Source organism: Vidua chalybeata, chromosome 12 (genome assembly GCF_026979565.1).
Source record: "Vidua chalybeata isolate OUT-0048 chromosome 12, bVidCha1 merged haplotype, whole genome shotgun sequence".
Taxonomy (NCBI): Eukaryota; Metazoa; Chordata; class Aves; order Passeriformes; family Viduidae; genus Vidua; species Vidua chalybeata.
In genome coordinates this window covers 3205294-3349472 of record NC_071541.1, presented here as the reverse complement: position 1 = coordinate 3349472, position 144179 = coordinate 3205294, and the positions used below count along the sequence as shown (strand labels likewise).

Below are 144179 nucleotides of genomic sequence, written 5' to 3'. Positions count from 1 at the left end.
GCTCCTTGAAGCCATTGAAAATGCTGCCTTTGGCCTCAGCAGATTTGGATGAGACCCTGAAAGCTGGAGGAGCTCAGCTCTTTTGTGTGGTTATCTTAACAAGTAAAGCTGAAACGAGAGAATCTGCTGGAGTTAGAGATGGAAGGTGCTATTTAAACAGAGAAAGAATCTCTTTTCTCTTTGCCTTTTAGGCTCTGATTTCTGATGGTCACTATAGCAACAGGAACCAAAGAGATGAAGAACTGGAAAACATGCACTTCACTATGACAAGTTCAATTTACAGCCAGCTCAGCAACGTAACAAATCTGTGTCATATTTAATGAGAAGCTGTGCACAGGTAACAGAGCAGCGAAGGTTGGGATGTGCTCCGAGGTGGGGAAACCTGAGTTTGACTACATGCTAATGAGTTTTCCTCATTAAAGACCTCAGGATGAATGAAACATTGTGATGGAGCCTGGACTCCTGTCCAAACAGCTCGAATCAGGCAAGGAGAGCATAAATTTTACATTTTGGGTGTTTAGCTCAGCGTTTTTGATGCTCTGGGTGTGGCAGCAGTGGGGCTGGGGGCTCTGGGCTGCAGCAGTGCCTTGGCACAGAGCTGGGCTCACAGAGGGATCACAGAGGCATCAGGGCATTTCGAAAAGCAATTCACTTGTACAAACAACTAATCTGTGAAAACGGGGCCCAGAGACAGCTCTTGATTTGGAGACAAAAGCACTTAAATCTGGGGCAGCTGTGAACTCCCTGGGAATAGGACAGGACTTCCCAAGCAGCAGGATAAAGAGCTTGGAAAATCTGCCTTAAATACATTTTGTATCTATCACAACTGGATTTTTTGGGCTGTCTTATACCATGAGCTGTCATGGGCTTTGTTGGAGAATGGTTCTCCTCACAGCAAATCAGGCGTGTGGGTTGCAAAGGGGGGCACAGGATCTGTGTCCATGAGTGTGGTGTTCTGGTTATTGTGTCTCACCCAACAAAATTTTCTTCTTTTGTTTTTTTTTGCTTCATTTTTCTTTCCCTCTCCTGCCAACAGCCTGATTTTCTCTTTGCTGATTAGGCCAATCTGTGCATTTTTGACTGTTCTCTCCAGCACATCTCTCCTGCCTGTCCAACTCCCTTTTCTGTGTGCTCCCTGCTGTGATATGAGCACTACAGATCAAGAGGACAATCAGCTGGAGAACAATATGACAGCAGGTGGGGATTATTCTCTCCCTTCTGATGTGACTCAAATATGTGTCAGTCACCAAACAAAACCCTCTTTCAGTTTAGAGGCAAAAATAGATTGGTACATGGGTAAATCAGCAACAATAGATTTTTTTTTTCTCTCCACAAATCTGCATTTTTTTCCCCTAATGCTGCTTTTATGCATCTGACTTTTAGCAGCTGTGATTTCTGTTCCTGGTGAATGTACATGGACTTTATTCAGCTAGATCAAGCACTTTTGTGTCAGTAATTACTGTGATGGAGCAGTTCAGTACTGGGCAAGGTTGTGCATGCTGTTAATATTATGCCTTACTAGTAGGACTGTACTTGTGCAAAGTCTTTATAGGCTAAGGAGTATAATCAGAAGATAAAGTAGATTCTGTGTGAACAAGATTAGACAAAAAAGAGGTTTAAAAGGTTTGCAGGAAAGCAAGCTTGCCTTCAAACCATCAGTCCAACAGATGTGAGAGCCTGGGTGAACTGGATCAGCCTGAGCTCGTGTATAACCTCTCTCTTGCTGTCTTAGCACTGCCAGAACTTAGCAGCACTGAGCTCTCTCTGGAGCTGAGGGAACTCTCTCTGTGGGTCAGAAGATGCACAGTGTGCATTTGGACTTGGGTGTTGGAGGAGGGAGAAGGCAGCAGCATCCCATACATTCCATACATCCCACATCCCATCATCCCAGCATCCCATACATCCCATATCCCATACATCCCATATCCCATACATCCCAGCATCCCATACATCCCACATCCCATACATCCCATACATCCCACATCCCATACATCCCACATCCCATCATCCCATACATCCCAGCATCCCATATCCCATACATATCATACATCCCATCATCCCAGCATCCCATCATCCCATCATCCCAGCACCCCAATATCCCACCATCCCAACATCCCACCATCCCATACATCCCAGCATCCCATACCTCTCATCCATCCCATCCATCCCAGCACAGTGTCTGGTGCTGCTGTGTCCATGAATATTGCCCTCCTTTATCTGCCTTTGTAACTCAGCTTCTTTCCGTTTCCATGCCTCGTGGTATTTCCATGGAAATGCTGTTTCACCCAAATTCTGCTCTTCTCTTTCTGCCCATGTCTCTGCAGCCTGCTCTCTCCCTGTGTTTGGGTGAGTGGCCCTTGCTCAGGGGCACTCCTGGTGTCACCTCCCCGTCCCACTCACCAGAGCTGCCAAGCTGCTTCTGACTCTGCCTGACTTTGCCACCTCGACTCTGCTTACTCACATTTTCCACTCCATCATGCTCAGATTCCTCATTCTCCCTTTTATTTCTTTCCAAAAGAAATCTATTTTAGTCATGGAAATTTTCACGTCTCCTGCTTCCTTTTTGCTCCTGTTCATCAGTGCTGCTGCCTTTCTCTCACAGAAGCTTTAGACCTTGTTCAGAAATGCTCTTCTTGCCCTTTGAATTAATAATTTGATTTCCTTCCTCCTCTCTAGCCCGTGCCCTGGTGAATATTTATTGATTTTTCCTTATCTAATGAGCATTTAATATACTTAAATAATCACTGGAGCACTGGTTGGGACCCTATGTATCCCCTTTCCTGGGTGAATGCTCTGAGGGACCAGATGATGATGATCCAAAAAAAAAAAAAAAAAAGTAAAATAAATTCACTCTAGGTGGCACAACAAATCTTTAGTTGTCCTCTCCAAAGTGGAACAGCTTCAGCACAGCCTGCAGGCTGGCAGCCAGGGCTGTCTTTTGGGAAACAGGAGATATTTTGAGCCCAGCAGCAGAGAGAACAGAACCCAAATTGCTGAGCTATTAGCTGAAGGCAGCTCTGCTGTAACACACCACTGATCTCCCTCCCTCTTTTTTGTCTCTCAAGAAAAGGTCTTGGCTCTGTGATGTGAGGAGCTGGCTCGGTCCTGAGCGGAGCAGTGAGCTCCCTGCACATCCCCTTTCCCTGCTCAGGGCTGGCTGCTGGCCCAGCAGCAGCTCCTCAGGTCACACTTTGTGTCCCACTGGCCCAACCCAGCCCTGGTGTCCCCGGGGACCATCAGGGGGGCAGGATCCATCCTGGATCCAGCCTGAGGAGGATGCTGAGCTCAGGTTTGGTTTCAGGGCAGGCTCAGCACTGTCTGGACCTCATGGGTTTGGGTTTGGAGGTTTGTGGCACGGCAGGGATGTTCCTTGGGTTAACTGGCTGGTGGCTGCCAGCTCCTGGAGCACCGGGCTGGACATCCCGAGGCTTGTCCATGTTCCAGCCCCCTCAGGAAAGGCAGTGCTGCCTCTCCCTGGCCCCCCACCCTCGGGACAGCTCCGTGCTCTTTGCCACTGTCCCTTCCCCCTGTCAGGACCAAACCTGTGACTCCTTTACATCTGCAAGGACTGGGGCAGATCCCAGCAGTGGCTTGGGTGTTAAGGCAGCGGCTCCTTGGGGGGAAATCCACGTTCCTCTGTCAATGTCTGCTCTGCTTTTATCTCTGCTTGACATTTTCTCTTTCCCACATTGTGATCCTCAGCCTGAAATAATTGAAAAGCAATATAAAGTGTCTTATTTATCTTTGTTCAAGATAGCAGCTTGTTCTACCCTCAAATTCTCCGAGGACTCGGGGGCAGATTTTTTTCCAAGCACTGCTTTATTTTTGGGTGAGCAATACAAAGTTTTCTAATGTCTATAAAACTTGGGATTGCTTTCTGCACATTCCAAACAGGTGATCGTGCAGCCCTCCAATCTTTCACTTCTTTATGGGGTTATCATCTCATGGCTCTCCAATTTTAAGGATTTTTTAAGTGCTGCTTCTCTGCTGTACTTTCATTTTGCCAAGATCTCACATCTTCTTTGCTGCAGGTTCAGGACTTGGCAGACCTTGTCTTCCTGCCATCAGTTTTTGGGATCAAAGCAGATTTGTCTTTAAAAATGCAATTGGTATTGAATTACTTTATTTTTATTAAGAGTGTTGAAAAAATAATCATCCCAGCAATAATCTAAATGGAACATTGCACCTCAGTTATGTAAATATTTTAAATTTTTGTCTCATTTTAGGTAGACAGAATCCAAAATGTCAAATTCTTATGGAATGAGGACAGCTTTTAGGTATTTGCTCCTGAAAAACCACATTACTAATTAGTTGTGTGTTTTATTTTCCTTGATCTTTTTTTAATATCAGCAATAGGTTAACAAAAAGCTGTGACATTTTTTGGTTGCTCTTGAACCTTGTGTTCTAATTTTAGCAAGCTGCTTTACATCATATATATACACACACACACACACACATATATATAACAATATCTTTGGATCTGGTGTCTGTAATTTTATAATATTTACCAGAATAAGTTGCCTTGTTACTAAAAATGAGACAAAGAGTTTGGGGTGTCATGCCTCAAGGTTTGTGTGGTTTGTGGGGCTTTTTTTTGTTAGGCCCTAAAAATGTGTGTAGGCCTCTGATCTCTTACAGGCTGCTGCTGTTTCCTAATTTTCTTTAGTATTTTTATTTGGATTTGGCTAAGCAGAATCCTTGCCCCATAAAGTGCATGTGAGGTAGAGAAGTTGAAAAGGAGCCGAGGAGCTGTGAAGCGGAATCGCGAAATGGTGAGGTTTGTTAATCCCAAATAAAAGCCCTCAGCAGTGCAGGGAGAAGACAACTGTGTAAAATCAATCATTCAATCAACCACAGCCCCACGTGCTTTGATGGCACCACTTAATGCAGCCATAAAATTAACAGCTCAAATAATGAGCACGTCAGCTCCAGCGGGGGAGGCAGAGCAGGAACGGGGCTGGTGGAGGAAGCTCAGCACGACGTGAACATCCAGCCCTGAGCTGCTGGGAATTGGGTGCTGGAATGGTCTGCACAGAGCCTTGCAGTCCTGGGACGGGAATTTTGTGACTTGTGAAACTCTAAAGGAATGTCCAAGGAAAGGGCTGGAGGGCCCTGAGCAAGCCAGGAGGTGCAGAGCCAAGTCCTTGCAGATGTTCCATGGTGCACGTGTGGTCCCAGTCCTGTGTGGGATCGGGATGTGGAGCAAGGATGGGTTTGGTGAGGGAAAAGCAATGAGCACGTAGGATCTGCCCCTTCATCTGGCTGCTCCGTGCTGTGTGTCATGAAAACAGTTTAAAACCAGCTCAGAAAGGTCTCAGATTCGAGAAGAGAGCAAAAGTACTTTGGCTGCTCTTGTTGGCATGAGTTCCTGCAAGGGGAGATGAAAAGCCATGAGCTTTGGCAGAAAGAGGAGGTGATGATTTAAAGCAAGGGCTTAAAAAAGAGAAGAGGGAAGAAGGGAGGGCTTTTGGCAGAAAATCAGTGGATTTGGTCAAAGTGTAGATAGCAGTGGACATGAACAAGGAGAGGTGGGGATCGCCCTTGGTGACACCTCTTTGGAGTAGGGGAGCCTGTCAAAATGTCCATAGGGTTGTGCTGCCAATTTCCATAATACAAATCTGAGCCATGTGATACCTTGCACATTCTCACTGCCTGTGTTCTCTGTCTCCTGTGATCTGGTGAGCAACTCAGGATCATTTTTAAGTAGGTTTCTAAGTCTCCTAATAAGCAAAAACCTGAATGAGGCAGGCTAAAGCCAGAAGGCAAAGACATTGAAAAGCTTTTAGCTAAAATTCTCATAATTCAGGGGTTTCATAAATGTTTTTTTTTTTTTTTTTAATTCTTCTCTCAAGTATTTAATTTCACCCTTCGGTCTTCCTGCAGCCATCATGTTTTAGCTATGCAGCATCCATTTGCCTGTAATTACAGTCGTGTCATTCAGCTTTCTAACACCCCCTCAGACACTCTTATGGCAAGTGGAATTTTAAATATAAAGCAAGAGTTAATCAGCAGCCAGATTGAAGCATTGCTGAAAGATAGCGAAGCTGCTTGATATTCCCAAGAACTCTGGTGGCTGTTTTATGTGTGTTTTAAACCACGCTGTGCTTGATGACCTTGTAATGATGAAGTCTGAAGGGAAACAGAGACTGAATGATCACTTCTGAGACTGATGGCTTCAGCAGAGGCTGATGCTCTGCACACGGTCACGGGAAAAAAAAAGCTGTTTTCAAAGGTCAGGACGTGGATTTGGCACCGGGCCCAGCTACCTAAAAACATCTGCAGAGCTGCTGTGGTGGCTGCTGATGAGCAGGGCGCAGCAGGAGGTGGAGATCTAGAGCCAGACGTGCTCATTAGCAGCTGCTTTGCCCCAGTGCCTGCATTTCCCAGAGCTTTGCCATCCCCCAGCGCTCCGGGGTGTCCCAGGAATGACATTAGCACAAATCCAGTGCTGATCAGAGCTGAGATTGCTGCAGACATGGTGGTGGGGGCGTCGTGTTAGTTGGGGAACAGAGTCCCACATCTTCAGGGATTCAGACCCCAGCTGATTGAGAACAGGCAGGTCCCAGCTCCTGAGTGTTTCACCTGCCCTTGCTCAAGAGCACACAACATCCAGCACTGCTCAAGTGGCAGAGCAACGAGGCACTTGGGGAGCTCAATCCCAAAATCCAGCCCTTAGTTCTGGCACCTTTGGTTGCCCCACTGCCCTGCACCAGGAGAAGGAGCTCCTTTATCCCGGGCTGCAGGTGCCAGCCTCGACCTTTCCTGGCATCTCCCGTGTTCCTGGCAGTGTCCAGCTCTTCCCCTGGAGCTGCCAGACTTGCCTGATGGCACCAGGCTGGCTCCAGGCTCATGCAGAGGGGTTGCCAGCTCCCAGGTGTCTGCCTCAAGGCTGTGCTGTCCCTCCTGCTGCTGATGCCTTAGGACTTTATCTTTTCTATTTCCCATCTATTTGTAACCCTGCAGTTCTTTAGTGTGAAACTCCACACACAGTGTGAGCTGCTGCTTCCCCAGTTGGGGCAAACACAACAATTCCTCTCCAGGCCTGGCAATCAAGGACACCTCACTGCCTCAGGCCAGAGAGATGGGAACAAAAGTGACTTGGGGGAGCAAACTTGGGCTCAGTGACTTCATTAGCTGAAGCTGTAATTGGGAGATTCACCCCCAGTATGCAAATGGACCAAACTTATCAAAGTCTGAAAACCCTGACCCATCATCCATTTTTGGGTGTAGCCCCTGAGGGTTTTGTTTCCCCTAAATGTACCTGAAGCCCTTCAATAAATAGAACAGCTTTTTATTCCCTTCATTCTCTCTGGCCTCTGTTCTTAGGTAGCCCCAAAAGGCATCACTGACAACTCCTCCATCCCAACCCCTCCACTCCAAACAGCTGTAGGTTCCTAAAACCAGTGCAGGGAAAGCTCTGATCCCTCTGTGTCTGCACCTGGACCCGCCATGAGCAGGTATTTGGGCAGGGGGATGATTGCTGCCATGGTGAGGCAGAGCTGGCAGCAGAGCTGGCAGCATCCCAGGGAAAATGTGAGGGCAGGGAATTGGGATCAGAGTCCCCCCAGCTGCCAGCAATGTGCCTGGAGGGAGAGCAGCTGCTCCAATGGGCAGCCAGTGCCTCCAGGGAAGGAGTCCAAGTCCCAGACAGCCACTGGGAAAGGCAAAGATGCATCACCTTGAAGGCTTGTCCTTGGAGATGCTGGCTGCTCACTGGTCTTGAAATGAAACAACCTGCTTTTTCTGTTTTTCAAAAGAGAACTGAAATATTTTGGATACTTGATTATATAATTAGCTTTTAGCTGCTCTGAATACCGTGGCTTAATTATTCTGGGTTCCACTGTTAAATAATTAGAGCTGTCTTGTTTACTAGGAAATGTTCTGTTTGTTGCTCCAGGGTGATTTGTTTTATATTAATTTAAGTACCCAGGGCAAGTAGCATTTAAGTGTCCCAAATGCCAGCAAAGAACTGGGTTTGTTTGTTTTGCCTCTGGGCAGGTTTGAGATGTTCCCAGAATGGACATAACTAGCAAACTGTCTCTTGGTTTAAGATCCCTCTCTTTTCCAAAACCAAATCTTTCTTCTGTTTTTTTATTTTTATTTTTCAAATGTTTTCTCTTGAATTCTGTGCTGCCTGAATTGTACTTGGAGCTAGTTCCAAGCTGAGGACTGACATAAAATCTTTGGCTTTGTCCCTGCACCACGTGGATAACTTGGGATGAGACTCTTCCCCCTTGGGACATGTGCTGTCAGCTCTTCCAGCAGTTCATTGAGTTGACAATTTCTTTGTGTTTTGGGATCACCATTGCAGCTCCAGCTGTTCTGAAACACTTGGAGAAAACTTGTAGGGAAGAGAGGAGGATAAAGGGAGGGTCAGGGTTCAAACTGTAAGGCTTACGATATTTTTTTATGAAGGTTGTGGGTGAGAGGAAAGTCTGTTGAGCTGATTGTTGGCCAGCACCCCCAGGTCCTTTCCCAGAGAATCACAGTCATTAAAATGAGTGTGTTTTGGAGAGCCCAGGTTTTGTCACCCAGCCAGCTCTAACTATGGCTCTCTGTTTGCAAAACCTGTACAAATACACTTCATCAAGAACATCTTTTATCTTAGATGTGGAGGAAAACAAAGCAGGAGAAGGAATTGTCTGAAGAAAAGCCTCCATCCCTCATTTTTGAATGTCTGTGCAGAAAAAAGGGTGAGAATAAAGCAGCTACCCTGCTCAGGTCAGGGGCTAGGTTTTATACCAGGTGCAATAAATGAATCAAAGGCAGAATATTGACATATTTTCAGGAACAAACCCATTGCAATGCCAGGTAAGACCTCCCTTCCCTCACAGTGGTCAGCAGCAGTGGCTTTGGAGAAAACCAGGGAAATCTATAGGGATTTTCTTCTCCTACATGGAAATTTATGTGTCACCTATTCCTTTGGGTTTTTTTCCAAGCCTCTGCAAGATCTATTTAGATGCCTGGGAAGGGGGAGGAGTGCGTGTCCTGTGAGGCTTGGCAGGCAGTTTGGAGTTGTATAGGCAATGTGCTCACTCAGTTATTTTTAGCCTGTTATTACTGGGCTGCTTTGGATTATTTAATGTGTGATATCGACTCCCTCCTCCCCCCTGCAGGCTGGACTTGCTGGGAGGAGCTGCCAGATGGGAAGAGCATCACCCATCTCTCTGCCTTTTGCAGAGCCTGAATTCACAGAATTCACAGAGTCACCGGGTTGGAAGAGACCTTCAAGATCATTGAGTCCAACCCAGCCCTGACACCTCAACTGAACCCTGGCACCCAGTGCCACATCCAGGCTTTGTTAAACACACCCAGGGATGGTGACTGCACCACCTCCCCGGGCAGCCATTCCAGAACTTTATCACCCTTTCTGTAAAAAACTTTTTCCTGATATCCAACCTCAATTTCCCTTGGTGCAGCTGAGGCTGTGTGCTCTGGTTCTGTCAGTTCCTGGAGAAGGAGCCCAGCCCCACCTGAGCACAGCCACCTTTCAGGAGCTGTGGAGAGTGCTGAGGGCACCCCTGAACCTCCTTTTCTCCAGGCTGAGCACCCTCAGACTCTCCTCACAGGACTTGTGTTCCAGACCCCTCCCCAGCCTTGTTGCCCTCCTCTGGACACGCTCCAGACCCTCCATGTCCTTCCTAAATTGGGGGCCCAGAACTGGACACAGCACTCGAGGCGCTGCCCAACCAGTGCTGAGCACAGGGGGAGAATCACTGCCCTGCTCCTGCTGGCCACAGCATTCCTGCTCCAGGCCAGGAGCCACTGGCCTTCCTGGCCACCTGGGCACACTGGTGACTTTTCTGTTCTCACTTGAAAGAATTTTGCCACTCTCTGGTTTCTGGATGCCACTGATGAAGTTGTTGAGCTCCCAAGCCAGGTCAGGGAGTGCTGAGCTGCAGTGAGTGATGGCCGGTGTCCCCTGCCTGTGACAAATACAGGCTCACACCCCGCTGAAATACACTCATGGGAACACATTCTTCTTCATTTGCATGGGGATAAGGGTTAGTACAGCCAGCTTAGTGAAATGGAGTTGCTTGTTAATCCCTGGAACTCAATCACAGGGCTGGGCACAGGCTGGGCTGGGGGGGAAATTTGCCACAGCAGGTTGTTGTTGCATTGATGGTTTTCAGACAACTGATACTCTTTAGCTGAGAGACAAACTTCCCACAGCCACACAATGATTTAGGAGCTGTGGGCTAAATGTATGGGAGTTGGGTATTGAGCTCATTTAAACAGCTTGCTGCATATTCTTATTCCTAAAATGTGGCAGTGAGACATTTTTCATCGATATTTAAATACTGACAGAAGCACCCAGAATTAAAACCTAGCATTTAAAGGCTTAATTTTCAAGTCCCATTTGTTTGAAATTATTTAATGAGTCCACATTGCTTTCAACAAGTGAAGACCTTATTTCAGACAGGTATTTTTGCAAAAAGGTTAAGTCACCTTATCCTCTACAGCTCCCTGAAAGGTGCCTGTGCTCAGGTGGGGCTGGGCTCTGTCTCCAGGAGCTGACAGAACCAGAGCACAAAGTCTCAAGCAGCACCAAGGGAAATTTAGGCTGGATATCAGGAAAAAGTTTTTTACAGAAAGAGTGATAAAGTTCTGGGATGGCTGCCCGGGGAGGTGGTGCAGTCCCCATCCCTGGGTGTGTTTAACAAAGCCTGGATGTGGCACTGGGTGCCAGGGTTGAGTTGAGGTGTCAGGGCTGGGTTGGACTCGATGATCTTGAAGGTTTCTTCCAACCTTGTGATTCTGTGATTTTCTGGTTCTTATCACTGTGAAAAGACCCTAAATGTGAATTTATTTGAATGAAATTCGTTTGAATTCTCTTAGGACTCTCCAGTGCCAATGGACCCATCCCTGGAGGGCTGCCATGGGAAGAGGGGGATGCACCTGTAAGATGCTCGTGGTGGAGGAGCACCACAGGGCCCTGACCCTGCCAAGGTGGGACCTGCTCCTGCAAAAAGGTGTCTTTGAGTTTGGTGCCAAGAGAAGGCTTCTCCCCTGAGAGGGGAAAAAAGCTCAGGTAGAAAAAAAAAAAACAGGTGTTTGGGTAGTTTTACATCTTTTCTGACCTGTGGGGTAGGTGAAGGGCTCTCTCTCACTGCAGGCTATAAACTTCTGCTCAGTTGTACCTGTGAATTGCCATAAATTGTTACCAACACTAAGTAGAGAGAAATGTGACTTTTAAATTGTTGTTTATTTTTCAATCAACCCTGTGTAAGCCTGTGCACACATCAGTCATCAGAGACCCTCTTCCTTTTGCCCTTAGTGACATTTCTGCTGCCAGCCTGAAGTCTGACTGTCCTGGGCTGGCATTTTTCCTGTGTCAGTTTTTCATCTTGTCAGCTTTTCTCTTCTTTCTTTCCTTTTTTTCTTTTTCTCTCTTTGGTGACAGTGTTTCTCTGTTCAGCCTCATTCCATGCTAGGCTCTTCCCCACCACAAAGCCCATGCTGGGATTTGGCTGCACGTGCTAAGGAGAGATAGCAAAGCCTGCTTGAAAGTGGCTTCAAATGCTCAAACACATGGGAGATGTCTGCTAGCGAAGGAAATGTTTAACTGCAGAGAAATCTACAGTTCAGTGGATTTATGGAAATAAATTTGACTGCTAGTCAGGCCTGGAAGGTATAAAAGTGTGCTGGAAGGAGAGATTTGTCAGAGGGGGTGTGCATGAAATGGCTGTGCAGGAGAAGGAAGAGCAGGGCACAAGGACATGAATTTGAGGCTTTGTTTTGTTGTGCATTCATCCATCAGGGTCTGGACTCATTATTTTCCCCTGTCTTACAGGAATAGCAGTGTTTGCTCCTGGCCTGGCAGCCCCAATCCCCAGCTCTGGGCCACTCCTGCCTGGACCAGGAGCTTGACTTGCGCTTGCACATCCTGCAGCCCTTCTTCCTTGCTGCTGTGCTCTTTACAGGGCAGGCCTGGGACATGGAACAGGCCCACACAGAGGATCTGTGGCCTGTGTAAGTGCTGGATGTGGGAATTTTTTAGGGTCTTTTGAGTGCACAGGGCTGGAGTGTGTCTGGCTTTCCTGCAGCCCCAATCTGCCATGTCCTGGCACAGGGCACAGGCTTTGAAGCATCTGCGTCGTGGAGGAGGAGAAACTGTGCTCACCCTGCAGAGCCCACTGATGGTCAGGACAGCAGCTAGAAACGATCACGAGGCATCCAGGGAAATGGAGAGCGGGAGCACCTTTCAGTTGTGAGGATGAAAGCTCTGAACATCTCTGGTAGCCAAGTCCTTTACCTGTGTCAGGCACGGCGGCGAGCGGGCTGGCAGCCGGAGCTCGGGCTGCACCGTGAGCTCTCAGCACGTTCATTCCCTCAGACCAAAGAAAACCTGGCTTGGCCATTTGCTTCAGACCATCCTGACTTTGCTTTATTCCACAGGGCAGCCTGCAGGGATCCAGCCCTGCCTGTGCTGGCCCTGCTCAGCGTGAGCAGCTGCGGCTCCGCTGCCTTGGCAGAGTTTGTGTTTTCCTGTGCTCACATTTCAGCCCAGCTCCAGCCCCGTGCTGGGTGGAAGCTGCAGGCAGGAGCCACGCTGCCCCAATGACACTGAGATGTTTTCTAGGAAAAGCACTGTAAAAAGTGCTAGCAGCTTAAGTGCATGAAATTCAGTGTATATTGTCCTAAATAACAAGGGTTTGTAGATCTTTGCTTGGGCACATCTTGGAATTTATGGCGTGTAAAACAGTCTCAGAACTGGTGGTGCAGAGATCAGAAAACATCGTTGTGCATCTGGAAATGCAAAGTAATGGGTGAGTTTTGTGCTGGGAGAGGTGTTGTGCCGTCAGTCCCTTCCCCAGCTGAAAGCAGAATTGTTGTGCCAAAGAGTGACAGTCATGAAATCATCATAGAACGGGTTGGGTTGGAAGGACCTTAAATTTCATCCCATTTCATCTCACTATCCCAGGCTGCCCCGGTGTCCAACCTGGCCTTGGACAATCCAGGGATCCAGGGGCAGCCACAGCTGCTCTGGGCACTCTGTGCCAGGACCTCAGCACCCTCATGGTAAAGGATTTCTTCCTAAAACCTGATCTAAATCTCTTTCCCAGTGCTCCAGTTGGAGCAGCCTGGTCAGTGGCTGTGAATTTTCCAGTGGATGAAGCCCTTTAATTGAGTTCAAATGCTTAATCACATCTATGGAAATACCAGGTAAACAAAGCAGAACTGCAGTAATCACAGGTGGCAGCAGCAGCTCTTGCCTTTTCAGATTCTTTCCTGGCTTGGTAATTTAGGGGAGAAAATCAATTATAAGCTGATGGAGATGATTTGAGTTTGGCCTTTGGAGGATGAGGTTTCTGCTGCAGGTGTTCTGGACAGTGGGAATTTCTCTGTCTTGTCTTGGTTCAGTTGATAAAGCAATGATTCCTCCTTGTAGTAACCTTTTTTTTACACAACGTGAGCGATAAAATATTTGAAGTCTGTCAATTTAGGGAAAAATGGGACTGTTTAATGCAGGCAATGGGAACTGGCAGCAGTATACTGAGATATTGGACTGGTATTTTCTTGCAGGTAAGGCTGTAGATTAGAGCAAAGATAAATCTGTGACTGTTGCAGTAAAATCTCTTTTCTCTGGAAGACTTTCTTACACTCTCAGAGCAGTAACTCAGCAGAGATTCAGCCCCAGCAGATGGGGATGGGTGCTGGGTAGGGCCAGGAAGAAGGGTGGATGTGGCAGAATGGGAATGCCTGATTTGGGAATGCCTGTGGGGTAATGATGTGAACATTTTGCCATAAATAGGGAATTCAAAGACTGTTGCTGGCAGAAAGAAACTTAAAATAGCCCAAACAGGTGAAATTAGCAACAGCAGGGGAAGCAGCAGAGATTTCCATAGCAGGCACTTGGGAAGCAGGGACAATAAAACTCAGTAAACAAAATGCAAAGCTGTTTGGAAGGGGGGTATGCTCCTGAGAGGTGTTTCCACAGTGGAAAGGCTCATTCTGCATCTGTTTGTGCGTTTAAGATGGCCCAGGGCAAGATTCAGAGCAGGATTTAAGTGTTGCAGCTTTGTTGAGTGCAGCAGAATTTAGGAAGCTCATCCTCACCTTGAGCCTGTAGCTGCCTGCTGGGTGCAGGGTAAGAGTTCTCTTCGATTAATTACCTGTAATTGTCATTCAATGAATGAGCAGATCTCATGTTTTCCTTGGCTGTGTTGCAGAACACCTCCAGTCTTTCACTGTCAGTGGCAGAGTCTGGAATATGGAAACACTCCATTTATTGTTCAGTGTTACCTCTCCTTCAACACAGCCCCTGTTGGTGAGAGCAGCTCTGCAGGAGCTTTTCCTGAGGGAAATTTCAGCTCAGGGTTTTATTTTCTCAGAATGCTCCATTACTGCAAGGATTTACCTTGCAGAAAAGGTAAATTCTTCTTGCAGAAGAAGCTGAAGAACACCTTTTTTTTCCCACATGCAGATCTTAAATGAAAATAAATGATTCTAGCAAAAGATCCTGTCAGAAATTAAGTTGCTGTTAAATGTGGATGAATTATTATCTTTTTTAAATTCTTGTTTAGGCTATGTAAGGAGGAGACTACCAACCAACTGTGCAAAATCAAATGTTTTCCATGTATATTTTTTTCCTGATGGGCTTTAGCTGCTGTTCCCTTTTATAGGATGAAAGCTTTCACCTCTTCTCCACCCCAATATCTGCAGTTGTGTTTGGTTTCCCAGGGCCAGCTGCCCAAGCATATCCCAGACCTTGCAACCCTCAGTCATGCAGAATAGAGTCTGAATTCCTGAACTATCCCATCCATTCCACTGGGGCTGTTTACAGAGGCACTGCTATAAGAAAAGTTGGTATTTTCCCTGTCCATCTAATTAATTTGTGGAAAAAAATACCCTTTTTTTTTTCATTAATCCATTGAATCCAGGTTATGGATGGTTCCAGTGAAGTTCCCAGCAAATCTGTGCTGTAAATCTCACTTTACCTACAGCTAGAAATCCACAGTTGCTTTACAGTTTCATTGCTTGTTATTATGATGTTAAGAATTAGTTAAGTTTCTTGAGAATGATGTCCTTAAATTGTGCTACAAGCGTGGTTTTGGCACTGGTTTTTATTTATGTAGCTGAGGATTTTCCTCAGCTGTAATCAATGCTTTGCCTGAGCACAAAGCTGAGTGTTGCAGAATGCAGCCCCATATTTTTGTCACCACTCTGGAGTGGTGACATTGCTGTAGGAGCTGCATGGCAGCTGCCAGGCTGATATTGATGGTACAATCCATGCAGGGCTTTGCTAGAAACGCTGTAATTGATGTGTTTGTGACCAAGGATTGGAGCCCTCGCTGCCGAGGGGCTCAGCACTGCTCTGAGCAGTTCTCCAACATCCCCATTTATTTCTCCCACTCTCATGTTTACCTTGTTTACCCACAGCTGCACCCCTCAGCCTGATTTGGGTCATTTGACTAAACCCAAATTTCTGTGTGGAAGAGAGGGCTGTGCTGGTGCTGCTGGTTTCCTTCTAAATCTGAGCGGCTTCAGTCCTGATTTTTCTGATGCTGTGCCAAAGGACATTTCAAAATGGCTTTAAATAAGTACTCTCAAGCAATTTAATTCTTGTAACAGCTGTATCTGGTGTCTTGGCATGGACTCTGGAGGGGCTTTGTGGGGCAGAGCTGAGGGCTGCAGGGTGCCAGGGAAGTGGTGGTGTCTTGGTGGAGTGGCAGGAAGGTGAGATCTGGCTGGGACACAACACACTGATCCCGTTTTAAGGGTAGTGGAGAGTGGATTGGTGGGGCTGATGCCTTTTTCTCTGGTCCTAGAATCACAAACCAGACAGAGTTGGGGTGCTAAAAAGGAGTTATCTTTATATAAAGATCCTTAGGTGCACAACTGGTCAGGTGGAAAATGCCAAAGATGCACACGCTGGATAACGTGTATAAAATTTTTATAAATTTTGCAAATTAGCATATCTGACAAGAGCCCCCAGTTAGAAGCACACCTGGTGAATTTACCCCCAGTTCCATCCAGTACCTTCTAGATCCTCCCCCCTCAAATGAGGACTAAACTTTATTTAGGAAAAATTCGGTCTGTAAGAGCTGGTCTCAGCCTTGGTTTCTAAGGAGAACCAACACAGCAGAGGGGTCTTGGAATGTGTTTTGTCTTTCTGCCTAGGAAAATACTGAAGTGACAATAATAGACAACAGAGCTACAAATATATGTGTAAAGAATACAGAGAATATATAATAGCAAAAAAGGCAAAAATCAGCACGGCATCAGGGGAAGCAGGGTCAGGGATGAGAACGTGGCTTTTGCTGTGGTTGCAGCTCATGTCTGGCCTCTGGTTTTAGGTAGCCCCAAAAGGCATCAATGGCTTTTGAAGGATTCAGATGAGCTGAGCACCACAGAACCCACCTGGGTGCAGGTTTAGGGTGCAGGTTTAGGGTGTGGGTTTAGGGTGTGGGTTTAGGGTGCAGGTTTAGGATGTGGGTTTAGGGTGCAGGTTTAGGATGTGGATTTAGGGTGTGGGTTTAGGGTGCAGGTTTAGGATGTGGATTTAGGGTGCAGGTTTAGGATGTGGATTTAGGGTGTGGGTTTAGGCTCATTTTCCCTGCCCATTTCACACAGGTGCCTCTGTGGGGCCCCTCTCCAAGCTGGCAGGTCTGGGTGGGGACACGCCAGCCTGATGGGCAGGGGGTGCAGAGTGCCAGGGAGGGGATTTTGGAAGCTGCTTCTGAGCAGCCCCTGGGGCAGCTGGGACAATGCCCTGGCTCCCAGGGATGCTCCAGCCAGCAGCACCCAGTGCTGAGCCAGGCATGGCCTGAGGTGGATTCTGTGGTGTTCAGCTCATCTGAATCCTTCAAAAGCAATTGATGGCTTTTGGGGCTACCTAAGAACAGAGGCCAGACAGAATGAAGGGAATAAAAAGCTGTTCTATTTATTGAAGGGCTTCAGGTACATTTAGGGCAGGCAAAGCCCCCCAGGGGCTACACCCAAAAATGGACAATGGGTCACAGGTTTTCAGACTTTGATAAGTTTGGTCCATTTGCATATTGGGGGTGAATCTCCCAATTACAGCTTCAGCTAATGAAGTCACTGACCCCAAGTTTGCTCCCCCAAGTCACTTTTGTTCCCATCTCTCTGGCCTGAGGCAGTGAGGTGTCCTTGATTGCCAGGCCTGGAGAGGAATTGTTGTGTCTGCCCCAAGTGGGGAAGCAGCAGCTCACACTGTGTGTGGAGTTTGGAGTTACACACTGAAGAACTGCAGGGTTACAAATAGATGGAAAATATCAAAGCTGAAATCCTAAGGCATCACAATTAGCACCTCAGCCAGCACCTGAGCCGAGCAGGGCAGGTGACAGCTCTGCTGGCTGTCCCTGCCCCTCGGGTGGCACCAGGCTGGCCAGGAGGAGCCGTGGCACGCTGCCACCCTGCCCTGCTCCTGCATGCTCCATGCCAGCCTCGCTCCTCACCAGAGCAGGACTGTGGCCAAGGGGAGCAGGAATGTGTGCAGATTGAACAGGACGTGACTTCCCAAACCCAGCAGTGCTGTGGCTGAGCTCAGCTCTCCTGGGTGTGTGTGCAGCCCCTGGCACTGCCCCAAAGCTGCATTTCCACACAGGCTCTCACTCCATGCCACCATCTGTTGGGAAGGGCACTGGCTCCTTTTGCATGCCCTCAAGCCTAATTTACACATGAAAAATAGTGACCCAGCTGCCCATATGCTCCTGCAGGTGAGACTCTGCCTTGAAGCTTCTGAAAACAAAGCCACAAATTCTGGTGGCTCTCCAAAAGCTGTGCTCTGATTGTGACACCTTGGTGCTGGGACTGTGGAGCACTCCTGGTGCTGGGAATGCTGCTGCAACCATCCCAGCCTTACACAGCATCACCCTGATCCCAAATGTTCTGGGAATGCTGCTGCAACCATCCCAGCCTTACACAGCATCACCCTGATCCCAAATGTTCTGGGAATGCTGCTGCAACTTACACAGCATCACCCTGATCCCAAATGTTCTGGGAATGCTGCTGCAGCCAGCCTGGCCCTACACAACATCACCCTGATCCCAAATGTTCTGGGAATGCTGCTGCAGCCAGCCTGGCCCTACACAGCATCACCACGTCCCCAAAAGTGTGATTGGTGTTGAAAGCAGTGTCAGTCAAAATGGGTTTCTGCAATATTGTGATCTACTTGGAAATAACCTGCTCCTAACTCAGAAGCGAGCAAAAGGAGGAACAGAAAATTGCCTTTGTGCTGGATTTAATATTTACATCTCAGACTTTGCCAAATAGGTTTGTTATTTATAGCAGGAGCAGCAGGAATATTCATCAGTTGCCATGGACATATTAAGCTCACCAAGTACAAGAGTGAACCACAATCTGCACTGGAGTAATTTTAAAATGCTTTCATGCCGAGCGGAATAGTTTGTATTAAATTTAAGAGTTAAACGCTGGGTTCCTCCAGTGCTGTTTCTGGGGTTTCAGATATAAAAATGGAAATGCTTTATTGGAAATTTAATGGGAAGAGCAGTGCTGTATACAGGAACCCTAAAGAACTCCCTGTCACTAGGCAGCGTTCAGGATTGCAATTTACGGGGCTTAAAAAGCAGAATATGCAATGAGGGTGCTTAGAGTGCCATTAATAGGGATATATTTTTGATGAGTTGAAATAGTAAATGTAAAATAACATTTTGTAATTTAAATGGAAGCACATTTAGGGGCTTGGTACTGCCTTATTGCTGTTGGCATCTGTGTTTGAAATGTTGGTTGGTGTGTCTGACCTGGGCCAGTAATCACACATGACCAAAGCCTCCTGTTCTGCTTTTGGGCAAGCAATCCTCATTTCTGAAATGCCAGGCTTCCAAAATATTGCTGGAGATGCAGGTTTTTTCTTTCCTGGGCTAATTTAAGGAAAGAAAAGACAGAGAAATTATCCAAGGCTTTGTAGTCAGAGCCTGGGCAAGGGGTTAAATCTGGGCAGGGAGATCTCAGCAGATATTTACTGGTTTTCCACTGAACCTGCCCTTCCACTTCCCCAGCCCAAAGAACAAATGCAGCAGTGAAAGAAGAGCTGAAAGCTGTCAGGCTTTAATACCCACAGATAAGGTCATTCCTTAGGGGAGACCTGCTCAAATGCATAATAATATAACCAGGCACTGTAAAAGACACTGAGATATATTAAAAGATAAAATAAAGCAGACTGAAGTTCAAACGTAGAGAAACCTAAGCTTTATGTGGTGAAAGGTAAAATATTCTCACAGATAAGTGGAGGCTCTTGAGAGAGGAAGTGTTTGAAAGGCCTGGGAGGCTGGAGAAATCCTTGGGGATGAGAGTTTGAGACTTACATGATCCAGATAATGCAGGAGGCGGGTTGGGAGGGGGCCTGTGGGAGGCTGAACTCACCTGCCACGGTGGCCAGGGGGTCTGGGAGCACAGCAGGACTGGAGCATCGCTCTGGCCAACTGGGGGAGCAGCAGGTACCTGGGGAGAGCACCCAGTTATAGAATAATAGCCCTAAAACCCAAGGAGAGGAGCCTCGCTCGTGGTGTGGCACAAGCACTGGAGGCCAAGGCTGTCTCCAGGGCTCTGGGATTTTCTTCTCCATTGTAGTTTGCAATTTTTTTGTGTTAAAACTGAGAGAGTCTGAATTGGATCTGTTCTAAAGGGATTCCTGTCCTAAGCTTTTTGGATTAATGTTGGCACTTTTTTGTTGTTGCTTTTTGTCTTTAACTTGCAGGGTTTTTTTTAATGCAGCATCATCCTGTAAATCCTCTCAGTGGGGCTCTGGGCTGGTCTGGAAGCTCCAGCTCAGAACACACGTTTGCTAAGGTGTCAATATTCCATCTGCCCTGGGAAAGGAGCCTGCTGCTCCCTGGTTTTAAACCCCATCCCACCACACACCTGAGGGGCAGCCCAGGGCTGGATCCTCCTGCCTTCTGGGGGGGTTCAGTGCTCACCTGGGCTGTGCAAGGTGGGCTCTTGAACATTTTCCACCTGGTATTTGTGCAGGGAGCAAGAAACTGGTGGTGGGACAGGGCTGGGAGCGATGGCTTTTGGGGGGATGGCACCTTGGGGGTGGTGAGGGACAGTGCCAGCAGTTTGGGGGGAATCCTCTGGTTTCTGAGAGAGCTGGAGGCTGCCAGGATGCCTCAGCACCAGCACTGGAGCAGGTTATGCTTTCCTGTGTAGCACAGGAAGGATTCAAGGATCAGTTTTGCCAATGAAATTACCTGCACTTGGTCCAATTCTGTGGAATTTTAATAGTTCTGTGGCTGAAGACACAAAAGTGATTATGAGCTGGACTTGGGGAAAACGAGCTTCTTGGAAGGGATATTGCAAATGGAATTGCAGAGTCGGGAGTATTACACCTTGTTGATTAAACTTTTGGTCCCTGTTAATTAAACTTTTGGTCCCTGTTAATTGAACTGTTGGTCCTGGCTAAGTGGTCCTTGCAGGCTGCAGGTTGCTCATATTCCTCTCCAAACCCTTCCCTGCTGCCAGAACAGCCTGGAACCCTCCCTGTCAGGTTTTCCTTTTCTTTCTCAAACAGACCAAGCCATGCTGCAGCTGTTTTATGGTTTTAGCATGGATTGTTGTGCTCAATGTGCCGTTGTTATTTCCTTGCCAGCAATACATTGGAATGAGCAGCCCTCCACTGCTGCTGGGTTCTCTTCCCTCCCAGTGTGTGTGGGAGGGATTACTTCCCTGAGATAGACATGAAATCCCACACTGAGCCCTTCAATGTGTTTTTCTTACAAAGAAAACAAATATGAAGAAGAATGTGAGGGAAAAAAAAAATCAATGTTTCAGTTGTTCAGTTTTGTATTTTCTTAGTGAATTTTTCATCTACCAACTTTCGCCAAACAAAAGGGGCGTGCAAAGTGAAAGTAGAGGGAGAACTCTTTAAAAAACTTACCTATAAAACTCAGCATGTCTTGATCCTTCAAATACTATTCCTCCTCCCTGAAGTGCAGGGCAAAGGGGCTGAATTAACTCCGCAGATTATTAGGACGAAATGATAAAACTCAGTGCAAATGATCCCTCCTAGGTGTGCTCACTGCATCTCCTGAACACCTCCTGCTGCCCTTCAGGGCCTCTTTGTGCAGCAAAGAACTCCAGCAGGACCAGTTTCCCCCCCTGGATTCTGTCTTTAGCTATTCTCCCCAAATATGAGGACATTTTGTCTAGACAGCTCACTTTTGACTCTAATTTTAGAGTTCACCTGATTTCAGCTATCCTGCAATATTAAGCATGTCTTTCTGAAGGCTGGGAAATCCCAGCTGTGCATAATTTAGTTAAAATGGCTCTTGTTTAAGCTGGAATGATATGAATTGAAAAAACAAAAAAAGAAAATTATAAAATTTCCCTGGAAGTAGGAAAGTCATCTATGAGGTTTGTGTGTGTTCACTGTTTCCATTTTGTATTCAGAAGGCTTAGCCCCAGCTACTGCAGAAAAGTTGGGGAATTACCACTTGCAGATAAATCTTGTGTCTAAATTGTACTTCTTGGTTGCTAATTTTGCTAATTAAAATATCTATCACCCATGCACGGCCTCAGACGGATTTAAGATAGGAGCATCACTGTCTGTAATTTAATGAGGAGCTGTACATGATCCTCAGGTTCTGTGCTGGATTTTATCCCTGTGCTGAGGATGTGGAATGTGTGCTGGGTGGATTTGGATAATAATCCACATTTTCCTGGCAGGGTTTGGTGGTGCCATCCCTGAGCCACAGGGTGTTGTTCTGCATTGCAGGGACCACTGACAACAGGACAAGGTTAACGGTTTTAAATTAAAAGAGGGTAGATTTAAACTGGGTTTAAGGGAGAATTGTTGTTGGAGTCCAGCACATCCCTCTGGCTGCCCTGGCTGCCTCCAGACCCTGGCAGGGGGCTCGGAGACCTTGGCACGAAGTCAAAACCACCTGTGGCTTCCATTTTAGCCCGTGGGAAAAGCTGCCAACTCTGTGTGAGGAATTACAAGCCACAAGGGTTTGAGCAGTGTGGTAGTTGAATTAACACAGGGTGGAAAAGTAGAATTTTGGGGCTTTTTTAGAATGGGGTTCAAGGGGACAAGATGGAGGGATTTGGGCGTGTCCTGACCTTCTTCTCCTTCTCCTTGCCCTCCATGTCTCGCTGTGCTGGTGACACTTTTCTGTTGGTTTCAGGCACAGACACACTGTCCAACATCAATGACAGACATTGGCACGTTATTGTAACCATGGCACACGGAGTTTTTGGTATAAAATGTGAACACTGCCCTGAGGGCAGACAGAATGCCATGGCCGAGCTGCTGGGCAGAGCTCAGCAGGGCAGAGAGAGAATGTTCTAGAGAAGGGAAAATAAACAACCTTGAGAAGCTGATCCTGCACATTCAGACTCCTCCTTTGGCTGCACGGGCTGGGAGAACAAGGACTTTTACAACCTTGGGGTTATCCCAACACACAGACCCTGAGAAATTGTTTTACAGTGAGGGTTGTGAGGCACCAGCACAGTTTCCCAGAATGGTGGTGGATGCCCCATCCCTGGAAGATGAGGTTGGACAGCACAACCTGATCTGGTTGAAGCTGTCCCTGCCCATGGCGTGGGGGTTGCACTCAATGGCCATTAAAGTTCCTTCCCAACCCAAACCATTCTGAGATTCTCTGGTTCTGGCTCGTGCTTTGGAGCTGCCAACAGGGAGACACCAAAACATACAAAGCTCTGCTTGCCCACAGCCTCAGTATAATGGTTTTCGTGGGAGTTCTCATCAGATTCCTGTTGGCTCATCTCCTGAGGGAGGAGGGCTGGATCCTGCTCCTGTGCAGGATGCTGTTCACCTCGGGGACACTCTGGAACACCCCTTCTCCCACTGGGAGTTTCCACACTGGACCCCCACCCTCTCACCCTCACTGGCCTGAGGCACCAGGAAATGTTTTCTGCTCTGCCTCTGCATTCAAATGGGAACCAGCATTCCCTGTGCACTAATGTGTATCATCAGTCTTTGAGAGATGCTTGATTTCTGTTTGATTCTTAATTATTATAATAGTTAAGGCACTTAACATGCTTTAGTGATTTACTTCATTTAATTGGATGTAGTGATTAGAATATCTTTTATATTGCCCTCACTGTGGTTTTAATTTAAGATTATAATCTCATGGTTCTTCTCAGCTCCTCTGGCTTTCATTTAGATACTGCTTTTCTTTTCTGATTTGATTTTGTTTATTTGTTTTTCCTGCTGATTCAGTAAACATGCTGCTAGGATGATTTCTTGGGAAACCTGAGTGTGGTTATAAATTCTTTCATTCAGCGCAGACATTAATTAATTAAAAAAAGATATTAAAATGATGCATGAGCCTGTGCTCAGCCTCTGGAGTTGTCTGTTGCTTTTTGCAGTAATGTGCTAGAATTAAAAAAAAATAAAAGAGAAAAGAAATTATTCTCTTGACGGGGCATATGAAATAAGGAGATGGAAAGTGGTAATGTGAGACACACTCTGTGTGTGCCAGGGAGGCATGCCCTGCCTTAGCAGGTTATGACCCAGTGTCTGAGATTTTGGTATTGGTCCCCAGAGGAGGAGCTGCTCTGGTGAAGGGAATTCAAATCTGAGGCTGTAGGTTCAGAGGACACCAGCACAGGCACTGGGGAGGAGAGGAGAGGAGAGGAGAGGAGAGGAGAGGAGAGGAGAGGAGAGGAGAGGAGAGGAGAGGAGAGGAGAGGAGAGGAGAGGAGAGGAGAGGAGAGGAGAGGAGAGGAGAGGAGAGGGTGCTGAACAAGCTCATTCTGTGTGAATTAAGGAACAAACGAGCATTTCTCTGCAGGGACAGTGGCAGATTCTCCAAATTAGTCTGACACGTACAAAAGCATGTTCTTTTTTCCTCTTGGTGCTGCACAAAATCACACAGATAATCCAGCTGGTTTGTCACTGTACAAATATATAGTATCTGTATTTTTTTTTTCTCTGCTCCAATGCCAAATTCCAGGAGTCCTCCATGGCTGTAGTTCTCCTTCCAGAGGGGAAGGACCAACACACATTCAGGCACGCACAGGAACTCCGAGGACCGGCAGGAGAGGAGTGGCTGCTTTGTGAGAAATTCCCACTTGCAATTAGGCTGAGAAAGCTGAGACATCCATTTGAAGGGCTGCTCAGTGCTTGGGGCTTTGTCCAGCTGAAATCCATGGAGGTGGAAAAGTGTTTTATCTGCTTTCTCTCCTGGCAGCACAGATACTGCAGCAGGAGCAACAGGGTTTGCTTGAATACTAACACAGAACTCAAATTACAAAACCCCCAATCCTTATCTTTAAAATGTAACAGGGATCCTGTTCAAAGAGAATAAAGGATGGGGTTCCCTGTGCAGGTCCTGCCCAGCAGTGGCCACTCCAAGAAGGGAAGTTACTCATCCCCCATGTCCCTCCAGCACCAGCAGTGCCCAGGGCTGGGGGCAGCTGGAAACACAGGGCTCCTATTTCTGCCAGGCCACCTGATGAGGTGAGAGCCACTGATCCACGCAGGGCCTGAGAAACAGCCTTTGATGAATTAGTGATTTAGCCTGGCTCATCACACCTGTGTGCCCCAGCATGGAATCCCCTCCTGGACTGTGGGAATGCCAGCCAGAGCCCCGTGCTTTCATCCCTGACAAATGAGCTTTGTCCTGGGAAGGTTCCCTGTGAAATCAGTTAGGTTTTGTGCAGATCAAGCTGCACCTCAACATGATTTCAGGTACCTGAGCCTGGCCTTGGGCTACCACAGCATCTGCTCTGACCATGCTGGAGCATCCCAGTCACTGCATTGCCATGAAGCATCAAAATACCTCCAGTGCTTGGAGCTGCCGGCTGTCAGGCCTGTGATAGACATCCTAAAGCACTTAAAGTGTTGTTATGAGTGCAAGAATATTAACAAATCGTTGGTTATTGAAAGGGAATCATTTAGGGCTCATCTGGCTAATGAGGAAGGAAAAACAGAGCTGAGCCCTTGCTCTGAGTTGTAGGGAGATGTCTGAGATCTGCTGTGGTAGGAAACTATCAGGGAGCACACCTCGTTAGCTCCCTTGTGGAAAACTCCTTATCTGCCTCTTATTAGTCTTTCATTAATTAAAGCTCCAGAATTCAGTATTTTTGGCTAGCTGTTCTCTTAGCATGAAATTCTGCTAATTCTTCTACTATTGGAAACAAAGCTCCCAGAATGAAGTTTATTCTTACAGTATTCTTGCAGTTATTTATTTCATAGTGCTGTCATGCATGGATGAATTTATATGATGCTCTGATGACCTTTAGAAATTCTTCTGATTAAATGCTGTTCTACTTCATTATGACACTTCTGTACTTGTAGTACCCGATTTGATGTGTACAGCTTAATAACACAACTAGACATGAATGCTAATAACTTTACAATTCATTGCATTGCTATTTTTTAATGTAGATGAATTTTAAAACAAGTTTCTCTTGCTGCAGGCTTACATGAATCATATAAATTAGAAGGTAACAAAAGAACATATTAGCATTTGTTAGCCTGGATGCACAAATTTTGTAGTAACCATTTTAATATGTACTACAACTTTTCCAGCCTCAAGTTTAATATGTACTACAACTTTTCACCCTCGATTTTTCAACCGACATCATAATTGAATTGGTTTCCTTCTTGCCTAAGGATAATGATTTTACACTGATGGAATCATTATTAGATTCTAAGGATTATACTGATGATGCCTGTTTTACATAGAGCTAAAAAAATTAAAATTATTCAGCCGTAAAACACTTTTCTACACAAAGGCTACTGTAAGTTGGAGATAAATGAATTAATTATTGTGTTTAGAGTTGTTGTTAATATCCAGCATCCATAACTGGAGCCAACTCCTTGCTGCAGCTCCGTGCAGGGGGTGTGGAGGATTTTTGAAAGCCTCATCCCAGGGCGTGCCCTTGAAGTGCTGCAGGTGGGAAGTGGCTGTGGTGGAGCTGCTGCTGGGCAAGCATGTGTTCATCGAGGCAGGAGAGGGCTCCTGCAGACCTGCAGGGCAATCAGGAAACTCCTCATCCACAGCAACAGCCTCCAGCAGCGGGAGGAGAAGCAGAGGAAAGGTGGGAGAGGGGGAAGGAGAAGGCTTTGCCCAAGTGTTTGACTGGGAGGGAGCTGGGGGTTGGTTCAGTTGGGGTTTGGAAGAGCTGCCCGTGCTCCACCTCACCTTGCTCAGGGGTAAAATGGCTTGAATTGGTCCAGAGTGGGTGAGACCCAACTCTCCTGCATCCATCACTTCTCCCAGAACATCCAAGCACTGCTTCTGGGATGGAGGGAGGGGAAAACAAGCCAGGTTAAGCATAAATGATGAATTTCTGCTATCCTGAAAGCCATCAACATTTCATGGGTAATTACACTTCAGGCTGCAGAAATAGCTGTTGAATTAATTGATTTTGCAGTTTCATCCTGATGTGCTGAGTGGGTGTTGGTCTGTGTGGACGTGTCAAAATAACATCTTCAAAAGTCTCTGGGGTGAAAGACATTTACCTCTGTCTGTTGAGTAATCAGCAATTAGAATACAATAAAAATATCTGAACAAAAGGAAGAAAAGCCTTTAAATGCATGAAATATTTTTTGCAGTTTTTACCTGTCAAATATAAAAGTGCCTCTAACTGAAATTCAGCAAGTAGTTCTCTTCCTCTGGCTTTTTAAAACTGGAGGTTAATCTCAATTTAAAAAAAATTAAAATCATGGTTTTCAAAGCATCTATTTAAAATAATTTTAAATCACAATTGAGAGAGCAGTCAGCATAACTCCAAGGGGCTGAACGTCTGCATGGCTTTAAAAAGCCTTTGTGCTTCATGACTGCTGCTGGATGTCACTGCTGAGGTCAGGGAACACGATTGCTTCCCCTCACTTCAGCTTCAGTCAGTTTTATTCACTCCAAAAACAAGAGGAAGGAGCTGCACCAGCTGTAAACTTGCACTTACTCCACTAATTGTGTACAGAGCGATCAATACATAAATCAAATGCTATGTCTGTGCTGCATTAAAACATTTTCAAACTCCTGTGCTCCTCAGCTCCTTCAACGGGGCTCCAGGAGCAGCACAGAGCTCCTGTTGTGCGTGGTTCAATAGTTTCCCTAAGCTGAGATGTAAACTTGTCTCTAAAAGAAAAAATAAGCTGACCTACAGGTAATAGAGCTGCATTGAATTCATCTCGAGCACATGTTAAATTTTCTTGACACCATTACCCTTTTCCTTAGGAAACTTCAGAGTGGTTTTGATTAATAATGAGAATAAGGAATACAACCTGTAAAAGCAAACCAGGGGAACTCAGTGGCCCATCTACTTTCAACCTTTTGCTCTTTGTATTCTCAGCAAAAGAAACAAAATCTCATCAAGCTTTCTTTTCAGCATTGCACAGGGCTTTGGACTATTTCCTATGCTCAGCTCTTTGGAACAACAAAACAAAATAATTAAGGTAATTGTTTCCAGCAATGTTAAATCAAGTCGATAACGGGACACAAGATCTCCAGATCCCAACCCGGGCTCTGCAAAGCACTTATTGAGCAACCTGGGCTAAATTGTTTAACCTATTTGCTGCTGCTCCCCTGTCTTTAAAGTGAAGGCACATGAAACTTTCCCTGCCCTGGCATCTGTCAGCGGGGGGTGTTGGTTTTTGTTCTGGGGGCTTTTGGAAGCCCAGGGCCAGAAACATCCCTAGAAAATCCTGGGGCTGTTTCCAGCTGATTGATGGTGTTGAGAGGGACCAGGCTCTGTGGCACCACAGTGCCAAGGCACAGGTGAAACACCCCTGAGCCTCAGCTGGGTGTGAATTCACTCCTTTTAGCTCAAGGTGCAAATCCCCACCTGCCTGGCTGCTGGGAGCAGAGCAGCTCAGAGGGCACTGCCCCACAGCACTGACATCTCTGCTGCTTCACCAGCTTCATCATCAGCATCAACTTTGGTGTTGCTCCCCAGAGCTTGAATTAGTCTAAAAATTGGCCAGATTTCTGTACATCTCTAGAGGAAGAGTAAAATCTGTTGTTGCAGTAAAGCCTCATTATAGGCATGGTGTGATGTTTCAGAAGGGATCAGTTTGGGAACATCTGTCACTGCTCTGTCACAGGAGGTGAAGAGTGGAGCTGCAGAGAAGCTTCAAGTTGACTTTGGGGGATTGGGCATGATCAGGGATTTGCTGAAAACTTGCTGTAATTAAAGGGCTGCTGTCAGAGGCCAAGCAGGCAGAAAAATGTTCCTTCCTCAGCTGCTGTGCCCTCTGGTGAGTTCATCCCGACTTCCAACCTTTGATGGAGAATTAAATTTAATTAAATTAAATAAAAGGGGATGTCTTGTCTTAGGGATGCCGTGGTGACTCGTGAGGGTGTCCAGTGTGCACAGGCATGGAGGAAAGGAGTGGGGTCCCTGATCTACCACCCAATCCCCCAGATTATCCCAAAGGCTCTGCAGGGAGTGTGCTGTGCCCCAGCTGTCTGACTGGAACAACCAAATCTGCTGCACCACTGAAGAAATCCTGACCCACAGGCTTGGAGAAGACCTTTTCCTTGGCACAGGTGATCCCAGTGGGGATCTGTATGAGGAATGTCCAAAGGCAGGAGGTGCTCCTGAGGGCTTTGGGCAGAGCAGCTCCTGAGCTGTGTCTGTGTTGCCAGGGCTGAGGTTGGGATGTGTGGGACTGGCCTGGATCCTGCAGTCCTGCAGCTCTTGCAGAGTCCCTCTGAGGAGCTGGCAGCAATGGCCACATTTCAGCAATTTCTGCACCCTGCAGCTGCCTGCTGGGGCAGAGAGAGCCATCACCACCAAAATACCCCAAACTGTGCAGAGCTGGCACTGACTGCACAGAGATCTCCTGTCCCTCTCAGACCACGCCTTGAATAATTTGGGTGCATTCTGCTGGGCTTGTGGCCTCCCTCTCTGCAAAGAATAATATTCTGCATTTTCAGGAGAAGAGATTCATTCTTCTGTTGTTTCCTTTCCAAACATTTCCTTTGGTGCAAGTGTGAATGTTACCAAGTGTCTTAGAGTGTGGGAGCTCACGTTAGGCTGAGGTGGTTCCTTTAATGTACAGTGCACATAGGCTGGATGGATGCATTAATCATATTCCTATTGCCTTTGTTATGGTAATGGAAGAAACAGGCTCTTGGGGTTTTTTTTAAATTTAAAAAAAAAAGGAAAATGGGTTAGGGTTTTTTTTTTAAGATGCATTATATTTCAGCAGCTAATGAAGAGGAAATAATGATGACTGTGCACTGTAATCTGTATTAGAGCTCTAATTAGACTATAGCAGAACTGCTTACAGACATCTTTTAAACACCTGCTTGGTAATTTTGAGCCCCACGTGCTCCTCCATTCACCAGAGCAGGCGTGGTGGGAGGACTGAGGTAACACTGAATCATGGAACAGAGCACACATCAGCCTCCAGTTGTGTCTTTTGTTTGCCCTGCTCCATATATGTGTAAGAAAAGGATCCCGTGGATGGTCATTGAAGAGCCCTTTGTGTGGGCTGGGATCTCTATTGCCCGTGGCAGGTGTTGGGAAAGGAGTCAGGTACATTTTCTGACTTCCTTGTGACCACCCAAAGGCAATGTCGCCACATTCAGGACAAGAATTCCCAGTTCAGACTCTGGTCCTGCTTGTCTGTTAGACCAGAATGTTCTGTATTGTGCCTCCAACATTCACTTACCATTGATTTAGTTGTGAGTGTGTGTTTTGGAGACCATTAAAAGCTCTCAATCTGGAAATAATGCTGGCCTTCCTTTTTAAAGCTGTTTTGAAGTTGTCTTTTACTGCCATAAGAAACCACAAATATTTTCACTCTGTCATCTCATTTGCTTTCACATTTCTGTCAATTATGTAAATAATTGAATTCTAAACATGAATTACAAATGTGCCCAAAATCAAGCGGAGTTCCTAACTCAGCTGTACCTGTGATTCAGCTTGTTTCTCTCAGCTCTTCCCAAAGGAAACCTTCCCTGACTTCACGTTCAGGTGTTGGAGGATGTGGAGCTGTTGGTGCCTGAGATCTGAGCACAGCCCAAATGAGGTGCTACAGGTGAGCAACTCTTATTCAAAGCCTTTACATTTTTTTTTTATCTTTGCAATGAAAATTTTCAGTGGATGCACTAAATCCTGAGATAGCCACATGTTTAAATGGAGTATGACCACATTTTTCAGGGGATAATGCATTTAAATGTAACCAGCAATATTTTCGCTCATAGGTATGTCAGGCTTATTTTCTGTATTTTGAAATTTTTGGTAACTACCTGCGATTTCATAGAACCCCATTTCAGGTGGTCATTGAGAGCTACAACTGATCTCATCCCTCTGAGGGATCAGTTCTTCCTTGCAGAGGTGCTGCTGCTTTGTGTAACTTCTGCTCTGAACCCTGAATGCAGCAGTAAAATTTGGGTAACTTAATGCAACCCCCACAGACAGGACAGAGCTGAAGAGGAGAAGAACTCTGGGGAGTTCAGCTGTCCTTGGTAGGATTAGAGTCCCAGAAGAGGAAAAGATAAAAGGATCAGGTAAGTGGTGAATGCAAGTGGCATCAGGTGCCATAATCAGCTGTGGATTTGTTGAAGGCAAAGAGAGAAAAGGAGAATCTCCTTTCCTCTTCCTCCCTTTTCAGCAGGGCATGTCCAGGCTATGTGGCAGATGTACACATTTACACCTGCTGCAGTGGCACTCTGGGAGGCAGACACATGGAATTTCTCAAGGTGATTTGGGGCTGGTGGCAGAGAAAATCCCTGAGATTTCACAGTGTCCAATACTGGTTGTCTTGAAGGGATGTCCCAGGGACTGCAATAATGGAAGGTGCTGCCCTTGGATGGGAGGTTTACAGGCAGAAAGTAACAATAAACTTACTCCAAAAATAAGACAGGGGACTTATTTGGATTCAGCAAGCAACTAAAAATCCCAGGACAAAGCCCCAGCAATTTTTGTCATGCTCCTCGCTGGGATAAGTGATGCTCTCAGCACCAGCAGTGCTTGTGGAGGCAGCAGAGCAAAGAACAAACGCGCTCATGCAAGGGACCTGGGAGGCCAGAAGCCGAGTCTGGCAGAGCCCCAGGTGGCTGCTCTGCCTTGCTGAGCCAGCCTGGTGGCTCGGTGACGCCAGCTGCCTGTCCCCAGTGCCCCGGGTGGCACGGGTGGCAGCCAGGAGCCGCGGCTGTCAGAGCCGAGCTCGCCCGCCAGTGAAGCGCTGAGCAGGGACCTCGAGGGCTCCTGAGAAACCCAAGCTCATCTTTCAAGTGATGCTGCTGGGGCTGGTGCTTCCCTTCCGTTCTGGGGGAAATCAGCTCACTACCGTTTTTCAAGGGAGGAAACTTGAAAGAGGCCTTTTAAATTCCACTGTGTGCAGCTGCCGTGCTGGGAAATCTGAGGGGGTTTTGCCGCCACTCCCAGTGCTGGGGTGTCACTGCCTGGGCGTTTGTGAGACAAGTCTGTGCCCACCTCTCCTTCCCTTGTGGCCTCAGAAGTTGTGTCCCCTCTCCAGAGGAGATGGAACCATGTGCCACCTCACCAGCATGAGATGAATGGCCAGTCCAGAAGAGCTGAAATAAAAACCCTCTGGAGGGCATGCACTGCTTTCTGGGGTCAGATCAGTCCCTGCAGGGGCCCTGCCCTACCAGCTCCCCAGTGCATTTCAGGTGAATCCAAGGATCTTGGCTTGTATTGCTGTTTAATTGCTCACCTGTATCAGCAGCATTCTGAGACATGAGCCATATCAATCTAATCACAAACTCAAACAGAGCAGCAGTCACTCAAGTCCTTTATCTATTGGCAGGCAACAGCAAGCCCTCATCTCTTATCCACTCTGCATACACACAATGTTTCTGCAGCCTTCATCAGCACCAGGAATTCAACAGCTGAGACCAACATTTATCTCAGTAAATCCAGCATGTGTGTCTGCCCCTGCCATGACTATTCAAACACGCAGCCACATCAGAGCTGCTCGTTTGGAAGGCGATGACAAGGGTCATCATTTTATGCTTTATCTCTTGCTCCTGGATGCCAAAGCAAGGCAGGAAACAGCATCCTGGGGAGCTCGAGGGTGTGGATGACAACCTTGCCATGCCTGGCTCTTCATCAGGGTGTCACAGGAGGATGAGGAGCAGCAGGAAGCAGAGCTGAGCATCGGTGCCCCAGCCCTGCTGCCAGCCCTGTCAGCCCCTCCAGCCACGTGGGGAGAAGCCAAAGGGCAGAATTGCCATGTCAGGTAAGAAAGCTTCAGCCTGGTCAAAAATCAGCTTAATTTCTGAAGATGAGACAGGTTTGAATAGAGTTTGAATGTCTCATACTTCCCTCAGGGCTGTGTTTTTAGGAAAAAGGTTTTGTTCGGCTGCTTTCCACTCACGCGGCATTTACGTGCCTAAAAGGATTCAGCTGTCAGAGCCTGACAAGCGCTGAAAAGCTCTTGTTAAGGTCATTGGTATCAGAGAAATGTCTCTCCTACAACATCCCAGTGAATCAGGGCCACTGGCACTGGGACACAGGGACTGATGTCAAGGCACTGTGCTGCAGACAGGACCGTGCCCTGCTGTCCCGGCACGGTGCCTCCTCCCGAGGAGAGCCGTGGAACTCTGCTCCAGCTAAGTGCAAAAAAAAACCCCAGCTCTGAACATCCCTGACCTTTAAATTCAGGCTGCAGTGAACAGATCTGCTGCTAACCAAAAATCCAGGCTTGCTTTCATGTGCCTGAGCGTTCAGGGAATAGATGTAGCTTAACATGCAAATGCTGGGCTTCCTGCAGCACGCCGCTGCTTTTCAAGCTCTCTCATTTCATGCTGTTACCTCCATCCCTGCTGTGTCTGTGAAAAGAGCCTCTCTGAGGAAAAGTTTCCCACAGACACAAAACCTGACTGATGCGGTAAAAAACCCAACAACCAGTGACTTACAATTTAATTTCTAAATGCAGTGTCCATCTGCAGCCTGGCAATCAGCAGCATCTGTGCTGCTGGCGTGTGGAGAAACCAGCCCCTCGCTCCCTCAGGTTTCTGGGTGTGTATTTTATATATTTGCCCTCATGTTTAAGTGAAGAAGTCCTGAATTTGTGAGCCAGGAGTCCTGTCCTGCCATAGGTGTGCAGGGGAAGGGAGCAGTGATGTTCCAGAGCCCTTTGATCATTTGAACATCTCTGTGTCCCAGTTCCCGTGCTCACAAAATTCAATGTTCTACACAGAGAGGGAAATAAATATCTCTTGTCCCAGGTAACGAGCCATAAGAGAGGGAAAATGGCCTCAAGTTGTGCCAGGGGAGCTTTAGATTGGATATTAGGAAGAATTTCTTCCCTGAAAGGGTTGTTAATCCTTGGAACAGGCTGCCCAGGGCAGCGGTGGGGTCACCAACCCTGGAGGGATTTAACAGAGGTGTAGATGTGGTGCCTGGGGAGGTGGTTTAGTGGTAACCTTGGCAGTGCTGGGTTAATGGTTGGACTTGATGATCTTAAAAGGCTTTTCTACCCTAAATGATTCTGTGGTTCTCTGTTCAAATGCCTTTTTCCTTATCACCACTGAAAAATGCCCTTCAAGCCCATGTACAGCAGCTGCTGGGCAGGTGGGACTCACCAACAAATAATGTTTTCTTGGCACTTCAAATATCTTCCTTGAACCTTTCTTGAATCCTTAAAGCAACACATGAGGCGTTATTGACAGGTGAGATGGACAAAATGTTCCATGTTTCTCTAATTCTCTTTTTATTCTCTTCTAATTTCAATTTTTTTCCCATTCTATGCCACTACCATATAATCCAACATCTTAAGCATATTGTCCCTCATAGTGTCTGCTTAAATTTATAAGCTTGTCTGGTTATTTTGGCCACAGGAGACATCATGAATTCCATCAGCAATTGCTCTCCTTGGGAGCTGGTCCCAGCCCTGTGCTGCCCCAGCAAGAGCAGTGGGTCAGGAGCTGCTTTGGGAATGGCAGGACTCAGGTGTGGCTGCCCCTCAGCTGGGCTGGGACTGGAGAAAAGAGCACGTGGAATATTGGGAGTTAATTTAAACCTCATAGAAATGAGATTTAAACCTGATTTTCAGCAATTCAGTCTTGAAGTTGTGGCTGTATGTAAGGGAGCCCATCAGCAGATGATCCAGGCCTAGAAATCAAATCATGGTCTCTAAAATCTGGGCTCTCATCCCAAATATGCAGCTGGGTGTTCATGCTGCCCAGGTGTAAGGGAGAATTCTGATCCATGAGGCACCAAGAAAATCAAGAGATATTTGGTTAAAAGCCCTTGAGGAGGGGCCTGACCCTGTCCCACACTTTCTAGCACAAACTCCAGTTAAGCAGGGAATCTCTTCTCTTGAACTCCACGAGCAGAAATGACTTGCTCAGAGGAAAAGGAGGTGCTGGGAGCAATGCCTGGCTCTCAGCTGGGCTTTTCTCAGGCTCCACCACGGTGTTCACGCTCACATGGCAGCACTCTGACCCCTCAGTCACCTTTTCCATCCCAACAATCATCATGGACCACTCCTGAATTCTGGCAGCACTCACCCAGGACAGATGGGCTCTGTCTCTGATAGCTCCAAAACATCACAGAACTCTCATCCTCTGAGGAAAGCCTTCCCCTAATGGGTCTCATTTAAAGCATGGCCTTTCTCATTTCTTCCCAGAGGACAGCTAATTAAGTGCAGAAGGGACAGCTCTGCTCCTCCCAGGGCAGGCACAAGTGGGTGTTTGATATCAAAAGGTTTGTGGTTTGATTTGGTTCCAGCACATCAGAGAGGAGAGATGATGAACTCGGTAGAATAAATTTCAGTAAATGTTTTGAACTCCCCATTTTGTCTGAGTTTACCAGAGCTGGCCAGAAAGAGATGAATTCTTAAGAAATACCTTGTGGAAAAAATGTCTCTAATTTTTTACTGCAGTGGCCAAACCCAGTTCAATCTGTGTTATCTCTCATGAGTTCTATTAATAGTCTGCTGCCAAAATTGGTTGTTGCAGCTGAGGAGCTCAGAGGAGGTTGAAACAAAGCTCTTGTCTTCCTTTCCAAGCTCTGCCTGCTCCAATCCAGTTGTTTCTGGCTGCCATTTCCCAGTCAATTGTCTGTGGTGGGAAACTTTATTCTCTTTTCCTCTTGTGCATCAAAGTAGTTGCAAGAGATTCTTCTCCTCCAGGCAGGAAACCCTGGAAACTTTGGGTCTTTTCAATTAGCTGCATCACAAACTGATTTCCAGCCTTGTCTCTCTTCTCTTACACGAGCAATAAAATCCCTTTTCTCCTCCCCTTTAGCTGAACTAAAATGGGCAATTTTTAACCTGCTTTTTACAAGCGTGTCTGCATGGTACAAATGAGGAGTTCTGCCTTATCTCGTGTTATGTAAATATTTTTGTGCTTCCCAAACAAAGTTTCTCTTTCCTTTTGATCTGGCTTTCTTGTAGCCAGTTTAACCTCCAGAAAGAGTCAGAACATTCACAGAGATTGCCACTGGCATTAGTCTTGAGGGAAACTGGAGAGAGAAAACTCCAAATTACTGCTGTAAACAGCTCGTTTAGAAGTGGATGCTCACCAAAGGAAAAGGTTGTCTTTCAGTGTCCTTTTTAAAGCAAATTTTTGCTTAAAATAGCTGGGACCAATATAAAAATAGCATTTGCTTATTGTGATACAAGATGAAAGTGGTGCTTTTCCAGGGAGGTGGCTGTGCCCCAGACTTGTGCTGTGGGCAAGATCTCAGAATTATTGGAGTTATTTTTACCCTTCCATACTTTTTTCACTGCCTAAATTTTTCACTGATTGCTTTGGGCTGTGATGGCAGGGCAAGTGTAGCATTCCCAAAGGAAACTTTTATGGCAACTTCAAACTCCTACAAGAAGAGGCTGATTCCAGTTTCAGTGATTTCACAGCGTTATTTATTACTGGAGTTATTTCACAAAGTAACCATATAGAGTTACATTTCCTAATTACATAACTAGCACCAAAGCAGTGCTGAAGGGAGGAAAAAGAGCACGTGCAGTCTGTAGATAAAAATGTTTAATTCCACTTAAAAGTTGTTATTATACAGAAGATGTAACAGTAAAGATTTTAGCAGCATTTTGGGTAGAATGACAGCAGAAGGTCTGGCTGAACTCATGTTTTTGTCCCAGTGGCCAGGACTACCAGAATGGTTTTTATATGGAGAAAATGCATATAAATAAATAAATATACATGTTATATATATATATATATATATATATATATATATATATATAAAACATGTATATAATGTATATTTTATATACTATATATTATATAATATATGTAATTATATTATTGTTATATTTAATAAATAAATAAATAAATAAATATATATATATATATATATATATATATATAAATACCCCCAGTGGCCAGGACTACCAGAATGGTTTTTATCTGGAGAAAATGCATATAAATAAATACATTAATAAATTAAAAATATTTTTATATATATATACACACATATATATAGATATATATACATTATATATATAATTAATATTTTATATACTATATATTATATAGTATCTATTATAATATTTTTGTTATATTTAATAAATAAATAAAAATTCTAAATAAATAAATAAATAAGTGGGGTTTATATAGTGTTTGCATATCTGTTTTTTTGGACGTTTCTCAGGTCTGCTGCTGGTACCTCCTTGAAGAAAAAGTGCCTTGACTATAAAAACCAAGCAGGTGAAGATGTTACTGAGGTCATGGATGTGAAGGCAAGAGGAACCACTGCCCTGGGAGTGCCCTGGAGCCTCCTGGTGACACTCTGGAATCACAGCCAGCAGGAAAACTTGGCAGAGCTTTGCCCCAGCCCTGCCCTGGTTCAGCAGGGCTGATTGATCAGCCCAAGGCTGCAGAAATTGGGGTGAGGGATTCATTAGCCTGGGATCAGGCCCTCAGCACTGGATACACTGCTTGCTTGAAAATAGGTAATTAATGGTGCTTTATTTTTCACGTTTCCAAGGTAACACAAACCCCCAAGACATTGTTTTCCAGACCATGAACTGATGCTTTTGGCTGCAGTAGAAGCTGCCCCATCTCGTCTCAAGCTGCTGAAAAGGTACCAAAGCCATATTTTTTGTCATTATAGTCTATTTACATCCCATATCCAAAAAGTAATGGTGATCAGATGCTGCTGATGAAATGATCTGCTCTCACTGCAGAACTCATTCAATCAGCAGAGAGCTCTGCTATTCAAACAGATAATTAGTGTTGTGACAAGGGTGACTGTAAATGCCTCAGTTTGGTGGCAATGTTAGGAAGTGTGACAAAAATTAAATTATTTGTCTGCCTTAAGCATGGCCCTCCTTGGATTGCTAATGAGGGAAATTCTTGTTAAACACACGTCCTCTTCAGACTCCTTTACAGGTGCTGGGAAAATGATTTATTCTTTGTATCATCGGGGGCAGGAAAGCCAGGGCTTTCCCCTGTTTTCTCTGACTCTTTTTTTTGTGCTTTTACCTGATGTAAGAGATCACTGCTTGTGTTCCAGCACGAAAGAGAGATCCCCCCAGGGACAGCGATCCCGATGGACACCTCTCCTGCCCATCTTGGGAAGGAATGGGCTCAGGGAGAGCCTTTGGGTGCTCCAGTCTCAGGGGAACAGTCACAGCAAACAAAACCCACCTGCAGTTCTCCCCGGGGCTGCAGGCTTCAGGGTTGCCTCAGAGTTTGTGTTCCTGGAAGTCCCTGCCTCGCTTTGCAGGATCAGGAGGCTCCCAGGGCCCCGTGTCCCTGAGCAGGAGGATGCTGTGGAAGCAGGGAGCCCCTCTGGAGCTTTTGTGCAAAGGAATCACTTTTATGGTGCATTTTCATCAATGGCCACGTGCTTTGGCAGCTGGGTTTAGGTCCCACCTTTGCCCAAGGGGATGCAAACCCACCCTGTGCTGCTGGGGCAGTCCAGTCCTGCAGCCTCGGCTCATGATGGAGCAGATCCCTGTCCCTCCTCCTGCAGTTCTGCATCCCGAGGAGTGCAGGATTTGGGAGGATCAGGGCTGAGCAAGCAGCAAGGAGCTGGACTCCCCCAGAAGTTTCTCTTTCCTGATAGATAATTTTGGCAGTCCCACTGTCCTGGGAGCTGTTTTGAGTTTAAATTGTCACAGCCTGGATGAATGAACCTCCTGAAGTTGCATCCTTTCACAGGCTCCTAACGGGATGCTTTTGATTCTTCCTTTTTCAGCCTCTGCCAGTGCCTTGATGTTCTCCCCACCAAGGGAATTAATGGCTGGGAAGGAAGGGAGAGCACAGCACAAAGAGCAGGCATGGTCCAGACCTCACAGGACTAATTATGCTCTTAAAGGGTGAGAAAATAATCTCGGGTACATTGGGAAGAAAGAGTCTCAGAAATGCTGCATGGGGGTTACAGGCATGTCTCCTATATTTGGGCATTTGAAAAAATAAACAAAAAAGAGCTTCAAAGACACTTTTTGACCTCAAAAAGATCAGTGAAGAGTTCAAGAAAAGAAATTTAATTCCAAGTTGAGTTTATCATGTTTTCTTGACCCTTAAGGATGGAAAAATCAAAGGAAGGATGCACATGAAGGTCCTGTGAAATTCTAATACTAAAACACTCTCATGCACAAACTGTGAAGTCTGAAAACAGAGTTCAAACCCACAGCAAGCGAAGAGCAGGGTATGAATTCCAACGAGGGCACTGCAGACGCTGCAGCCTGGCAGCTCAGGCTCTGCAAGAGCAACCAAAGGAAAGGTGAGAGTCTCTATTGAAACACCAAACTTCTGGGGGGCAGCTCTGTGGTGCACCTGAGAGGCAGGACAGAGGACTGGCACTCACAGCCACTGGCACAAGAGGAAAACATGGAGCCCAAAGTGGTGCCAGGGTTATTTGAGAGTGACAGTGGGCTGTATTTGTGGCAAATACTCGTGCACAGTGCACTGGTGCCCTCTGAGGGCATCTCCTAGGGACAGTCCCCTTGCTCTGGCACCACCTGCCAGCAGGGGAGAGTGGCAGAGCTGGCACAGGACTGTCCTGGAGGGGATGCCCCAGGGGTGCCAATGGGGTGTCCCCCCCTCAGCCACCTCGGGAAACACTTCCAAGCCAAAGGTAAGGCTCTAAAAGCTGTGCAAAACAGAGCTTGCTGAGGCTGCTGAGCAGGAGTTCACAGAATTCACAGAATGACCAGGTTGGAAGAGATCTTCAACATCATCCAGTCCAACCCAGCCCCAACACCTCAACTGAAAGGTGGCTGTGCTCAGGTGGGGCTGGGCTCTGTCTCCAGGAACTGACAGAACCAGAGCACACAGCCTCAGCTGCACCAAGGGAAATTGAGGTTGGATATCAGGAAAAGTTGTTTACAGAAAGGGTGATAAAGTTCTGGAGTGGCTGCCCGGGGAGGTGGTGCAGTCCCCATCCCTGGGTGTGTTTAACAAAGCCTGGATGTGGCACTGGGTGCCAGGGTTCAGTTGAGGTTTTGGGGCTGGGTTGGACTCGATGATCTTGAAGGTCTCTTCCAGCCTGGGGATTCTGTGAATTCTGTGAGTTCAGCCTGGAAAATGAGACATTCTGTCCTCCTTCCTGGGCTGCTCCCATCTCCTCAGAGCCCCAGGCTGTGACCTGGGGAATTGCCAGGAAATCCCTTTTCCCAGAGGACAAGGCTGCTCCCCAGAGCTGCTGAAGGTGCTCCACATCCCCCATTCCTGGCAGCTCCCGGGTTCCCGGTGCCTCTTTCCATCCATCAGCCCTGATAAAGCAGCAGAAGGTGCACTCAGGTCTGTCTCTGCTGAACACATCCCTTTTTATTGATTTGCAGGAGTTCACAGCATTAGCATAAAACAATCGAGGCGGTTGTTTCCCCTAAGAGAGCCAGGGCTTGTTTACAAACTCATTTTGTTTTCACAATATTCCATTGTTATTTATTTCAGGCAGAGCTGCCAGATGAATGCACTCCCTCATGCTGGACAGCTTGCTTTATTGCCTGTTATTAAGACATAACAGATATAACCTGACAGGCACTGCCCACATCTGCCTGCCACCACTGAAAGGCAAATTAAGTAGAAAATAGAGATCTCCAATATTTCTTTGGCCTGAAGTGATATTAGTTTTTAGCTCATTTTGTATTCATAGCGAATCCTGCGTGTTTGTAACGTATCCCACAGTGAACTGTTCAAAGGAAAAGTTAGGTTTAAAAAAAAATTCTCACTCCAAGTACCTCTGAGAAATTCAGGCTTTAGAATACAGCTCTGATGTTGGATGGGGAATTGAAAAGAATGCAATTTTTAAAACTATGACTGAAGCCTACCATTCTTCCTTATGAGATTTCATATATTAGATGTGACAAAGTGCTGGTTATTTTGGGGAAGCCTAAGTCCAATGGAATGGCAGAACCACCTTCCCCCCCACCACCTGCAGTTCTAGTCACATTTTTCATTATTTTATTTTTTAATTTTTTTTTATTTTTTTTACCCCAGGACTGAGTTGCTAATTTGGGATGGTCACAGGAGCTGCTCGGGAAATGCCTGCAAGAGGTAGGATTATCCCTTACTGCCTCTCCACCTTTTCCTCCTGCCCCTTCCCAATGCCAGCTTGTTTCTTATCAACTCACTGGAGAACCAAGACACTTCTATTACTGCAAATAACCCTGAGCTGCATTAACATGATAGGAGGAAGAAAGAGATCAGTTTAAAGGAAGACTAATCTGGACACTGGAGGAGGCAGAGCAAGGCAGGAGTGTCCACCTACAACCATCTGACAGGAAAAGCCTGATTTACTCGAGAAAAATTACTCCACTCTGTGTGTAAGTACACACTTGTGATTTGTTGGGATCATTATTAACCCTTATTGCAGCGTCTGGATCAGCTCCCTGTAAGGCAGGTAGGATCCACACTTTAAAAACTTAAAATAAAGTTAGTTGTGCTGTGCCTGTGTTCCCAAGAAAAAGGTTTTAGTGCTGGAAAACCTCAGGTTTTATGGGAAGCTGCAGGGTGTAAGGAACAGGCAACTGCAGCAGCAAACAGGACCTGCAACGTAATGCTAAATAGTGATACACGGAATAAATTATTATAAAAAATGAATATATAATTATATATGTTATATATATTATATATAACATATATATGATTATATATATTATAATACATATTCCTCCTATCATGTTTATATATATATACATATATATATGTATATATATATAATATATATATATTATAATATATAGTATAATTACAGTGGTTTTTTTTTTTTTTTCACTTTAGGGAAGAGGAAACAGCCTGATTGGATAGATGGGAAATGAAGCCAGGGAAATGGAGGTGGATTTTTGCCCATCCTGATGCAAACCTAGGCAGAGGAGGAGCTCACAAGCTTGAGTACAACCATTTTTAGATGTATTAAACCCCCAACGTGTGCAAACATGTACAGGAACAAGCAATAACACTCTGAGATATTCTATTATCCCTCAATGTAATAAATATTTTATTAGAGCAATAGAAAAGAATGCATACAGATAACCATAGGATACACACACAACTGGAAGTTCAAGGATAAATTTCAACCTTTTCAATATGAAACAAGGTACTGGGTACGTATCTCATGGAGATATAGAACTAGAAATCAAGTAGTAATACAATATAAGCGCATGAAAAATGGGCAGTACAGGAACCTGGACTAGAATTTTGTGAAACAAGAGAAAGAGTCACCCTTTGTTGCATGAAATATAACTATTTACTCACTAGGAACACCTGGATTTCCATGTCCCACCCACCCCCCTGTTTGCAAGTGTCTGAAAACAACACTGGTCAGCCACATGGAAAAGCAACTAGTTTTTAACTCATTTATAACTTTCTATATACAGTATATACAGCTCCTGCTTTCCTCAGCAGCACTTTGTCTCATCTGGAGCTCATTTGCCAGCTGGATGCATATAAAGGATTTTTTTTTCTACAGTGCTACCATAATTTTATGAATCCTGGTTCTCCCTTTGTAGTTGTGTGTGTTGTGATAGTATTGTGAAATTAAAAAAAACCCAGTCTTTCAGAGGAGATGCTTTATGTCATGTGAATATGTGCTGAACAGGGATGCTGTGACCTAAAAGGTGTCTAAAAGGCTGATTTGGCTGAAGCCACAACTCTGAAAGTCAAATGGACCAGGCTGAACGTATCTTTAATTTACTGCCATGAAAGAAAGCATAGATTTCTCTTCAACAGCAAGCCTGAAGTGTTGTTGTATCATTTTTTTTTAATATTCCAATATTGCCATGAACTTCCCAGACTCATGTGACAGTAGTGGGGCGCAGCTGAGAGCCAGAGCAGGTGGAACAGCTCAGAACTGGCTCAAGAGCAGCAGGAAGGAGAGGTCTGCCTGCAAGTCTGAATTCAGGGTGTTTGCAGTGCAGTGTGGCAGAGAAATGAGCAAGAGAATTTGGGGCTGCAGGTCTGGGAGCACCAGGTCACAAGGGAGGGAGGAAGGGGGTGGCTGTCCCTCTTCCTAAGGCCAAGGTGCCCCTGCAGCTCACCAGGGCTGCCAGCTGGGCACTTCAGCTCCTGCAACGCTGGCAGGAGGCCACGAAAATCACCCTCAAGGTGGGAGAGTTTGGTTTTGGAGGAAGAACCTGGTTAGGAAAGGTAAGGTGGGGAGATGGACTTCAGAATTTACTGATGAAGGCTGGGTGTTTGAGGAGGTGCACAAAAACATCCTCAAATCACAGCTGGGAGATCATTTCTCAGGAGCAGCAGTGGAGGCCCTGCCTTTGCCCTGCTCCAGATGGGATTTCTTTGGAGATTCCTTTTGGGATCTTCTTTCCATTTAGAGCAACTCCCACAAAGGGCAGCAGGAAAATGATCCCAGCTCCCTGGTGATGGCACTGCTTGGGAGCAGCCACGGGGTGGTCGTGTTACCCTCCAGCTGGTAACAGCCACAGCCCTGATTTCATCTCTTCCATGTCAAAAGTTATTTTAGCAATGCAGAACACACCCAGAACAATTCAGGGGTGCTGCAAAAATGGGGTTTCTCATTCTCCATCACAGCCCCAACCTCACAGCGCCATCCCTCCCCCTCTCTCTTACACTGTATCTGAAGTATGTAACATGTAAACTCCTTTGGTTCAAGTATTAAGGCATTTTAGATTCCTTTTTAAAGGATTTGCTAAACTTTACATGGTATTGTTACTTCAACTTACAGTGAAATATAAAGAATTTAAAAACACGTCAGGATAGAAGAAAAAAACATGCATTAACCACTGCAGTTTTTTTTAAAAAAAGCACTTTAGTAACCTTTTTTTTTTCCCCCCCAGCAAATGCAAATATATATCAGCACAACACAGAATTAAGGGTCAAGGAAAATATTGTTGCTAAGAAGCTGGAGACACTGAAGATACTCAAGACTGATTGCCCAGAACCTCTTGCATCCATACCTGTGACAAAGGAAAAAATGAATTCAGGATTAAATGAAAGCATAAGTATGTGCTCTGCCACATTATTACTCTTCCTAGATGCTAAGCAAAAATTACTGTAATTTTTTTCTTAGAAGCAGTAGAGATGTATAAAAATACAGTGAATATTTAAAAATTACAGAGATGCTGTGATCATGAATGGTTTTAGTGCTCTGGTTTAGCTGACAAGGTGGTGTTTGGTCAAAGGTTGGACTCAACGATCTTTCTGGTCTTTTCCAACCTTAATGATTCTGTGCGTCCACTTTCAAGGTAATAGTTTTTAAAAAAAAGGAAAAAAAAAAAAGGAGAAAAAGTAAAAAAAGTAACATTTTTAACATGAATCTACATGGCAATTTACCACTTCAGCAGAATGGAGTTTGCCATGCATAAGGGCACGAAGACTTTAATTGCTTTCCTTTTTATTACCTTACTACCACACAACGTCTAAGCATTAATTTTAGTTTTTCCCCCCCCCATCAACAAAGTAGGCAAAGACAAGCGGGACAAAGGAAAGTGGTTCAACCTACTGGCTAGTCTGGGGATGAGGATCTGCTCGCTGCTGCTGCCATCTCCCCCCTCCGTGGTGGCTCTGACCTCGATGAAATAATCGTCCTTGAGCTGCAGCCACAGCTCGGCCGTGGTCGTGTCCGTGGTCAGCACCTCCACCCTGCTCTGGCTGCTGGTCCTGTACAGAACCTGCAACACAGCACACCCTCAGCACCTGCCCTGCCCCTTCTCTGCCCCGAACAAACAAGGCTGCAGCTTGTGGAAGTGATGGGACGGAAGCAAAGATCTGATTTTTGGTTAATATTCCATGGCGGAATTGTATTTAAGGGAAGAAGGGAACATCAATCAAGTGTTCTCTTTTGAACACTGACTCAAAAATGTTCAAAGATTTGAACATTTTGAAATGTTCAAAAACATTTTTTTGAATGTTTTTCGTTCAAGAAAAGAATGAATTTTTCATTAATTTTAGAACATTTTTTCACCTTTTATTCCAGATTTAATTTAAAATGGCACAACAGATGCTAATACATATTATGTATTATTTTTATTAAAGTAATATGAAATAATGGGTGGTGGGACACTGGAACAAGCTGTAAACACGTACTTCTTGCCAATACAACTTGGTGGGTGATCAGATCTTCAGCCTAAATCTTTTTTCAGGAATATATCATGTGGGATCCAGCTGTACAGAGCTTATCATGAGCATCCTCAGATGTTCTTTTACACACACTTTGCATGACATTTTAAAACACTTCTACATTTGTGTGCTGATCAGATTTAGAGCAGGTGCAACAGGGCAGTTTCTGCCAGGGATATCAACATGGCCCACAGCAGGTAAGAGGAGAAAGGTTTAAAATGATCAGTTTAATATATGTGATAATATATAATAAATATAGTAAATACACCTGGCCAGCAATAGAAGCTACACCCATCAGGCTAAATGGTTTTGGTTTCTTTCAAAGTTTTATCCATTTGGGTAAGTGTTACACATTTAAAGTAAGAGTTACAGATGTTGTAAGTGTTTAAATGTTCTCAGATCCAGGGGTGGGTGGGATCCCAAGAGCTGGGCAATGCCAGCATGGGCAGGAAAATGGATTAGGGGACATTAATGGTGAGACACTGTCAGAATACCATTTAAAATCCCCAAAAAGGAGACCCCAGTGAAATGTTTTAGGCGTGGCATTGTGCATGCTCTGAACATGCAAACAGACAAGTGTTGGAATCCTGGATGCTGAGAATTTGAAACTTTCTGTGCTTAAAGGCACAGGCCCACAAGAGAACACTGCATTTGACCTGAGGTCGTGGAACAGGCTTTTAAAATTGATTAACAGCACTGGGATTAGGGGTGTGGAGTTGGTCAGAAGTGTGTAATATCACAGGGTGGAAAACTCAGAGTTTGGGATTTTAGAATATAGAAATAAGTATGAAGATGGAGGTTTTAGGGTGGAGCCAGGTTGTTCTTCTTTACCTTCTTCTTCCTTCCTCTCCATGGGTTTGAGTGATGTTTTGTGATTAGACAGATAAGTCTGCATTGTGGGCTTCGAGGGATCAGTTATTGGGTTAAAAGGGAAAATAATCTAGGTGTCCTTTCTTAATTGGACAGTTTAGTTTTAAAAGACCCTGTAACAAGAGTTAGTTTAGCCGTTTTGTGCCTTGCTAATAAAAAGCGGTAGTGAGGCTGTAACATAGATAAGAAATAAGAAACACCTGAGTCCAAACATGAAATACTGTCTCAAGTGCCTTCAGTCCCCACCTCGAGAAATGGACAGACAAGGAAATACCAGCTCTGGGTTGTTCCCAGCTCTGTCCCCACTGACCTTGTACCCCGTGACCTCGGACTCGTTGTCCATGGCTCTGACCTCCTCCCAGCTCAGGACAACCCTGGAGTCTGTGACATTCCACACCACGTTTCCTGGAGGTTGGCTGGGTGCTTCAAACACACAACAAAAGCACGACTTTAATTTAATTGGCATTGGTGATCGATTCACCAGCTCAGGTAATTGGCTGTCATTGCACCTGGGATGCAAAACCAGCTCCAGTGCAGGCTCCTCTCTGTGCATGTTATGGTTCAGAGGCTAAATTCGAAAAACAGAAGGAAGGAAAAAGCCAGAATGGAACGTAAATGATGTTTTTGAAGTTGAAATATCTGTTGCTGGTCCTTCATTCAATACAGCCAGACAGAAGCATGTGCCTTAGGACATGGGTGATTAATTAGAACAAACTCTAATGATGGTAACAGATAATTTCTAGGTTTAGTACAGTGCCAAGAATAAGAGAATTCTTCACAATAGATTTTTAGACAAATTTAGTCTTGGTGAATATTCAAATTTACTCACTATGTTGATTTAGTTTAAGAGGTTTGTTATTGAAAATATTTGCAGGTTTTTTTTGTCTGCTGGCTCTTCCGACTCGAGTTGTGGTTCTGAAGTGAGCCTGTGCCAAAAGTGGGCTTTGGCCACGGAAATCTGCAGGGATTTTTGGTTCATTAGCAACCCAAGCCTGTTATTTGTGAAGCAGCTGCATGCTTTGGGCTCTGCCCCTTTGTGCACCTTGGAGCTGCCAAGCTCTCAGGGAAGTACAAACCTCCTCAAATATCTCAGGTTGGTTTCCCAGAAAATGGGTCCTGCAGTGACACAAATCAATGATTAAAATCTTTTCTAAATGTGTTAAGGAAAACAATTTACTGTTGCTGTCACCTAGTGGAGGCAACTGCTGCTTAGGTGGACTGAGCTGTGCTTTGAGACTGGTGGTTCCAGCTTTAAGCACTCAGAGTGGTTTTGAACACTTGTATCCATGTGCTTATGGGTTTTTCCCTCTTTTCTTCCTCCTCCTCTTTTCAATTCTCTCGCACAGGAAGTTCCCTGCCTTCTTTCCATAAGCAGTCAGATCAAAACCCACCTGATTATACTCAAAAAACAGAAAAAAACCCTCTGAGTCTTAAAAATAAATTATTTCAAAGTCAACCAACCACCCACAGCTATTTTTTTCCCACTATTTGTCTTGTTCTGTGTACTGAGGAAGATTTAACCTGATGTTCTAATAATAACCACTTCTTGTAAATGTAAGAGGAGATTGTTTCACTCCTGAGAATGAAGTGTTACAGCATGTATGAATCGTTTTCACACCGAGATATTACAGCTGAATTTCAAAGGAAATGAGTCATCCTTGAAATCCACAACAAAATATTAAGATGACATGTGGGAAAAAAATGAAGAGTAATTATCTATAAAAACTGTAAGCCTCTGTCTATGGGATTCAGAAGCTCCATTTGCTGCAGACACCAAAATCTCCAGCAATCATTGGTGTTCAGAACTTCATTTGTGGCAGGTCCTGATCCATCAAGTCACGTCAGGACACGTCCAAGGAGCTGCAGGGATTTCTGAGCTGCTCAGGAGCTGGAAGCTGCTCTCAGGCAGGAGCATTTCTCAGAATTAAGAGCTGATGGACAGAACACTGGGTTTTATTTTAAGACTGTCGAAATATGAAAGAATTGTCATAACTTAGGCAAGTCTTCCCCACTAATTTGGCATTTTACACAGCAGTATTTAAACCTCCACTTGTTATTCTGGGCTGTAAACATGCATATTTCAAATTTCAAAGCAAAGGTATTTTAATTGTCAAAGGCTCACTTTCAATTTTGAAATCCACTGCCAGTAGAACTGAACTATTTGTATTTAATATAGGAAAGAGTTTCTCAGATGTACCTGGCAGGTCCTGTGGGGGAATGCAAACCCTTCACAGTGAAAACCACACCAATCACAAATATTCAAATTAAATCACAAACTGGGATTGATTAAAAATTACATATTTGAATGAAAAATCAGGGTTTTTTTTACTGCAGTAGCATGGAGAATTATTTCTCTCAGCAATTCAACTAATTTATCAAAATCTTCAGACTGACATTACATGATTTTGCTCTCTTTACTCACCAGAAAGACTCATGGCCATAATGCAATTAATTTTCCTTTTTAATGATTCCAAACAGCAGCATCTTACCCAAGGGCCTGATCCAGATCCTGCTCACACCAGTGGGATCAGGGGCTTGTCCAGTTCCCAGTCACACACCCCAAAAGCAGGGGGCACACTAAAAATGGACTGAAAATCCCTGAGCTGACCAGCCTGGCACCACCTCTAGTGAGCAGCCATAAAGATGATTAATTAGAAAAAAATTCCTTTTCCCATGTCCTGTCCAGGCTGCAGGCAGTGAGTCACTTCAGATCAGCCAGTTCATGGTAATTGTGCATATAATATATTTAAACTCTGGCAAATCTGAGTTGGTTTAGTCCTCAGTGACAGACTGACACTCATTTCTGCATAGAATAATTTCTGATAAACTAGCTTATTTCATAATATTAATGCTACAACTCTGTCTGCTCGGGGGATGTTAATGATTATTGCAGGGAATTTGACCCTTCAGACAGATTTAATTGTATGCTCTTGTGCCTCTGACAGAAACACTTCGAGACTGATGACCCTGATTCTGAGCTGTATTACCACGGAGGAGCAAACTAAAAATATTTCCACTTGTAGAAAAATTAGTGCAGTCTTTGACAATCTGTTCTCCAGCTTAATTTTGCCTTAGCAGCAGCAGAGTGGCCTCTTGTGCAATTTGTTCAAGGGGAAACAGTGGACATGAAGGATTGCTTTGCATGAACTCCATGAGGTTCATTGCATTTCAAAACCCATGCCCTAGAGAACTTATAAATATGTTATAGAGCGCTGAAAAATTCAACAAGTCTCTTTTTTTTTTTCCTTCTGAATAACGGACATTTTTCTTCTCAATTTCTTCCAGTCATTAGCAGCATAACAAAGGTTCAGTGCAGAAATTACAGATCTTCCTTGGGCTCCCCTGGCATGGTTGGGTTTTACCACCCTGCTGAAGGAGAAAGTGGAAGCTCTGTGCTTGGCTCACGTGACTACGTGGAAATTTAGGTCACTCAGACTGTGATTCCCAGGAATTCCACTGCTTTTTTTTCCCCTCTAAGTGCTTGTCCCAGATTGAAAGGCAAGATGTGTTCCATTTGCCATCTGTATGGCAGCTGTCTTGTGTTAACTGGGCAGCTTTCCTTATCTCTTCCACAGCCAATCCTCTCTCAGGGGAGACATCTGCTGATAATGGGCTATTGAATGTCACTGCATGACTGATAAGAACTGGAACATCCCACTGGGAGATGCTCCACCCAGAGGGAGGAGCCAAGCATTCCTACCTGGATATAATCCTGAGTTTCTGGAACACCAGCACGGCTTTTCCTGCACTGGATTTCCCAGGGGAACAGCTGCCTCTTCCACTGCAGGAAGGCTACAGCCTTTTCTACAGGATCCCTGCTCCAGCAGAACCACACCTGACACTCCAGGAGGGCTGCAGCCATAATTCCCAGTTGGACTGCTGCCAGCACCCTGTCCAACAGAGTGTCAGGTTGTGTTCTGGCTCTGTCAGTGTTGTTTTAGTTCACTGCATTGTTTATTTTATCTTTTTATTTTCTTCCCTAATAAAGAACTGTTATTCCTGCTCCCATATTTTTGCCTGAGAGCCCTGCCTTAATTTCAAATCTATAACAATTCGGAGGGAGGGCGTCTACAATTTTTTTTTTTTTTTTTTTTCAGGGGAGGCTCCTGCCTTCCTCAGCAGACACCTGTCTTTCCAAACCTAGACAGTGCTGCCACACCACTTATGCCTCTGCCCGCTCCCAAGTGAGGTACTCACGTGGCTTTTTGGTGGTGGCATTGACAGTGGCACTGAAGGGCCCTGCTCCAGCGCTGTTGTAGGCACGCACAGCTGTGTAATAAGCCAAGTTGCTCCTCAACCCCGTAATTTTTATTGATGTTTCATTCCCTGCTGCTTTTACTCTGTTTGAAGATTCTTCTTTTTGGCCTTTATTCCAGTACCTAACCTAGGAGATAAAAACCAAACCATTTAAATCTTGCATGGAAGGGGCTGTTCACCCACAGCGTTGTACTCGACTTTTTAAGTGCATTTTTTTTTTCCCACTTCAGCTGAAAAAGGTAGAAATACATTAAAGTTTCAGAAAGATGTTTACTGTGCAAAAAAAAAAAAAATACTCTTATCCATCTGCTTCTCACGCTTGCTGCTCTTTTCAGTGTGACTGCAGGAAAAAGACAATTGAAATATTAGATCTTGCTTGAACTAAAGAATGACAAGAGGAAAACCATTACTTCATTAAGAAGGAAACAAGCTCAGAAAAATGTATCTTATAAAGAAGTTTCTTCGAAAGCAAATGCAATTCTGAAAAAATGTTAGCTTGCAGTTCTGTCAGACACGTGACTATCTATCAGCAGAAGAAGCAAAACACAACTTCATTCTGTGGGTTTTTTTTAACAAAGATAGAAAAAATTATCCTTCTCCTGGCTGTAGATGGGGCAGGAAGAGAAAGATCTGGGGTGAATCTGTGTGGTTGTGCTGCAGCCTGCACGACCCTTCTGGCCCAAGGCCCTTTACAAAGAGGAGTGGATTTTATTTAATAAATAGGGTTGATCCATTGAAATATTTTTATGTCCACAGACTCACTTCATATCCCAGCAGCCTTCCATTGCTCATCTTCCAGGGGATGGCTGTCCAGGACACCTGGATGGCCGAGGAGGACAGGCTGGTGGCAGACACTCCCGAGGGGGCCGTGCTGGGCTCTGCGTCGGGAAATCAACACGGGAGAGGTGACAGTGGGAATAAACCTGAAACCTGCCCTCATCCCAACCCACCTCCCTTCCCCGAGCCTCTGCTGGGTTCCCTGCTGGAACTCATGCCTTCAGTTTTAGTTTTCATATTTCCCAGGTTCTGCACTGCACTGGTGTGACTCTGAACTCCAGATAAAGTGTCAGCAGCTCTCCTCACAGCTCAGGCACACAGAACAATCCTTTTCCAGCCCCAGAACCAAGGACAGCGCTGCAGCTTCAGCCCAAAGAGTGCAAACAGCAGGGAATGGAGGAGAGCAACCTGGGAGGGTGGGACTGCATCACCTGAGCTGGAATTGGGCAATGAACCCCAATGTGGAAATGGACCAGAACATATAAAATTGTCAAAACTCCTGACTCAGGGTCCATCTGGGGTGTAGCCCTGGCTGGGCTCTTGCACTGCCCAAGGTGCATCCTTTGAAGGCCTTTTAATAAATCCCTACTTTATTCCTTTAACTCTGGGGCAGCCCAAGGCTGTACCTTCCTCGGCTGAGAACACGGTGGCCACGGCGCTGAAGGGCCCCTCTCCCTTGTTGTTGTAGACCCCGACTTTGACCTCGTAGGGTGAGAAGGGCAGGATGCTCTCGTTCCTGAAGACGTATCTGGGCGTGTCAGGAGAGGTCACCACGGTCTGGATCCACGTCGTGGTGCCCGAGGGGCGGAAGGCCACCACGTACCCGAATCCCTCCCCGTTCTGCAGCTCCTCAGGGACGGGCTGGGACAGAACAACACGGACCTGTGAGGCCACGGGGGAGGCTGGGCAGGAAGAAATGTCATGGCATGTCATCAGGGGCGTGATGACATGATGCAGGTGCTGGCACTGCACTCGGCATCAAACCCTCAGCCAATTACCTCTGCTACAGAGCAGCAAAATGTGCTCCCTTACAACCTGTTTTAAGGCTTGCATTTCAAGAACAGAACAACTTTCAGGTATAATCTCTGGTTTTCACTAAGTATTCTGCTGCAAGATGCTCTTCAGTAAATACAGCTTTTCTTTCATCAAGCCACAGTTCATAAAAAATGAATAATTGCTTGGTCAGCTGTTAGAGAATCCAATACCACCTTCATAGAGTGGATGAAACTTTCTTCTGATGTCACTATGATTAGATAACCACACAGAGTAGTCAATGCTAGGAACAGAATATTAACAGTTCTTTAAATAATTAAAAAAGGGATACATAACATAAATGGAAAAGAGTTAGCATGTGCATCCAGATTTAATGGTGGGAAAGCAAGAACTGCAAATCTGCACTGCAAAGCCCAACTCTTTGGCTTAGCCCTCTTGCCCTGCCCTCCTGCCTCCTTTTTAGCATCAACATTTGTTTGAGAACAGAAGCAATCCCAGCCAAACTGAATTCCCTGGGGATTTCCATCCAGCCCAGAGACACAGCAAGAACGAAGGCCAAATCACACAGGGCCCATCCCAGAGGAGAAGCTGCTGCAGCCAGGGAAACTCAGAGAGAGCAGAAAGAAAAGAAAAGCAGTTCTGAGCACGTGCACATCCCAGAGGAGAAGCTGCTGCAGCCAGGGAAACTCAGAGAGAGCAGAAAGAAAAGAAAAGCAGTTCTGTGAAGAGAACTTCTCCCCAGCAAACTTACATCCCACGTTATGACCAGCTCAGATCTGCTGCCTCCTCCCCCGCTGACCTCAGACGGGGGAATTTCGGGAACTGTGGAAAGGAAATGCAGAGATGTCAGCACAGAGTAAAGACAGGAGAACACGCCACATCACCCTCATGCTCTGAGTTTAACCCATACTCATACTCCTTTTGCAATCGGGGGGAATGGTTTTGGGGTGGGAAGTACTGGAGAGCCCCAGCAGCTCACAGATTACACCACTGCTGCTGTGTTTAGGAACTTCCAAAAACTGGAGACAAGCTTCATTCTTCTAGAGTTAACTCAGAGAATGGCCTGGGTCAGAAGAGACCCCAAAGATCATCTTGTTCACTGGAAGGACACCTTCCAGTGGACCATGTTGCTCTGAATTCCACATCCTTGAACACTTCCAGGGATGTTATGCAGATAAATTGGGAAACAGCCTCATTCCAAGTGAACTGGGGTTATAATTGATGGGTTCTTCTGGGCCACATGCTTGTTACATGGAAAGGTTTCACTGATCAAACACCAGGAATGAAAAATCCCTGTCAAAATTAACCTCTTTCCATCCATTAATACCTTCAGACTCTGCAGCACTGCCTGAACTGGCAGATTTTGCCACAGTAAATGGATTTAAATGGATTTAGCTGTTATGCTTCTGTGGTGTTCAGTAATGCAACACAAACTGTCCCACAGCTAAATGGAAACATATGAACAAACTTGCTTCAGGCTTTTATATCCAATGGCAATTCCAAGCTTGTTTGCAAAGAGCCAAAGATATGAACACTCATTTTCTCTGTTAACATTCAAGATTCTTGAATTAAAAACAAATAGAAGGACCCACTAACCTGCCTCTTCAGTTCTTACTTTTTCTGAGGGCAAACTAGGCTCTCCACCTCCTATTTTGTTACTGGCAACTACACGAAATTCATATTCAACCCAAGGATTTAAATCCACTACTGTGCTTGTGAAGGTTTTCCCGTCGATCACATCCGGAACTGGGGAAGAGAAAGGGAAAAGGGAGCTCAGGAACAGGGTGCCAGAGCCATTCCCACGGAGCCTGGGCTGGGAATTGTGCTCACCTGTGGTGGCTCGCTGCCAGCCCACGGAGAAGGGAGTCCTGGCCTGGATGGTGTAGGTGGTCACGGGGCTGTGGTTGTCCGTGCCCTCCTGCCAGGAGATCTGGGCAGTGGTGTCCGTGATCTCGTCCACCTTCACGTGCACAGGGGGCCCAGGAGAGCCTGGAATGGGATGGGAAACCAGGCAGAGTTTGGTGGAGCCCTGGGAATCACTTCCAGCAGGATGGATTCCCGTTTTTTTTCTTCCTCAGGGAGGAGGAAAACAATTCAGACCTAAATCAGGACACTCGTAATTATGGTTTTACGTTCACTAAGCTTAACTCTGATAATTTCAAGCTGAAATACTCTCAGTGGCAGAACAGATGTTTTGCTTTTTTTAACAAGAACCTTTGTTCAGCACATCTCTCTGTCTTTCCAATGTCTTTTCCTTTAGTCCTAAATGTCCTCTTTAATCTACAGACACATCTCTGTAGTCTGGAAGTTTTTTACCTACAACTTCTTTACTGTACAAGGCACTGGAATAATTTTTCAGCACATCTGACCAGCACCCCAAGCAGCAATTCAGTCAGACAAACTTCCTGCTGCCTTCTGGAAAATCCTCATTCTGGGCATTTCCTGGCCAAAATGCTGGGTTTTGTCTCACCTGCATCAGCAAAGGGGGTTGAAATGAGTAACACTGCATTAACAATGAGAAAATATCTGAAATATTTTAAAATATATTGAGTGAATGCTGATCACATAAGGTGCTTTTCTAGTTCAAAGTTTTTACCTTGCAAAAAATGTAGCTGTAACACCAGCAAAGAAAGCCACAGTTCTGGCTCAACTGTGAGCATTCCAGCTCGGAATGAAAAGGAATAATCCTGCATTATAGGCTTTAAAGCCTAGGACAAAGCCTCTCCTGGGCTCTGGCAGAATTGCCCATTTCACAGGAAGGATTCTGGAGTCCCCAGCAGTTCAGTCTGCAGAGGCAGCAGGATGGACCCCAGCTGCCTCAGAGCTGCCAGTGAGTTCCCTCTTGGCAGTCACCTGAAGGACTGGCAGTGAAAAAAGATGTGAAGTCACTATTACAACCTCCAGCTCCTCGTTTCTCTGGGAAAAAAATCAGGCTTCACCCAAAACGTGAGCTGTAATTCTCCCTAGATGCAGGTCAGAATGACCTCACAGCTATTCATCACCCCATTCACACCATGCATTGGTTCTGTAACCTCCTCCATCAGTTATTTCTACAGCCTGTAATTTAAGAAAAGGTGGAAAACACGATCCTGGGGCTGGGGTGGAATGTACCTCGCACGATGAGGTCGGCAGCAGAGGCCACACTGTCCACCTCTGTCTTCACCATGCACACGTACTTCCCACTGTGCTTCAGCTGGATGTTCCTGATCATTAAATCCCCTGATGCACTCTGGGGAACACAGAACATTCGTTAGTGCAAACACTCCTCCCTTGCAGTTTAGTATTTTCTTCAGAAAGGGAAAAGAAATCCACCAAAAACGTGAGGTTGCTCAAAAGCTGCACTGCAGGACTGTCAGAGTCCAGAACATCCCTCTGGCTGCCCTGGCTGTCTCGGGACCCTGGCAAGGGGCTCAGGGACCTTGGCACAAAGTCAAAAACACCTGTGGCTTCCATTTTAGCCCATGGGAGAGGCTCCCAACCTTATATGAGGAATTCCAAGCCAAAAGGGATCGAGTAGTGTAATAAGGGAATTGACACAGGGTGAAAAAGTAAAATTCTGGGGTTTTTTAGAATGTAATTCAGGGATACAATATGGAGGAATCTGGGTGTGCCCTAGCCTTTTCTTCCTTCTTCTTGTCCTCCATGTGATGGTGACACTTTTCTATTGGTCTAGGACAGGGACACACTGTCCAACACAGATTTTAGGTATTGGTATGAGAACTGTAAACATGGTACAGGTAATTCTGAGTTTATAATGTGGGAGACGCCCGGGGCTCGGGGCAGACTGCCATGCCTTCTGTACTAGGTGGACCTCAGCAGGTCAGAGAGAAAGTATTTTAGATAAGAAGAAATAAAGAACCTTGAAAACTCAGCTTCACGCCTTGCAGACCTTTCCTTTGGGTGCCGGGCTAGGGAAAAAGGACTTTCACACTGTTGGGGTCTTGCCAGCTGACCCTGACACAGGACAGCACGTTCCTGCCCATCAGCAGCTCCATGCTTGTTGTCTGGGAGCATTTTCCCAAAAATCAGGAGGTGATGTCCCTTTTTTGGGAGAAATGAGCTCCAACATGAGGAGCTCATACTGGGAAGGCAGCTCCTGCCTGGAACCCCCAGTAACCTCAGTGCCCTGTGACCATTTGTGTCAAAGCCCTAAAGAGAGAAAAATGTGTTTTCTGTGGCCATTACCAATTTGATTTCTAGACAGAATTCATGGAGTTTTTATCTGGAACTTGTAAGTCAAGTCATGACAGATTCTTAAGGAGTTCAAGTGTGTAAAAGACAAAGTTGAATTCAGTCCATCCTCCAGGTTATTGTGAGCACCTTCATTTAAAGGCTGCACATTCTAGGCTAAATTTCCCATTTTACAAGCCCCGGCTCTGTTCTCTGCTATTCACTGAGTATTTAATCTTTAGTCTTTTTTTCCCATTGTTCTCTCTCAGATCACAGCATGTGGTTATTTCCTGGATCATGGGAAAAGAAATAAAACCTGAATGAAACTGTAACTTCCTATCACATTAGGGCTCCTTGTGCAATGTTTGTTTTCTACACCACTGAACAGAAAACTTGATATTAAACCTTTGCTAAACAGTGTCCCTTTAAAAAAAATCTCTTTGTGTCAGCTCAATTACTGCCTTAACTCAGTTCCAGTCGAATTTTCCAGGTGAAAAATGCCTCAGTCAGATTTTAATTTTTAAATTATAATTTTTCTGGACAAGCAGCATTTTCTTCATGGACAGAACCCTAATTTGTGGGCATTTTCAGCTATTTTGGCCACTAATTCATGGGCAAACAGTAGTTTGTGGGAAAGGCAGAGACATGACCCTGAAGTTTATTTTAGTCTTTGAAAAAACATGAACCTTTCAAAACATTTGATTATTTTTCTTTGTTTCAGCATTACAATGAGTCAATTCTTTATTCAACACAAGCTGAAGCCAATTCTGCCTGTGCCTGGTCTTCTGTGAAAGCACAGATGGAAGTTGTTTGCAGGACAATTCAGTGCTGATTGCTTACAATAAATTAAAAGTTGAGTCAAAAGCAATCTAAAATCCATCTCCTTGATTGGAAGTGGATATTCAGGGAATGCCCAACATCAGCAGAGAATGCAATCACGTCCTACACAAATTTCAGCTAACTCAATTTGAGATATCTCACCAAAGGGGAGGGGGGCTTCAAATAGAACAGCTTGACTTGAAATAAACCTCAGCAAAATGTTAACTCTGCATCTCAGTTATTTGTGGGGGTTTGGGAAGAGTCTCAAGGGACTGGGGGAGGAGCAGGAAGCTCCCCTGTGTTGCAGTAAAGCAGATGGGACTCAGTTTCTTCATGAAGGAAAAGCCAATTCCTTTGGACTTTTTTGGGGAAGGAGAGGAGAGGAGAGGAGAGGAGAGGAGAGGAGAGGAGAGGAGAGGAGAGGAGAGGAGAGGAGAGGAGAGGAGAGGAGAGGAGAGGAGAGGAGAGGAGAGGAGAGGAGAGGAGAGGAGAGGAGAGGAGAGGAGAGGAGAGGAGAGGAGAGGAGAGGAGAGGAGAGGAGAGGAGAGAAGAGAAGAGAAGAGAAGAGAAGAGAAGAGAAGAGAAGAGAAGAGAAGAGAAAGAGAAGAGAAGAGAAGAGAAGAGAAGAGAAGAGAAGAGAAGAGAAGAGAAGAGAAGAGAAGAGAAGAGAAGAGAAGAGAAGAGAAGAGAAGAGAAGAGAAGAGAAGAGAAGAGAAGAGAAGAGAAGAGAAGAGAAGAGAAGAGAAGAGAGAGAAGAGAAGAGAAGAGAAGAGAAGAGAGAGAAGAGAAGAGAAGAGAAGAGAAGAGAAGAGAAGAGAAGAGAAGAGAAGAGAAGAGAAGAGAAGAGAAGAGAGAAGAGAGGTTTTCAGCTCACCCCTCCAACCTTCTCGAAGTGCGAGGCGTCCCTCTGGAAGTCCGTGAGGGTCCCGTTGAAGTACCAGGTGAAGCTGATGTCCAGCAGGGGATCGTGCTGCACCTGGCAGGGCAGCACCACGCTCTCCCCCACGGTGACATCCATGTTGGAAGGTGCCAAGGTGATCCTGGTTGGCTCTGCAGGGAGCACACACACATTGGTTATTGGATTTCTCTGCACTGCTGAGCTTTGCCTGCCGCTGATAATCCCCCCACGTTCCTCGGGTGGGATCAGTGACAGCCACTTCCGAAGGTGCAGCTGGACTGGGAATGCTGCCTGGAGCTTTGTGTCCTGGCATCTCCCAGCAGGAGCTGCTGGGCACTGCAAAGGTGAATTTGAGCCAATCCACTGCACCAAGCTGAATCCACGGGCAGGAATTGCCTCTCCTCTCCTCTCCTCTCCTCTCAGCAGCCCCACTGGGTTTTGAAGCAGCAGCAGCCACTGGGCAGGTGAAGAGGTGGCAGTAAGGGAATAAACCTAATAAACCTAATAAACCCCAGAAACTGCAGGAAATCCACTTAAGGAGGAGCACTCTGCCTATTTGGGTCCACACATCACACAGAACATAAACAGTGTCGTGAAGAACAGCTGTTTGTTATTCCGGAATCGCATTAACGGAGAAAAATTTCACCTACTGTAAATACTGTAACAATAAAATTTAATTCCAGGAATTCTCTGTATATAATTTTATTATTTGTATATAAAGGGATATGAATCATTTAGGGGCACAGGCTGAAAACATGAAGCTGTTAATTCACTGAACAAAATAATTCTGTTTGGACCTATGAGATATATAGGATATGTAATGCAGTGGGATATTAGATAATTCCGAGTTTGGGAAATCTTTTAGTCATTAAAATCTTTGAAAAAGAACACTATGAGAGTAGACATTCTTCAGATAAACTTCACAAACTCTTGGCTCTTTTCATCCAGTATCTCAACCAGCAGCCAGGAATGGATTACTTGGAGGAAGGATCCCTCTGAACAACAATTCTGTATAAAATTTGCTTTTCAAAGACTGTGTTCTACTGCCTGTGGAGTCCCTGAATGCTCCCCTGCAGCTGGAGTTTCCACCACATCTTTTACCATAAGCAAACAGCACTTAAACCTCTTTTGGGCAAAACAGATTTTCGACTGGAATATAAAATTACCTCAAAGATTTTTTTTTTGATTGACGTGTTTCTTTATAACAAATTAAAAACCCCCACGAACTTAAAAGCATAATTGCACTATTTAGTGTTTAGAGAAGTGAGAGGAGGGAGGCAAGTGCTCAGAACTCCCTCACATCTGAGAAATATCTTTGTCAAAGACAGAAAAATCCCTCAGTGTCTTTTACACTAATGAAAGAGCTGTAACAGCTATCCTTTTATCTTTATACATTAAATAAATAACTTCTCACACTCTTTACATTCTACCACGCCACTGCAGGCTCCTGAGGCTGCAATTCCAGTTCCAGCCCCGGTGTCCCAGCTCACCCACCTGTAACTATCAAGCTGGTGGAGCCCCTGGCTGTTCCAAACTGGTTTGTGGCCAGGCAGGTGTAGCTGCCAGCATCCCCCTTGGTGACGTTGGCTATCCTCAGTCCTCCATCCTTTAACAGGCTGATCCTGAAAAATTACGGGGAGATTTTGAACGTCGCAGCATTTGCAGACAAAATGTTCTCATGCTTTACTGTTATCTCTGACATTAAACTCTGTCAACAATTAAGATGAAAACGAGCTCTGTGCCAGCTGAAAGCAGGACAATTACCAAGCTGGGGTTTGAAAATGTTGTGGCCATCCACTGATAATGCACAACAAATTTGAACCCAACCCTGTCTATTACGTTGAACATACCACTTTGGACAACAGTAGAACAAATTTTTTGAGAGATGTGGGCACATGTACGGGTGTGAAAGAGAGAAATCCCACATGAGCTCCATCTTTTTTAGCTGCACCAGTTGAAACTGGAATAATTTCCAGATCTTTTGTTGTTTACCTCAAGCAATCTTGCACAGCAACTTTGAAATAACTGTGATTACCATGACAACTCCATGGGGCTGTTCATGAACCTCCTTTGTGGAAGGACTTTCAGAACAGAAAATTCCCTTCGCCCCACACAACCTCCCACAGTGAGAGCATGGAAAAGCAGGAAGGTGCTTATAGAAGATGTGGAGAGAAGAAAACCCATAGAGGGACAGAGGAGCAGGAATGTCCCCACAGCTGAGGTGACATCCCAGACAGCAGCATTGCTAATGCACAGGTAAGGCTGATTTGACTCCCTTTTCCCCTATTTCTTGTCCTCTCATCTGTTCTATCCACAGCTGCAGGGACTTCTACCCTAAGACAACCTACAGCATCAAAATAACTGAATATATATATAAATGTCCACAGTAATTAGCAAATTTAAAAAAAAAATACCCATTTTACTGATATGCCCAAGTCAAAAGAGCTTCAGAGATTTTCTCTCACATCCCATCAACCCATCTGAGAGGCACCAAACTGGAGCACAGCACCCTGGTTGGGTGGTGATTTGGAAATTTGGGAACTGAGCCGCAGAATGAGCAGAGCAGCAAACAAACCCTCTCCAGGCAAAGCCCTGCCTGCATTAGCTGAGTCTTGCTCACTCTCAGGGCAGGTGCCAGCTGAAAAGGCAGCAAGTGTCACCAAAGTTGACACTGCCACCTTCCCTCCCTCAGATGGGAGGGTTTTGCCTGCTCACTTCCACCTGCTGCTTTATTCAGTGCAAAAGGAATGAATTCATCACACACCTCTGCTGCTCTTTTAATTTCCACTATTCCTGAGGTAAAACAATGTCAGTAGATCCCCAGCACTCGTCCCAGCTGAGTTCTCTGGCTAAATTCTGCTGTGTTGGGATCAGCATGGGATCAACCCTCCACAAGGCTGCAGTGAGGGGTGGCTCAGTCTCTTCTCCCAGGTGACAAGGACCAGAGTGTTGGAATCTTGGATGCTGAGAATTTTAAACTTTCTGTGCTGAAAGGCACAGACTTGCAAGAAAGCACTGCATTTGACCTGAAGCTGTGGAGAAAGAATTCTGCTGCCCTGATTTTTCAAAGTGTTTTCTTTTATAGCTCTTTTGAAAGTTTTATAGTTCTCATAAAACTTCTTTAGCCTTCTGATAATGTTTATATATTTGAGAGTCAGAGTTCCTACACGATTTCATGCATAAATGAAACATAAACTTTAAGGGATTCAGAGATTTTAGAGGAGCTAAGATTTTAGTTAGAGATAAGCCTTACTAGAGTTAATTAAAATAAAGGGATTCTGTAAGTAGGCCTTGATGAAGTTAAGAGTTAGTAGTTAACTAATAATTGATTGCTTGTCAACACCATGTTTAGTTAGCTGGGTTTATAATGAAGAATATAGAAACTGACAAATAGCTTTTGGAACATAAGACAATTGTGGGCCTCCTCTGTTCTGAAACCAATTGAAGACAAGGAATGGGAGTTCTACCAAGGTTCATTTGTCATATTTGCATTGAAAAGGTAGAAAGGTCAGAATGAGGAAGACTCCATTTACTTCCTCATTTTGGGACCCCTCCCCATGAAAGGAGGGGACCATTTCAAGGAACAAACTACGCATGCTTAACAGCTTTTGGAATGATTAGCATAGGAAGCGAGGAATGGGATGGACCAAAATGATGAATATGTATTTGTATTTTGGGTATTCAATTCTGGTGTGGATAAAAGGACTCTGTAATCATTGGAAAGGTGCAGTGTGTATTTGGGAGCTATCCCGCACGCTGCCCGGCGCCGCAATGAACATACACGTTCTAACTTTAAACTGTTAGAGTTTCTGTCCGTCAGAGTTGGATATCGGTGCTAGATCAATATCCGTATTTCTTTAATAAATCATAAATAGAATAGTTTACACATTTCTCTGTGGGTGGAGAGAAATGACTGATCTTTGGACCAGTGTGGTTGGAGAGTTGTTAATTCCATCCTCCAATCCACGGTCACCTTTGGAATTCTATAAATATCAGATGTTTGAATAAAACTGGCTCTTTTTCTCTTTTGAACTTACCAAGCTTCTGTGTACTCATTTCATGTCCAATAAAGACAGACTTCCAAAATTGATTAATACCACGGGGATTAGGGGTGTGTAGCTGGTTAGAAGTGTGTAATATCACAGGGTGGAAAACTCAGAGATTTGGTTTTTAGAATACAGTAATGGATATGAAGCATGAAGGTGGAGGTTTTAGGGTGGAGGCAGGTTGTTCTTCTTTGCCTTCTTCTTCCTTCCTCTCCATGGGTTTGGGTGGCATCTTGCAATTGGACAGAAAAGTCCACATTGCAGGCCTTGAGGGATCAGTTTTTGGGTTAAAAGGGAAAATAATCTAGGTGTCATTTCTTAACTGGCTAGTTTAGTTTTAGTTCAGCCTTGAAAGACCTTGAAACTGTACATCTGGGGCCATTTTTGTGCTGGTTTTCCTGCACACAGAGCCTGGTGCAGACGGCTGCTGAAGTTCTGATAAGATAACAATAAACTGGAGCTGAAGAGCTGAAGATGGAAAAAGTCCATGTGTCTCTTGTTCCTGACACAGAACTGCTCCAGGAGGGCTTGGGGCCATACCAGAGCAACAGCCAGGGAGGCTTAGACTGGATTTTGGGGGAAATTTCTTCATGAAAGGGTCATTCAGTGATCCCATCCTGCACACTTAACTCCTCTGACCCAAACCCACATTCCCTAAGTGCAAATCCCAGCAGTGGGAGAACACCAGGGCTCTGGAATTCCACTGCCCCAGTCCCTCACCAGCAAACCCAGCTCCTGGAGGCTGATTTCACCCTCTGAAAGCAGCAATCTGCACTCTGCACTGCTCCGTACAAGGAGAAGAGAATTTTTGGAATTACGACACAGAAATATACGCAACTTTTAAACGCTTTTTCTCTTAAAGAGTTCAAATTGCATTTTGTATTTCCCTAAAAAGGGTGTTTCAGCTCTCAGTGCTGGAGCTGAGCATCTCTTCCTCTGGGCAAAGGTGGTGCAATAATGAAATTAGCAGATGCAAATTACAAGAGATAACAAGTCAGCCTGTTAGAACAACAGACAGAAGCATTTTATTGGGGTGAGAAAGAGAGGCAGTTTAATCCATTTATAACCACAAAGCATCCTGAGTTTCCTCAGCTGATGTGATGGCATTTGAGGTGTTCTTACAAGGGAGGATGTGCCTCACCAGTGACTTCCCTGAGGTTCATTAACTTGTTTTGGAAAATTCCTCAGTCATATTTGGCTGCACGTCGTGTTAGATGGAACATTTAAAATTAATTAAACCGTGCCATATGGTTTATAGGTATTTTAAATGTGTTAAAGACATGAGTGATACATTTTATAGGTAATTAGAATGACATCAAAAAAAAAGGTGTTAAAATATATCAATTATGGTTACAAGCAAGTGCTGTTGCACTTTCTAGCTGAGGCTTCATCTACTTTGATGCAATTTCCAACAGAAAAAATACAAAACTAAAGAAACCCCAAGTGTTGACAAAGGCTAAGATCAAACAAAGGAAAAAGCAGGATCAGGGAATAAACCTGAACATGTCTATTGTTTAATTACAATGGATCACTTTTAGACTGCTCTGAGCTACCTGCAAGCCAAGCTTGCCTAAAATAATTAAACAGAAAGCTTATTAAAATCCTGATATATAATTAAGAATAATTTTTTTTTCTAGAATTAGAAACAAAAGGCAAACAATACATGAAAAGAATCAATTAGAGAAAAATAATATAGTGGAAATAAAATCTTTACTGGTAAATTAGAAAAAGAGCAATACTCCACTTTTTCCAGTTACAAAACAGTAAATGCAGCTCAGAGCCTATGGAAACCCCCAAACCCAAAAATAGCTCTGCCCCTCCTGCTGAAACAGGAGACAAACCACAGCTTTTAGTTTAAAAAGAATTATTCAATATTCACACACGGTGCTGGAACAGTGCCAGGGAGAGACCCACACCTGTTACACACACAAATAACAATCCAGCCTTTGGCATTCCTGTATCTACAGGTGTTTTCCCATAACATTTTGCTTAAGGCCAGCAATTTTCCATGGAAATTCCATTTTCCACAACCTGCGCCCTTCTGTAACCTGGCAAATAGCACAAAAAATTTAGCCCTTCAGAAGGGACCATGGAGGGGAGTGATAGTCCTAAATCCACCTCAATTCCAGCTGGAGATGGATTTAGGACCTGTTTGGTCATCAGGTCAAAGCATCACTGACAAACTCATCACCCCTCACTAATTCCTGAGCAAAACTGGGGCAAATTGATGTCTGGGGAGATTCTTTTTCTCTGCAGTCAAATAAAACCCCCTTAACTCACACCCACACCCTGACACTGAGGGCAGTAGGATGGGGAGAAGGATTAAACAACTTCAGGACTTCGGGCTTCCTGACTTGAGAGAAATTATACTTCTTTATACACTTATTTAAAAATTATACCTCTTTATAGATTGATATTTAGAGAGAGAAGACAGAATGTGGCCTCCACTGAGACTTGGTGTCATTTATGCAGCTGTTAATGACTGCAGACCTGTTCATCTTCCCAAGGCAATGCTTTATTACTGAACTATCAAACACCAGCCAACTCAGGAATCACTGCCTGTTTCATTTCTCAGATTATCCAGCAAAAACAAAAAAAAAAACCATAAAAAAAACAAAAAACAAAACAAAACAAAACAAAAAACCCAAAAAAACCAACAACAACAAAAAAAAAAAACCCAAAAAAACAAAAACCAAAAACCCAACTATTTTAGATCCTTATTGATATGGTAATAAACACACATTCCTTTCCAGTTCAAAACACTTCAGAGCAAAGGAACAATGGAAAAGTGGGTCAAAACTGTCTTTTAATGCATCAATCACATTCCAACTAAATTAAAGCAGATTAATTAACAGGCAAGTCAGCAAAATAAAATCCTATGCAAGTACTGGTAAGTAATTTTTTTTTCACATCACAGCACTTCAAACTGTAACACAAAATGAATAAAAATATTGAATTCAAATTGCAAGGAAGCTAAAACCATTAACTAATACTTCTAAGTATAGTGCAATTTTTTATCAGGAATTATTTCTTTCCTCCTTTAATTTGCCATCACTTGGCCACAATGAAAGCTACTAAAACTGGAGTTTTCCTAAGGGAATTCCACTGGGAAGTCTTTTAGTGAAGTTTTTGCAGCATCTTCTCATCTTTTTCAAGTTTTAGTAAATGCAGAAATATCTAGGAATAAAGGTGAGTTTGTTTAAAGGTGAATTATTTTTAAATGCTGCTCTGCATTTTCACAAAATCCTGGTTTTTAACCCTCTCCCAGTCAGGTATTTGAGCCAGGAGCTCAGACCCACTGCAGCCCACAGGCAGTGACTGTCAAGTACAAACTGAAAATTAAAAGTCATGTACATACATAAAACATTTAGGCAATCTTGGAGGGGTTATGTCTGGACAGCAGCTATTTTAGTATTTATTCTGGTTTTGGTGAGTTAAACCAGCATCAGGAGCATTTAACCTTGGTTAAACATCTAATCCTCCTTTTCTGGAGGATAAAAAGACAACAAAAATTCATCCATCTGGAGGTGGAGGTGTCTCAGGCAGCTGATAAATCTAATTCCCATTTTCTGTCTTTCCTTCTGCATGTTATCCTATGCTTTCACTGCTCTCTGCACTCCACTGCTCTTTAATGTTTAGCTCTCTTTATTAAAGATATTATAGAAAAAAAAAATAAATCACATACTTCGCAAAATTAACAAGGAACAAGATTGCTTTCTTCAATGCTGAGCGATTTCTCAGCCCAGAGCTCATGAATCCATTTTGAATTATATTTTCTCCCCTCCACAAGACACACTATATTCAGCTCATTTAATTAAAATTTACTGAGTCATTATCCAAATCTTCTACATAGGGAAAAAGCAGCAACATTTAAAAATAAATTAAGAACACAAGTAACAGTGCCATCAAAATGAAACTCTCTCAGGCTTTACTGAAGCATTGTGGTCAGTACCAAGATCTCTGATGACAAGAAATTCAAGTATTTGTGTTTTATCTTTATTATTCAAGTTGGAGTTTTCTTAAGACATATAAATTCTAGCCTTGCTGCTGCAAATGGAATTAAAATTCAGCTCCTTTTGCCTCCCCACCTCTCCCAGGTGCTGTCCATGCTGGACCTCCCTTGTGGGAGGAATCCATTCCTCCTGCTTGCTGCCATTAAAGAAGAGGAAACCCTCCCCAGCAGACTTCTCCACTGGAACTGGAGTTCAGGGCTGAAAAATGTACTGCTAATTTGAAACCCTTTCCTGAATTGCAGGAATTTGTAGAACTGCATGAAATTCACGAATTGCAATTATTCACAGCAGACAGTAATGAACTCCAGGGTTTTCTGCAAAGAACCTCACTCTGCTCTTCTCCAAAGGCAAGTTTATTTCATTTAGATTAATTCAGGATTACTGCCTTGTTATTGTGTTTCCTCTGGAAGCCATTTACAGTGTGTTGTCAAAAATGCACGCTCTGGGTCATATTTTGGAATTACCTGCACTTGGCAGAAGCAACAGCTGTAATTTATGTTCATAAACCTAAAGCAGGCAGCATCATATTCAATTCATTTTTGGAAACTGAGTGTTGATTTCTTCAGCCTGGTACTATCACCCCAAATGAAACTGATACCATTCTTCTTTTTATGAAAATGGAAACTGGGACAAAAGCTGGGAATTTTCCTAAATAGACAAAATCAGCTGCTGTGCATTCTTTGGCACACGCTTTACAAAAGCAGTCATAAAAATAAAACTGATTGAGATCCATCAAAAGGCAACAAGTTTCACACGAATTTGAGAGGTCATTGTTTAATGTAACACATTAATATTGTTTAATTAAAGGCTAGAAGGATTCAATAACCCAGTAGTGCTATTTTGAAAGGGATTTTGCTGGCCTGCTCACAGGCAGGCAGCCAGTGAGGCTGTGGCACCACGTCCAGCTCTGCAGCAACAGATGCCCCAACTTGTGCCAAATTGTCACATTTGACAACACTTAACACCAGAACACATGAAAACTCCCGAGGCCCCTGTGAACAAAGAGCCAGGGCAAAGATGGCAGTGCCCAAAGCTTCTGGGTGCAAGGAGACAGCTCCAGCTGTATGATGGCACAAATAAAGGTCTCCACTGAAGTGTCTCCAGGTTTTATCTATCTGGGAGCAACTTCTGTGTTTAAAAACTGCAGAAGAAAAGCACAACACGGTGTTTTACAGGAGCAGGACCAGAAGAAATTTGTCTAATTTAGAAGCTGATGCCAGGCTAAGCTTTGTACAAATCAAAACCCACTCCTAGAGGAGCAGGGACACATTCCTTAAATCACACCACAGTGCCACGGCAATCCTCCTTCAAACCCTCACGTTTGCTTTCCTCAGTGGCACGTCTGGCCTTCTGGACCCTCTCTGTCCATGAATTATCCTGCCAAGCACAGAGTGACACCAGAGGAACACGCACAGTCCCTGTCCCCACTGCTCCCAGCACACACGGGGACCTGCCAGAGCTGCTGCTGGGACTGCAGCCTGTGTCTAACTCAGGCAGAAAGGCTGAGCTGGGCCCAGAGCGAGCTCCCAAAAAACACTTCTGGCTCCCCTGAGCGTGCACAGCCTGTCCTGAGCACTGAAGTGCTGCAGCTGGCATGCCCAAAGTGCCACACTGACTGCAGCCATGCCAAATCACACCTGCAACCACCTCAATCACACCTTTCCTCCAAGGAGCTTCTGTGCAGCCCCAGCTCAGCCCCTGGAGCTCCCAGTCTGTGTAAATACTGCAATTTAGAACAGAAAGGCTGGGGGAAGTCAGCAGGGCCCAGTGTGGGAGAGCCCTGCATTTTCTTTTTATACAATTTAACCAGCACACTTGTGCACTTTCAGTTTATGACTAATTCAGTAATGCTTTAATGGGTATTGCTGGGAAAAAAAAACAAACATTTATATGCTGTTGGAAATTAATAGCTGGGGCATGGGTAAATCCCAAACTCTCCCCTGAGAATTACAACCCCAAAACACACCCACTATCACCCTAACCCTCACAAATAAACATACACAATGATGGCATCTGTTATCCCTGGTAGGATGATGGCTGCTTGGAAAGGACCTGGAAGTGCATTTTCCTTTTCTTTTCATGTTTTCATCTGCTGCTCTTGACCTCCAAATTAACTTTTCTTTCTCTTCTTGGCTATATCATCCCCATGGCTGTAACACTCCTCGAATGGTCCTTTGCCAGCATTTCCAGAGCATTTTGTTGAAGCCTTTTAGTACTTTTGTACAGGCTTTGCATTCCCAGTTTTCTATCAGTACCTGGTTCTCTCTAAATCAGGCTCAACTCTACATTAAACTGAAAACAAAATGTGAGCCTTGACCTCAGAAACAGCAGCACACTTGCACTCTCAGTGCTCTCATACCATCACAACAAAAAAAAAAAAACAAAAAAAACCCAAAAAAACAAACAAACAAAAAAAAAAAAAACCAAAAAAAAAAACCCCAAGCAAAAAACCCCAGGCCAGCCAGACTTCAGAGAGACTTTACAAGTGTTTGGACCAACAGCTGACACTACTGCACAAAAGGACACACAAAAGCTTCTTGTAAGATTAAAACAAATAAACCAATGTAACGTGGTACCTTTCATTTTCCTGCAGCTGCTCACCTCCCTTCTTCCAGGAACATTTGGCCTTAGGGAAAGCTTTGGGTTTGCACTCAAAATCAACTGTGCTGCCTATTTGAACCTGGATCAGTTTCTTCATTGGACTCTTGGAAAAATCTGGAGCAGAAGCTAAAACACAAGGGGGAGTAGCAGTGAAATAAAGCACTTTTAATGATATTAATGATACTACTAGTTAGCACTTACACGAGCGCTTCTCAGATTCCGAAGATAATTAACACCATTAGTTAGCTCAGACAGATCTTCTATTGGGCAATTAGGCATTTTCTCCTCCTTTTTTGTACCTCATCCTGCCACCAAAGGTCTCAGCTGTGCAGGTGAGCACCCAACAAAGCAAGCACAGAAGATCAAAGCCACCAAAGCTCAACGAACCCAGTTTCATGTTCAGCGCCTGCCCAAGTGGATGCTCTGCTGAAGGGAGCACATTTATCTGATCAATCTAATCAATACCACACCAGGAAGCTCACTGAACCTCAGGGAACTGGAAGGTTCCCAGTTCCACGTGCCAGTGCCTGCCAGATGACAGGAAATGACAATGCAGCCCATTCTGAGCGAGGTTTCCACGAATCAAGTTTTGAGGAGGCTCGTGGCCTCTCCCTGCAGTAACACTGAACTTGGAAAGGAAATTCAGTGTTTGAGGAGAGCAAGGCTGAAAGGAGCCTTGTGTGCTCATCCACAGCACAAAGGAAATAACCTGTGTCCCCAAAAACACAGCTACAGCTCAGTTTGGACTGTGCTGGAGGGAGAAATGGCACAGGTGTGTCAGTCCCAAGGCATGTTCCCTCAAACAAGCAGCTGTGCCTCCTCCAGCCCCAAGCACAGGCTGGGTGGGTGAATGGCACTCCCCGTCCCTGGCTCCTGGAGGGCTCCACACAGAGGTTTTTAACCCCATGGTGTCCCTGAGCCTCCCACAGAGGTGAGAGCAGCTCATGAAGACAGCATGAGCACAGCACAGCAGAGGTTTTAATCCCCAACCCCCATCCCTGCTCCTCCCCTCGTGAATAATTTATCCTGCTCTCTTTTAAATGAATGATTGGCCTGAAAATCCTCTGGCAGCTGATGACTCAACTCCTCAGCTCTGCAGATAAAGATATCAGGGTGACAAAAACCTTTTATTTCAGTGACAGCAGCTGAGTGAGTTAAATCTGAGGTGCAATCTGGGGGGGTGTAGAGAGGGATAATGAGGTTTGTGTTTTAGTGAAAAAAGGAACATCTTACCTACAACCCTGAGCTCTGCACTCGAAGAGATGACACCATGTTTATTTTCAGCTATGCACTGGTATCTGCCAGAATCTGTCAGATTTAGATTTGATATTGTAAGTGCACCATTTTCAATTTGGATCCTTCCCTGAATATTAAGAAAAATATCTTTATTGATGATATATTTCCTGTGAAAATTTTAAAATAAGTAAGGAATAGAAATAGGACAGCATAAATACAATAAATAGGGTAAATGCAAAAGCATAATCATGAGAACAGTTCCAAAAGACGTGACAGGACTGCAGCATGGTACAACAGTGGTGATCAGATATGGAGACTGATGCAGTGTATGAAGTAATTCCTCACACTTGCCCAGTTGAACCAAGGTCTGGCAATCTCAAATACCCTTTCATTTCTCCAGAAATACTGACAGAATCCTACCAGCCCCTCAGACAGACCAGAGAATCCAAACAGTGCAGATGGCACTGGCATTTCACACTATTTAAGAGATTTCACATGTCCCAGTTGCTAATGAGCTCTCCCTAACACTGCAGAAAAAATTCCAGCAGCCATTGCACCAAAGACACAAACTGAGTGCCTTGGAGCCAGCACAGCTACTCAGCTATCTGGGACTTCTCACCTTGCTTATCCTTGGAAAGCTCAATTACAGCAGGAAGGGACAAATCTGAGTGGCAGAACTGGTGGCAAAAGGAACCGGTGAGAAGACAAAACCCAAGGGGCAGCAGCTTTGGGGAGCAGCCCCTGGGGGAAACCAGAGACACAGAAATGCACAAAACCCCAAAGGGCCTGCCCAGAAGTATTTTCTAAGGGCTGTTTTTGGGATCTGGCCCAAGCACAGGGTGACTCCAGGACAGCTCAGCTCCTTCCCTGGCAGGTCCTGTCCCAGCTGAGGGGCTCATCCAGACAGACAGACAGACAGACAGACAATCCCAAAGGGGGAAAAGCTGAGTGTCCATGTCTTGATCTCCTCTGTAGCATCCCAAGCTGCTGCTCTTAGGGAAGATTTGTTCATGGAGAAGGGGAGAGCTGAGTGGAACAACCCCAGAGGGGTTTGAGAGGGAGACCCAGCACAGGGATTACTGCAGTCCAGGAGCAGAGGACACCTGATCACTGCACACAGAGAGTAATTCCTCTGGTGCCTGCCAGTGCTGGTTCTCAGAGAGCTCCCTCACTGCTCCCAGAGGAAGTCACAGCCAAAAGGCTGGACAGCCACACTCCAAACTGGACAAAGCGGGAGCCTGAATGATTCCAAGGTATTTTTGTACTTCCTGAGGTAAAAAAAGCCCATTGCCTCAGTGACTGTATGACACAGCAGCAATGCTCTCAAATCACCCAGAGGAGATTTGTGCTCCCTCGTTTAACCTGTCCACAAAACACCACCACTCCTGTTAGCCAGCACAGGTGTAAGAAACGCTTTCCAGTGCTCTGCTCATTTTTCAGAAGCATCCAGTGAATTCACCTGAGCAGGCCCTTTCTCCCTCAAAAGTCAGTGCTGAGCACAAGGCACTGGCCAAGGGCAGAAGTGCCTGGAGTTCATATTCCTGATAACCTGAAAGGGGCTGTTTTCCAACGAAGCAGTGAGATTTAAAATCAATAAATAAGGGGTAGCAGATCCTGTTCTGCATTTCTGACCTTTCCCCTTCAAAGTTTAGCCTCTCTTCCCTGTTACCAAATGCATTACTTTCAATTAATTTACTATGAAAATTGCATTGAAGTAAATATCTAGGTTATGTTGCTGTTTGTATTCCATTCTTTGTAACCACTAGTGGTAAACCCATGAATCTTCAGGAGTTTTGTCAAGAAGTTGGAAAAATATTTTCTTGCCGCCTTTAATGAAATGCCAGCTGCAAATATAATAAAATAATTCAAGGTCTCCATCCCTTATTTATAGCTCTTTATTTATAACATTATTAAACTTCCTTCTCCAGTCATTCCTTACATCTTTCTTTCTGTGGTTTTGAATCTGTTTTTAGCTGGGATATTTCTGCACAACATAATTTGTCTTTGAAGCTATTGAGGCTTCATCAGGATGCTCTCAGAAAATACAAACCCTGTATCAAAGACTTCCCTTGACTAATACCAGGAAACTCTGGATTCTCCTATTTGCATGGATATTGTTAATTTTACGCAGCACTGCTCCTTCCAAACAGATTGTTACCTCTATTGCCAGCTGCTCTCCATTCTTCAGCCACCTGTAGGATGGTTTGGGCTTCCCACTTGCTCTGCAGTCCCAGGACAAGGTGTCCTCCACAGCAACCTCCACATCCTTTATGGTCTGGATCCAGTGAGGCTTTGCTGCAGGTGGAACACACAACAAAGATGCTCACAAGCTACTGCTCCAGATCAGAATCAAAGGGTTAATTACTGGGCACAGAACTCATCCATTTCCTGCACAGACTCATCTCTACCAACAGAGCTGCCCACTGGCTCTGCTTCAAGCCCCCCTGAGGAAACAAATCACTTCTTATTCCTCTTGCACATTTTTATTATGAGCACTAAACCAGGAGAAAACTGAGAGTACAGATCACTAAAGCTGGACTAGTGAAACCAATATTAAAATCACTAATGATTAAACAATGTCATTTTGCAATCGAGGCAAATGTAAGAGAAAGACATTAATGGCAAGACTGAAATTAAATAAGTGATGTGGCTAAATCATCAAATTAATGCTGAAGAGAATCCTTTAAGTCCTAAAAAAAAATAATGGTATGTCAGCCTTAGTGCTAAATACCATTTAAATTGCTTTCTAATGCAAGGCAGCACTTAAGTGGATGAAAACATGGATATATGAGATTGTTTTTGAAAGTAGAAGTCTTGGCACAGAATTTGGGTAATGCAAACCAGTAGAATCAAGTCCATAAAAATCACTATCTTTTCAAGCCAAAATTTGAAGCAATAATACCAGACATCCTTCAGAATTACCCCAAATACAGTTAAAACTGTAAAGATATTTGACACATACATTACAGCTTTCACAGCAAGGAGAAAGCTCACTTGGCAAATAAACATCAATGCATGAAAGACAACAGTAACTTATTTTTATTTCTTTAGTGCTGTTTCACACATCAGTTCAACACTGTCTTATAGGTAATTTGTGAATTTTCTTTGAATTTATTTAATTTACTAGCAAGTTTATAATCTCAGCCTATGCTATTTCTCCAAGAAAAGATAAATTCTGGACATTGCCTATGGAAAAAACAGACGAAAGAGCAGGATGGGACTTGGCTGCAAACTCCTAGCTATGGGCAAAGAATTTTCCAGAGTCAGTTTGCTCATCTTAAGTCAGTAATTCAGGAAAATCTCCTACCACCCTCCTATGGAAACAACAGGGAGAAAACAAGTCCCTGGTGATGTAGGAAAACATTATTTAATACCTGAGTTTAGGAAGGACAGAAGGTCAGATTAATTCCCATTGAACTTCCCACTACCATGGAGCTCAGCAGCAATTAACCCAGCCAGGGAATTAATGATTTGCCCGTGGGCACAGCTGAGAGCTGAACCTTTCCACTGCCACAGCACCAGCCAAGCCAGGTCTGGACCAGGGCTGGCACTAATTCCATTTTAAAAGATTCCTTGTTTCCTAGCATGGAAATTTCCTTTCAGTCCCAGGCTCTGCAATGCAGTGAAAAAGCCTCAACACGACCATGTAGAGCACCAGGCTTTTATGATAATGATTATTAATCTATTTATGATTTATGTATCCATATTTGGGGTTAACTTCTTACAGAAGAACTTCCTAAAATGTATTCACTGAGGTTTTAACTACTAATAAATACTGGAATTCAACCAATATTTGCTGATATCCCCTGAATATTACTTTTTTTTTTTTTTTCACACCTTTCAGTGACTTAGGGATAATTTTTTTTTTGCACCCCTTTTTATCAAGGTCAGCTGCAGGATGATCTTTGTGTCACAAGGATGTACAATTTCACTGGTATTAACTGGGGTTAAATCTCCAAAGTCCATGTAACAACAAGAGTTCAAGACAGCCCTTGCTTCATCCCACATTGTCACTGGGAGGATTTGCCAAGGGAATGAAATCTCAGGGCTCCATGCAATGAGCACTTTGCACACCTAAACATTTATGCAACATTCAGCAGTGCTTGAATTACTGATGGATCCATACATGTGGAATATTTAACCTCTGCTGCCTATCTCCACTTGAAAGTAGGTTAAACATAATCTATTTTCAAGCCTAAAGATCCTGGATTCAATTCTACCAATAAAAAAAATCATTGTCTATCTAATCTTGTTTCAGGACTGTGTCAGGCAGTCTCCATAGGAGGGCTTCCCAAGTTCCCACACAACACAATAAAGCAGAAATGCACAGAACAGCTTCCCAAGGCACAGGGTGAGAAATTCCTGCTGCTTGTCCGTCCCCAAGAGAGTGCTGATGCAGACTTCAGTGATTTCCTGGAGGAAGGCTCTTTTTCTCTTCCAATTCCTGATGGAGGAGTTGAGCAGGAAGAAAAGCACCATTTTCAGTGTCTTTGAAAGAGAACAATTCGACCCACCAGCTCAAAATTGAACAGGCAGCACAACAGGGGCAATTCCAGCTGGGAACACTCTGACTCCTGGCCAGGATAAAGGTGCTTCATGTGCAGAGACAGAAAGTCAGGTATCAGCAGCTCTGATACTGCTCTGATGCTTTGACACCCTCCCAAAACAGGAGCAGGACTTGCCACCCTCCCAAAACAGGAGCAGGACTTGCCAAGCCCAGCAGCGCCTCTTTTTTGTTCAGCTCTGCCTGAGGACACCTGAAGGACTCTGAATGAACAGCTTTATTTCCTCTCAAGGTTCAGCCACTGCCAGGCAACCTTTACTGCCCAAAAGATCTGATTCCACCACCACTGCCACATCCGTGCTCCTGAAGGAAGACTTGCTAACAAAGCCTCATTTTCTCCTGGAAATACTGCAGAGTTATTGTGAAACCTGGATCTTCCTGAGGAGAGGAGTCACTCCTTCCTCAAGCAAGGAACAGGCAAGCAGGCAGCACATCCTTGCTGAGATTGAAAAAAAAAAAAACAGACATTGTCCTGAAAGCCGAGAGGTTGGAAGTTAATTTTAAAGGAGTTCACAGTGCAGGGTTTGAGGCTGTGACAGGAATCTGTATTTTGGGATAATATTAAGAATTCTTGGGAACTTGCTGTGCAATCTTCATGAAAGATTCATCTGGAGCTCCCCCAGGACGAAATGCTTGTAGGTAAGTGATTTCCTAAAGCAGGTTAGCCGTCAGCTCCATGGCCAGTCACTTGGAAAAGCACCAGCCCGCATTTTGCTTCAGTTGTTTCAGCCTAAAATATTCCTTGCAGTGCTCGTGGTCCCAGAGGCAAGGAGAGAACAAGTGTGTAACTTCATAAAAAGTATCCCAGCGGGAGGCCTCTCTCATCTTTTCTTGGTGGTTATGATGACCCTGCTCTTCCAGCCAGTTAAGCCTGCAGGAAACAACTGTTGCTTCATTACACTCCAGGCCTTCCCTGTAGGCCAAAAGGGAAGGGAGAACCATTTTTTCAGATTTTACAAAATCCTCTGTGACGTCCTGGGGGGGTTGATGTGAAGGAAGACAGACTGCAGGGATGCTTCTGGCTGAAGAAGTGACACTTTCCAGAGCCTGCGCTGGGATTTGTGAATTATTTGTGGGCTAACCACGCACAGTGCATCAAAACATGTATTTTTGTGTATTATCTCCTTCAGAGTGAGGGAATCCAACAAAAATCTGTTTTTAATCCTACAGGCCAGGGGAATGGAGTGAAGGGAAGGCAGAAGTTCAGGGCCATGACTCCTGCAGGGATTCTGTGCTCCGCTGGGAGCCAAAGCCCCTGGGGAGCTCCTCCAGATCAGGGATTCACACAAGATGTTCCCTTCTTACACTTTTACTCTGACATTTCCACTAGGAAAGCTGGGCTGGAAATCTCTTGAAACACCTCTGGGGAGCTCAGCAGTTGGGCAAGAAAATCAGAGCAGAAAGAACTTCCCAGAGCACAAGAGGGGAAGCTGTGAAGCAAACGGGGGGAAAACCCACCCCAAAAGTGTAAAACCTGCAGGCTTCCCATCTCCAAGTCAGGCTCTGACACTCCCACTGATGCCTGCAGCATAAGATGAACCCTTATTTCACCTCAGAACTCCAAGGGACTTCAAGCACAAAATCACTTTTGTTCTGCTGAGACAGCTGGGCCTGGAGAAGCAGCTGACACATCTCTGAAAATGTCCATTATTTTGGAACCCATTCGAAAATAAGAATGCCCCCAGGCAACAGGTAATTCCAAATCACTGGGAAAAGCTTTAGTACGTAAAAGAAGACAAACTATTTGTCTGGGCAGCAAGAAAATTATATTATTAGGCAGCATTAACAATTAAACTCTAGGTGATCAAAGTCAGCAACTCATTGATATTATTTAGTCATTTGTAACTTTGCTGTCGATGTTTTGAAGACATGCCAAGCACAAGACAGAGCCAGGCCATCAGATGAAACCTTTAAACAGAGATATTCTTCCACATAAATAACAGTTTCAGTTTAATTTTGCTGATAGATTATTTAAAAAAAAAAAAAACACCCCAAATATACCAGTATTTTTTAACACACTAAAAAAAAAACCGAGGTAGATTCTACTTATTCCTGGGGGATTTTGTCTTCATTATGACAGTCCAGCACTGCAGAGCAAAAGGAGAACAGCAGCAGAATTTCTTTCTCCCTGTCAAACATGTTACCTTGCACTGCCAAGCAGGACTTCTGGTATATCAGCATGGGCTAATTAAGAATATATTTTCTTCAATTATGCTTTAAATTAATTGCTTTACATATCTTTACCGTGCTTCATGTTTAATTGCATCCTAAACCACAAAAATGCAATTGTTTCAGCTCCTCTCCTTTTTCTCTGCCATGAAACATCTCCGTGGATTCTTTTATTTTCTGTTATCTCTTTATGGGAAGCTAAAAGCGATGACAAACGAACACGCTAATAAAGGGAAAGCAAATTATTTAAATCTTCAGGTTCTACATTCAATCAAAGTTGGATAATCTTGTCCTATTTTTAGCACAATCTGAACTCCCCTGAGTAGAAAACTGGCATTTAACAAATGTTGGAACTCTAAAAAGGATAAAAAACTGAACATTTGATGTCAGGCTGTTCTTGATAAAATCCTTCAGGAGAAAAAAGGAAGATTAATAGTCTGTGAGTATTATAATGAACCCAGAATATCTGGTTTAGAATATCTATTTTAATTATCAACACCAACTGTGGGTTGAGAGCTATATTTAAAACACACAATAATTATAATAAAACAGACTAATTTCATTTCTTTCAGGAGTTACAGATGTGACAGATTTATAGAAATACTTGAGAAACTGACTATGGACAGGAGTGAAGCTGAGCCTGTGTTCAAGGGCTTTGTGGCTTCAAGGCTGTAATTCATTATGGATGAAAAAGTAAGGCTTTTAACCAAACTATTTATGGACTGGAACACCTGATTTTCAGATTTTAAACTTTGCAGTTTCAGCTCATGAAACAAATCAGAATAGGAGTGTTTCACTTCGTAGCAGAGCAATGAATGTTTCAAGCTTTGGTTTAGGACCAGCTTTATGTTACATTTACAAAGAATCCTTAAAGTTTGCAAAGAAAGAAAAAACATGAACAATTTTTATCAATATTTCTTCTGCCCTAAGATTTATTTTTCATATTATTTCACCATGACAACTTGCAAAACACTAACCCCAATCCTTTTTATACTGTGGGTTTTTTTTTCTTTTTGGGTCAAGCAGAAATATGCTTTGTTTTGCCTAGAGGAAAATGAACGTTGTCACTCTTGAAATAAAAAGACATTTGTATTTTTGTAACGTTTATATTCTTCTGTGTTTGATAAGCAGACCCGCCTTAAACTTCTACCAGTGAAGTGTTCTAACAGCAGCCACCACTCCCTAAAAACAGCAGATTTTTGGATTTTTGACAGCATTGGTACTTTCTGGCAGATGGGCGATTTTTTACTCTATGTCTTCAGTTTATTGCATTAGTTTCCCCCAAATCCTCATCTGCTTTTAGAACAACTTCCTTAAATATTGATCTTTTATTGGAAGGCTGAGTGGGATGTGGTTAGATTTCTTCACCAGACAGATTTCTGGGCTTTGGCACCAGATGAGGTGGCAATCCATCAGAAGATATTATCTTCAGTTGTAAAACTTTTAATTATCAACAGAAGTTATAAATGCTCTTATCCTGAATACAAACTGGTTGGAATTCTAACTGCAACAACAAAGCAAGCACCAAAATAAGAAAGATTACTTAAATCTATTTAATTCTGCAGAATGGGTTCCATGAAGCAGAACAAATGAAATGAAACAGTTGGAGTGCCATTACTGCCATTGCAGCTCTCATTATTCTTCTTAAGATAAACATCCATTTCAGGGATGACTCCTACCATGGGCAGCCATTCCTACTGGAACATGAACTCCATCTGAGGGTTCAAATCCCCGTCTAGATTTGCAATGAAAACGTTCACACTGATTCCATTGTTACACAACTGCAGCTGGGCTGCCTTTGTTCATTAGCAACATCCTTTAATTTCAGCTCTGTGGCCTTTTAATGAGCAAAGAAGAATTTGGGCAGCAGGGCAGGAACCCTGAATTTACAAGGGCTGATGATCAAATCCACTCTATTTTATATCTAATTTCTCTATTTTTTATCTACTCTAATTTATATCTGATTTACAGTGACAACTGCCCCAATTTAATACTGCCATAAGAATGTTGAGCCAAAATGATGTACAAACCCCAACTCTGGAACTTTCAAGCAGAAAATAAGGTCACTTAACAAAACCAAATGCACAGTGCCAGGTTTGGCACGGCAGAGGACACTGGCAGGTGAAGCAGTTTGGATTTATTGCCCTATGTCAGTTGTAGGATTTCTCAAAAAGTCCTAATTTACAATCAGTGCATACCTGACCCTGAAACAACGGGGCCTTCATTCAGTGTAAAGATTAATTTGGAAGGTGGGAAGGAGAGAAATTTTCCTTCCTCCTTATAAAGTCTCTTGTGCCTAAAACTAAAATCTTCATGACCAAAATCTGTGTGTTCTACCAGCCAGCAGCTCCCCATGGAGAGGCACTAAAGAACTTGCTCCCAGCTGCAGAGGAGCTGTGCTCTGTGCCTTTATCCAACTCAAAACCCATCTCCTTGCTCAAATATTCCTCCATGAGGGAAACATTCCAAGGCAGAGTCAGATTCACTGTTTAAATTGCCATTGAAGTAAAGAAAATCATATTTGCTGAGATCTGGCTTTAACAAAAATTGTCAATTACCACTCTGTTGCAAATCACTCTCGCTTTACACCACCACCAGTGTGCTTTGCTGATACTCATTTCACTCTATAGCCTCAAATGCACAAGAGACTGCTTTTTTTCCAGCTATAAAATTTCATATTATTTCATTTCCTATACTGGATTATATCCTCCCATTTATTTACTCATTTTAAAATAAAATCGGCTGTTTTGAAAGCACAGGATTGAGAATATCCATCAGTAATCTTTTCACAAAGCAAGACAAAATTTGTACTTCCCATAAATGGGAGGCCTAAATGATCCCCCAAATAAATCCAATTGACTGAAAATTGAAGGTTTCACCAATGGACCAAGAAGAAATGTTAAAAAAAAAAAAAAAGTCTTTCCATCACAGACAAAACCAAGCACAAGCAGACTGTACTTCACTCTCAGAAATCCTTGTGGGCTTTTAAGCCATTTCTTAGAGACCTTACCAAGAAACTGCTGCAGAAATTCTCATTTTCTGGTAGCCCTTAAAACACGGTGGATTTTTAAGCCCAAATGCCTGATGGAACTGCAGAAAGTGGAAATTCCAGAGCACCCCAGAGCAGTTTGTGTTTCATGAGTGAAGAAAGGTGGGAGAGGGGCAGAGCAGAGGTTTCCTACCATAGTAAGTGAGACGTCCTCTTGCAATGTTTTTGCCTCTGGAGTTTTCAGTAATGCATTCGTAGAGCCCTGCGTCCTCCTGCTGGAAATTAGGGATTTCAATCATGCCATTGGATTTCCTCAGCTTTATTTTACTCGGAAATGGCAGCCCGTCAGTTCTTCTCCAGTTAATCTGAGGCACAGGGCTAAAGAGAGAGTAATGAGATTTTAAACAGTTTTGCTTAAAGTCCTTGATTGTCATAATGAGATACTTAAAGCAAACTAAATTCAGCAGTGACTTCCAGGCTGTGTTAAAAGCAGTAACCACACTGTACATGACAGATGGTCAGACACTCAGGCACCTGATTTGCATTCCCTGCTGATTCCTACGCTGCATTTGTGGGCCCAAATTTGTCAGGAATAACTCTGTGAATGCCCAATAATTGCAACATTTCTTTTAAATCAGCACTGGCCTCCCCAGAGGATGGGTGAGATTTACCAGAGGCTTCTTCCATGGAGGAAGAATCTAGGCAAGTCTTTTGGAAATGCCATCCTCCAGCAGCCTTTAATTCTCTGATTTGCAAACTTTCCCTCCCCTCGCCAGGGAGCCAAAGCAATAGTGTGTGATCAAGTTATCAATCTGATATGAGCACCTGACAAAGAGCCTGCAAACAAACCCCACACGGGTAAATAAATACATTTACAGAAACACAAATGCATTCTCAGATCATCTGTGAAAGAGCAAAGATATCAGCTGTGAGTGAAGCATCATTCAGAGGAGAAATGCATTTCAATCTTTATTTTGGCTGTAAAGAAAGAACAATATTATGAAAGCATCAAGTACATTTAAGGGGAAAATTCAGACAACATTCTCACGGACTTCAGCACCATTTCCTTGCACAAAGAAAAGAGACTTAGCTCAAAGGTCATATGCAAAACCACACTGGAGTTGATTTGAAATGAAATGTAAATTCCTGTGCTGGCAACATACACATCTTAATTCTAAACAAGATCAAAATACACTCCGAGAGTCTCTGCCCTCTCATTTCAAGGCAGGAGCTGTGATGACCAAAATCAGGTGTTGGGGAAACACCAGAACCCCACAGCTCTTGTGCAGGTGAAGCCAAAGGTTCTTCCATTTTCAGTGAAGATGAACACTTACTTTCCTAGGGCAAAGCACTCCAGCTTCACAGTGGAGCCTTTGGCTGCTGCCAGCGTCTCAGGGAACTGAACTTCTATTTTGGGCTCGTATTCCCCCATCACACCTGTGTGAAACAAATGAGAAGGTCAGATTTTGAAGGTGATTTTCAAAGGGTTTTCTTTCTCTCTTCTACAATTCAAAGATTATTTCTCTGACACTCTGCTTATAAAGGGAAGCACAGTGATATCAGAGACAGAGTTAGGATGCAACAGAGTTTATCTTAGAAGAAAGTTTGTCTGTGGGAATTGGAAAAACAGAAACTTCCACAGACACTGAAGGATTTATCTGCAGCCTTGAGAGAAGCTTGGGTTGATGCAAAAATACAATACACAAACATTAAGCAAAAAAATCATAAACTTATGTTTCTATAGCTGTAGGTGAGGATATGCCTTAAGTAAGAAGCTGTACTGATAAGCTGGTGATGGGTTTATAATCTAAGGGTGGGGTTGTATGGAATAAGCTGAGAGTTATGAAGTTATGGTAGAAGCATATGTGTGTACATGAGCTAGAAGCCCACTGGATAAAAGTATCCACAGTGCAGCAGAAGTAAGTAAAGGTGACAGGTCAGAAAAGCAAAATAAACCCTGTGGCAACTGTCCATTGGGTTAGAAAGTTCTGTATTGCCTTGTGACAAAGAACTTGTGACTACTCTGAGCTGTGGCCGAATGCTGCTCCTCTAAAACCCCACAGCCTCTGAGACTGACATTTATCTGAGCAACAAACCATCCTCAGCCCAACAGTGATCTCTAAAACCTCACAGCCTCTGAGACTGGCATTTATCTGAGCAACAAACCATCCTCAGCCCAACAGTGATCTCTAAAACCCCATGGCCTCTGAGACTGATGTTTATCTGAGCAACAAACCATGCCCACCCCAACATTCCCATCCTTCATCCCGAACAGCAACAGCAGCAGGACAACACACGAGGATTGACACTGCAAGAGCCAAGAGCTCTGGGAACGGAGTGAAGCTGGAAATGTCTTCTCCTCTAAAACCTCACAGCCTCTGAGACTGGTGCTTATCTGAGCAACAAACCATGCTCAGTCCAAGAGTGATCCCATCCCTTCATTCCAAACAGCGACAGCGGCAGGACAACACAAGAGGGTTTACTCTGCAAGAGCCAAGAGCTCTGGGAATGGAGTGAAGCTGGGAATGACTCCAGGCTGGAAGTGACCCCAGGCTGGGAGTGACCACAGGCTGGGAGTGACCCCGGGCTGGGAGTGACCCCAGGCGGGGAGTGACCCCAGGCTGGGAACGACCCCAGGCTGGGAACGACCCCGGCTCCCGGTGCTGCCCGCGTTGCAGCCGTACCGTCCGTGCGCAGCACCAGGGGCGTGGGCGAGCCCAGCACGGGGCTGCTGCTGGCCGTGCTGGTCACCACGCAGCTGTAGTTGCCCACGTCTGACGGCTCCACCTTGGCTATGTACAGGTGCCCCGTCTCCTGGGACACGAAGCGCCGGCTGTCCTCCTGCACGAACGACGGGTACTCGTTGAAGATCCAGGCGAACGACAAGTCTGGGTGGGGGGAAAAAAAAAACACAGGCAAAGGTGTTTGATAGGGTTTTCCCCACCTTTTTTTTTTTTCATTCAAAGACCGCTTTATTGCTGTATTTGACAGCACTGCATTTACAGTGCTTTGCTGTGTAACAAACAGAGCCAGTGACAGAGAAAAATACATTTTAAAAAGTACCTGGAACTAGCAAAACCTCCCTTTTTTTTTTCACCATTTCCTCCAGCAGAAGACAAAAAAGGCAAAAGAAATCCAGAATATTAGCAGGTTTGTTTAAATCTCCTTATTTTCTCTTTTTTTTTTTTTTTTTTTGAAATGTAATAGGCACAGAAATAGGAGCAGGCAGCAAAACCGAGAGCAAACTTTGCTAAAATGGAAAGATTATTCATTCAGTAGCTACTTAACTCCTCAGCCAGATGATTAGCAGGTAGAAACAGGACAGCAGTATCCACGTGATAAGAATGTCAGGAGAAGCCTGAATTCCCAGCAGGGCTCATCACACAGCAAAACTATTTTTTTCATACGAAAATCCGTAAAAACTCCATTAAAAACATTTCTGTATGATGTAGCAAAGTAGCCCTCGCTACCATTCATTATGATTATTTGAAAGGAAAAAAAAAAAACAAACCCACACCTCAAAAGAGAAACGAAGAGATTTGGCAAAAAATCCACTGAATTTGTTTTGTTTCCCCAGAATCACTCTGAGCCTTGTGTGGCCAATTTTAATTGGCAAAAGCCCCTTCCTGTGCGAGGCCACGTGTTTGTCTCATTCATTTCCTACAGGATCAAAGGAAAATAAAATTTTAATGGTGTTCTAGGCAAGGAATAATTTTTTTCACCCACGTGGCATTTATACAAAGATTACAGCTTCTGGAAGTGCTAATTAGCAGTGATTACAGCCTGATTGACCTCTCTGGTGCTGCAGTGTGAGCAGCACTGGCGCTGCCCCCACGAAATGGAGATCTGCCCTTCCTGCACAGGTTTAATTTGAGGCTGCACAAATTTGGGTGCACCACGAATTGAAAAGGTGACACATCCTGAGCCCTCAGCACCTCCCCAGGCTGCCAAAGCCAACAGGACAATTTAACACAAGGTAAGACGGTGCAGGTGAAAAAACCACTCAATAAATGAAATTATTAAGATATTTATAGGCTGCCTAATGCAAAAAAGGCATCAAATGAAATGGATCATTAAACTGCATTTAATTTTCTTCTATAAATATTTAAACCTCTTCCGTTATGATAATTTTGCAGCAGAGGCACGTGCCAACCATTAACAGGCTCAGGAGTTAAACTTCTGTCTTATTGAGAAATATTATAAATAACTAAAAATAATAATTAAAAATACTAGCAATATTATAAATAAATAAATAAATAAATATTAGAAATATTTATTGTCAAAACCAGAACCATAAGGAGGAAAAGACCTGCAAGATCATCACCCCTGTGGACCTGCAGCATCTCCTCAGCAGCACCAATGGCTTTCACCACAATTCCTTCCTCCAGAACTCAGAGGTGCAAATCATTTATGGAAAGGAAGGCAGCAAGGATTTGTCAGGAAACAATGGGGGAATTAGTGCAGCAGGAAGCATTAAATAATAATAATAAAAAAAATTTAAAAAAAAAGTACACCTGAGGAGTTTGAAGGGGTCTTAGGGAGCAAGAAATGTGGGGCATTTCTAAATGGGAAAGGCAGGAAATAAAACAGAACTCTTTCTGCAGAAGAGCTGGGTGGAGAGAGTGATCTCAGGGCTGAGGGAGGGGCTGCACACCAAGTTAGGGACCCAAAAAAATCAATTTTCAGCTCCACGCCAAACTCAGACACCCACAAGGCAGCAGGGGGTGACACCAGGCTTTACTGCTTCTGCTATTTATTGAACCACCTGTGTTTCCTTGCTCAAAATATTATTTCATGCTTAAAAAAAAAAAGGAGGAAATAAAAAGAAAAAAGATGTCCAGAACAGCGTGGAGATCTGGAGATGCAGCAGGAAAAGAAGCAGCTTCATTTCGTTGCTATGATATTGGGTTAAGTCAAGAGTGAACAAGGCACTGGGATGATGGCAGCCATGCAAAGTGGATTCCAGTTTAACTGGGTCCTCCAACCCATGAATAAACACCCCTGGAAACCTAATTCCCCACTCAACACTTATTTTCATTGACTCCCTTAAAAAAGGCTGGGGCAATTCTATCCCCTGTGCCCCACCACCTCCCTTTATATTTATTGTCCTTTACAAAATTGCACTTTTATTTTCCAAAAAAAAAAAAAAAAAAAAAAAAAAAAAAAAAAGGAAGAAAAAAAATCACATTAAACAACTTGTTGTGTGATTTATTATGTTTACACCATTTGCCTGTTGCTGATCTTAGGGCACCTCCAGGGACACAAACTCACTCCCTTTCTGTCAATTACAAGTTTTCAGTTGATTTTCTGTTATAAATGGAAGTAATATGTCTCTCCTGGGCTTCCTCTGACTTCTAAGCCTTTGCTTTCCAATGCATTTTTTCCTTATTTGGCGACCATACATGGATAAGGTATTGGAAATTACAGTTATTACTCAATTTTTATTTGTTTACTACGTCTTGGTTGGCGGCTTCTCTTTATTTTGCATTATTTGATTATTATTTACTGTGCAGTTTCCAACACACTCAGCACGTTCACACTGTTCCAGGCCTTTTGTGCACCTAAGTGCTCAAATTAAAAAAATGCTTATAAAATTACCTGTCATTTTAAAACCTGAATTCTTTATGAAATTCAACAATTAAATCACCATGGCTTTTGAGGTTTACCAGGGTCATTTCCTGCTATTTATGAACCTTAAAAAAACCCAAATTACTGTTGCTAAAGGAACATAATGGGGTAAAACCCACACATTAATTGGTTTTTAACTATGTTTGAAGTCAAGCCTTAAGCTTATGCATGTCTTTTTGAAAATATGGCTTTAAATTATGTATAAAGAATTTTAGAAACACAGAACTTAAAGAAATGACACATTTCTTCTAAGGGAGACTGAAACACTTCACTGGGAGATCATTTACAGAAGCAGGGTGATTTTACTTCTTGTAAACAGAATTTAAGTGACAACAGCAGTGGTGGAAATCTCAAACTGTAATTAACTTCAGGAAGTTGGAAAAGCAGAAGTTTAGGGGGCAAAAAAAGCCACACAGAGCTATGATCAAAAGGAGTAGGACAATTCACAAAGTTAATTTTATCCACTCTTTGCATAAATAATGCCAGCTCTTGCTCCTTGTCTTCTGGCCCATCATTTTTTTTACACCTGCTTAATATCTACCTGCCAGCCCCATAACTCACACCTAAATGAGACTTCTAAAACAGCCACAAGTAAGTGATGTGAACAATGTTCTTCTGAACCAGATTTAAAATGTTCCAAACTGACTGGATTTGAATTAGCTAAGTGGGTGTTTACAGAAATAAAGTTGGTAAGAAATGAACATTCTTGATTTTGGGGAGCATGGAGCAGACTGAATGATACTTCAAGGTTTAAAAAACCCCCCCAAAAAAAAAAAAAAAAAAAAACCCCAAACAAATAGAAAAAACCAACCATCAAAACATAAAGAACTTTCATGTCAATCACTGATACCCCAAATCCCAATTATTTCATGCACTTCTCCAACTCTGATTTTACAATATTCTGTGGCAGAGACACAAGGAGAAGCTGAAGTATCCAGGAATTTTTTGTCTCCAAATGGCTCTTTGCCTATCCCACAGGATGCCACGTGGCTCCTGGAAAACTGTTTCCAAGAAACTAATCAGACAGAATTTAGCAATGACAGAAACTGCAATTAAAAACGTGGAAATCTGCAGCAAACAGCTATTTTTGATTATTTTTATGATCTACCTTAGGTTAAAAGTGATGGCAAAGTAACACTGATTTTGAGAGGATAATAACAGACTCCCTAATTAAGGCAGAAACCAATTAGTTCATCATTTGGCCCAATTTCAGCTCCAAGTGTGATGAAATGGCAGAAGAGGGAGCAGTTTGTGGATGAGCATCACTCCCTCAGGAGGGAGGAGCTCTGGGAGCTCACACTGAGCATTCAGGCTGGGTTTTGTGGGACAATCACCCACAAAAAATGTCCATTTATTACTGCTGCAGCTCTGGCTGTCTGCACAGGAACCTCTGGGAAAGTGCAAACAAATTACCTAAAAGCAGGAAAATTAATTAATGAGGTAAAAGTGCATTAAGGTCCCAGAGGATGCAAACTGTCCTCACTCACCTCTCTGCAGGCAAATCCTTGGATTCCACTGCTGTGGGACTGGGATAATGGGATGTGAGTGCTCCCAGGGGTAGAATTTGCTTTATTTTACATAAATCAATTCAAGCTTCTCCTTAATAGTTTTCCTTTCTCACTCGGGCCGATTTTCCTGCTCTTAGTTCAGCACCTTGAGCACCCCATCCTGCCCTGGGCCAGCCCCCACCACCCAGCTCTGGGTGTTACCTTCCCTGTGCCATAATCCAAGTAACATCTCCCTCCTTTCTTCTGGCAAACGTTAAAGGTTGCTTTCCAAAATAAAAATCTTCTGCCCTGGAGGCGTAGGACAAGGTGTTTATGTGCTCCCATAACATATGTGTAAACTGGAGCTTAAAATGTCACGAGGTGCCCCTGTCAGATATGGCAGCATTTTGGCAATGAAAAACCAGCTTAGAGTATTATTTGAAATAAAACTGTACATAATTTCAAGGGTTTAGGGTATATTCTTGCACATATTCAATGCTCAGGAATTAAAAACTATCCTTGGTATGTGCAGCTGGGAAAAACAAACCAAACCAAGGCTCAGACTGCATTTCCAAGGGGGATCCTGGGCTGCTGGCATTCAAGTAGCTCTATCACTGATAATGAAGAAGTCTTTAGCTGCAGTCACACTTCAGAGAACAAACAGGGTTGATATTTACTTTTTGTTCATGTTCTCTATATAAAAATAATGACAATTACAAAACCTCTATAGCAGGGCTTGAACTGTGGCCTCCCGGAGTGATGTGAGACAGTGAGATCTGCTTGAAATAGGTGCAGTGTTTTCCCAACCACTGAAATTTCATCTGAACTCTGCAGAAGAACTCTTTTTGGCTGAATTTTTGTTTATACCAAATGTAAACTGCGTGATGGGAATGCAAGTCCCGCTTATGGACAAGAAATGAAGAATGTATCCCCAGAAATTAATTTTATTCTGGAGTATAATGGCGACACTCTTGATTTGAAACTAATGTATAACATTAATTGTTTTGGCATAAAAGGTGAATTATTTTATAGCTAAAATGTACCAGATCAATTTTCAGCCTGCTGTGCAGGTAATCAGGCATGCAACTTGTGTGTATGGAACAGCCCAGAACAATGAGAGCAGTGAGACACAAACACACACAATATCTTGCAATTCCAATCTACTCACTTAATGAGAATATTGAAATGTTTCAGCTGAGGCTGCAAGCTTCCTACTCCAGGCTAACACCCGATATTCATTTTTGAATGAAATGGGGTAGGAGTGCACTTGTTATTTTGATTTTGGAATGAGCTTTAGCTTGATGTAAAAACAGATGTAATTCTTCAAAAATACTGAATTGTATTTTTTTTTCTGCTGTCCCCCAGCCCAGAGCACAGCCACGGAACTGGCCAAGAGGTAACTGCACACAAGGATCAGCTGCCACGGGGATGTCAAACAGCCACTTGTTCCCTACACTAAATAATTCCTGGACCTTTTCTAAATCATCCCAAAAGCTCACCACTGCAATTAAAGCACCGTCGTTTCTCAGCTCATCCTTGGGAAACAGATGTTCCAGGCTGGTAGCTGATTTCTTTATTAACACCAACCCCCTCCTGGTCAGTCCAGCCCCAAGGATTCCCTGGAGAGGGGCTCAGCACGTGGCCCTGCCTGCTGGCCAGGGACCATCAGCCAGAGCAGCTCTGAGCCTGAACAAGCCTTTCCATCCCAAAGTGCTCCTCAGCTGGCAGCTGCAACACCCCTGGGTGCTCCCAGGGCAGCCCAGCTGCTAATGAGAGCCTGACAGAACAGCTCTGCTGAACCTGGCTGCCAGGGCTGAATAAAAATCCCCACTTTGGTTCCCCTGGAGCTGTGCAGGAGACGGATTGGTTTCTCCTCATCACATTTCTGCACTAATTGTTCCAGACTGGCTGTGTCATTCCAAGAGTCCTGGCCCTGAGCACTGCTGCTCCCACTCTGGAAGCAGGCAGAAAAAAAGTAAGAAAGTGCTTTAGGAAGCAATATGTAAATACATCCCCATTAGCCACATCCATTTCAAGTGACAAACTGTTCTTTTAATCACCTCCCTAGAACTTTACATTTAATTGCTGAGAGCATTTCCAGAACTCTGTTGTGCTTTTTTCAATAGCTGGAAGTATTTTAAATTGCTTCCTGCCCATAATAATTTTGAGGATAAAATAGGCGATAGTTTAGTTTTATTGCTGAACTAAAATAAATCTGATTTCTAGTGAATGTTAAATATTAGGGACATAAACCAAGGGAAACTAATGGAAATAACCAGAAGTCAATTTTCAAAGTAAAGCACCAATATTTATACGTGGCAGCAGTACTTAGTGACACTTTCATTTGGTACTTTTGCACTCTTGTAAGAGAAGGTACTTCATAAAACCCTTGTGAAAAACAAAAATTCCTTTCAGCACTCTGTTCTGAGTGCTGGGATCAGCTGTGTGCTGGGACTGAAGCCACCTCCCCCTAATCAATTATCCTGTTTGCAAAGAAAAACCCAACTATTTTAGTAGAGAAGATAATAAAGAGCTGGAGGAGAAACATACCACAATCACAATTTAGGGATAAAAATAAACTTGGTGGAGAGCCAAATGCAGTTATTGTCACCAGTTTTCTCCTTTTTTTCCCCAAGGCAGAACTGAGATACCTGGGACTGTCTACGTGAGAAGGTTCAACCTGAATTTTTTTTCTTGCAATTTGATTCTTCCTCATCTACTTCTCCCTTTTTCTTTCCATCTCCCCATTCTTCCAAGAGATACCCCACAATGGAACGTGGAATTAAAGAGCTCTGTAAGATTTTGGGGTTAGAAACTGCTAAAAGCTTCTAAGGTCGTTTATCCACCTCTGTGTCAGCTTAAAAACATGCACTACAAAGCAACTGAGGATGGTGCACAAGTATATAAATAAGATATATTAATCTCAGCCTGGAACACAGGTTTATCAAAAGCAAAAAGTGCTTCAGAAAGACTGAATTTGACAAAGTGCACAGCAGAGTGTCTCTGCAGCATTGGTGTGGTACTGGTAGTGAAAATAATGCTCGGGCAGATAGAAATCACTGGAAGATCCAGCTGTGAACATCTATTATTTCCCCTCATATGGACAAACATAAGTGTCTCTCAGGTACCATTTGATTTCAAAGTGTCAGCTGAAATTTGTGCAGATGATGATGATGACACCAGCAGGACTATTGAAAAATATGTTTTTAAATAAAAATGCCATTTCTCCTTGGCAGATTGAAATAGCACAGGAACACTATGGAACCATTTTCAAGGCCAATGCTCTTACAATATTCAAGGTACCACTCTCCTCAAAATACATTTTTGTGCAAGAAGCTCTGCAAGTGTGATTTATCGCTGATGCCCAGACGTGTGTCACCCACAGACTGCAATGACAGCAGGAAGCAAAGTGCAAATCCAGGATGGGGAAAGGTAGGTTTAGATGGGATATCAGGAATTCCTCCCTGGCAGGGTGGGCAGCCCTGGCACAGGTGCCCAGAGCAGCTGGGGCTGCCCCTGGATCCCTGGCAGTGCCCAAGGCCAGGCTGGACAGGACTTGGAGCAGCCTGGGACAGTGGAAGATGTCCCTGCCCAAGGGGTGGAATCAGATCTTTATTAAGGTTTCTTCCAACCCAAACCACTGATGTGCAGTAGGACAGAAATCCTATTCTGGACTTGCACCTGTTTTTGCTTTAAAGGTAGAAAACGCTTCCAAAGCCAAATACGTAAAATTAATTCTTACAGTTCCCTGAAAATATGGCATGTTGCTATTCGAGAGCTGCAGAAGAGAAGCAATCACAGCATCCAAATATTTCTGGCATCTGAGACTCTTTCCATGCCATGTTATTCATGAAGCAGAGCCCTGCTGGAACTTGCAGGTCTCCAAATGGCAATACAAGAGGCACGAGCAAAAATTTGCAAGTCTAAACTCTCATTTGGAACAGACATGACATTATTCAGTGAAGGATTTGTCACAGCAAACACTGAGCAATAAATTGGGATCTATTCTTCCATGATCTAATATTATTTCCTATCAGCATGTCACAACTCCGACACAATATGCTGTGAGCTGAATTGATCCCTGCCCTTCAAATCCTGCCTCATTTATGGATTAAATAGACATTTATCAGGGAGTTGTATGAAGAGGGAGGACAAATCCTTGCTGCTTTATCCATGTAGGAACATCCCTGCCATACTGCACGAAACAGGAACACAGAGCACACAAGGCTAATTAGGAATAAAGCAGAATTTCCCTGCAATTTCCAAGCAACAGCTCGTCAGCTCCACAAAATTCTCGTTATTTATTTAAGTTCTCTTGGGTTATGGTCACATTCCCCATGGGAATAAGGCAGCAGGAAGTACACCAACGTAAAACTAATGTTGTGTTTTTCCAGGCAAACTAAAATTTGTTGGAAATGTTCAAATAACCATCGAGCAAATCTTCACTTCTACCATGAAAAATCATCTTTTTCTCTGTGCATAAAGCAGTTTTAAACCACCCCAGACAACACAAAAGGACCATGCCTCATTGCCTGCTCCTCTCTCAAAGAGCAGATATACCTCATAAATCCAAAATCAATGTCAGCTGAGGAAAACTGAGTACTAAACAAATATAAATCACAATATACAGGAACAGAAATAACAGCTGAAGACAAGCTACACAATAATCACAATACAGTACAGTAGTAACAGGAGGTAAAACCCTACAGGAACTCAGATTTGCTTTACTGAGGGCTTTGTCACTCGTTAGATACCAATTTTGGAACAAAATCAGTAGCAGAGAAAAATCATTTTTAGATCTCCATATGTCTAGCTTTTCCCATTCTTGGCAGAATGGGCAAAAATTAGCATCACATGAACATTTTTTAACCAGCTGCACATTAACTGTGTCCAACATTAAGTCTGGGATATTGAGATGTTTGTTGGATCGACAGCCCTTTAAAACCATTAAAGACATCACAGTAACACAGTAAAAAAGTCAAAATAGCTGTAGAGATTTCAGTGCAATTTGAAGGTTGTAACAACTGGAAAAGTAGCAGGAGAGCTACATAAGTCCATTTTTGATGTTATTTTACCTTTTGAGCATGTGGGTGAGATGATTTATTGATTTTTGGTGGCAAAAAAAAGGGTATTTTAACAAGTTCCCTGCAACAGAATTCAAAGATCCAGAAGTATTGCCATGCAGAACGATGACAGATGACCATCTTAATTATCCAAACATCACTGCTCAATTATGATACAACTTAGAGCATTTAACATAAAACCAGCCTGGATCAGAAAAATATTTTGGGGAAAATGTCTTCACACTCAAATCCAGTCATTTACCAAATCTTCCACTCAGTAAATCCCAAACAAGACTGCTAGAAGAGGGAATTTTATTTAATTTCCAGAAAGGGGAAATGTGGTAGCTCTAAAGGAAGTATTGGAGTGCTTTGTGATTCCTAAGTGGAGCCTCATTGTTGGTTTAATGCTGGATGTCCACAGCCCAGAGGAGCTGGAACTGCACACTCAAAAGGACAAAACCACTGCCAATTGCAGGAATAATCTGCTCCCCGTTGAAAAGGGACATTCATATGACTTATGGAAATATCTGTGCCCAAGATAAGCAAAGAAATAAATATGATAAATTGCAGAAGGGAAGCAATTTTCTTTTTCCATACTGTGAGCTGGCATTTCTTTGGGGATGAGCATTGGTTCCTATTGTAACTGGGATGCTGTACACGGAGGAATAATCACTATTTAATCAAGTCTCTTCTTGCAAACTCTTTACAGAGAATGCAAGAAATAAGTGCAATTAAGTTAGCAAGCTCTTAGAAACTGCACAACACACCAGAAAACAAAAGCAGAGTGTTTTGGGGGCTACAGGGGGAGAGGAAACAAGCTGGTGGAGAAGGTTTTTAGAATTAGTACTGCCTGGAATTATTTGATAGCTCAGCGCAATAAAAACAGACTCCAAGTAAAAAAAAAAAAAAGTCAGATCACTGATCTGGAAAGGGCTGAACATCCCTTAGGCCACGTCAGCTGGTCCTAAACCATCCCTGCCCTTCCTAACAAACCACTTCTGCTTCCTGGCTGGATGTTTTATCCCAGACTTCCTGCCCTGCATCCCACCCTGCGTGTTGGATGTCACCTTGCTACAGCTTTATCTCAGTGAAGAAAGGAGAGGGGTATTTTTCCACCTTGCTCCACATCTCCAGAAAACTTTAACAGTTAATCCTCCAACTCTCAGACAGATTCAAGGATTTGAAATAATTCTGGTACCAGTTCTCAATCCCATTTGGTAATTCTGGGAGAGCTCAGCTCTGTTTTTGCATGAATACCTCAATTACTGTGGGGGTGTCAATCATCTCCCATCTGCTGACTGCAAGAGGAATTCTCACCTCTTCCAACCACTGTTCTCAGCACCATGAGCACGTCTGGCATCACCTCCTGTTCCACACCTCAAACTTAAACCTTGCCAGAGTCAGGCAGCGTTGCCTCAGCTTGGCCATCACCTCTGGGTGTAAACCCACACACAGGACACAGCTGTAGCAACAGCTGGGGCAGTTCAGGCCTTGGACTGCATCTAGAAGGAAAATGCAATCATTCTAATTCTTTGAGGTAGCTGGGAGAATGACCCATTTCCTCAGCTGCTGAAAGACAAAGCTGTTGCAAGGCTATAAAGATGATTTAAGAGTATGTATCAGTTTAGAGGGGAAAAAATTCTGCAAGCTCAGACAGTTGTAAAATTGCCACTTTATGGCTGTGTCTGCTTGGACTCTGCCAAATTTATGAGGCCACAACACCTATATTATTGAATATAATGTCTAGCTTTTATTACCTTGTCTTTGCAATCAGATCTAATGTTTAACATCACAGCCCTTCAATAATGACACTCCGTATCAATTAAAAACAATAAAACCAGCTCCTTTCAGGTATTACTTGAGGCTCAATAGCAATTAGTCAAAGACTGAAGATGTAGAATGAGGGAAGAAATGCACTTGCAGCTTTTGGTCCACCAAGAATCCGTATATCCACTTTTCTCACTCCCTCAGTGCAGCAGTGGTTTAAATTACACAGCATCATTCCATCCCACCACAGAATGTCTTGATTGCAAGAAAACAGGCAGACACCAGCACTGTTCAAGACAACCATTTACTCTCTGCAATTCTCTGCTCACAGGGAAAACTGGATTCATTGAGGCCCAGCAATTGTGAAATTGGGCAGAATGTAACTCCAGAAGATACTCCATTAATTACAGGAAATCCCATAAAAATCAGACACATTAAGTGCACAGAAATTACCATGGACGAGAAACGCATTTCAAGATAAAAGTAAATCCTCTTAAATACTTCCCTCCCCCCCCCCCTTTGTTTTTGATTTCTTTCTCCCTGCTTTTACTTCAGAACTCAGATTTTGTTATAATTGTGATTTTACCTTCCCAGGGATGCTGCCCAGCCCCATCACCCCGAGGGTCCCCCTTACCTCCAGCCCGGGGCGGGGTCCCGCAGAGCAGCACGACCCCCTGGCCCTCGCGCACCGACACCGCGCTCCTCATCCTCGTCCTGGAGCTCTCCACATCTGCACGGGGAACAGCAGTGAGCAGCACGTCAGGAAACACCAACAGACAGGACACTGACACTCTGAAATCCTGGCACTCTCAAATCCTGACACTCTGAAATCCTGGCATTCTCAAATCCTGACCTCCCATCTCTCGGTCTGCATCTGAAACCGGCAGAACCACCACAGCCCTTGCAGAAGAAAAGGCTGCCTGGCACGAGGGGGGATGACAGAATTAGGGCTTAAGGGACCCAATCTGCAGTGAGATAATTGATCAGATCCTGTGGCTAATTTTGCTCTTATGCCTGGCTTCTGCTACCCTGACTTTGATAACCAAAAGGGAGCCGGTGACTTAAAAATAGGTCCTTAATCCACTGCTTCTTTGGAGATGAAGCTATGATGAACACAGCATCAAGCTCCCATTCCAATGTAAAATAACATTAATAACAGCTATTCAGAAAACAGATATGGATCTTTCCCAAGAGCAAGGAACCTCCTGGACCACATTCCTGCAGGAGAATCCCCTGAAGCATCACTAAGCCAGAGCTTTGCACCTCGGTGTGCTGACCCAGTGCTCTGCTCTGACTGGCCTCGGGTCTCTGGGATTATTTTAAGCTGTGTAAGGATCACAGGACACCCTCAGGGGGCAGGGATTATTGAGTCCATCTCCTGGCCTTGCATGGGACACCCCAAAAATTACACACAGCACTGAACAGCACTTCCTGGGAGGAAGCAAACACTTCAGTTTCCATAAATTTAAGTATTTTATCATAAATTTATACCGGTTTTCCCTCTACCTGATGAGTCAAGATCAAAGAAAGTTGGGCCCCATTATACCCTTAAACTAAGTGAAATACAACATGTAATACAAGCCAAAATCAAAATCCTACAGTAACAAAAGCTTTTCCATAAATAAGCCATATATTTTTCCATAACACAAGAGACGACAATTTAAAAAAAAAATTGTTTATAACCTTGTATAGGATGCTAAACTAACACAATCTTTAAATAAGGCTGTCTTTATAACCAAGCATAATAGGAGCAGTGAGTTGACAGCAGCTATTTCCCCAAAATACAGCATTTTTTATTACTGCAAAGCAACAGCTGTTACAGGGAGAACACTGAATAAGAGCGATCAGAATTTCAATGCTTCCTTTAAAAAATGCTGCAGTAAGAGAGCAATGTACAATCCTTTGTTAGTGCACATAAAGTTCACAGGAATATTTCTTAGAAGGGCTGTTTTCAGCTTTCCAAGAGAATTTCCACGCAGGTATCCTCAGAATAAACTCAGATCCTTTTGCTGGACATGACAGAGAAGTCACATACAACCCCAGCCAAACAGATTTCACTCAAGGATCAAAACAGCACAGCCTTAAATTATTGTTTCAGGCCTTTCCAGCACCTTGCTCTTTCTCCCATAACATTATACATTCATCAGCTGCCCCAACACCATTCCTCAGAGCCATGGAAGGAAAAACCAGGAGCTGACAGCACCTCAGAGAACACACACTGTTCTGTTTCAGGATGAATCACCCCCACAGAATTAATATTTTACAAAAAAAAATAATTGAGACCACATTTTGCCCTCTTACATCACAACCATGAGAAGGCATAAATTTTCAATAATACCATTTCCATAACTGAAATGGGGGTTTTAAGCCCCTGTGTTCATTTATTGCAACTTCAGAACCTTCCTTGTCTTTGTGTTGTCCAACAAATCCTCTGGGCAGGATGGGATTGGGCTGGGAGCACCTTGGGAAGGGATGTGGGATGTGCTGGAGGACTGGGAAGGAAATCATCCCAGAGGTACCCAGTGAGGACCCACCACAGCTCTGCAATTTGGGCTGTTCCAGTGTTGTAAAAATTGGAATGATTAAACACTGATTGCAGGTGAAGACTGTTATCACAGAAAAGCAGTTTTTGAAGAAACAAGAAGCAATGCATATCCATCAAAAAATGGAGAATACAAGCCATGCTACAATAACAGAATCATTTTCCACAAATTAGCAGGAAGCTCCCCACCCCACCTTCCAGAGCAGCTCAACTACCAGACTCATCACACAGCTGCCAAAATACCAGCACTTAGTTTCTCTACAAACTTCTGTATTCTCTTGTCTGCCACAGCTTTGAAATGAAGAACGAAAAATCAGCATGCAAAAGAGGAGCAGGGCTCTTCATTAGCATTACACAGTGTAGTCCCCATCTCTGACCTTGCAGAGCACTGGCTGCTCCTGAACACGATGCTGGGCTGATTTTCAGGTGCTCCTGCAGCACGTTCAGAGGACTGAAGGTCAAATCCAGGCATGTTTGGAAGTGTATCAAGAGTGATTGTTTATCCTTGAGCTTCTTTGTAAGGTTTTTGTTTGATTTTTAATAAAGCCACTATCCCAAGCACAATAACACCAGGGAGGAGAGCTGTGTCTTCTAAAGAAAACTTATTATTACATGAACTCATTGGGAAGGGACATTAAGTCCTCAGGGTAAATAAAATACCTAAAAAGATGGGCTAATAATGGCAAAGCTTGTTTACTTTTACAGATTGAACTTATCCCTCCGAAATCTCATCCTGCTGAAATGTCTCAATAGATAAAATATAACTGAAAACAAAGACCAGAGATCAGGACAGAAGATGCTTTTGAGGAGTGGTGAGTCAGAATAGGACATGCTTTCCAGCACCCATGGGATGACAATATCCCACTGATCAGTGAGAGAAAAGGCCAGAAATACATGAAGTGTTCCTGCATTTTATCTGCTGGACTAAAGACCGGTTTATTCATCAGCAGATCTTTAAAACTCTCTCAAACTGGTCACCAAACTGAAGTGCCTTCATTAGTTTCTCTTGCCTTAATCTTTTCACTTCTTCCTTGCATTTATTAAACCTTGCTTCTAATCTCCTTTCATCTGAAAAGCAACTATTCATGGATAAAATTAACAATTTAATTACTTAACCCCACCAGGCAAAGGTTCTAATCCTGCCACTGAAAATATTTTGGTAAAAATGTTACAAAAATCCTGACTACAAGGGGAAAAAAAATCCAACATAAAAACCAATCTGGAACTGTAATTTGCAAATTAAATGTTTTTATTGCCTGTTTATAGTTTGCCATATAGAAGGAAGTTTAAAATTAGCAGTTTCTGAGTCCTGAAACAGCATTTTCTTCTCCTTTCCCCTGCTAATACATATATTTGCCTCATTGCTTTAATACCAAGTCCGTAAAGTTGTATCAACTGAAATATACACGCCACTGCAATAAAATGGAGGAAAAAAAACACAATTCAGCTTTGCTGAAAAGTCTTTGATTCTGCCCAGAGTGAGAACAACAAGACGAGTTTCTACCCATACAGAAAGGATGTGAAATCTGCATTATTCCACTGGGTTCCCTCCTTTTGTTTAAGAAGCCAGGTTTTCAGTCTCAAGCATTGAGACTCCAAGTGGCTGAGAAAGATTCCAGAATGTGGAGTGACAGTGATGTGAGTATCAAACCTCTGACAGCTGCACTGGAACACTCCTGTGATACTCAGGACAATTAAAGACATGGATGTGTGGATTCAGGAGGGGGAAACACGACCTGCAGCATCTCTGAAAGGCAAACAGGACTGAGAACAGGGACATTTTAATACAAGAATAAATCAGAACCCATCTCAGAGCCCGCTGACCACATTCACTGCGAGCACCTCTGTCCTGGCTTGTAAGATAAGCACATATTCTATTTGCCATCTGTTGGAGGTGGGGCAGGTATCCTCTGTTGGGCAGTTTTCTTATCTTTTCCAAGAACAATGTCTCCCTCCGGGGAGATATCTTCTGTTAATGGGCCATTGAACGGCTCACTGCATGACTGAGGAAGTTACATCATCCCATTGTGAGATGCTCCACCCAGAGGGAGGAGCCAAACATCCCTACCTGCATAAAATCAGCATTTCTTGAGACAGCAGCTCAGCCTCCTCACTGGATTCCCAGAGGAAGACCAGGCCCATCTACTCTATCACCAGACATTCAGAGAAAACTACACCCTTCTACGGGATCATCACTTCAGCAGCATTTCATCTGCCACTCCAGGAGGAGGACGAGCAGCCACCATTTAACTGGACTATCACCAACACCCTGACTCCTCAGGCTGTCAGGTTTCTGACTCTTATCAGTAGTTTTGTTTGTACTAATTACATTTTTTTTTAAATTTATTTTTTTTTCCTAGTAAAGAACTGTTATTCCCATTCCCATATCTTTGCCTGAGAACCTTATTATTTTGAAATTGTGGTAATTTGGAGGGAGGGGGTTTACCTCTTCCATTTCACGGGAGGCCCTTGCCTTCCTTCACAGACTCCTGTCTTTTCAAAGGAAGACAACCTCCCAGATGTTTCTGTTCTGTGATCTCGTGTGACAGAGAAGGGACGGGGCAAGATCACATCCAACAGCACAGCCATGCTTTGGAAAGACACAGAACATCCTGCTGTGAATGAAAAACTCAGAGCATTTCTGATGACAAAGCTGCCCCACACACACAGCTGCTGGCGTGTGGCAGCGCTGAGTTATGTGGTGTTTTGTCAAGAAACCTGTGTGATATTTCACCCCCAGCCACCAGTTCTGTACACAGGAACTTTGTAAGATTTGCAGGCTAGAACTTACACTAAATCCTATTTATTTTTTAAAAGTAATACACAGAACACATTCACTGTGAGAGGAGCAAGATTCAGTTTTCCAACTGTTTTTTTTTTTTTTTTAAATTCAGGTTTCTGACTCCAAGTCCAGCAACAGCCAAGCATCTCATCACACTTATATCAACTGCTCCTTATTGTCAACACATGTTTGTTAGCAATTCTACCATGTTTTGAAAACTGCAGAACAAGGAATCACGCTCTACAAACATAATTGTCCCTTAATAGCCATGAAAATATTTACTGTATTGCTGCACCAGACCCAGTGTTATTCAAAGGAGCAGAACTTGTTAAATATACTTTAGGTGTAATGCTGTATTGGTAGGATGTTCAAGTGCCTAAATGAGTCAGACAACCAAATCTAAGCTGTTTTCTTGAGTGGGTAATTCTGAAGTGGGGACTCTGTTTGATGTCAGCCCATAATGAAGCACTAATTCACAGCCCACTCGCCCTGGTAAAAGTCACATTATTAAAAAGAACAGAAATTCCACTCTCTCAGCTCTTGAGGGCAAATAACAGCCTCAGCACGTTGTAATAGCTATGTTGGTAATGAGAACTGCTGGAGAAAACAGAGTAACGCCAATTTGTTTCTTTAAAAAGAAAAAACAAACACAAGCAGCAACAAAACCCAACAACCTTCACACCACCCCCTAACTCACCTGTGTGCATGAACAAAGCTTCTTCCCCAGCACCCTATACCCCAAAATTTGCCATACCCAGGCACTGCTGTGATCATGAACTTTGTATTTCTTTAGCCAGACATCCAAAACTAAATGTGCACTTTGCATAATTAATTTCCACCAGGATATTTGGGGCACACAGCCTGTTAAACCCAACAGAAAAACACCACACCAGAGCTGAACGTGAGCCAGTGAAAAACTTTCTGCTGCCTTCCCAGGGCCTGGATGGAGCCTGGCAGAATCACACTGAGCTAGGAGTGAGGGATGAGACCAAAAATTATCTCTGTAATCATTTCTGCTGGGCAGAGAGAGAGAGGCCAGAAATATTCACAGTGCAGGAGTGAACATTTCTCAGAGCAGGCAGGGTGGGGGTGATTTGTCACTTGAGGAGAGATTTAGAGGCTGCTGGGGAAGCATCTCCATGGTTTCATTCACTTGGTCAGGCTGGTGCTGCAGGGAAATCACAGAATTCCACACCAACCTCTACAAAATCCCTTTCTTCCGTGCCACATGGCTGAACTTGCATTTTATGCCCCGAAAGCTCCACGACAGAGCAAGCAAAACAACCTCCCACCCTTCAAGGCTCATTTTACACCCAAAATGCTGCTCAGACAACTTGTGAGTTTGAAATATTGTCCCCATCTCTGCTCACGTCAGTCCCGCCAGCAGAGCCCATCTGAGTCCACAGAACTCCACAGGAATCCACTGAGTTTGAAACACAGAAATCCATAGAAATACTGCCAAAAAAATGCTGCAGACCTCAGTGCAGAACAGACCCTGCAGGCTGTTTCCATCCCACGAAATGCTGAATATCTCACAGGTGAGTCCTTCTGGGGTGAACAGGCTGCTGGAGCCAGGTGCAGGGAACAACCAGCCAAGAGCAGCAAAAAAAAACCCTACAGATCTTTGAAACTCTTCCCCTTCCCTTGAATCAACTTGAGGTGCAGGAAAATAGGAAACAGGAGACAATTAAATGCTCTCACACCCATTAAAGGAGAATAATTCACAAGTCTGTGTAATATAAACACAAGCAGGAAAAGCTAAAAAATAAATTGGCACAGATGTGTCAGAGTGTGGTGAACAGGAGATGCCAGCATGGGAAGAGGCAGAAGAGTTTGCAATAATGAGGGGAAAGATGGACAGAGGGGATGAGGTGATTTGTGGGCTCTGTGGAACTGAAGGAAAGGACCAGAGACAGAAGAGACTAAAAAAAAAAAAAAAAAAAAAGAATATTAATAGCATAAAAGTTGAGTCAACATCTGATAAGCAAGGAGTATTTTTTTAAAACATGTTTTGCACTGGCAAAAATGCATTGAAAGAACTGGAAAAAAAACCAAACCAAGCCCTAACAGCGTTACTAGGGAAATGCACGTTTTGAAAGAAAAATGTTCTCCAACATATATTTCCAAAAATATGCCTTTCATAAATTTGTATTATCTGGGAATTACCACTCAACTCCAGGCAAACAGAGCACTGAACAAAGCAATTCAAGCAATTTGAGGAATATCTCAGGAGGCAAGGATGTTTGCTCAAGGATTATCCTATAGTTGACTTCTCCGATGCAACACAGATTTTTTTTTTTTTTCCCCCTCTAGCACTTCCCCAAAATAAGCCCTAAGAACATCCTGGCAGTCTGCTGAGCACCAGCCTCGGAAGCACAAAGCAGGTTTGGTGCTGAAGAACACCAGGCTATTCACATTTTCATAGTTAAACAGATGGCTAAAGCCCTGCCAGATCTAGCTCTAATTATCTGAAGGTTTGTTTATTTATTAAATATGCAGCAATGTTCCCAAAAAGCCTTTCCTCAATAAATAAATCAATGAAAACCATCCGACAACAGCTCTGTTTTAAAGCACTGGAAACATGCTGATGACTGTGGGATTTATTTTTTTTTTCCTGCCACTGAATTCAGCCCTTATGTTTCCAGAGCTGGCACCTTGCACACAGAGAAATGCACAGATTCTGCCCCAAGCATGGCAAAATTTCTCATCACAGAAAGGATTCCTGGGACAGGGGCAACCAGGATCTGCCATCTCCTCACTCCACAAAGGCATGGAGCAGCTGGCACAGATCCCAGCTTCGACCGGGGCCACGTGGGCCAGCACAGGTGTGGCAGTGGCAAAGGACAGACACAGCAGATGGACAAGTGTCCTGCCCACAGGTGTCCCACCCTGGCTGCTCTCCACACCTCCAAACTTGGGAGCCAGCAGAAAAATCCGACGTTCACCAGCCTTCCATTTAGTTGTGTTCTCATCCAAATGTGTGGCCTTGCCTGGGCTGAGCAAAAGAACGTGAAATATTTTGTCGTATGTGCAATGAAACACATCATCTCCCCATCCATCAACAGTGGGATAATATTATTTATATTATATTATATTATATTATATTATATTATATTATATTATATTACATTATTATATACAATTACTATTAATATATAACAGTGGAATAATAGTATTTAATTTATATTATATCTAAATTAATATAGTCTATTATATTATATTATATTGCATTATTATATATAGTATTACTATTAATATATAACAGTGGAATAATAGTATTTATTTTATATTATATATAAATTAATACATTATATAATATGTATTACATTATTATATATATTATTACACTTAATATGAGTGGCATAATATTATTTAATTTATATTATATCTAAATTAATATATTCTATAATATGTATTACATTATTATATATATTATTACTCTTAATATATAACAGTGGCATAATATTATTTAATTTATATTATATCTAAATTAATATATAATATATATCATATCATTATATATTTCTGTATTATTACTATAAATATATAATATATATTATATTATAATATAATATGTATTATATTATATTTACAATAATATTATATAATATTTACAATTATATATATATATATATATATATATATATATATATATATATATACAATAATTATTTCACAGCAGTGAAATAATAAGCCAAGAATAAGACATCCAACCTTAACCCAATACTCACCCTGCCAGAATCACCTGTGCCATTTTCTGTTCCAAAATCAGCTGGGTTTTATTTCCAGGTCCAGCTGCTGTTCAGTGTTTTTAACTGGACATGTTAAACACAAATGGACTTTTCTTTTTTCTATTTATTTTAATAATTCTGCTCCTTACTGACGTTCTCAACCTCAGGTATGTTATGCCTCAACTCTTTAATAAAAGAAATACAAGGGAACCTGGAGAAGGTGACAATTTCTACATAACTGAATTCAATAACCCACTTGAAGTAAGCTGCAGAGAGGATAAGGTGCAAGGATTGATTCATACCGTAACAAAAATAATATTTACAGAGGAATAGAGGAGAAATTTAAACTTTTAATTCTATTACTGCAGATGAAAAAGAGGCAGAAATAAAAGTAATATGTTTTCAGAGTGCATTTGCCTGGCTCATGCAGAGGAAGAACAGTTATTTCACTGCATTAACTATTCACATCACAATCTGAAGGAAGAGGTGGGCGAATTTCCACGTTTGACAAATAAAGTACCTCAGCCTCAGTATCCTGAGCACAGCGTTTGGGACTGACAGCAATTGCTCCTGTGAATTCAAACCTACCATTTCTGAATCAGGGCTAGAACGTGCTCTTCCCTGGACTCCTCCCCAGCCCCAGCGGGATCTGAGTGAGCACCGAGATGTCACCACAGCATAGAACAGGTTCTGCAGAATTGCTGCAAACATTCCTGACTGTAAATCTCTGGGGTTACTCGCTGGGATTAGATTACATTAACAGGCTCAGAAGGACAGCAGAGATAAGAAAAATGATCTATTTCTATCCTAGCACCGTACAGCAACACTGAAGTTGTAGCTTAATGGATGTTCAGGAGCACATCAAAGCAAACCAGAAGAGATTTTGTTCACTTCCTTCACAGCTGCAAAAAGTGGCTAAAGCAGACAGTCTGGAGTTATTTCCTTACAGACTTCAGGGAACAGGAATGCAGGGAAAGGCATTTCTTACCCTGATGTCATTTGCAGCTGACAAGCAAAACAGGTATTTTCTGTGGCAGATAAGGCAGAAAAATGGAAAGAAACCCCACGTTACTGTGATGTGGACAGCAGAGGTGTTTAAAACAATAATAATTTGCCAGGTTCACATAAAAAATGCAAAAATGAAAATTAGAACTTTATCTCCAGGAGACAGACCATGGAAGAGTCCATCAGGCAAAATCATTTCTTCTGTGCTGAAGATGAAAGCCAATGATGAAGCTTCCCAACCAAGCCACACCTCCAACCTGTGCACAAGCACGAGCTGGTAATTAATTATTTAATGAAAAGCAGAAAACCACTGCACAACCTAATTCACTATTGTGCAAACTTATTACTCTCCAGTCCCTAATAAAATTAAAAGAACACACTGAGGTTGCAAACTCAATTATTTGGAGGTAAAATAATCCCAGAATTAAGGCTGCCTAAGACCACAAATACTGGCAGAGGAACAAACCAACAGCCCCATCAGTGAGATTCCTGCACCACGGCTGATGGCTCACACCAGGGCTTCCTGCTATTAAAGCAGCCACTCTCCTGTCTTACCTGGAAACCTCTTAAGTGCTGCTGAGTGTGTTTAATTAGTTTTCAAGAGCCTGAGTGCTCAGTGGAAGGTGTGAGGTTGTTCTGCAGCAGGCTCTGAGCTCTGGCTGAGCACCGGCTCCGTGCTCCTGGTGGGATGTTTGGGGAAACCAGAGGAGCAGTGGCCACTTGTAGTTGCTCCAACACGCAGAGCCGGACCTGTGGTTGCCGTTCTACTGATGTGTAGCCGTGTGAACAACTTCCCCACACTTGTACTGGCCATCAGCAGCTCCCAGCAGGCAGCAAAGGCTCCGTGGTGCGGGGTGAAGGGATTCGGGAGCAGCTCCAGGAGATGCCCAGAGTGGCTCTTTGCAGGATGCTCCCATCACAAGGTAGAAGCACTTGATCCTGGTGGCATTTCTGAGGCAGGGCAGACCAAAAGGCTGCAGCCAGGCAAACTCGGGTCAGAATGATAACCCCAGGCCAGCTGCTGCAAAGTGGGGAAGGGCTAACACCAGGGTCACACAGTAAAACCCTGCTGTGATACCTGTGAGACCCACACAGACCTCTCACAGCTCCTCCTGACCTCTCATCAGAGGGAGACATGAATAACCTCTGGCAGAGCTCATTTTGTCCTCTCTAAGTACTGTAAGCACTCCCTGTCATCCCACCAGAGCACTGCTCCTGCCAGTGACAAGCCCAGGCTGATCAGCCCAACCAGGGTGACAAATTCCACCTGCTTGCAATCAAGCCCAAATCCCACTTGCTCTGCCACATGCCCACTTCTGCCCCTCACAGCCTCTCTAGAAATCACAGCAGCCTTTTCAGGACACGTGCCAGAGCTTCAGCCTGGTTACAAAAGCTCTCTTTCAATATTAATCATTGCTCTGACCCAGATGTAACAGAGGCACGTTGAAAACCCAATCAGTGTAATCCCCACGCAGATAACAAATCCCATGTTTTGCTTTATGAAGGCAGGAACGATAATCATTACACAATTAAACAAAAGGGTAAATAGATGAGAAAACTGCATCTGGCCTGGATCAGACTGATCTGGGATCTGCAGTGTCTGGAGCAAGAGCAGGAGACCCTTGCAAGCATGACTTGGAATAAATTAAACTCACTGCACAAAGCTTTTGTGGTGAGAACTCAGTACCTTGACCTACTGGGTCACTTGTAGAGCGACAGATCAATGGCACCCAGGGCGTGTGGCACACGGGGACCTGGCTGTGCCCACGTGCCAGGCTCTCAGCTGGGAGCAGAGCAGCCCTCTGCCAGCCTCTCCACACGCTGGCACATGACAAACCCATTCTACCCTTGCCACAGAGTCAGTCGACACCAGAGCCTGGAAGGACGTGCAGGTCCCACAAGTTTAGATACAAAGATCAGACCTACAATCACAAGACAAGTTGATTTTTTTTTTCCTGCCCACAAAAGAAGGATTTATTATGAGGCTGTAAGGTTTCTTGAAGAAGTAAGACGGTAATTCCACTGAATCCTCATCAGGAAAGATAGGAGAAAAATAAGGGATGGATAAGGTGCAATTGGCTTAAAGAGGTGCTAAAGTTACTTTTAAATGGAAGCAAAAAAGAGATACACAAAAAGATGAAAGAGTAAGTTAGAGCAGCATGTGTTATTAAGAGCTGAACTTATAAAATACTAAGGAGAAAAATGCTACATATTGCTAACCAAAGCGGCACAAAAATTCCTCTGAAAAGAATCTGAAATAAAATTAGGAAGAGAGATGTAGTAAGAAATCAGAGGTTCGAAACCAGCTGAATGCAAAGGAGTTTCAACAACAGATAAGGAAATGCAAAATACCACTGTTAATATCAGATTATTAAAAATCAAAAGCATCATATCACACACGCATATACTCATTTGGTACCCAGGCAAGCCTCTGGCAAATCACACACAAGAGTTCAGCCAGCAGAGGAGAGGCTGTGGCAGTGCAGAACCAGCCCCTACACCCAACAAATCACTGGCTCATTTGATTTTTTAACTTAATTAGTGGATAAAATAGCAGTGTGTACAGTAGAGGCAATCAATGCCATTCCAAGTCATTAGATGTGACAATGACAGTTAAGTTCATCCAGGGAAGCTGCACTCAGGGACAGGATTCCTGCTGGGGCTGGCTCATTTCTGACCATCCTCTCCCAGCTCTCACTCCCAAAATCAGGGATTGCTGTGACCACAGGCTGCAAAGCACTGCCACTGCAGACATTCCCTGCAGGCTGGGGGCTTTCTGCAGTGGTACCACTTGTCAGAGACAAATGGCTGTGGACAAAGCACTGCTTCAACTTCAGGCTGAAGTGATTCCCACATGTCATTAATATTTAAACCTGGCTCAGCTTGTTTTGGGCAAAGAGGTTTTGATTCAGTTACTTCTGTTTCAGGAAAACATCTGTACAACGTTTTTGTAAAGAGCTGTAGAAATAAAAAGTGCTAAGAAAATAAATGAAGGCATTTGAAACACAAGTGGTAAAGAGAGCTTCTACCCAGCTGGTGAGTTCATCTTCCCAGTCTGCTCCATCCCCCAAAAGCCAGTCCAAACTGATTATCCAGGAGCACTAGTTTTTTTGCTCTTCTTGCAGCAAGAGAGCAAAAAGAAAAGGCAGGGATCATCTGAGCACATTAACCTCCCTGGAAGAGAAGGGAATGAGACAAAATCTTTAGAGAATTGCATTCTGTCTGCCTCTGCAGTAATGGCATTACACTTGAATGAAAGCAAAATTATGTGGAAGACTGTTAGTTTACTGAGGGGGTCAAAGAGATGACAGCTGTGGCAGAAGGAGGCAAACTTTAATATGCCATGATGGACCAATGTGCACATCCTTCAGTGGATGAATAAATGTGGCTGAACAAGGGATTACACCTGAGCAAGCAACGGCATAGATTAATAAATTCAGCATCAGACCATTCAACAACAGAGGCTGCAGAAGTGGAAATAAACCAGCTCCTGCAAAATAGCTGAGTTCTGCTACTCCATTTAGAGAAACAAATACAATCCCAGTGCTGCTGAGGAGAGTTTAATAGATTGAGACATGTAAATAAGGAGAAAACCCCCAAAAGACAGGGGGACCTCAAATCTTTTTGCTGGTATCTGAGCAGAATTGTTCCACGACAGATGCTCCATGTGCAGCCTGATCCCCAGCCTAAGCCACACTGCTCCTTGCAGGGTGATGTAATCCTCACAAATACATCCTTAACTACAACTGAATAAAAAGTCATGGGCTGAAAAATTAAAGTTCCATAAAAAAAAAAAAAAAAAAAAAAAAAAAAAAAAAAAAAAAAAAGAGAGAAGATGTCTCGCTGCACAGGGCTGAGAGAGGCAATAACAGGAAAATAAAATCAGGTACTGCATCTCTTCTCATAAGTACAGAGAATTTCCTTGCTTATTAAATGAGACTCCCCACAATTCCCAGCCTGTGCTCTCTGTAACTACTCAGTGCCACATTGGATGAGAACCAAGACATAAATACATAATCAATACAAGAATAAAGACACAAGCAATGCAGTGTAATAGGAGCAGCTCTCTAACTTCCACTGCTTCAGTTTTAAGATGCCTACTTTGCTTTGCAATGAACATCAGAAAGCAAAATACACAGGCTGGCAGCAAACTGCAGCTCTGAAAAAGTATCTTTGAAGTAAGGTGATACCCAGTGAAGGCACTGAAATTGTTATTTGCAATCTGTCCACATTTATTGGGCTGCAGCCAGGGGTTAATTCAGTCAAACTTTGCTGTGTATTTCTTATAAATTCACTGAATGTCAGAGTAACTCTGTACATCACAAGATACTGTGCTTGTTATGGAATGACAGCACCATTTAGGCTGGGAAAGATCTCCAAGAGCCTCGAGTCCAACCATTCCCCAGCATTGCCAAGTCCTACTAAACCACTTCCCTAAATCCCCCTCTGCACATCTTCCAAGGGACCTCAAAAGAAAAGGACATCTCTACATTATTTGAAGAACACCTTCAATAAGATAATGTTGTCTAAAATCATGCCAGGGCACCAAACAAACAAACAAACAAACAAAAGAAAAACAAACAAACCCAACAGCTACTAAATGATGACATCAAATATTCTCTCAGCCACCCAGCCAAGCCTTCCCTTATTTCAGCTCCTTATCCAAAGCCTTTTAGCAACACCCTCTTTTTCTTTTTTCTACATCATAGCTTGGTGCTGTAAAACACATTCCAAATTGATATTGTAAATCTTTATTTCAGTTTGAGGAGGCTCCAAATCCAATATGAGCCATGAAGGGTGGGGTAGGACACAGCACAGCCGTGTTTCTGTTGACTGGAACAATTTTCATGTTTGATTTTTCTTTTTTAACTTGCAAGAAGTACAGTTGAAAGATCAAAGCATTCAGTTCATACTGAATGTTCCTATTAACTTCAATGGGCTTTAGATCAGGCCCTTAATGGGGTACTAATGTAAGGTAAACATTTTTAAGTATTATCTTGGTATTATCAGGAGCATGTTAAATGGGCTAACAAGACCCCATTAGGGTAACTGACAAAAGCTGAAATACTTTCCTTAGCAAGGACTTGCTTTGATTTTTTAGTGAATATAAGCTCTGTTTTCCCAAATAACCTGTATTTCAGAGTTTTAAGAACAGTCCTGCATTGCATAAATCCTAAGCAACGTCACTGCTTTTCTTAAACAAAGAAACCACACACACTAAAGAATTAAAGCATTTCTGGTTTAGAGCTTTACCAGGTGAGGGGAGCTGTGCGGGAAATGCCAAAATTTTTAGTTATTTATAAATATTTTTTACAGAAATGAAGTCAGCATTTCAAAAAGCTCGTGTTAAAAAGATTTCAGGATTTAGGCATAAAGTATAAAAATCTAAAATCATATTGGTGTCCATTGTCTCCCTTGCACTTCAGACACATCTTATATTAAGCATGTCCAATCAAGGAGAGTATTTAATAGGAGAAAAAGATGTAAGGAGACAAATCAACAGCTGTGTTTTTCAACTTCATTAATGCCTAAAGCCAACCAGCAGCTGCCCCTTGATGCCCTGATTTTTAAAAGCGTTTTCTTTTATAGTTCCGTAAAAGTTTTAAAGTTCTCATAAAACTTCTCAGCCTTCTGATAACGTTTACATATTTGAGAGTCAGAGTTCCCACACAATTTCATGTAGAAATAGAATAGTTTACACATTTCTCTGTGGGTGGAGAGAAATGATTGATTGATCTTTGGACCAGTGTGGTTGGAGAGGTGGTAATTCCATCCTCCAATCCACGGTCACCTTTGGAATTCTATAAATACCAGATATTTGACTAAAACTAGCTCTTTTTCTCTTTTGAACTTATCAAGCTTCTGTGTACTCATTTCGTGTCCAACAGCAACAGCCCCTGAGTGAGGATGTGCAGGTTTTGGATGAACAGGTTTTGTGCTGGGATCTGGAGCCCCATCCCTGGCATCCTGAGCGTTCAGGCACCAGGATTCTCCCAGGGCTGGACACAAAGCTGGGGGTCCTGCCCAAAACTCAACCTTCCCCTAAGAGATTCCACATTCCACGAGGAGCAAAAATCATGGCAAAGCAAGGTTTACCTTTGCTCAGAGTGGCACTTTTCCCAAGTTATAGAAACCATAATGCTACAGAGCATTAAATCTGTATTTCTGGCAGAGCACGTGGGCTGGCCTAAACGTTTTGGAGGAGTTAAGCTCCCACAACATCCTAAAACAGCACTAAAGCTTTAGCCTTCATGAAAAAAAACACATGGGAAAATGATGATGAGAAATAGCTTTGGGAGGAAAAAAAGTATTCTTTAAGCTCTCTATTTTCTGCTCCAAAATATTCTTTCCCTTATTTTCTATGCCAGAAAGTCTCTGCTCTCTCCTTGCCACACTCCTCTCCTTCACAAGCTATTCATGCACAAGCTTTGAAAGATAGTAAGAGACAAGCAGATTTACATCAAAAAAATAAAGACAGATAAGGTTGCTATGGGAATAAGAAGACAAAAACTGTTACTTAATCCAACATAAAAAGGATGAGAACTGGAGAGAACTCAGATGGAATTGAAACTGTCACCCCAACCAATGAGGTTATGATCTGAAACAACTGCTTTTTCTCCCTCATTTCCTCTATGCTTTTATGTAATTTCATTTTCTCGTCAGAATCTCTTTACAGAATACAATATTTCATGTTAAGATTCAAAAAACTTTAAAAAATGAATTAGAAGTAATATTTTCCAATATGTTGCTCACTACTGTCACTCACTAGGCAAACTCTTGCAAAAGCTGAAATATGTCCCCCCTGCAGCAATGCTATGGATGTAGATGTGAAATTGGAGATGAATCTTTAGATTTTATATATAAATTATGTATAAAAAAATAGATTCAGCCGTGTAGTTGTCTCACTTTTAACTACAGTCTATGGTCTACAATAAAATTTTACATAGGCTAGCAAGCAAATTCAGATTTAGGGTTTTTTTACAGCTGCAATCAAAGGCAATTCTTGTAAGTCTGAAGGCAGAAAGAACTGTCATACACCCCCTCTCCCCAAAAAGCCAAGGCACCATTACTGTCAGTGGTTTATCTCAGAAAACACTGTCTCTTATCAGTGCTTGCTGGAACCGTCTCCCAGCCAGCACAAAACATCGTGGCAAGGAATGAATCTGTCCTGTTCTCAACTTGTTGGTACAGGATAAATGTCTCTTCTCATTTTGAAGAGCGTAGGGAAAATGTCTTTCCTTCCATTCCACACCTCCAGAGCTGCCCTGACTTGATAAATCCAGGGCCAGGTGATCTCCCTACACAGCAAACCTTAAAAACGAGAAATAATGGGATGAAACCTTAAAATACCCAGTTCAGAAAGTCCCTACCAGGGGGTGATCTCTGACAACATAAAGTCTGGAAATAATCAAGCTAAAAACTCTTCCTGGACGTGCAGCAGAGCTTTGGAAGAGGAACTCTGATTTGCACCTTAACTCTCCCAAGCTATGCCCACCATCTCCAGGATCAAAATTTGCCACTCCGGTGTTCACCAACAGTGAGATCTTTATGTGCCAGCCCTGAGCTACAGGAGCATCCTTAACTGAATCAAGCATCAAAGTACCTGAGGATTTTCTTTATTGCTTTCTGAGTTATAAATAGCTGTACGAGGATAAAATACACACTAATTACCCTTGACTATGCAAATGAAGCTGTTTTTAATTCAGGTTTAAACCATTTTCAAGTGCTCATTGCACAGCAACTGCCAAAGGCAAGGGAATGCCACACTTCTCTTTGCAGGCCTTTGCTTCCTGCTGCATGCAGAGCACCTTAAGCTGCCCCAAATAATTCTGCAAAGCAAGTGCAAGGTGTGACTTTGCAGCTCACAGTCTGTGAGGGTGGAGTGGCAGCACTGGAGACGAAAAATTTTCTGATTACTTCAAACAGGATGCTGATACACTCTGCTGTGTCTGCTGAATAAAAGTGATGCTCACTCCTCATACGGCACTTTTTAACAAAGTGACACTTCAGAGATAGGAACAAACCCTGATGTGCTTTTAGGATAATGTGGCAAGTCTCAGCTTTGGCACTCTTTTCACCCAGACCCCTCGGACCACACAAAAACTTCTGAAGTGTCACTGGGCTTTTTCCTGGCAATTTAAGTGGGAACTTGAGTCACCTGCACAAGCTCACAGGCACCACAATGAAACCCAGGTCTCCTCAATTGTGTGTTATTCCACGTTTCTGTGTCCCTGCCTGTGAAAGGAGGTGGAACTGGATGATCTTCAAGGTCTCTTCCAACCCAAACCATTCTGTCCTTCTCATTTTACACCACAGGGAAACACCCAGTTGGCTTCAGTATGGAATTCCTTAATTTGTGTAACTGCACAAAGTCACTCCGTACCTCCCCTCCTTCACTAAGGTTTTCTGGTCCCATTGACTGAGTAAAATACTACAAATAATTGTGGTGGCTGCTTCAAAAAAAAAAGTGGTTTCTACCTTCAAATGTTCCTGAACATCTGAGCCCCAACTATGCAGAAATAAAGGACAGCCAAGCACAACCACGTTTACCTACACATCATCTTCTGCTTTCTATTCCAAACACTTGCCTGGAAAAAGTTCTGCTTCCCTGCCCAAAGGCCTGGCTTTGAAATGCCTTTAATTTTCTTGTAAGACCCCTAAAAAAACACTGAGAAAGTCGCAACTCCATGTTCCATCCAAGGAGGGGAAAAACATCACAACTCTGCTAGTCAACTGAATTTTAATATTCTGTTTATAGTTATGGAAATTTGGCTCGTTTTAGCATCAGTAAGTTCTGATTGTGCTAATCAGACAGGAATATAAATGAGCTTTTATTCGCTTAGGTTTTCAAACACGTTTAGTAAATATGGTTGGGGTTAAGCTTAATACTTTACAATGTTGTGTTATTTTGTTACTGAAAAAAACAGTGTGTAAATTGTGTTTTAATCCCTGATAAATACTGATCCCTGAAATCTCACTGCTGATATGTACATCCTGTATTGGAGGAGCTAAAGGCTACTATTAACACATTTGTTATTACACAAAAAACTGAGAGGTTAATTATGGCACAAATAAAGCTTTTGTCCAAGGCACTGGCAGCCACATATTTAAAATCACCAAAAATTAAAAACCTAAAGCATTCATTTTGAACATCATCATTAAGAACAACAAGAAAAATCAGAACAGTTTCTACTGAAGAGCTTTTTTAAAATACGAACTGAATTATTGTCAGTTCTGCTGTTTTTCTGAACATCTGCCAAATTATTCAGCTTTAGATTTCAACCCAGTGTACCTCCCCTGTTTTTCAACTGTCTGTCACAGCCTCTTTAATCTGATTTTTTTAACTCCACAGTGTCCTGAGCTTCCCAAGTAAAGGGCTGGAAGCCAAGTCTTCCAACAACTTTCAAGACCTCACTTCTGAAACTCTGACTGTGTTATTCCACACCAAATCCCAAAAAACACCCATGGAGAGGCTCCTGTGCTGTCTTTGTCAAAAGGCAGGCAAGCTGGGAATCTTCAGAAGTCATTTTTTCCAAGGTGTCTGGGGAAAAAAGTCTGAAGTCACACAGCAAATAAGTAGCCATAACCAAAATACCAGGCAATGATCTAGCTACCAAAAAATTGAGCAAACAGAAGTCCTAAGGCACTGGGATCTACCACAATTCCCACTAAATCAATATTTATTTGTGGATTGGAGTAAGCATTCCAGGAGGGGTTACTATTCAATGTGCCCAAGCTCCATAACCTTTTACAAGAAATAGATTGGAATTATTGGCTCTATTGTACTGCACTTCAACCTGCAGTAGGCAGAAGAACTGTGTAAGTACAAATGTACAGCCTTCATGCTCAGTAGTATGTGCAGTAACAAAATTTTACTGCAGGATAAACCGCTTGGAAATTCCTTCTTGGTAATTTATGTGAAAATCAGAATTGCCACCAGCCAAAATTTCTCCATTCAAATGTCATCAAATCTGCAATGAGCTTAATTAATGAAGATAAAGGCAGCATTTGTCTCGTTACAATGAAGCACTGACTGTCTGAAGGTGAGGATTCAGCTGTAAGGTTAGACAGTATCTGCAGCACCAGGGAGCTGCTTTTCAAGAGGAGGCATTCTTCAGCTTGAAAGGTAAAGCAGAGACCAAGGAGACTCTTCAAAAGCTATTAAAGGTCTCTCTTCAAAAAGAATTTGACTATAACAGCATTTTCTGCACTTATGGAATTCAATGTTGTAACTGGTAAGGGCACGCCCACCATGGGAACCCGGACTCCTGGAAATCCATGAGCTTGGAGAAAGGCTGGGACGTCAACAAAGGTCCTTCCACGGGCTTTGGACTTAAATTTATACCCAGCTCCAAGTTAATATTCAGCTGACCAGAAAACACAGGTCCTCATGAAGGAGACTCTTTTTTTCCCCTCACCTGATTCCAAGTGAATGGATTAAATGTGGCCACCTCACCCAGCAGTGCCCAAGGCTGCTACAGGAGGAAGAAAGGAGCTGCAGAGGAAGGTGAGATTTACCCTGGGCCACAGCAAGAGGTGAAGGCCCGACAAGAATCAAAACCTGCAGGAAGCTACACCTGGAATTAATTCAGGAATTCACCACTGCTTAGTCTGGCACTTCCACTGTTCGTGTTGTTCTGCAAATTTTACTCATTTTTATCTTTAAAGCTGCTCTTCACAGTAATTTAAAGATAATAACGGCAAAGTGTGTGTTCTAAATTTTGAACAAACAACAAATTTTGAATATATATATCTTTTATATATACAAATATATATTTTATATATAAAAATATATGTTTTATATATAAAATATATATCAATATAAATATATTTCTATATAAATATATATTTTATATATAAAAATGGTTTATATATAAAATACATATTAATATAAATATATTTCTATATAAATATTGTTATAGATATAAAATATATATTTTATATAAAATATGTACAGTATATAAAATATATATTTATAATATATTTTAGATTATATATTTATTATATTTTATATATTTATATATTTAATATATTTCATATATATATTTTTTTAATGCTAACTAATCACCTTTTTGCTCCCCGAACACTTCAGAAAAAAGCACAACTCTCAAGACTGGTTCCTCATTTTGTAACTAACTGAACCCAAACTTTCTGGCAGTGCACTGAACGCTGGTAGTGCTGCACAAGCCATCCCAGCTAAACAATTCTGACAGTCACTCCTGACATAGCTGCACTTGAACATGATGGCTGGACATGTAAAATGCACAAAAAGGAGATTACTATTAATATGCAAAAGCATTATGCATCAAAAACCAGGCTGGCTCTGTCTGAAGGCTGTAACTCTTAATGAAAACCGAATTTGAACAAGAGTAGTAAATTATGTTAATTTTTTTCCCCCCTTACAAATGGACTTTTACCCATAAAGAAACTCCCCACCAAAGACTAAATCTGAAGGGGATATTTCTGCTCTCCTTGTGGCATGATTTAATCACAGCATCAGAGCAGTAAGAACACAGAGGGTTTGTTTTCATGCTCTTTGGAAAATAAAGAAGGAATCATGCCTTCCAATTTCATCAGTCTCCTAAAGTTGATACTCAGAAAGAGAACTGTGAATCCGATACATGACACTGCTGCGCCTGAGGGCTTAGCAGTTTATTTCTGTATTAGACTGAGAAAACAAAATGAAAAAATGAAAATGAAAGCAATAAAAACACCTGAATTGACATAAAGGAATACAAAGAATATGATCTAGTTTTAAACTCAAATGGACTGCTGAATAAGGAATTAGAAGAAAAACCTCCCTATTGGCAAATTTTAGTATAAAGTGAGAGAACAGGAACCAGGCTTCAGTGTCCAAATAATTTCTATATATTACAGTAGTGCATTGGCTGGGTTTTTTCTTTGTGGCTTTGTGGTTTTGTTTGGTTGCTTTTTTTTTTTTTTTTTTTTTTTTTTTTTTTTTTTTTGCCAAGGCCTGCAATGTCTGGAAGAAAAAAAATATAAATATTATTTTTGTTCTTCTCTATTTAAATAAAGTGCAGCAAGGCCAGGGAGTCAGAATTTCAGGAGAGAAACTTAATCCAAGTGGAGTCTCCAGGTCTCACCCTGGACACCGCGTTTGAAACATCCCCCTTCACCTTCTGAAGGAGAAAAATGTTATGCATTTACACACAGAGTCCTCCTTGTTTCACTTCTTTGAACTCTCTCTTTATTCACAGCTTTCCTTCCCCTTCAACCAGCCTTCAGGAGTCGTTTTTCCTGTTAAAGCTCGGGAGAGGCTTTAAGAACATCCCTTTCTGGGGAGGAGAGAGCAGCTGGTTGTAGCAGGGGAGAACAGCAGAGCTCTATGAGGGAGTGAAGAGAGCAGTGCCTGTGCTCTGCAGGGCTGGAGCAGCCCCAGCACTGCCCTCCGTGCCTTTTCCTGCTCTCCAGGGGCAGGAAAACGAAGCCAAAATTCACAAAAGCGGTCAGAGAACGCAGCTGCCTCACAAACTGCAGGGAAGTTTTTACACACTCGTGTGATGGGGGCTCAAAAATTCATCAAAATGCTCATCAAATTGCTCCTCACACATTCCAGACAGGAATTCTACCCCAGTTCCCCAAGGGACCAAGTGCAGTCAGCACACCCAGGAGGGTGAAGGCCCTACAAGAATCAGAATTTGCAAGAAGTTACACCTGGAATTAATTCATGACTTCACCACTGCTTAGCCTGGCACTTTCACTGTTGATGGTGTTCTGCATATTTTACTCATTTTTACCTTTGAAGTTGGTCTTCAGAGTAATTTAAGGACAATGATGCTAAAGTGTGTGTTTTGAAATGCCTCTCCTAACAGGGCAGACATTTGGAAACCCCACATAAATATATATATATATATTTAATACTCAGTAATCACCTTTTTGATCCCCAAGGTAAATGGACAAAAAACCCCATGGGATCATTAGTCATACAGATATAATCATACTTCACTAAACAAAAACCCAAGGGCCACTGTTTTTTTTCATTAGATCCTCTCACATTCTCCTCTTTGATGAACTATGAAGATTCACAACAGATAAAGGAAAAGCAATTCAATATAGGACACTGCAATAAGGGGCCTAGTTTGAAATACATTATCTGCAAAGACAGACAATGTCAGGGCTCATAAGCCAAGATCAGCATCATCTCCTTTTCTGCAGCTGTGATGTTATTTCACAACACTGAACTGCACACAGCTCTTTCAAGATTTGTCTTTTTGCTTATAGGCAAAGCAGAAGAAAAATGGTTCTCTATGGGCAGGCAGAATACCTGCTGATCTGTCTTAATAAGAGGTTAAAATAACATTCTCCAAACTGTTTGACAACTTGTTTCCACATTTACAGCGCGCTCTTACTAAAATCTGCTTTGAAATCAATTCAGCTCCAGGATTCCCAAGTGGATTTTAGCAGCCTGCTGCTCCAAAGGTCCACTGAAGAGATTCATGCAATTGAAGCAAATAGGTCGTGTTAGCATGGACCACATGCCCAAAGAACAGATTTTCATGTCAGGATTGAGCCCTTCTGCAGAGTTTTGAGGGAGATGGGTCAGGCAGCTGGAAATGCTCAGTTCCTCAGATTCCATCTGGCTCAACTCTCGTCTCTGCAAGTGCTGACTGGGACTCCACACAACGTCCTCAGTGACAGCAACCCAACATTAGACTGGGATGTACATCCTTGATGGCTGCTCCAGGCCGGCTTTTGGAAATAGGAAAAGCAGCTTTTCACTTGACTTCTTCCTGGCTCTCCAATCTGCCAACTCCCCATGGGCACTAAAGTGACATTTGGCAAGTACCCAGCTGCAGGGAGCGACCTGAAATAGGTGCAAAGAAGGGCTGGGAGGATGGACACTGGTCTAACAATATCACTTCTCTTTCTTTGAAGTTCCTGACTAAGCCAAAAACAAATCTTAGCCCCCTGAGCCTCCATGAGAAGGTAAAGCCATCTACCCTGGAGCTGTGTGCAGGACTCCAACCCTGCTGAGCACAGCCAGGACACAAGCACCAGTCAGGGGAGGAAGAGGATGGAAGGAGAGGCTGGCACAGCACAGGAGCAGGAGGAGATCCCAGCCAGGAGACTGCCCAGGGCAGCCCCAGTGTTTCCCTCCATTCCCCCCTGGAGTTCTTGGAAAGCAAACTCATCTATCCACAGCAGACCTCGGGGGTAAAGCACTCCATTTTCAGGGTTCGTGGAGTGCAGGCACTGCCCTGCTCCCCAGAGCTGGGCTGACCTTCCTGACGAGGAGGCACAGGGGGCATCTGGGCACTGCCCTGCTCTTGGCAGGCCCGGCAAAGCCAGGGGGCACAGAATTCACCAGAGCCAAGCCCCAAGGACAGAGCAGGAGCTGCTCCTCTCCTCTCATCCCCCTGGCACCACTGGGGAGGCTGGAGCAGAAGCAGCTGAGCAGAGAGAGCACCACGGTGAGCCCTGTGCTGCTGGGAGCAGGCACTGAGCTCCCTAAGGGAAAGAAAAATGACTCTGCAGAGCTGATGTGGCAGCAGAGAGAGACCTCAGCAGCAGCACCAGCTCCAAACTCTGAGAGCTGCCTGGCACAGCAAGAAAAGCAAACCTCTGCACCAATTCAGCAGTTCAGCAACAATCCAGGGCTGCCCCTCAGGAATAAACCCCATTCTAAAGCAGAGTTTTGAGAAAAGCTGCAGCAATCAGCCTCGGCAAGAATCTGGAGTGTCCAGTTAAAGACAAACACACATTGCAGCTCTCCAACCAGCACACCCACCATGCACTGCTACTGACAGCATCCTTATTGCATCCAAATATCTTCTGCTTGCTTGGAAAGCACATCCCTATGTAGCAAAGGCTCTTTTCATTCACTCACTTTTAATATTTTGCATTATTTAACACATCTATTGCATGCTTGGCTTCTAAACTCTACATAACTTGTGTATTTCAAAGCCTCTGGGTTCTCCTCCTCAAGTGCAGATGAAACCTTGAATCTGGGAACTCGGGCACAGCTCTAAAAGAGAAATTAGAGATTATTGTTACCTGCAAGGCAGCCAACAAATGACACCAGGAACAGCTGCTCCCACAGCAGCAGCAGCATCTTCAGTCTCCTGAATTCAGTAATTCTGGTTGTCTCACAGGAACTGTGTGTCTGAGTCTTTCAGGTGGCAAGGTTTAACCTGTTAAAAGAACAGACATAAAACTGAATCCCTTGATGGTCCTTAAGAGCTGGCTTCCTTGGTAATGCACTTTTAAATAAATACAAAGTTGACATATCCTTTAATGGTCCTCTTTTTTTCCAGGACTTAATCCCCCACCAGAAGGGTGCATTCATATTTCACATTTTTTCATGTACATGAGGTGCTGGAAGTTTTATTCTCCAGCAGGAGCAGAGCTGACAGCAAAGTTGATTTTGCAGTTCCCACTTCCCACCAAGCTCCAGCACTGATTTATTTGTGAGATACAGAGGATTTAAAGGAAGGGTGCAGCCATACTCAGTTCAGCAGCTGAACACATCTGGGAGGAGCAGCTTGTGCTGCACTTGCCTTGTGCCAGCCACGCTGGCAACAACACAAACCTGCAACTGATTTAATTAAAGCCATGCCCAACCCATCCTTTTTTTGATGTACTGGAGTGTGATGAGCTCACTGGTGGCTTTTTTAGTTTTTAATTCCTCTCTGGACTTCTGCACCAGGTGCAATGAACCAATTTACTGCCATTTCTACCCCTGCCACTGGCCAGATGATAAACCCTGTGCTGAGGCCTACCAACCTGGCTGTGACATTATTGCACTTGTATTTTTTTTCCTAAAGCAGCTTTACAGTAATTTTTCTTTAGTTGCAGGACAACTCTGGCCTATGTATTTTCTGGATGTCACTTCCACAGCATCCTCTTTGTTCAGAGGAAGGGGAGACAGGCAGGACACAGCCCAGACTAAATGATTCCTTCTGGAATTACCCTGCAGATCACTGCATGGCCATAATAAGGTCAAGAAAGCAACTACTAACTCTGAGGAGCCAAATATGAGCTGTCTGAACTTGATGTTTCCACATGAACTACCTTTTTTTTTTTAACACTAGAATTAAAAGTTTAATATTGCTAGGAGAATTTTCTCCCCTCTCATGCATCCCCAGCCTGTGATTACGTAGGAGAATTTACTCTCCTCCAGAACACATCACCCTTTGCCACAAGGAGATTATTTTTCCCTCATCCTGCCATCCCTGGCTCCTGTGGGATCCACACAGAGCTGGCCATGGCATCCTCCATCCAGTGTTGAAAAGTTCTTGCCTTCTCATTTTTCCCACGTGCTTCTAAACCTGAAAATAAGCAAATCCAAGCCCTCACATCTCTATCCAACACCAGGTATTGATCCCCCAGCAAAGCTGGCACAGGGGAAGGAAGGCTCACAGCAGGGTTGCAGCAATTCCCAGGCACCTCAAATGGGAATATCCCACGCCAGGGCACCTCCCTGGGTACAATTTTAGGAGCCTCACCCAGGTCCTGACAGATCTCAGATGGAAAAATGTTGGTGATACACAACTGAAACATTATTGGTTTCCAAAAGGAGCAATGGGAGTACAACAAATTCTGCTCATTTTGCATGGGAAAAACCTCAGAACAGTGCTCAGGCAACAGGTTAGCTCTTAACAGAATATCCTGAGTTGGAAGGGACCCACAGAGATCCCAAATCCAACTCCTAGCCCTGCACAGGACACCCTGAGGGTCACACCCTGTGCCTCAGAGCATTGCCCAAACTTTTCTTTGAGCCCAATGAAAAGTGAGGTCACGAAGAAACCTGTTCTGTGCCAGATGTGCAGCTCAAGGCTTTACTTTTCTCCTTTTCTGTTTGTTTTTTTGGTTTTGGTTTTTTTTCTCTCCTTGGCAAAGCAAATCCACAAAAACAACAACAACAACAACAAAAAAAAAAAAAAAAACAAAAAAAAAAAAAAACCAACCAAAACCAAAACTAACACAACCCCACAAAAAAGGGACAAACTGAAACAACAAAAAATAAACCAAACAACATTAAAAACTTCTCGTGGGAGCTGTAAACTTGGAGCTGGCCATTCCTCACCCTGTGTTTCCAAGGGGCACCCACAAAGCCTTCCCAAGGGATAACAATCAACACCATCCCAGCTCCTGGAACCCAGGAATTCCACAGCTGCCCAGAGCAGAAGGGCAGAGAGGGAGAAGGGAGGAGGTGAAGCATCAATATTAAAGTAGGTCACTCTCATGTGTCAGCTTTCTTGTGGTCTTGCAAGGGGAAAAAAAAAAAATATGGAGGAGCTAAATTAATTTGGTTTTGTTCTCTAAGTGCTTCTGGGCAAAGCAGAACGTGATAGATCCATTTCAGGCCAGGAAAAAAACTGCTTTGGTAGAAGCTAAAAAAAGAAATTGAGAAATTGAAAGCTTTGTATGTGGGTATAAAATAATAAAAATACATTTCAACCTCTGGCTGCATTATATTTTAATAAATTTTAATATCTAAAGAGAGAATAGTAGCTACCAGCCAACATTGTAACACTTAAATTACTTTAAACACTTCATTTTCCCTGTGTTCTGAGAGGTTTTGCTAATCTGGGATCTACTCCTGAATACCACTGCTTCATTTTAAAAGCGCCACACTTAGGAGTGCTCAAATTTCCAGCTCTAAGCTGGATAAATGCATCCTTGTGCTCAGTAATATCTGTTCTTTACAAAATGCAAACCCAGATGCACACCCAAAGTAAGAACTTACTGAAGTTGCTCCTCAGTTCATTGCTTTCCTCTAAAGAAAAGGAGCCCAAAGAAGTTTTTCTCTGCAGAGAGGTACATGAAGGGCTGCAAAGCAGAGCTGGCCCTGGCCACTCAGTGGGATCAGGCTGTTTATAGAGCCTTGGTCAATGCCTGGCACTGGAGAAAGCTTCTCCCTTGGAAATTGCTCCAAAAAGGAAAAAAAAAAAACTTTAAATTTTTTTAAAAAATCGAATACTGGACATCACAGCAGCTTAGCTGTGCTGTAACCTTTTCTTTCTTACCCCGATGATCTAAAAATGAAGATGTTAAAATCCCCAAAACGTTGTATTGGAAAGGCTGCAGCGAGCTGCTTTTTGTAACATACATATTCCAGTTGTTTCTGAGCTAGAAATAACCTGCACTAAAGAAATCCACTGCCAGTGCAGGGATCCAAAACCCAAGGACAAGGCTGAGCATCTCTGTCACCTTCACAGCTCCTCCATAATCCCAGCTGTTTCTCAGGTCCCAGCCCTTTGCCTCTGGGTTTTGTGTTCAAAATGTCCCATTTCACAAATTAAATTTTAATGTAATATTAAAATAGCCACATTCAAATAATAATATTAATAAAGCATCAATTATTATAAAATTACTCAATATTAAGTGTCATTTCATGTCCCCCTTTACAGCAGCAAAGAGGCAGATTCACATCATCATCTGGGGGGTTTTGGAAATAAGACTTAAACTGGTTCCCCCAAAATCCAGCACTGTGTATGTAAAGGCCAGGAAGAATAAAGACAAACAGCACCTGATGTGGTTGGAAAAGATTGTAAAGAAACAAAGAAATAGCCACAGAATATGCAAAAGGAAACAGAACTTTATTTTTAAATCAGAAAGATTCCTATTATTAAGAAGTGCTCTGTTTTTAGAAGCCAAAGTTATTTCAAGGCAGTAAAAAAGCAAAGCTGTTAAGTGGTGAAAAAAAAAACACCAGGAAAAATTAACAGAGTTCACTTCTTTATTATTAATGTCTTCAACTTTCAGAGAAAAGTCAATTTTCATTAGCTGCTCCAAACATTTTTTTGATGGAAACAACCAGTTATCCAGAAAAAAAAAAAAAAAACAACCCAAACAAACTACCAGCCAAACAAACTAAGTCAGATGGGAGCACACACATATAAAAAAATTCAGCTTCATTTTTTTTTTTCTATTAAAATTAGCCTTCCAGACCTTTGAACTTTCAGATCATATAATATGGCAAGTGATGCACATGAATGTCTGAAAGAAATAAAAAGTTTGGGAAAGGTTCAAGAGTCAGTAATTTTATTCAGTGACCTTAATTTTTACTATACAGAGTCAAACATAAAAAGCAGTAGTTCCCTAAAGGTGGAATTTTTATTTCTATATATATATATAACTGGAACTTGTCAGAGCTGGCTGGCAAGTTCATTTTAAACTTGGGAGTTTGAGCAGGAGGAATTTGTAGAGTCATCGAGTCTAAATTCATCAGAATTTCCTGGAACTCAGGAGAGCTGTGGAGACCCAGAACTTGTTTTTTCTGTATTGATCACAAAGCACAGCCCAGAAAATCAAGTGATGTCCTGACACTAGAGGTCAGCAGACCTTTGCTAAGGCAGGGAATTATTAAAATCTCATAAAATCATGGAATTATTTGCCTTGGAAAGGACCTTAAAGATCATTTCATTCCCACCTTGCCATGGCAGGGACACCTCCCACTGTCCCAGGCTGCTCCAAGCCCTGCCCAACCTGGCCTTGGGCACTTCCAGGGATCCAGAGGCAGCCACAGCTGCTCTGGGCACCTGTGCCAGGGCCTCATCCCAGGATAAAATACCAGATTTACCCTCCAGTTAATGCTGAAGTCATCTCCACAGCACAGCATGAAAAGATGAGGTGCTGACCACCCCACAAGAAGCTCCAGCAGCAGCAGCTGAGCTGGGAATTTCCTCATCACTGAGTCAAACCTCCTACAGTCCCCACCCAGCCAAGCCTGAAGGCACCAGTGCCATGATGAAAATATTCCAGTTTTGCATGGGAACTCCACATTTACCTCTCCATGGTCAATGAAAAAAATAATTAGAAAAATGCTACAGTCACAGGCTTTTGAAAACCCAAAGGAAAGAGAACTAATCCCCTGTGGTAGTTCTCCATTTGGACCTGATTTATCGAGCCAATCTTTCTCTAACACCAAGTAATCCCCAGATTTTGCTTTCATAGCAACACAGCCCAGTTCACTTGGATCTGTGTTGGGATGAATCCAACTCCAGAGTGCTAAAGGTATCTGCAAATATCCAGGCAAGGTTAGACTGTCCAATGCCACAGCTGACCACTAATTATTTGCTAAAATCAAACTGGTATCTGTCATTTGCTGCACTGAAGCAGAGATGGTGCCAGATTAAAGAAGAGCATTTAGAGGGGACTTTTGTCAGTTGAAGGAAAGAGTTAATTCAATTTGACATCATCCACCAGGCAGGTCTAGAGAGTAAGATATCAGAGTAAATTCATGGGAGAGATTGGAAAGGCTCTGGGAAACAAAACACAGAGGCAATATTGACCAGCACAGAGCCTGCAGTGGCAGCATGCTTCTGAAAGAAACAAAAATGCATCCAATCCACCTGCAAGGCTGTAAATAAAAAAGGACTGACCAGTTAAAAGCCACAGCAGCAAGACAAAGAACAGAGCTACAAAACCTGCTAAGCAACGCTGTGCCCTGCTCCTGAGATAAGTTTAAAATGGTGCTCCAAGGAAAAATGGGATTGCTCCAACTCCTTTGGGGCCTCATTAGATCCCTGTTCCAGGGCAGCAGCACTCATTAGGAAGCTGCCCACCTCCCTGTGAGGTGCCCCTGGCTCTTCCTCAGCCTCCTGCCCCTGCAGGGGCTCTGGCAGCAGCCAAGCCCTCCTGACCCAGCTGCAAGCACGAAATCAGCCAGGAACTTCCACGGAAACTTCTCCATTCCCGAGCAGGATTAAAGCTCTCTCCGGTGTGCCATTAGCAGAGGCCTAGTTAAAAGCATAATTTTATACAAAATTAATTTACAACAGCTTAATATGGAAGAAGCAGCAACTGTTCTGTGGAGAGTTTTATTACAACTTCTGTCTGGCATCATTTATGGACACTCAGGCACAGTCTCCTGCCTCCCCAGCCCATCCATCCTCTGCACTCGATCCAAAGCTCCCTGGAGCTCAGCTCACACAGGTGGTTCTGCTCTGCAGAACACCCTTCTCCCTGGCCCTGGAACTGATTCCAGCCCCTCCTTCTCCCAGTGCAGCAAAGAACATTTGTAGTGCCTGAATGGCCACTGTGCCCACAGCGAGAGGCACAGAGCATCTCTGCCCTTCATCTCTCACTGCTCAGGCCCTGCACGCAGCAGCAGGGCTTGCTGAGCTCCCTGTCTGCAGCTCTGCCTCCTCACAGCTGTATCACTGAAACACCTTCAGCTCAGCTCAGCCTTTACCACAGGGAGTTATTCCACCTCAACGAAAGCAGCACGGTGGCAAGAAAAAAAAAAAAAAAAAAAAAAATTAAGGAGTGACATTCATCTTAAAGTCCTCAGGAATCCTGCTCTGTTTTAAGACCATCAGCTTCCACAGCTCTGTGCATCAACCACTCCAGAGCCTCTTCACATCCTGCCACAGGTTTTTACTCTGCAGCACCCGTGGAGACAGCTCAGCTCAATCAATCCCGGCACAGCCATGGGAACACTTCACCAAAGAACCAGCTCTGCATTCTTCCCAAAGTTTCCTGGGAAATCTTTACCAGACTCCCTTTAAACTCTTGCCACTTTATCAGTTATGAGATACAATTTAAAATTAGTAAGTCTGAAGCAACAGCAGCTCAAAACCCAGCAAACACTGAAGACCAATTCCCACCACAGTGACCCAAATCTCATGGCACGTGGAGTTCCTAGAAACTATTTTTGGTGTTGGTGCAGTGAAGGTGTTACACTGCTAGAGCAGCTGTTAAATTAAACCAGAATTATACTGCCCTTTTCTGCATCACTTAGTGAAACATCCACACACGGAACTGCTTTATCTCATCTGCACACAGACTTTGTGTTTAACAGCAAACTCACGCCCAGGCTCCAACCAAAACCTTCATTCAGTGCCAAAATTGTACTTCCCAAATATACAGGAGAGAAGGATGTTAAAAACCAAATACTTTCAAAAAGAATTCTTTAGCTGTGGTAACCCAGAATTTTGCATAATTAGCACAAAGTTTGAGAGTCTGTACAAGTGTTAATAAAATTGAAAAGTAGATATTCATATTCACCACTCACTGCCAAAAGCCAACTTCAGCTGCTACTTTAAATATTTCCATTTATTACTCTGTACAGATACATTTATCTAGACTTCAGTAATTATTAAATGCCTTCCCAACCAGTGACAGCACAAACTTTTGCATTTAAACCCATGCAGATGAACACAAAAATGTTAAAATTGCAATGCACCCTTGATGACATGACCTGTGCTCTGCCCAGTAATTCTTCCTTTCTTGGAATAACAATACTTTAAACCAATAATCAACTTGAAAAATTCTTATTTTTTCCCATAAGAGTGACCTGTCAAAAAAATCAACTATTTCCTCTGTTATTTTCAGGCCCCTGTTGTTGTAATTTGTATGCCTGAGGCTTTCCCCCTGTGACCTACCAATTCCAGACACCCTTTTGATAAGATTTATGGGTCAACACCTTCAACCAGGCATCCCAAGGCAGGTACACCCAGAGGTCAGGAATTCTGTGAACCCACATGACAACATGTCACAAATCACTTCAAAATAATGTAGGGCTGGAGAATTATGATAAATAAATCAGAGCTGTTGGAATTAAAAAAAAAAAATCAAATATGAAGTTGGGTGAACTCTGGCTTGTGCAGCTGCAGTGGGGGGAAAGGGTGAGACCTGATTTTTATTTCCATAACAGGAATGACTCCCATGTCTGCATTTGGGTTCCAAACTCTCCAGGACTCACTGCCAGGAGCACAGGGAGCCTTGGGATGGAGGAGATGATCCTGCTGGATCAATTCTTAGTCCCTGAAAAGAAGGGTGACCAGAATGGTTTGGGTGGAAAGGGACATTAAAAACCATCACAATCCACCTCCTGCCATGGCAGGGACACTTCCACTGTCCCAGGCTGCTCCAGCCCCAGTGTCCAGCCTGGCCTTGGGCACTGCCAGGGATCCAGGGGCAGCCCCAGCTGCTCTGGGCACCTGTGCCAGGGCTGCCCACCCTCACAGGGAAGGATTTATTCCCAATATCCCATCCAGCCCTGCTCTCTGGCAGTTTGAACCCATTCCCTGTGTCCTGTCCCTCCATCCCTTGTCAATTGTCTCTCTCCAGGTTTCCTGTAGCCCCTTCAGGCCCTGCAAGGCCACACTGAGCTCAGCCCAAAGCTTCTCCTGTGCAGGTGAACAATGCCAGCTGTGCCAGCCTTTCCTCCCAGCAGAGCTGCTCCATCCCTCTGATCCCCCTGGAGCCTCCTCTGGGCTCTCTGCAGCAGCTCCAGCTCCTCCCTGTGCTGGGCCAGGGCTGGGGCAGCTCTGCAGGTGGGCTCTCACCTGGGAGGGGCAGAATCCCCCCAGCCCTGCTGGGACCAGCCCAGGGTACTTTCATGACCCATTCCTCATTCCCGAGTCCAGAGCCTTGACCAGCACACAGAGCTGTCCCTGGTGGGGCACAAAAATCAGCATTTCTCTGCAAGCACCTTCCGTGCCATCCACTACAAATCACAGCTTCAAAAGCCTCTTTCATCCTGCACGGCTGCCCCAGTAAAAACTCATCACTTTCCACTGCATACATAATTCCACTTTGATATTCCTTGGCCAGAACAAAGTTGATCTGTGCCTCTCTGGTGTCCAGCTGGAATTAACACCCACATCCCACACGGATCCCCAGGAATGCTGATCCATGCTGGCTGCCCTGGCTCCAAGGGTCACCTGCAGCAATTTGTCAACAGTTCCCTCCTCATCAAAAACTGACAGGCTGCTGAATTTCCAATGATGCCACAGCCCACGGTAAAACTGTCTTCCTCAAATATATATTTCTAACAGAATGTGCTGTTCTCCCTCATATCTCTACTCCAAATCACAGGGTAAGACAAGATCCTACACCTGAGCAAATCCCAGGAAGTGAAATTCAAGCAGATCCTGAACTGAGGCATCCAAGGAGCAAAGTGACAACAGGCCAGCAAGCACTTGAATAAACAGAACAAAAAATCCAACACAAACATGAAGCCTGTCCTCAACTCCCTCCCAACAAAAAGATGTAAAGCAAATTAAAAATGAGACAACAAAACCCAACCATAGACAGCCCATTAAACACCACAAAACAGCCACACAGACGCTCCACTTAGAAAGTGCTGACAATATTACTCTGCAACTTAAAATAATGTAAAATTCAACACAGAGATACTCTCAACATCCAAATGTATCAAAATTGACATCAGCAGGGCCCTGTGTTTAACTTCTCCTAAGAAGTTACTTTGATTTTCAGAGCTCTTAGTGCCAAAAATCCTCATCCACATGAGCACTCCAGCCTGCCTGGTCCCTCTCATTAAAGGAGAGGCTCAAAGTCGATCAGAGCAGACAGAAACAACATTTCCAACCCACTGAACTTCCCTTACACTGACAATTTAAACTGGAACACATGAGAAAATCATTCCGTGCTGAATACCTTTAGAGCTGACAAATTAAACAATCAGACACTTTGGGACTGAAAAACTCCAGAGGCTTTTTAGGTTGAACAGTAAAATGTGTAGCTACCTATACATACATATTTTTATATATATATAAAAATTTAATAATGTGTACTAAAAAGAGAATGGCAGAAAAAACTCTTCCTTCTCAGGCTCTCTTCCCTCCTTCCAAGTCTCATTAATGCTCAAGTACTTACAAGAAAATTTATTCCATTTAAATGACATTTTTGTCCTATGACCAACCCAATACAGGAAGAGATCGCCCCATACACCACCACATCTTCAAAACACCCAATCCAACCCTAAAACATGACCTGTGCACTGCATTAGCCAGGAATTTTCCAGAAAAAAAAAAAAAGCAGTACAGTTACTTCTTTTTCCCAACAGAAATTAAAAAGAATTCCTAACAGATGTGAAGATGAGAACCTGCACCTCTCCCACCCAAATGCCACCATGGCACTGGGGCTTCCCACAAAGCCCTGGCCTCAACTTGGCTTTTAAATGGAAAATGCCTCCAAGACAGCAGATTTTAAACTCTTAAATAATGAATTTTAATGCAGGCTTTTCTGGCCAATTTACTCAGAGCAAGACAGGACAGCCTTTTCCCACTGCCCTGCAGATGATGTCTGATGGCTGGGTTGGTTTTATTGGGGGTTTTTAACATTAGGGAGTCTAATCCATCAGAAACTCAAACAAATAAATGTACTACATGACACAAAGGCAGATGATTGCCCTCTAAATGGATCCTACACATGGTGTGAATTTGATATTTTATTATTATTATATTACACATTTGTTTCTTCCTGACCAACAGCAGTGAAACTCCCCAGGCCAAAGCTGACATAAAATTGGTTGCTCCAGCATCACATCTGTTTACAGTCCAACATGCAACAGGTAAGGAGATGTTTTGTCTCAGTTTAATCACAAAAGAACAATTAATTCCCAAGAAGTAATAAAGCAAGAGAGAAAAATGGGATAGATGCTTCAAGCAGGGAAGCAAACAAGAGGAATAAAGGAAAAAATGTGGAATTTATTTATTTCATATACAGCTTTGCCAGGTTTTTCTTATTCTTTTCAAATATATATATATATAGAGAGAGAGTGGGAATGGAGGAGCTTGATAGAAATATTCACCAATTTCAGGAAGGAACTTAGCTTTGGGAGATAGGGCCACAGGTACCCTTAATCTATCCTGTCTGTGATTATCTCCCTCCAAGTCACATGCAGGAAAATAATCCCCTGCAGCATAGAGCACTGATGTGAAAGGAGAGAAAAGCTCAAAGTCACAGCTGAATGGTTAGAGCTGAACCCATTTCTGCACTTTTTTTTTTCCCTCCCTTCTACTTCTTGAGACCAAGGCAGCTTAATCTGCATTGATGTCTGTGAAGTTTCACTTGAAAAGTTCTTCAGTCTGAGAGAGTTTCTCTCTCTTATGAATAGGAATATAATGCTCAAATATTTTTGTGAAAAAGTTTCTGTTCTTTTTTTTTTTTTTAACAAAGGAAACTACGAGACATTGCCTGAGAACTTGAATACTGCGTTTCAGCCAAATTTCAAACCAGTGGCACAGATATTAATCAAAAAGTGAGATTGTAAGAGAAGAAACACCCAACCAGGAGGCAGAACAAAACCCACAGGAGACCATGAGAATCCCACTAGAGATGTTCAGGGGATGAGCGTGGCTGATTTGAGTGCACATGACAGGACAGAAAGAGAATCAAACCATTTTATGGTTATTATTAATAACACAGAATGTATTTTATTCAACTATTATTTTCATTTCAACAAACACTTTGCCACCTCCTCCCATCCCTCGCTTTCTCTGTGCTTTGCTGCTCACATCCCTGCTCCCCTTCATTAATCCACTTAATTCCAACATTAGTTTAGATACACATTTGCTTCATTAACTCACTGCTGGAGGAGCCAGCAGCCTGAGATGGAAAGGAAAGGGAAGTTTATCTCAGTTTTCTACAATCTAGATATTATAGTCATTATTATTTGGGTGTTTTTGTTCCTTATGTCTTCAGGAAAATGAGTCTCAGCATAAGACTATAATTTGGAAAAAACAGAAATTAGAGGTTAAATTCCAGATCACTGACACTAAAAGATGAATGTTACAGCCCATCCCAAGATTTATGCATGCAAATATGGCTGATCCACCAAAAGCAGTAAAGAAAACCAACTTTTTTTAGCCAAACAACTGTGGAGCAGCTCTTTTATCCTTCCCATGTAATGAGGCCTCACTTTCAGGGAGAAAAAAAAAACCCAAGTATTTAAATTACTTAACAAGATCTCTTTAAATATCAGTACAAGGTTACATGTGATAAAGACTCCACTGGCTTTACTGGGCCAAGTTTGACAGCTTTGGTTTAAAAAAAAAAACACCAAAAACCCAAACAAAACTGGAAGGAGCAGAGCGCTACACTGAGATAACAAGATAACATTCAGTGGTGATGAACCTAAGAGTATCTAAAGAACTAAAAAAAAAAAAATCAATTTCTTGACTTAGGAACTAAATTCAAATTAGGAAATCTCTGTCTGACAAAGGTCTGAAACACATGGAAGGAAAAGAAGATGGGGAGAGAGGTTAATTGGTTTGTAAAGTCTTGAAAGTACCAAGATAGAAAATGCCCTGGCATTTTGCCCTGGCAGGAAAACAAATCTGCAGAAGGGTGATGCAGAGAGAGCCAATGCAGGGGGATGGAGAAAAAAGCACAAATTTAGATTTTGAGGTCCAGGAGCTTTATCCCATAATGATGATGGTAACATCGTTGTGAGGTTAATTAGGGCACCACAGTGAGTTTGAGGTACAACTCCAGGAAAGTTACACTGGGAGCTTTACTAACCACAAAAGCTCTACTTCCCAAATATCACTTTCCTTCAGAGAGTAACAATTCTTTTGCACCATGTCTAACAGGATGCAGCAGCAAGCCCCAGGCCTGAGGAGATGCTGTTTTTCTTTCAGATCTCCAAGGTTCACTTCATGTCTTAATGCACTTGGCGTTGCCCTCACCATTAATCGTGTACTGCAGACCAAGAGAAAGTGCTTTTCCAGAAATGACCTCAAACTAAATTCATAATTCTTTAAAAACCAATAAAGCCACTGAACCAGAGAGCTCAGCCCTTCTGCACTGGGCTACAGGCACACAAAGCTGCTCTATTCCCTTCAGCAAGATCCACTAGCACCTTGATTTAAAGCACAGAGTGGAAACTGTTTATATGGTTTAACAGCAGCGCTGTGTTTTGAGCCAGCAAAGGAAGGAAGAGGTCAGAAGACATCAGAGGTCCTTTAGAAACAGAGACTAGAGATGTGCTACATAAATTCAATCCACCACTAAATCTGTATTTTCTGTGCTAAAGCATAGTCCCACCTAATACTTAAACCTCTCAGATCTAGGGGCAGCAGCATCTCTTAACTCCTTCCAGATGTTCCCAGAGAACTCCAGATCTTCTGCATTTCACTTTGCTGGAGTTACCATCATCAGGAGGAAAGATCCTCTCTGAAGAATGGATATTGTTGTGTGTCACATATATTGGATGGGTTCTCATCTTCCTCACAGGCAGAAGTTACTCTAAGCTGAATATGGAATTTGAGGAGCCACATCTTTTTGTCATGGCCCAAAAGAGGCTGCAGCTCCTAAAATATTTGGGACACCTCTGCATCCTTCACTGTACAGGAGTGAAGGTGAAAATCAGAGCCTTGGAGAACACATTGTGCCTGGCTTGAAGTGGTGCCATTAACACAAGAACAAAGTATAAACTCATCTACGAAAAAACCTTGCACAAGAGTACTCGAAGCTGTGCCTGCAATGTGTGTTTTTAACTCATAAAAAAGAATTTTAATTCTACAAAGTCTTTTGGAACCTTTAGCTTTTTTTTTTTTTTTTTTTTTGACTAAGCAGACCATTAAATTCACCAGACCACAATGAATCAGAGAAGCAGGATTTTCAAAGCCTAATATTAAAGGAGACTTTCAAGACTTCTTTCACTTTTCTATAATATTAATTGGATCTCCATATACTGGACATCGTGGAGAGGAAGAGCACATGCATAGAGCTTTGCCAATTGATGATAAAGCCTTGCTGGGATTTTGTTTCTCAAAGTACCAACCCCTTTTAGTCAGGAAACTCTCAGGTATATAAAACAAAGGGCTGGATTTTTTTAGAAATCCTCCACATAACGCAAAGAGAACTCGTGGAATTTACCAGAATAATGCATCCCTCAGGAGGGTTTGCAAGGAACCAGATAAATAACAAATAACAAGTGTGCCCAGAACTGCAGCATCCTGCATCTGGACAGAGGCCCTGGCACAGGTGCCCAGAGCAGCTGTGGCTGCCCCTGGATCCCTGGACGTGTCCAAGACCAGGCTGGACAGGGCTTGGAGCACCCTGGAATAGTGGAAGGTGTCCCATGATGAGAGTGGAATGACCTTTAAGGTCCCTTCCAACCCAAACCATCCTGGGAGTCTCTGTAAGTTCACTGTGAGTTAAACTTTACAATAGGAAAGAGTAAATGGGTTTTCCATCAGTGCAACATTAACATTTCTTTTGTGAAAGTCAGAAAACCACATCAGCTCTCTGCTGCCATCCCTGCCAGTATCTGAACCCCTTTACACAGGTGCCATTTAACCAGTTCAAATCACTTTGCATAGGAATTAATCAATCTGAGAATGGAATGTCCATTACCACCTTTAATTAGGCTTATTGAACAAGCTGCAGAGCCTTTTGGAAAAGAAAAATGTGGATCTTTACCAATCTAGAATTAAAAGAAATTTGCATTAGAATTACAGGCAGTTAACTATCTGTAGTGCTTATTCTGGGGAATAATGCACTTCCAATTTTTCTGAAAATACAGAGGAACTGCTGATTCCTCTCTCCCTGCTGCAGGGAGCCAAGGGCTGGGAGAAGATGGCCCTCGTTACAATATTGTAAAGGGGCATCAGGACAGAAGAGGCTTTTTTTTTCTGCTTGTTTTGCTAGGTTAACTTCAGGGGGAAAAAAAATCATTTTTATGTTCAGGGTGTTTGTTGTATGCTCCAAATAAAAATTCCAAGCCCGGTTGTCTTAAAAAAGTCACTCTGGACTATTTTCTCCTGGACAGAGAACATCCTTGGGCACTAGAAGTAAGTATGTCTACGTCATTAGGGATTTATAAGTTTGAGACATATGATTTTTCAGGCTGGAAACACCTACTGTGACAATGCCTAAGGTTCTCAAAAAGGCAGCAGGTACCAGGTGAGGAATTAAAGGGATTCAGTGACCCAGATCAGAACTGATGCCTATTCTGCATGAAGTAATCAAGAGTCCATCTCAGAAGGAGAACAGACTGGAGAAAACTCCAGATTCAATCCCAAAACCCAGCACAGTTTTCTATGAGTTTCACACATTTTGCTGTTGTGATTTCATTCTGTATCCACAGCTACACAAAGGTCTGGGAGCTTTTTGTTCTTTCAGGACGCAGAGGCAGGAGGAGATGACTGAGCAGGTTATTAAAATCTGCACCATCAGGATGTTCAGATGCTGGGGGAAGAGAGGACTGTGTACAGCTCAACAGGAGAAGCACGAGGTGGTGGAGCTTTGCAACTTCCTTAAACTGCTTAGCTCCAGGTAAGGAGCTTATGGAACTTTCTTAACCCTGGAGAACATCCAGCAAGTGATGGCAAACAGTGCCAGGTTAAGTTAAACCTGGGACAGACACTCCAGGACTCATCCTCTGACCAAGGAAAGAAGCAAAAAATCCAAATCCTCATCCAAAACAAACCTGTCCAGGAAAAGTCAGGTATGGTTCAGGAGAGGAGATGATGTTTGTTTTCCTTTATGTTTCCCTTGCATGACTTGGGGAATGGCACAGAAGCTCCAAATCAGCTTCTGAACCAGAGATTATTTCACATTTCTGAGTGGAGCCTGACTGTGAAGAAGCTGCTTTGGGGTGGTACTTTTGAAAGCAGAAGAGCTTTAGAAAGAATTTTAAACCCTGCAGCCATTCCAGTCACCAAACACACCTACTGAGGGCTGTTCAGGTTCTTCATCTGGAAATAAACCTGGAAATAAACCTATCAATCCACAATGGGCCTTGTCAAGGGTATTTATGGGACAGGACAGAGACCAGGTTAAAGCCTTAAGGACTTACAACAGGCTTGATCTTGTTCCATCCAAGCTGGGAACTGAGGAGAGAGACACCCCAGTCCTCTTTGGCAGGTGTTGAAGAAAGCGTGAAAAAAGCTTGGAGAAGTCCTTTCTTTCACCTCAGTGCCTTCTGGAGGGCCACCAAATGCCACCACCAGCACTTCCAGGGGTGTCACTCGCCAGGTCAGGGCTCAGCAAACACCCCAGGGGCTGGCACCACTCCCCTCTGCAGCCAGGGGCTCGCAGGGCTGTGCCTCTGAAGGGGATGGAGCCTTTGCTCATCAAGGTCCAGCTTATTGCTGCTGTTTTGTGGGAGGACAGGTCTGCAGAGTAACTTTCCAGTCTCCAAGTGCACCTGATGAAAGATTGGAACTTTCTAATCTCAGGATTTTAGTGTGTGAACCACAGCTCTGTGGCAGGGAAGAACCTGCTGCAGAAAAGAGTGCCAAGCAAAATCCACAATCTCCTATTCCAGGAGCAGAGGGCATGAAACTCTACTTCTCCTTCATTTAAAAGTTGCAGAACAGCACTGTTAGATGTAACACCTTCTGTTTGCATTTTAAGCTTATTGATGAAAAGATGCTCAAAGAGACTACAAACTACAGCTTTTAAAGCATTAGAAATACTGCTCTTCACCAGGGCCATAGCAATTTTTATTTTCTTCAGCAATACAACAGCAAAAATAGTCAATGTGAGATTGAAAATCAAACAGGTACAAAAATTATAGTGAGAAATTGAAAAACTGCAAGATCTGTAACCAGATTAAGCTCCACAACTAAAATGAAAACTACCATGTGTATGCAGCCACTTCAAGAACTGCATTTGATTCTACAAACAGTTTGCCAGTTCTCTGTAAGGCTTCACTGCTTTTTCCACTATAATTTCAACAGGATTTTTAGACCAGGAAAGATGTGACAATCAATGAGAGGGAAAGCACTGTGTGAGAATGCAGCCCCTCAAAAATGGAGGGGAAGAGGAAAACAACTCTGGTTTATGTTAATTTAGCTCCTTCTAGGATGAAAGCTAAGTCAAGAGTAGAAAAGCAGTCAATGTCCAAGAATGGGAAAGGGCTACACATGAGCTGCTGCTGCCCCTCATCTTGTCCAGAAGGATAAAAACCCATTTAAGTGCATTTCTCCCACAGGCAGGCAGGCATGGCACAGAACTCCTGGGGGCTGTGATTGCAGCCCTGGGCTAACACAGGTCCAGGTAAACTGGAATTCAACTCCAATACACAAAACTTAAAAGTTTTCAGCATTAATTTAGCAAGCCAACATCTACTTTTTTTTGCAGGAAGACATTAGGGCAAGTAAATCAAGGTAAATCTTCCTTCTCTTAGGATCAATGACGAGATCTTGAGTCTAAAACAACAAAACATTTTCTGTGGGGTGGAAAGCTCAGTGTGCAAACAGATGCTTTTCATACACCACTGACAAACACACAAACATAACAACTCTGCAGCATCAATAAATCTTTATCCAAAGGAGGTGCACACTGCTAAAAACATGCTCTTAAAATGCTCAACTGATGTACTTGAAGGACTGCAAACCATAGAAACCTGGGGTCTTCTACTGACCTTAACAGTGCAAAGGAAAGCACCTCTGCCAGGGTAGATGCTAATGGTTCTTCATCCTGTTTCCTTAGAGCATTTGTTTTTAGAAAGTGAAAGAAAGGTCACTGTTATTATTTAATTGTCCTGCAGCCTGTGCTTGAGCACACAAACTTCAGTGGTAAAGAGGTGCTGGTGGTCAAGCAGTGACCTGGCAGAAATGTTCCCAATTACACCCTGCTTTATAAATTACCCTGGCAAAGCAAACATGCATATACAGCCTTTTCTTTTTATTGTCATTTACAACCTACACCAACACACTGGGCTGAGATGTTAAATTACCCAGGGTGCTGCAGAGAGCTCTCCTCCCACTCTGCTTTGCCCACACAACAACCTGCACCACACTCGCAGCAGCAGGCACCAAAAATTTCCTATTAAACAAAGAAAAAGTCATCACAGGAACGCTGATATTTTAGTCATGAGCTTTTGATGTGAAATCTGCACCAGCCAGGACCACACCAAGGGCTATTACCTGCTCCAGCATCTCACAAAAATCAAGTCTCTCCCCCAGTGTGGCAAAGCCAGACCCTGCTTTCATGGGTTTATAATCCAACTATCCTCAAGCAGCAGGACAGATGGACAGGTGGGACAGACACATCCAGGTGACTGCACAGAGCTTTAAGGAAGCAGGATAAAATCAAAATATTTTGCAATATCCACTGGAATAAACAGTGGTTCTTGCAACAACCATACCCACTGAATTTGCTGGTTTCTCCCTGTAAAATACTCCACACAGCAATACGTCATTAGAACAGTATTTTTCATCTTGCACATTTCACCAGGAATGCTAAGAGATGCCAACTTCAACAAATGGAATGTCTTCAAATGCAGAGATGCGTGATCCTTCTGCAAATGAACTATGAAAATCTGTATGCTTGCAAGCTAAACAGAATTTATCATTTACTGATCCACCCTGGATTGGATTAGACAGGAATTGCTCCTTATGTAGTCAAGTACTGCAGTACACTGGAAATTACTGTCCTGACCTCAGCACAAGCAAAAGGAATGCTGGACATGCTTCACATTAAGCCAGACTGTGGAAAACCAGTTGATTTTCCCCACTAGTTTATTCCAATGAGAGGTTTACAGCGACAAACAGCTGTAATTTATTATATTTTACATTTCACAAAAGGCCTGAACATGTTGAGCAGTAATACTCTTCAGAATTGTCAAGGCCTATTGAAGTGAAATATGCTTCCCACATCAGGAGCATGGCACTGTGATTTCAGCAGCGCTAGAAAAGCAGTAGGGTTTTTTTCTTTTAAAGAGTCAGTCACAAAAAAAACAGGAATAGTGAGAGGAGAGTTTTTAGAATAGTTCATACCAGGGTAGCTCATTACTGCTTGTGATGTTGGCGGATAAAGAAGCTGGATTTAACCATAATGTTTCAATAAGGCTCAAACTACTTTTTCAAAGCTACAGTCAAATTCAAGATTTCTCTCTTCTCTGTTAAAATTGAATGTACAAATGTATCTTTCCTCAACTATATATCTCAAAACCAAGGGGAAAGGATATAGGAATAGATGTATAGGAATGGTAGGAAACCTCTTGCAGTGCTGTGTCCATCACCCCTCACTCAGACAGAGCGGCTCTGGACTGCACAGCTTCCTTTGTGCACTACACAAATGACTTATTAGGGTTAAAAACTACTTTATTTAGGGTTAAAAACTTACTAGGGTTAAAAACTACTTCATTTAAACCCGGTGTGGCAGCTGAACCAGTTTAGCCGTTCTGGACTCCTTCTGCAAATAAGCAGGGCTCAGGAAAGCTGAGACAGCTGCTCACACACCTGCTGAGGGCCTGCAGGAGCCCTGCTCCACCCTGGAACTGCAGAGCTCAGGGAGCACAAGGGTCCCCAGGCTCTCAGGGAGGTTGGTGGCACTGTCTTTAAGTCACATTTCCCCTGCACAGAGATTTTTTTCAGCACCTATTCGCTCCTTGCCATCGCAGGCAGTGCTTCCCCCTCACACTGCAGCTCAGAAATGCCTGATTTGTATTTGCCAGCAACCAAGAACTGGCTGACAAAAAGAACCCCCCGGACGAGTCTGGTCACTCTGCTTTTCTCCTCCTGTTACCACTCACTCCAAAGCCTTTTACAGCCCACAGCTCATTTTCTGGGAGCCCTCCCTGCCTGGCAGCTCTGCAGTCCAGATTTTAAGCGTTTCATGATTCAGTCCAATACAGATAAAGTTCCTTCTGTGTGCAATCAGGATTAAAAAAAAAATACTAAAATACATGTCCAGGTTTCAAATCCTGGCTGTTCCCATTAAATGGGTTTCTCCAGAAGAGCACGAGCTGCAGGAGGGATTGTCCAGGGCTGAGCACAACCTCAGTAGCTCTGACTGCTGCTTCCCCCAGCTGGAAGTGCAACACCTCTGCCAGTTAATTAATTATGCTTTACATTAATTAAAATATATTTTTTTCAAGAGAAAAATACCTGGATGTTATAATCTGGGAAAAATTCCTACATCAGCTGTGCCAAATGAAAATATTATTTATTTTAAGGAATATTATTATACTTTATTACACCTCAACAGTGAAACTTTAGGAGTATAAAAGTAACTGCTCTTTAAAAATAAAGCCAATGCTGTAAACACTATGACCTGCTTTTCAATTGATATTTTCCCACACCAAATTTCCACATGCAGATTTTAACTTTACACTAATAAAATACCAACTAACTCCATTATTTCAGCAGCTGCCCACCACGTTCTTTCAATCAAGAAGACTGAGAATCCATAAGATTTTTGAACTCCTGCCACTTCCTCTCACTGTGTATTAAGTCTTTTCTTTGTATTAGACAGCACACTAAAAAAAAAAAAAATCAATATATAGTAAATTTCAGTTGACTGCAGTCAAAGCTCAAAGGTTTTTTCCCCCCCTTCCAACTCTTGTTACCCCAACAGTGCTCTCCTGGGTACACTTCTGTTTAAAAGGCCATCAGCTCTGATCAGGTTTTCATCTATCTCAGTGGACCAGAGAACTGTGTGGCTTTCTGAGCTCTGAATCAGAAAAGTACTTCTCAGTGTATGCAAACCTGCAGCCTTTATCTAATCCTTCCCTGGTCAAGGCACATTACGAGGTACCACTGATAATTATTTAATTTTTTTTCCTGCAATTCATTTTCCTACACCACATGCTACAAAATGTGGACCATCAAATCTCCACTGAAAAGTTTGGGCTACAATTCTGGACAGCTTCACTAAATCAAAGGTGGAGATGTTAGCACAGGAAGGAACTAGGGCTCTTCCCGTTTCATTTTTCTGCATTCCAGTTGTTTTTCAATGAGCTGATCACTGACTGAACTATCCCAGGTTTGGCTGAGAGAGGGAAACTTCAGCTGTAGAGCTGCAAAACCAACCAACCAACAATACCTGAAACAAGAATTGCTGTCACTGCAGATGTATTTTAAAGACAGCAGCAACAGAGCACCAAGGCAAGTCCATTTCCAGAGCCAGTGGCACATTCAGTTTTGAAGAACCAAAACATTAGGTTCCTAAGCTTCTTCAAAGTTAATTTCTGAGTATTCTGCCATTTAACCCATTTTGACATCACCCATGCACAACAGGAGCTCAAGCAATGCTTGCATCACACAGGACCCTTGAAAAAGACATTTCTCATCACTTTTATCTCCAGTAGTGTTCAATGTGTGCATGCATCCCACAGGGCTCTAATCCACTGTTCCCTGGTTTCCCAACATGAACTGGGAGGTTATGGATCTGACAGCACAACAAGACAGACCTAGCTCCAAGCTGAGCACCAAGAAGGATTAATTTTTATTTTACAGATGAACAAACTTTCCATTTTCCTTGATTTTCTAGTAAACCAAGACCAGGCTTAAAATTATTTCTCAAATCATCCAAAGTCAGGAGGGATGCTCACGTCCAGCCCCAGTCACTCCTCGTCACTGATCACTTCCCTGTCCCTGCAGGTTTGCTGGCTCCTCAGACTCCTCACACCACTGTGAACACACAAAAAATCTTGTTTGCAGACTTCAGTTAATCTGTGTCTTCTGGTATCAAAGTAAATCCTGATGATCCCTTCCATACATATAAAACCACTGGCTTATGTCACTTTTAAGACTCAGCCTCTTCCAGGAAGAACAGTAAAAGGATTGAATCTATTTGCAGAAACCTCCCGTCGCTGTATCACAACAACATTAAGATGTTCTTGTGGTACTGCAATGGGAAAATTCCCACAAGAAACACCACAAGAACATAAACATAAACAACATCAAAGACAGCGAAGCTAGCTCAGAAAAAACAAACAACCAAAACCACCGCCCCTGCACAAGTGGCTGGAAGCATTTGTTTGTGGGTGGAAACTTCAGAAGCATTACAGAAAAGTGACAGGAGAATATGGCACTGCTCCTTAGCTACAGTGATGTGATCTTTAGGGATTTAAAGAACAAGTTGTTTAGGTAAGTCTGTATTTCACATCCAGCTCAAGGGTTTGCAGGGTGTGCAGCCAGCTGGGTGCACGCTCAGATTTCTGGACAAGACCCCAACTTAGGTCACCAGCACTGGAGCTGAGTGACAGCCACAGGAGTCACCACCAGAGCTTGCCACCAAACCCCCCAAAAATCCAGTGGTTTAACTTTCTTAATGCAGAAAAAAAAAAAAAAGCTGCAAGATCAGCTAGACAATCCCTACCTGTTCTATTCACCGAGGTGACATCCACAAAACCCGCTCTGGAAAAACCCCACAGCCATTGGCAGCTCGCAGATCCTGTGCTCCGAGCAGCACCTCCCACTGCTCTATTCCAGAAAACAGCGCTGCTTCCAGCTCCAAGCCCGCAGCCCGTCCATCCCCTGCTGTGCAAGGGAGTAAGAGACAGAAGCAGAAGTAGCAGGGATGCTGTGGGAGCCCTGGGAAGAGCCAGCGTGGCAGGACAGCGCTCACAGCACCCTGTGCCTTTAGCTGCAGCCCCAACACCAAGTCGGCAGCGTTTTGGCAAGAGTTAAGCACCTTCACCAATCATTCCCCACAAATGCTTTCATAAATGCATTTGCCAGATTACTATGGGAAGTCTCTTGCATGATAAACAACTTTCTGGAACAATTCCACATGGGTAGTAACACGCTTTCAGTGCTTACAAGTTCAGTATTTCCATTCCTGATTTTAGTATTTTGCTCACAATTTCCCATATACATTTAAAAAATGCACCATTGAACAAGCCTGGCATGCAGCTTAAGCTGGAGTTCAAGTTTCTCTTGCAAAATACAGCAGTCAATACTTTGGAGAGTTTCTTGTCCTTCATAAGGTCTTGGTTTTGATTTTTGCACTCAATAGAAATACTGACATTCTTCCCCCCCGTGTAAAACACGACAGCTAAAAATCAGTATTGATTCTGTGCGTGTGCCAATGGCACCAGTAAGGTAAGCTAACTAACCAGTTCCCACCCGAGGCTATTGCTGGATCACTCCCCACCAGGAACGGGCTGATCTCCCTCCGACGCATCCAACAAAATGGTGCTTGGATTTGGGTTCATCACAGCAGGCACAACGCTGGGCTGCCAACAAGGTGACACGCCACGATGCTGGGGACACCAGCAGCTCGCACCCAGCCAGGTACGAGCCATAAAGTTGCAAGAGAAGGCAGATCAGTGGATAAGAAGGCGCAGCAGAGCCGGCGGGGCTGCTGCGGGGAGCGGAGGCAGCGGCTGTGCCGAGCCACCGCGGAAACTTGGCCGGCTCGGTCTGCTCCGCCCGGCTGACGGCAAAGTTCCGCGGTCGCCACGACTCGGTCAAACCCGAACGGCCGCGAGGGACGTGCAGAAAGAGCGAAATTCTCATTCGAGAGGGAAAGGAAAAAGCTTTTCAGCCAGCGGTCGCTGGCGCGGTGCGGGGGCTGTTTCAAACCAACACGCCAGAGCCCCGCCGATACCAGAGCCGGGGGCGAGCGCCCGTACGCGCCTTCCCTCGTTCGAGACAATTAGCACTAAATTAAAAGCAAAGCCAGAGCCGCCCAGCTTTAGAACTTGAGCAACTCCAGACTCAGAACAATTCTACGGGGGGAAAAAAAGCCCAAACCCCGTGCCAACGCTCAGACCGCCGGCAGCCGCACGCTCCGGCGCCGCCGGACCCGGAGCGCATCCCCGGCCCTCGGGGGAGCCACGGGCGCCTGGCGAGCCCTGACCCCCGGGACAGGTGGACTTGGGGGGGACAGCAGCTCCCTGCAGGTGGGCGAGGAGCCTCGCAAATGCCACCTGCCAGGATCACCCAAGCGGGCAGCGACACGCACCGAGCTGCATCCCCCGAGCCCGGCAGGGACCCGCCCGGAGCGGTCTCCGTGCCCCAGGTGCCGCTGCCCCGCTCCATCCCCGCCGAGGGATGCGGGGGGCTCGGCGCCCCCCTCAGCCGCTGCCCAACTTTGTTCCCCGAAGTTGCCCACCTGCAGCAGAGCCGTTCCAGCCGCCGCAGCGCTGTCCTTCCCCGCGGAGCCAGCGCCGTAATCCTGCGGCTCCCGCGGCTCCCGGCGCCTCTTCTGGAGCGGCGCTGGCCGCGCTCCCGGCGGCGGGGCGGGCCCGGCTCGATCTCCCGCCCACCGCTCCTCACGGTTCTTCACCGCCCCGGGGCCGTACGGCCCAGCCCGGCACAGCCCAGCCCGGCACAGCCCCTCCGGGCACAGCCGGGTCCGCCGGCGCCGGGGATGCTCCGCTGGCGGCGGCCGCGGTTCCCCCGAGAGCCCCGCTGGACCCACCCGCTCAGGGTAGATGCGCTGCCGGGGAAAGTTGAGGCGTTATGGCTTAAATAAAAACTACATCTCGTTTCTGGGCTGGAAGCCCAAGGAAAGAGTCAGGTTCACGTAGGTCGCTGTGCTGGAGCCGGATGGAGGTTTTATGGTTTTATTGGATCTGACTCCGGCTGATCGCAGCATTAGAGCTGTGTGGTGTAATTAAGGCTGAGCAGAATTCCTTTAAGTTACCTATATTATCTTTCAGCATCCCAAAGCATCACTGTGTGTCATAATAAAGTGTGCATTAGGTCCCTGTGCCTCAGTTGAAGTCAAATTTTACCAGAGATGACTTTGTCGCAGAGCCACAGTGGAGTGTTGATGTAAGAGAGTCAGTCATAGCACCACAGAATGGTTTGGGTGGAAAGGGACCTTAAATCCCACCCAGTGCCACCCCTGCCATGGCAGGGACACCTCCCACTGTCCCAGGCTGCTCCAGCCCCAATGTCCAACCTGGCCTTGGGCACTGCCAGGGATCCAGGGGCAGCCCCAGCTGCTCTGGGCACCTGTGCCAGGGCTGCCCACCCTCACAGGAACAATTCCTAATTCCCAATATCCCATCCAGCCCTGCTCTCTGGCAGTTTGAAGCCATTCCCTGTGTCCTGTCCCTCCATCCCATGTCAGTTGTCTCTCCCCAGGTTTCCTGTAGCCCCTTCAGGCCCCGCAAGGCCACACTGAGCTCACCCAGAGCTTCTCCTGTGCAGGTGAACAATGCCAGCTGTGCCAGCCTTTCCTCCCAGCAGAGCTGCTCCATCCCTCTGATCCCCCTGGAGCCTCCTCTGGGCTCTCTGCAGCAGCTCCAGCTCCTCCCTGTGCTGGGGTCTTCCCAGAAGGGAGAAAGGACTTAATGGCTGTCATTTTGTACCCAGAGGAATTCTGGACAGGGTGCTGATGCTTTGCTGTCATGGCATGAGGAGGAAGGATGTGAGGAAAACAATTTTCTTCTTCAGCAAATAAGATTTAAGTCACTGCCACCTCCGTTTCCCTTCTGGCCAATTGTGTCATGAATTATTGAAATGTGCTGGCTGAGAAACAATGACATCTCCTCTGGGGATAGTGGAGACTTGACACAGCATCTGTTGACCCAGACTTGGTGCAGGAGCCCTGACCTGAAGAGATGTCCTTACTTTTCCATGCATGTACAGGTTTATAATCAAGAAATGTCCAGCACAAAAGTGTAGCCACTTCTGTAATCAGATATGGCATTGGTCTGAGGAAGGGATGTCAGAAAATGAATTATCTCAGGAAAACAAGATGCATTTTTAATTGGCAGAGTGTGATCACATATGACTCGTAGAGATGATAGAATTACAGGGATTTAATGAGCTGCCTTGAGCTGACCTGAGAGGTTTGTAGCAGTGAGGACCAGCTCAGCCCTGGCACGGGGCAGGAGGGTGCTCCCAGCCTGTTTGGGCTGGTGTAGCACAGTCTGATAACTCCACCACATCTCTGAAACTCCACTTTGGGCTTTTGCCTGGAAGATATCACTAATTCCAGTTATTATTGCACTAATCCTTGGCTAGGACAGGGGTCAAGCCTTAGTTCCCCAGCAAGCTCCAGCTCAGGTAGAGCGTGGTGGCTGTGAACTCCTCTGTGGGGCAGTGGCAGGAGCAAACCCCAAATGCAGATTTGGCTTCCTCAGAGCTGTGCTGCTCACGTATGCACAACACCCGAGTCTTACGAGAGCTGACAAGGTCGGGGACCTGTGGCACAGCTCTCCACATAGAAATAGCAGCTTTAGCTGTGAAGGCCAGCATGAGGAGGATAGCCTGTATTTTTATGCTTGACCAACTACAGAGGCTGTTCAAATTTTAAAAATGCATCCTGCAGCTTGCCTTGCCTGGTGTCCTTTGTCACCTCCAGCCCAGCCCCATCTTTAGACTCCTTTGGCCAACTAATGTATTTTTTCAATTTCAGCTAAGTCAAGGACTTCAAAATTCCAATCATAGGTATCAAGTTCGGCCACATAAAAGATACTTTTATTTTAAGTTTGTCAGAGAGGCACTTTATGAGATTGTTAGGTTGAAAAGATGACTCTAATCTTTAGGATGACAAGTTAAAAAGGACAAAACCCACTCTTCCCCTCACTTATTTTCCAGCAACCCAGGCATGCAGAAATAGTGGGTTTGTAAGTGCATTTCCTGTATTCATTTCAGAAAACACAGCAAAGGTGCAGTATCACCATATACTTACTGGATGGAAGCAATTTACAGACAGTGAATTCTCTGAGGTTACCTGGGATGTTTTCACACAGCCGCCCCTGAGCCTGTGCTGCCCTTCTGCCATCTGAGGCTTCTGAACCCACTGCAACATTCACCTTCAATAATAACAACTGAATCACCAGTCTCACGCTCCTTCCAGCTAATGATTTATCTTTTCATTTCCACTTGTCATTCAGACATCTCTCTGAAATTACACGTGAAGAACAGCAATGCTTCTACTCTAGTGTTGTCTAATTAAGCCTTCCTAAGAATCAAAGTGGGGAAAAAAAGCCCTGCACAGGTCTAAGCAGGTACATGAAGA

The 144179-nt window shown here is 43.7% G+C and overlaps 1 protein-coding gene across 3 annotated transcripts; it reads right to left on the bottom strand.

The window, feature by feature from the left end:
- Positions 1-41247: 41247 nt before the first annotated feature.
- Positions 41248-141412, bottom strand: CNTN3 (contactin 3). Of its 3 annotated transcripts, XM_053953910.1 has the most exons (22): positions 141315-141412; positions 139575-139732; positions 117810-117946; positions 93369-93464; positions 81474-81677; positions 80124-80226; positions 78983-79167; positions 71226-71362; positions 69065-69194; positions 67807-67957; positions 58666-58793; positions 57148-57323; positions 54396-54513; positions 53115-53273; positions 52881-53030; positions 52036-52106; positions 50918-51152; positions 50277-50392; positions 49455-49641; positions 45568-45680; positions 43771-43939; positions 41248-43225 (listed from the first exon to the last, which is right to left on the bottom strand). In XM_053953910.1, exons 3-22 carry the CDS (start codon positions 117865-117867, stop codon positions 43122-43124), a joined length of 2790 nt encoding a protein of 929 aa, XP_053809885.1. In that variant the 5' UTR covers positions 117868-117946; positions 139575-139732; positions 141315-141412; the 3' UTR covers positions 41248-43121. The 3 variants fall into 3 exon arrangements, with proteins under 3 accessions (XP_053809885.1, XP_053809884.1, XP_053809886.1); XM_053953909.1 differs by lacking the exon at positions 139575-139732; XM_053953911.1 differs by lacking the exon at positions 139575-139732 and having other exon boundaries at positions 57157-57323.
- Positions 141413-144179: the final 2767 nt, after the last annotated feature.

Coding starts and splice junctions, on each gene's coding strand:
- CNTN3 (XM_053953910.1), bottom strand. CDS start 117,867: ATGCTGCTGCTGCTGTGGGAGCAGCTGTTCCTGGTGTCATTTGTTGGC. Junction 80,227..81,473: donor CCTGGTGCTGCGCACGGACG/GTACGGCTGCAA, acceptor TGTTTCACACAG/GTGTGATGGGGGAATACGAG. Junction 43,940..45,567: donor CCGAGGTCACGGGGTACAAG/GTCAGTGGGGAC, acceptor GCTGTGTTGCAG/GTTCTGTACAGGACCAGCAG.